Raw genomic sequence first — 121,896 nt, 5'->3', positions numbered from 1 at the left:
CGCGGTGTCAGGAAACTGAGTATTTGGTTCCGCAGTCTGAGCTCAGGCCTTCTAGGGCGCCCTCTAGGTGCTGGCTTTCCAGTAGTTCTCCCTCGGGACCCTTTGCGCTGCTTCGAGGAACCTCCCCCAAGCTGAGCCCTGTAAAATTGCAACTCCTGGGCTTACCCAACCGAAAAGAGGGGGGAAGATCTGCGCAGGCGCACTCGCCCAAGGGGGGGGCCAGGTCTCCACCTCAAGGGCGGTGTTCCCTCCTGGGGGTGGGGCCAAAAGCCTGGGGGGGGCGGGGCGTCCGCCGTCCAGGCGGGGTCTCGTGGGCCTTCCCGTGGGTGTGGCCCCTCGTGTCCGAGAGTGTATCTGGTGAGGAGGGCCGGTGTCGGGACTCAGAGGAACGTGAGGTGCCCGACGCGGTAGAGGGACGAGCGGTGTGGGCCCCGCTCCCAGACCCGGACGTTGGAGGGGAGCCACATCCGGCAGGAGTAGGAGGGCCTTGCGGACCCCGGAAGTGTGGGCGTGGGCTGTGGTTTAACCCGCGACAGCTGTGGCAGCGGCGGCGGCCCGGGCAGGTGAGCGAGACCCGGGGAGGGGCAAGGACGGGGACGGGGGTGGCGCTGCAATGGCCGCCGGCGCGCCCCCTCCTTCCCGCCTCATTCTGGTAGAGGCCGGTGATTGGGCACGAGGGGCGCGTGACTGCCACCGCGGTCTGGTTCCCCTGCCCCTCGCAGTGGGAGGGAGGCAGGCAGTGCGGGGAGGGCGCGAGGCGCAGCCGGGGCTAACCCCGCCGGTCGCGCCTCCAGCCCCGCCCCTCTCACCCCCGCGCTTCACCCTCCACTCCCTGTTTGAGCATTTTGCTGGTCACAGTTCTGGTGACGTTACAGCCAGTTTGCCCATTGTACAGATGGGGAAGCAGGCCCAAGAGTGGAGTCGAACCGGAAGAGGACTCGGGAGGCGGTGGCCCCGTGGGGTCGGAGGGTCGCTCTGGTCTTTGCCTCCCGGATTTGTGCCCATTCTCCAGGGCACTGACAGCATGGGCTTTAAGCCTGGACTCTGTTCTTACACTTTTTTTCTGGACCCAGCCTTGGACTGCCCAGCATCACCGACAAATTCTAATCCCTGGACTTGCTGGGGACCGAGGGCATTGGTGTGTGTATGTGTATGTCTTTGTCCAGCATGGGCCTGGTACTTCCTGGGTACAAAGGGCAGTGTGTGTGTGTGTGTGTGTATGTATGTATATATGTATAGGTATACTATAAATACATAAATAGACTCCTTGACTTACAACAGGGTTGAGTCCTGAAAAACCCATCGTAAATTGAAAGTAACTCAGAATGCATTTAATACACCTAACTTTCTGAACATTGTAGCTTATAGACTAGCCTACCTTAAATGAGCTCAGAACACTTAGATGTTAGCCTACAGTTGGGCACAGTCATTGAACACAAAGCCTATTTTATAGCAACCTGTGAATATCTCATCATTTATTATGCGTATCACTACTGCACCATCATAAAGTCGAAAAATGGGAAGTCGGGACCCTCTGTGTCTCCAGCAGGTCCCTGGTTCCCCCACGTTTCCTCCGCCACAGCCAATGAGGTGCTGATTTCCCACTTTATGAGCGAGGGAGGAAGTGACCTGGGGCTATGTTGTGTGTTCCTGGCGGAGTTCATGCTGCACGTCAGTGTCTCAGCCCCTAAGACAAGGCAGTGCTTTCTCAGCCATGCAGTGTCTACACTCACTCATCTAAGTAATGCCCACCTTTAGCTCTGGAAACTTCACCGAGTCACTTCCCTTTGCTTCAGCAGTATCCCAGAGATCCCGTTGCTGACTCAGGCCTTGGCCACCCTGTAGATCGGGCTCCCTGCCTTTTGTGCAAGAGTCTTATTTCCTACTGGTTGACCCACGATGCTGCCACCTGACTGTCAGGTCTGCGACTGTCAGCCCTTGAGCTAGAGGTGATGGTGACCGAGGGATTTGGGATGGAAAGCCTTTTTTTTTTTTGGCCATTGTCCAAAGCTGCAGCCGCTGGTTCTGGACGGGAGTGAGGACTTGGGGCAAAATACTGGACACTGAAGTGAGAGTCTTTGTTCTTGTCAGTGGTAGTGCCCAGGAAAGCTTTTTTCCCTATATTATCTCAGAAATGTGGTTTGGTGCCATTGTAAGTTCCATTAGGTAAAACATTTTTATTGCAGATTTATTTCTTCGTCTTGGCAACTACTGGTGGCGGTTTTTTAGGTAGCAGTAACTGATTTCTTGCGTGGCTGCACATGCTCTTGGCACTGTTCAGAGGGCTCTGTGAATGTGCTGAACTCTGAGAACACTGCAAGGTAGGTGCTGATCCCATTTAACAAGAGAAAAGTGAGTTCGAAATATGGTAGATATATTGGCTAGGGCCACCTAGCTGGTAAACAACTGAGTTGGAATTTTTAACCTGTTACTCTCATTTCAGAGCTAATGTGTACTTGCTGGACCTTAAGAATCATCTGTGATGCTTATTAAAAATCCAGAGCCACACATCTGGAGATTCCTGCTTAGACTGGTGGGGGTCGCAGGAATGTGTAATTTTAACATAGACAGTGGGCGATTCTTATATGATAAGGAAGGTTTGGGAAGCACATTACCTGAAGAAGTTTGTAGATATGTTGAGCTTGGAAGTGATATTTTTCCTAGGGAATCTTATTTTCTTTGTCCTATTGCCTCGGAATTGGCTAATCTGACCTAAATCCTAAAAGGGCATGGGTGTGCCACATGAATCATCTTTGGACACTGTTGGCCAGTCCTAGTAGGGTTTTTCCAGGCTGACCTAATCAGGTCTTTGAAGACTTTGTTTTGATCTGATCGAATCTCTGTTGTTTGGAAATGCTCTTAGTTTCTGCCTAGGGTCTGGAGTTTTCAGAAGATTCTGACTTATTCCCGGAAAGTTGTCTCTTATCACAGAGAACTCCGTAACAGCAGTAGTCTCTGAGGCTTTGGGAGTCGTGACGTCATAGTTGCTTCGCAGGTGCTTCCTCCATGGCACTGCTTTCACCACTCACAAGTGTTTCCCTTTCCCAAGTCTGTGAGAGACTTGGGCAGACACCACACAGGCTTGTCGTGATTTGTTTGGGGCTGATGGAGCGGGGCCCCTGGGGCTTAGGATGGGCTGGAGAGGAGAGAAAAGGAGAGACTCACCCAGGTATGATAAACAGAGAACCCAGTCAGGTTATTTAACCAGGTCAGGTATGCACAGCATGGAGGACGTATAAGCACCTGTAGTCCCACTGCTAATTTATCTGTTCCCTCTTGAGCAGGATTTCAAGTAGCAAAAGAGTCAAAGTCAACAGCATGGTGTTGATTCTCTTTCTGTCCAGCAAATGCTGATTTCCAATTTAACTTCCTTGTAAACAGAGGGCGTATTTTGTGTGATTTGAATTGTTTCGACTGAGACTTGTTTTATGGCCCAGGATGTGGTCGACTTTCGTAAATGTTCTGCGAGCACTTGGGAGGAATGCGTTTTCTGTTGCCAGTGAGCGGAGTGTTCTGTAAAAGTTACGTCCAGGTGGTTGGTAGTGCTGTGAGAAGTCTTTACTCCTTACTCCTTTTCTTTCTACTTGTTCTATCAGTTACTGAAAGAGGGGCATCGAAATGTAACTATAATTGAGGATTTGTCTATTTCTCCTTGTAGTTTTATCAGTTTTTGCTTCCCGTGCTTTGAATCTCTGTTATTAAGTACATAAACATTTTGGAATGTTAGGTTCCTTTGATGAATTGACCTCCTTTATCATGTAATAACCCTTTTAATCCCTCGTACTGTGTTTTTGCTCTGCAATCTACTTTGTCTCATTTTAATATAGTCAATTCACATTTTAAAAAATTAGTTGTTAGTGGATTAATATCCAGAATATATAAAGAACTCCTACAGCTCAACAACAGAAAAGCAACTTGATTGAAATGGGTAAGGGACTTGACTAGACATCTCTCCAAAGAAGATATACAGATGGCCAATAAGCACACGAAGACACGCAGCATCACTAGTCTCCGGGGAAATGAAACTCAAAATGACAGTGAGGTACCCCTTACCATTTAGGATGGCTGCTATCAGAAACATGAGAAGTGTTGGCAAAGCTGTGGGAAAATTGGAACACTTATTTATTCCTGGTGGGAATGTAACCTGTGCAGCTGCTGTGAAAAACAGTATGGAATTCCTCAAAAAATTAAGTATAGAATTGCTATATGATCCAGCAGTTCCATTTCTGGGTGTACGTCCTAAAGAGGTGTAAGCAGAGCCTCAAAGAGATTTGCACATGGATGTTCACGGCAGCAGCATTCACAACAGCCAAAGGGTGGAAGCTGCCCAGGTGTCTGTTGACAGATGAGTGTGTACGTACCTACCATAGACTGTTACTCAGCTCTAAAAAGGAAGGGAGTTTTGACATACACTACAACACGGATGGAACTTGAAGAAGTAAGTGAAACCAGCCAGTCACTAAAGGAGACTCAGTGCGTGGCTTCTCTTCTGTGGGGTTCCTGGAATAGTGAAATTGATAGAGACGGGAGGAAGAGCCTGGTTTCCAGGCCCTGCGGGCAGGAGGGAAGGGGCACTGATGGGACAGAATTTTGGCTGGAGATGATGAAAAAGTTCTGTGGGTGGATAGGGCTGATGGTTGTACGACAGTGTGAATGCACTTGATGCCCCTGAGCTGTACCATTAAAAATGCTTAAGGCAGTAAATGTTATGTATGTGTTACTGCAATTAAAATAATGGATGGGAATTTTAAAAATTAGTGTTAGCACGATGTGTCTCTTTACATACTTTTACTTTTAAACTAGTTGTTTGTGTCTTTGTATTTAACAAGGGTCTTTTGTAGGTAGCATATAGATGAGTTTTGCATTTTGTAAAACCCAATTTTGTAATCTCTGCCTTTTAATTGGGATGTTTAGTCCATTTAGATATAGTATAATTATTGTATAATTGGGTTTAACTCTTTAATCTTGCTATTTTTTTTCCAATCAGTTCCATGTTCTTTCCTCTCATTTTCCTTTTTTTCCTGACCGCTTTGGGATGGAGTCACTTTTATGATTACATTTTGTTTTCTTTATTGGTTTATTCGCTATAACGCTTTTTTTGTGGTTGCGTTAAGATTCATGGTGTGCACCTTGAACTTGTCGCAGTTCACCATTACGTGGTATTGTACCACTTCACATACAGTACAAGAATCTTGCAGGACTATGCTTTCATTTACCTTTCTTAGCCTTAATAATGTTATTGTCACAATTCACTTCTGTATTGTTATAAATCCCACAATATGTTGTTATTATTTTTGCTTTAAAGTCAGTTATTTTGTAAAGAGATGAAAGAGAAAAGATCTTTTATATTTACTTACATGTTTCTCATTTCCACTGCTCTTCATTCCTCTGCATAAATCCAGATGTCTAGTTTGTTTCATGGTCCTTCCAACTTGAGGGCTGTATGTAATATTGCTTGTAGTTCTGGTCTGTTGGTGATGTGTTCTTTCGTCTTTTGGATGCCTGAGAAAGTCTGTATTTTTTTGCATTTGTTTTTGGAAGATATTTTCTCTGGGTATAGAATTCCAGATTTGTTATTTTTCTTTCAATATTTAAAGATGCAGTTGCAGTGTCTTCTGGCTTACTTTGCTTCTTGTGAGTAATTTGCTGTCATATTTTTTTTGTTCTGCTCATAATGTATGTTTTTCTCTTCCGGCTGCTTTTCTTTTATCACTGGTTTTAAACACTTTAATTATGTTGTACCTTGGTGTGGGTACATGTTTTTCTTCATGTTTCCTGTGCTTAGGTTAATTGAGGTTTTTGGATCTGTGGGTTTTTAGCTTTTGTGAAATTTTGGAAAATTTTCAGATAGTAATTCTTCAGATGTTCTCTCTGTTCTCATTTCTTTTTCCTTGGCGACCCCAGTTACATGTGTATTTGATGCTTCAGGCTGTTCCACAGCTCTCTGATGCTCCTCGTGTGTTCCCTAAATATTCTTCTCTTTGTGGTTTGTTTCAGGTAGTTTTACTGCTGTTTCTTCAAGTTCCCTGATCTCTTTGGCTGCATCCAAACTGCTGTTAGTTCCATTTGATGTACTTTTTACCTGAGACATTGTAGTTTCCATATCTAGAAGTTTGATTCTGGTCATCCCTCAGTCTTCCCTTTAGCTTCTTGAAGATATGGAATATGGTTGTAATAACCATGTTAAAGCCCTTGCCTGCTAATCCTGTTACCTATATTTCTGAGTCTGTTTCTATTTTTCCCCCCTCATTATGGATCATTTTTATTACTTCTTTGCTAATTTTTGACTGCGGGCCAGATGTCGCAGATTTTAGCCCTGTTGGGCATTGATATTTTTGTATTTCTGGGATTATTCTTGGCATTGTTTGGGGACACTTTTAAGTACTTGGAAACAGTTCGATTCTTTAAGTTTTGTTAGCTGGGATCAAAGCAGCCTTTAGACCAGGGTTAATTTTTTGCACTGCCAAGGCGATACCCTCTGCAGTGCTTCATTATGTCCTGTGAATCATGAGGTTTCCCTACCCTGGCTGGTGGGGACACAAATCGTGTTTGGCTCACTTTGAGGTCTGAAGATTGTTGCCTCTAATTCTGATGATTAATTACTCTCTGTACTCAGCTGGAAACTGGAGGGGCCCCCTGCAGACTTCTAGAGCTCTCTCACTGTGCCGCTCTCACCTTCCTGATGTTCTGTCCTGCGAACTCTGGCTCCCGGAGCGTCTGGACTCCCAGCTTCCTCTCCCCAGCTCGGGGAGACTGTTGGGCTCTGCCTGGGTTCCTCCTGCCTGTGCCAGGGCTTGGAAACTCTCTCTGGGCAGCAAGTTAGGGCAGTTGGAGGGGCAGTTGTTTGTTTTCCTCTCTCAGGAGTCCCCCGTGCACTGCCTGACTCATTGTCTGAAAACCGCTGTTTCATTAATTTGTCTGGTTCTCAGTTGTCGGAGGCAGGGGAGTAAGTCTGGTCCCTGTTCCTCTGTTTGCCGAAAGCGAAAGCCCCTGTCTAGTTAGCAGTCACCGAGTGCCTTGTGTGTGCTAAGCGTGGACTTGGGTGCTGGCATGCAGACATGAGTGAGACATGGGCTGTGCCCTTGGGGAGCTCACGTTCTTGCTGGGTAAAGATGCTGATTTCTGCATAGTTAAGTGCTGCGTGATACCTACAGAGCACCACGGAGGGCAGGATGAATTAATTCTTTGGGAGGATCCAGGGACACTTCCCAGAGGAGCTAACGCTTGAAGGATGGGCAGGCATTTTTAAGCTGGAGGAGGCATAGGAAGGAAATTCCAGGAGGAGGGAATGGCAAGAGCAAAGGGAAGGAGGCAGAGCTCAGGAGCCCTTGAAGGGCAAGGCCCCTACTGTGTTGATCATTACGTAGATGTGGAACATCTGTCAAGTGATTTGCAAGCCTGCCGTTGGTTCTGGGACTAGCAGGGAGAACAGAAAGAGTGGGGATGGGGTGAGCATCCAATGGGGGCAGTGGAGGGCGATCCGGCTGAAAAGGGAGGCTTGGGGTCAGCTGACCCAGGGTCTTGTATGCCCAGCCAAGGAGCACACAATTAGAAATGTCCTTCCAAAGCACTGGGGACTATGGAGGGTTTTAAGCAGGGACATGGGAGCGCTGATTGACCATGCCCTAGTGATTACAGGGGTGTCGGAGGGGGTGGGGTCTGTTAGAATCAGGAGGGCAGCTCTGGAGAGGTTGGCTCAGCGAAGACATCCTGCGTGAGGATGAAAATGAGTCCAGAGCTCAGTGCTGCGTCTCGCGTTGCCGCCTCTTTCCTGGTAGATAACGGCCTTCGTGGAGTTTTGCCTGAGCCAGGAGCAGATAAAAGGAGCCCGTGGCCTGGTGTCTTGTTTTCTGTGGCTACACTATTGCCCTGAGCCCAGCGGCCAGCCTCTGATGGGCCTGGAAGTTTTTCGGCTCGGACACCACTGGCAGGGCTAGGGTTCTGTAGCCATCCCACCTTATACTGGCCTGGGGTGACCCCACATCAGTGAGAGCAGTGAGTGTGGCCACCCTGGGCTTTAAACAGAGGCACCTTGACTGGCTCCCTACAGACTCTTAGCTATTTGTCCTGAGTGTGCTTTTGCCTTGACCTTAATCTTGATCCTTCCTAAAGGGATGTGTGAACCTGCTAACTCAGCTGACTCCGGGCAGATTAGTGTGGGGTGGGGGTGGAGGACTGATAGCTGCAGATCGAGACCCTCCCGAGTCCTCTGAACAGCTGGGACAGAGGAGAAACAAACGGAAGTTTGGTGCAAAGCAGGCTGGGATAGTTTTCTCTCCAAGTCAGAGCCGTGGGCCAGAGAAGGGAGAGGCTTTGCCAAGTGGGTGGCTTGTGCTTCACTGTCAGGAAGTTTCAGGAACCGGCTACTCATTAAATGACCTGTCTCTTGGCCGTCATCCTGACCGAAGCTGAATGCTATCGATCTGAGTTCCGTCCAGCCACCGGAGTCCTGTCGCTCTGTTGGCCGATGCCTCCCCGGAGGGCTCTCAGGTTCTTTCTCTTCAGCGCCCACGTGGGAAGTGCTTGAGTTGCAGAGGTAGGAGTGGGCTGAGAGCATGAGCTCCGTCACGGCGGTGTGAATCGCGCCCGTTCACTTCATTCTCACGGACACCCTTCCCTGCAGAAGAAACCCAGGGATGGAGAGCTTCCGTGGCCTGCCCCAGCTCCCCAGCCAGTAGGGACTGAGAGCGCAGGGCTGTCTGAGTTCCAGACTCTGAGCCTGCAGTCGTTGGGCTGCCCCTGCAGGGTGGAGGTGGAAAGAGGGAGGGGCTGCTCCCGGTGCCACTGGGAGGTTTGGGGCTCTAGGGCCCCGTGCACCTGGCCCGGGAGTTTGGCCTTATCCTGAGGGATGGTGAAGGAGTGCAGGTACCACACTGGTACTTGTTGAGGACGGTTATTCTGGGTTCCGAACATCAGGAGTCCCTGTGCTTGAGGAGTGTCGTCGAAAGAGAGGAGCAGTAACCACCACTGATTAAGTTTGTACCCGGAGCTGGGCACTGTGTTTCGTGGACATGGACTTGACTGAGGCGAGCGGCAGTGCAGTGGTGAAGCGCGTGGGCTCCAAAGCCAGGCTGCCTTGGGTGAAATTCAGGCTCTGCAACGTCCCTTCGGCTCAGTTTTCTTGTCCGTCAAATGAGGAAAACCAAGGCATATACAGTGGCGAAGGCCCATTGCGAGGGTCACGGGAGCCGCTAGGTAGAGAGTGCCCAGAACAGCGCTCTGTGCGTGGTAAGTGCTGTGCACGTGAGCTCTGGTCACGGCCATCTTTGCTGTTTCACTGGTGGGGCCGAGAGGTTTGGGCAGGGGCCGAGAGGTTTGGGCAGGGGCTGAGAGGTTGGGCAGGGTGCAGCCGTAGGTGGTGAGGCCTGGTTCCACCCCTGCCCTCCAGGAGTCAGCCCCCAGCATGCACCCTGCCTCTGCTCTCTGCCTTCCCTCTGACTCCTCGTCCTCTCTCCTGCACCTTCTCCGTCCTGAAAGTGCCCCCCCCACCCTCCAGGTGTCAGCTCACTTGTGCTGCTTTCCTTGCTCCTCCTCCCTAGACTTCATCCTGCCCCACCCATGCTCTGTGAGTACCAGGTAGTATTTCCTCACTCCACCCTTTGGGTGGGTGAGACACGCAGCTGAAAGGGAGTAGAGCAGGGGTGGGGGTTGGGGGGAGGGGGACTGGGGCAGCAGGCGAGGATGGGAGGGCTGGGATCACCAGAGGTGAGGGGTTAGGACAGTGGTTTTCAAACCGTATCTGGGAAGGCAGGCACCTGGGGAGGAGCCCTCTTGAGGCCTAGGGGTCACAGGGCTCTCCCTCTACCCCTTTGCCCAGAGGATGGCCTCTGATTTGTTCTGCGCTCTGAGGGTTTCGGATTAATTAGTAATGTTTGAAAAAAGACAAAAATGTCCTCCTTTAGAAAAAAAGTTGAGCCCTGGCCGATGGCTCAGTTGGTTGGAGCATTGCCCCGTACACCAAAGAAGTTGTAGGATTGATTCCTGTTTAGGGCATATACCTAGGTTGTGGGTTCGATCCCCAGTCAGGGCACATGTCTAGGTTGCAAGTTTGATCCCCGGTCAGAGTGTGTATGGGAGGCAACCAATCTCTGTCACATTGATGTTTCTTTCTCTCTCTCTCTCAAAAAAAAGTTGAAAATTAGAAAAACAACAGGAGTGGTTACACCGAGTGGGAACAGAGCATGGAGGTGGCATGTCCTGGCACTGTGTCCTGACTGCCCCCGCTGAAGGGATAGGTGGGAGGTAAGGGGAGGAGGGAGGGAAGAGGGGACGAGCTTTAGGGAAGGCAGAGGGAGTGGGCAAGAGGGTTTAAAAAAAGTAATCCAGACGGTTGGAAGGAAGAGACCCTGGAGGTGGGAAGACGCATTTGGAGTTTGTGGAAGGACAGGGATGGAGGCACTGAAAACACTGGGACAGTGACTGGATAAAACCTGGTGAGTGGCCCTCAGAGGTCGGGGGCGGGGCCTGTGCCTCCAGAAATGGCCTGGGGGATTGGAAGTGAGAGTCCTGATGGAAAGGGAGGTGGAGGTCAGCTGGGAGGAGTATCCAGTTTGGAGAAAAATTAGGAGATGAGAGCGTCCCCTGTTCGGTATGGTAACGAGGCTCATCAGTCCTGAGTCTTCTCACTTGAGGGCCTGCCTCTGGGAAGGCGGGGTCAGCTGGAGTTCCTCAGTGGACATTGGGGGCATTCTGTTGGTTATGTGAATATTCACGTGCAGATGACACTTTCCTTCCGAAGCCTTGTCCTGAGAGATTGTGCAGCGCCCTGGAGATGTATGGGCACGCTTACACCGGGGACCTGTGTTCCCCTGGCTTCCCCCTGGGACCTGAAGAGCCCTCCCAGCAGGTTGTCGGGCATTGTTTTACACAGCGAGGTGTGAGAGGTGTGAGTGCGTGTGAACTAACACTACCTAGCACCTGCTTGGTGCTTTTCCTAGCACCTCCAGAGACTCTCATTTAATTCTCATTAAATCCTTACAGCAACCCGATGATTTTGGTGGGATTAGCCCCATTTTACTAATGAGAAACAGAATAAGAAAAGCTGGATAATTTTTTTTTAAATCCTCACTTGAGGATGTGGTTATTGATTTTAGAGAGAAAGCAAGGGGAGGGGAGAGAGAGAGAAAAATGAAAAACATCGATGTGAGAGAGAACATCTATCAGTTGCCTCCCGTCCGCTCCCTGACCGGGGATTGAACCCACAACCTAGGTATGTGCCCTGACTGGGAATCACCCTTCGGTGTGCAGGACGATGCTCCAACCGACTGAGATGCCAAGGCCAGGGCAGAAAGGCAGAATGATTTGCCCAAGGTTAAGTAGCTAGTAAAGGTCATGCTGGGATTAAACCCGGGGCCATTTGTCTCTAGAGCCCTGACCTCTTTCTACTACCTACCTACCTTTCCTGCTATCTTAACCACTTGGCATTGGGGGTGGGAGGGGTTTCCAGCCCCAACCCTAACCCCAGAAATTCCTCGGAAAGACTGAACACTGAGAAGGCCCCCCTTCTGGGGCGTACATGCCAACCTTTTGGAGCTGCAGGATGGGTGAATTCAGTGGTGTTTTGAGCCACGTGAGACTCAAAACATGTTTGATTTGTTATCGCCTCCTGTGTGAAGTCAGGTGACTCAACAGCCCGATACTTGGCTGCGTGGCTGGAATCATTTTGGAAGAAGAAAAATGGATGGGATGAACCAATGTGTCCTGATTAGGAAGCAGGATTAGGAAGTTTGCTCCGGCACCCACAGGTGTTCTTTGACATGAGGAGTGAGATGGGGCCAGGATTCTAACACCCTGGGGTTGAACTGTGCAGGTTGCTATGGTAACAGCTTTCCTATGCTACCATAGGTGGATGTGGGGAATTTGCAAGAAACCCCAAGGCCTTTATAACTCCCCTTTCAGGGTAACTTCAGGCTTGGAAGTAGCTGGCAAGGAAGTGGTGTCTGGTCACAGTGAGGAGGGGACTGGAGCCAGAGAAAGCGGTAGTGCTGGCCCAGCCACAGTTCCATGGTAGAATTCATTAATGGTAGTCGTTTTGCTCGACTCAGTATTGAGCCCCAGGGGTGTCGGGAATCGCCCCTAAGATTGCCCCCAAGAAGCAGAGTTAGTAATGCCTGTTCAGTGCCCGGGAGCCTGCACAGCCCTGCTCACCGGAGGCACGCAGGCCCCGCGTGGCATTATCCTCGGAGTGCCCCTTTGCTAGAGAAGGAAACAGCCCAAGGGACTTGGTCAAGGCCACCCAGCTGAATCGCCGTGCAGCCGAAGCGCAAAGCCAGAGCGTCTGTCCCCACATTCTGTGCTTGCTCCCTCTGCATTCTGCAGGGGAGGGGGGAGAGCGGGCTTTCACTGTTTTGAGGTGGGGGGCACCACAGGCCATCTCCGGGACTGGCACGCCTTACTCTGATCCGAGCACCTTGCACATAGAAAATGCTGTGTTTTGCTTTCGTTTTTTTATCCCCCCCCAGTCCCGAGTTTATTCTTTCAAGGACCTGATATCAGTCCAAGCTGTTTGTTTTTGAGTTTTTGAGCTGAACAATCCTGGCAAAGATCCTCACGGAACAAGACCGGTCCATCAGTACCGTGCTCTCCCCCCGGCCCCATCAAGGACGGTTCTGGAAGGCTGCCTGAGTCTGAGCCCTGGCCAGCCTCACATAGACCTTCTGTAGCCACTTCCCCCTTCCTCCCCAGGGCAAGAAAGGGCACCGCCTCTGGCCTAGGTCCACCCGGGCACAGTGTCCTCGCCTTGGAGCCTCACATCTTCCGCTAGATCACGCTCCCTGTGTTCGAGGCATGTGAGGCTGATTCAGTCAGGATGCAAAGTAATGGGGGGAAGAAGCTGGGATCCAGCGTTGCCAGCAGCAAGGGCCAGAGGCCAGAAGCTTTGTTTTTTCAGTGTGCCAATTGCAAACGCCCAGGGGCACGGCTGTGGAATTCAGGGCTCCTGCAGTGTGTCACCTGGCCGCGCTGTCCTCCCCCCTCTGGAATCTGGAATCCGCTCTCCTGGCAGCTGTCTCTCTTGCAGGACATGTTGATTTCGGGTTTAAACCACAGGCCACCCAGTTTTTGACAACTCTGAATTGCCCACTGGAATTTAGAAGTGGGGAGATGGCACATGGATCTAGATTTGGAGCTTCCTTTGGAGACCCGCCCTCCTACCCGCCGGAGGTACGTGCCGGAGGTACGTGAGCCGGGTAGGAGCCCGTGCTTTGCGGAGGGAGACACTCCCTGCCCAGAGGCTTGGCCTCTGAGGCACCTGCCTCATCCTCGTGGGGGCGGGGTTTGTGACTTCCGTGATCTCTGGTGGATGTGAAAGCTGCAGAGGAGACAAAACAAAACAAAACAAAAAGGAAAGAGAAAGAAAAGAAACCTTTTCTTCCCCTCTCAGGGCTTGGTATCAAGGGATACGTGACATCCCCTCGTGACGGAGGGGACACAGGTTGGCTAGCCCCTGCCTTCCCTGTTCACCTTGTTCCCCGGCCGGTCTCCTTTGAGTCCATGGTGTCGCCCCCAAAGGAGGTGTTTTCTTGGCTGTACCTGTGGACGCTGTGCTGCCTCCTGCCTCCCTCAGCAGCCTTTTCCTCCCAGCCACGGCTCCCACCAGGGCCCTGCTGTCGTCTGCCCTCCACCCTCGGGCTCCTGTCCCAGTGCGAGCAACCCCTTCGGTGAGGCCTCGGGGGCTGCGCGCACACCCAGCCCTCAGAGCTGTCCAACCCCCCACTTCTTACTCCGCTGGCCCCCACCCCTGTTAACGCTCCCTCTAACCACCATCCGCTGTGAACTGTTTCGCTTTGTAAAACGAAACTGAGTTCCTGGAGAATTAGCTTCAGGTTTTATATTTTAAGCCTGTGTCTGGCATATAGTAAGAACTCAGTAGATACTTAATTACACCTCTCGGCCCCCACGTACCCTTCCTCCCTTTCTCTGGGCTCTCATGTGGTACTTGGCATGTAGGGATGAATAAGCAGTGTGTCCGTCAGTGAAAGCATGAAGAGAGCAGTGAGGTGTGGGACGTGGGAGAAGCCCTGCTCTCACATCCCCCAGTCCCGGAGGACGTGTGTACCTGTGGCCGACGGGTTGTGGCCCTCCCTGCCCCTGTCCGCGCCTCTGCGGACTTCGTGAGGGGCTCTCTGTGTGCCCCTGGGAGCACAGTGGTGAACATACCATCTCCTTCCCTTTGTCTTCTCATCGCACCCTTCTTTCCTGTCCCCTCCTTCCAAATAGCAGACTCCATCCAGACACTGCCCCACCCCTGAGCACCCAGCGTCCTCCTGGGCACTGGATAAGTGGAGGGGGGTCCTAGGCAGGCCTGGGTGCCAGGGGTGGTGTGGTGTGAGGTAATTGGGCTTGTCAGGCCCTCCAGACACAAAAGCTCATGGCCTCTGGGCCCCCAGATGCTGCTCAGCGACCTCCAGTTCTCTGCATGGGGCGTCCCTGGGGGTTGTGGCCACTTAGAGTGCACGGGTTTGGATTTTTCTGCCACGTTGGGTGACTGGGGGGCAGAACACTGCCAGCAGCAGGGGCCCTGGGCAACATATTGTCCTGTTCCTTTCTCCTTTTCCAAATTAAGGACCCACAGAGGTGTTTGCTGCTTTCGGCCTCCCTGGCGGCTCTGACTTTTGGAAGAAAGGCAGTCGTCGCTTCCAGGGGCTGGTGTTGCCCACAGGACAGGCATTTGCCTGCCGGGGTTTGAGATGTTGTCAGTGGGCCAGTGTGGGGGAGCTGGCGGGGTCCAGCCGCCTGGGGCTTTCGGACCTGCAATCTTAAACTATCTTGTTATCTTCAGCTATCCTCCTGACTCCCCCGTGGCGGGTGAGGGACTGTGGAGCAGGTAGGCAAAGGCGCTTGTGAAATTTAAATACCAAAAGGCTTGTCAGGCCTTTTGCAATACTTGGCAGTACTGTCACCATTTCTCTCTGAGCGTCCTTTCCTCCCTGAAATAGGGGCAATGAAGCCTCGTGTTCACTCCACGTACTAGGGTGGTTGCGTAGGTCAGGGTTTTCAGCTGGTGGGCTGCAGGAGGCACTCTGCCGTGCCCCCCGTGCCTTTAAAACATTCAGTGCCTGGCCCTGGCCAGGGACCTCAGTCGGTTAGAGCATCGCCTCGACACACCAAGGTTGAAAGTTCATTCCCTGGTCAGGGCACATACAAGAAGCAACCAATGAGTGTATAAATAAGTGGACAACAAATCGATGTCCCTTTCTCTCTGTCCGGGAAAAAACACAAAACAAAACATGCAGTACCTGACTGTTTAGTCAGTGGCACTGACCTCTTTCCCCCTTAGACTGTCAAATAAAAAAATGACAACAGCCAACACAACAGTGGCCATCTGGTGTGAATGAATCAAAGTTACACCTATTTTTTGGTCAGAATGGCAGAAAGTATATTTTTGGGGGGTGCTGCAGAATTGTAGTAATTGGTTTCTGTGTGCCACAAGTTGACAGAGGTTGAAAATCACTGATGTAACTTAATGGGAGAGGTTACAAGGGGCTTTGATCTCAGAAGAAAGGGGGCCCCGTGACCATCAGGGATCGTTTAGGCATTTTATAGGGAGGGAGAAGGAGCCCCTAGAAAACGTTGGCATCTTCAGGTGCGGGGTCCTGCACACCTCTCCTGCCAGCAGTGCCTTGCGAGGTGCCGTGAGCGGAGCAACTGGCTGGTGGGGCCCAGCAGAAGGGGCAGCAGGCCAGGGGAAGGGCTCCTAGGTCTGGGGCCCCTCCTTTGTCACCACAGGCAAGTGGCGTGCCACTCTGCCTTAGTTTCCATACCTGTAAATGTGGGGGTGTTCGTCTTTGCCAGTCAGGGAGTGCCAGAGATAGCCCTCACAGATAGGAGCCAGAACCTCCTGTCCCTTTCATCTCCCGGGAGTTCCACACCCCTGGAGCCGGGATGTCGGGTTTCCCACGCAGAATGGAATCCTCGTCCCCAGCGAGGGGACACGTGCTGGGGGCCTGGTGCCAGGCAGAGGGTGGTCTGATCAGGACAGCAGTGTTTTTCACTCACGGCCCGCTCTGGGGAGAATTATCACTGCCTGAAAGCGTGACTCTGTGGATCAGCAGGTGAATGTTACAGGACTTTTGCCATAGGGAGTTCAAGGCAATCAAACAGAGCCGGGAAGGGTGTGTTAGATTCCAGAGAAAGGTGATCATTTGGTGGTCGGAGGGCCCCGGACCTAAGGGGGCTGTGTGTCATGGTGCAGTGGGCTGCACGCGTCAGTGCACCCTTGAGTGATCGAACCGGGGTACTCACTTGTTCCTGGATTTCTTGATCGGCCACCATTATTTACCTAACACAGGAAAGTCTTTCTTGCTTAATACAGAGAATGGGAGAAGTGGGTTTATAGTTGTATGTGAAACAGAGTTTATCCTGGTGTTATTATTATTCATTATTCATTAGGGTGTTACACCTCTAAACCTACTTTTGCCCACCCCTGTAATTACAGCCACTTATTACCAAACTTTGGTGACAAGTTACGTCCTCAGTGCTGCTGCTGCTCCTGTCCCTGTCCCTTTCCAAAGCAGCAGCAGGAGCCTCACACAAGTTTTAGCAACATCAGGCCCCGCTCTGGGCCACCTGGGACTTTCAAGTCCAGCAGAGGGGGCTTGGGAACTTTGCTTTCATAGACTCATCCACCAAACCCCACCTTCACTACGAGTTCAAGAAGGGTGGACGTACACACTAGATCCACAGAGGTGTCAGTGGTACCCTTTTGTCAGCCCCAGCGGGAAAACAATTCAGGATGCTGTGAAATGGTCAAATGTTTTACAGAGATTTTGTTTTGATGACTTTACTGTGATTAAAACATACCCCTTTTTGGGGGGAGGGGAATGGTGGCTGGTGGGAACCAGCCAGTTGGCTGTAGGCTGGGTCCTCGTCAGTCAGTGCCTCCTCTCAGGCAAGCTCTGGTGCCTGCCTGGTCCACCCACACAAGCCGGACCAGGGGCACTGAAAGGGTAGGGCAGTTGAGGTCCCAACAGAGACTGACTCTGAGCCCCTGCATTCCCGTCCCGCCTCTGAGGGACTGGTTGACAAAGCCCTTCCGCTCCCGGTCTTTGCTTCTCCTCTGCCAGATGAGGTCAGGCCCACCAGATGAGGCCAGGAGCACTCGTGTTCCCTCAGTTACAGGAGGAAAGTAAGATCATAGATGCAAAGTTAGTTTGACCTGGGTGGCTTCATTATTATAACATCATTGAAAATTAAATTAGGACCTCCAGTCAAGATGGAGCCATAGGTAGACATGCTTTGCCTCCTTGCGCAACCACAGAAAGAACTGCAGCCAGATCTCAAAACTAGTAACACACAGAACTGTTAGAAAATCGAGCTGTGTGGAAGTCCAACAACCAAGGGTTTAAAGAAACCACATTCATCCAGATGGATAGGAGGAGCAGAGTTGCAGAGACGGACGGAGAGGAGGTGGCGGAATGACGGTCCCACATTCACATGTGGTGGATAAAAATCAGGAGGGATAATTTGGGAGTGAGTGATCCAGCCCCAGGCCAGACTGCTCAGCCCAGGGTCCCAGCACCAGGAAGATAAATCCCCATTACTTCTGGCTGTAAAAACTAGGAGGAGTTGGGGTGGCGGAAGGAACTGCTGGATTTTTGCTGCTTGAAGGGCCTGCGGAGATTTAGAACAACATACAGAAACCCACCCACTCTGGGTCTCACCACCAGGGCAGCAGCTGGAAGGCGCCAGTTGCATATGGAAAGTGTTTGAAGTGACTGGAAATGGGGCAAGTGCTGGGCAAACCTCCAGAAGCCAGGCAGCAGCACTGCCCCCTCTCTGAGTCCTCCTTCCTCCCCCAACAGAGCCACAAAGTGGTGAGGTGAAGCGGGTTGCCCCGCCCTGGCAATTACCTGAGGCTCTGCCACACACAATTTACAGGTGCCTTTTCTATAATAGGCCAATCTACTGAGGCAGGGAGTCAGAGCAGTTCTATCTAATAATTGCAGGGAAACAAACACAGGGAGGCTGCCAAACTAATTAGACAAAGAAATATGGTCCAAACAAAAGAACAGAACAAAAACCCAGAAAAAGAACTAAACAAAACAGAGGTAGCCAGACTATCAGATGCAGAGTTCAAAACACTGGTGATCAGGATGCTCAGAGAACTCACTCAGTACAGCAGCAATATAAAGGAAGAAATGAAGGTCACACTAAGTGAAATAAAGAAAAACCCACAGGGAACCAATAGTGAAGGGAAGGAAGCCGGGATTCAAATTAACAATTTGGAACATAAGGAAGAAAAACATTCAACCAGAATAAAAAGAAACAAGAACTCAAAAAAAGAGAAAAACAAACAAACAAACAAAAAACCAAGGATAAGCTTAGGAATCTCTAGGACATCTCCAAATGTGCCAACAGCCAAATCATAGGGATGCTAGAAGAAGAGGAAGAGCAAGAAATTGAAAACTTACTTGAAAAAATAATGAAGGAAAACTTCTCTAATTTGGCAAAGGCAATAGACATACAAGTCCAGGAAGCACAGAGAGTCCCAAACAAGTTGGACCCAAAGAGCACCACACCAAGACACATCATAGTTAAAATGCCAAAGTTTAAAGATAAAGAGGGAATCTTAAAAACAGCAAGAGAAAAGCAGAGGGTTACCTACAAAGGAATGCCCATAGCCTATCAGCTGATTTCTGAAAATCTTATAGGCAAGAACGGACTGGCAAGAAGTATTCAAAGTAGTGGAAGCGAGGACTTAACATCCAAGATTACTCTATCCAGCAAAGCTATCGTTTAGAATGGAAGGGCAGATAAAGTGCTTTCCAGATAAGGTAAAGTTAAAGTTCACCATCACCAAGCCCTTACATGAAATGTTAAAGGGCCATATCTAAGAAATAGGAGATCAACCATGAACATTAAAAAGGCAACAAATTCACAACTATCAACAAAACCTAAAGAAACACAAAAACAAAAAACAAAAAAACCCCCAAGCAAACAACTAGAACAGGAACAGAATCATAGGTATGGAGGTCATGTGGAGGGTTATCAGCTGGGAGGGGGCAGGGAGAGAATGGGGGGAAAGTACAGGGATTAAAAAGCATAATTGGTAGGAACAAAATGGACAGGGCCGTGTGAAGAACAGCATAGGAAGTGGAGAAGCCAAAGACCTTACATGCATGACCCATGGACATGAACTAAGGGGGCAGATTGCTGGAGGTAAAGGGGTACTGGGTAAAGCAGGGCAGGGGGTAAAAATTGGGACAACTGTAATAGCATAATCAATAAAATATATTTAAAAATTAAACTAAGACCCTAGGAGCTCTGGCTCTTGTGGCTCAGTTAAAGCATCGTCTTGCATGCCAAAAGGTTGTGGATTGGTTCCCGGTCAGGGCACATACCTGGGCTGTGGGTTCAATTCCCGGTGAGGATACATAAGGGGGTGCACGTGGGAGGCAGACAATTGATGTTTCTCTTTCTCCTTTCCTCTCAAAAAAAAAAAAATCAGTAAACGTATGTAAAAATTCTTTTAAGAACCCTGGAGATTCTAAAGTTCTGGGTCTGGAGGAGGTGTTAGGGCTCTGGCTTTCCACGGGGACTCCAGGTGAATCTGATGTACGTGGTGACAACCACCCCACCCCCCTGTTGGTGAGGGCACAGCCACTTCCTGGCTGTGTGACTCTGGGCTAGTGCAAGACTCGGTGAGAGAATGCAGGCAGAGCGCAGCTTAGCAGGAGACCTGCCCCGGGACAAGTGCTGGCAGAGGACTCCAGCACCACAGAACTTACTTATCCCTGAGGTTTCCAGGTGCCCACCAGGAGAGCCCCGAGCAGAGTAAAGCCACAACTTCCCTAGGACGGGCACCAGCCGTCCCCTCAGCCACGCCCCACGGGAGGTGTCATGCCCGGCAGGGACAGCCCTACACAGCAGGCAGCGTAGCCTTGGGCGGCAGACAGCGCATCTCTGGGTCCTGGGACACCTTTCACTGCTAACATTACTGAATTTCCCAGAGTCTGCATCGCTGTGGGTTTTAGCTGTTAATATTCACTGTGTTAGAAACTAAAAGTGAGGAAATTTTAAAACACAACTTGCAGGCACACACATTGGCTGCCAGAATGATCGTGTGATCACGTGCCAGGGACCCTCTGAAAGCCCCACCGTATGTGAGAAGGAGTAAAAAGAAAAAGAATGTTTTGGATCATGAAAGTCATTCTGACCTCTTGGACAGCCTCAAAGGGGCTTGGAGACTGCCCCAGGGTGCTGGGAACACACTTTGAGAGCCACTGGCCTAGAGCTGAGCGGAGGAGAGTAAACCCTGGAGGCAGACTGCCTGGGTTTGGTCCCCTGGGCCACACCAGCCGTGCGGTTTGGCGTCTCTGTACCTTAGTTCCTCGTCTGTGAGAGCAGCTGCACCTGGAGCAGAGCCAGCGCTCCAGCAGCCTTGGCCATTACTGGGCCCCTCGCAGCCACTTCCCTTCAGCACCCTGTTTGGTGTCAGGACCCCTCCCTGGGGTCGAGTAGGGCTGGGCACTCTGCTGCGGAGCCCCAGCAAGCGGGGCCATCCTGGAGGCCTTAGGAGTAAGTAAGTTCTGAAGTGTTGCAGTCTCTTGCTGGCACTTGTTCTAGTTCAGGCCTCGTGCTGAACCGGTGCTCCACCTACTGAATCGCACTGCACCTTGCACTAACCGATTTCACAGATGAGGAGCCTGAGGCTCAGGCAGGTTGCACTTGGGTGGGGTCCGCTGGCTGGTAAGTGGCAGGGCCCGGGACTCGGACTCGGTCCGTCTGACTGACCCCAGGCTCCGGACATGTTTCCAGTCTTTGCGACATGCATCAGAATGCTGCCCTGCTTTTCCTGCTCCCGGCGGGACACTGGGCCTCCGGAGCTCAGCCCCTCCCTGGGCCCCGTGCAGTCTGCTGTCCCCCGCCCCAGCTTTTAGACCACGGGTTCGGGAGCAGCAGAGGGAAGTGTAGACAGGGTGCAGGTTTCAGTTTTGACTCTGCCACCTGCAAGTGGGACAACTGCCACCTCACAGGATTAGGAGGGACAGCACATGTATTGTAAAACTCATTCTTTGGCTCTCAATATCCAGTAGCCTCCACTGCCACACGACTAGCAAGGAGCTGTCTACTGTCTTCCTCAGACTCTGGCCCCGGATCAGTTGCATCAGCACTTCCTGGAGAGAGTCCGCATTCCTGGGCCCCTCCCGGGCTTGCCCGGCAGGTGGGGCTCAGGTGCTCACTGAAGCCTGGCCTTCCTTCCTTGCAAGGTTGGGGGCTCCGTGCCACCCTCAGTAGACACCACCGGACGTAGTGGTGGCCGTGTTTGTGTGGCACTTTATCAGTAGGGTGGCTGTATCCGGGCACACCCATTTCATTGTATCTCAGAGGTGTTGTGATCTTTACCAACTGAAGGCAAGGTCCTCCACCGGCAGAAAGACTAGGACCCACGTTGCTGTGGCACTCGTTCCCTTGCGGTGGTCCGGGGCCAAACCCGCACGGTCTCGAGGTCTGCCTGTGACTTGTCTGAACCAGGGTGTTTTTGAGCATGGGAAGGGGCACCATTGACAGCTATGCAGGGAGGTGAGGCGTAAAGCAAGACTTTCCTGGAAAATGGGGGGTGGGGTGGTCAATATTTATCAGTTTCTCTTCTCAGCTCTCAGGGCCCTGGGAGGTGCCTCTGTTTCTGTTACAGATGAGGAGACTGGGCCCCAGAGAAGGTTGCTTCTGGCTGTAACCTCGGTGCTCGATCCCAAAACGCCTCCTTGGCCGAGCGGCAGGTTTCGGCTCACTGGAGGGTGGCCCTGGTGTGGGGTTGTGGGGTACTTTAGATTTCCCTAGTGTCAGAATCTGCAGACAACTAGCAACCTTTGTAAGGGTAAAACCAACAGTAATGCTATAAACTGCCTCTCTGGGAAAGACAAAAACAGATAAACAGAGAGGATCCTGTCAGCAGAAAGGAAGCGAGTACTGGGTGTGTTTGTGTGCGTGCTTTCTCTTCTTGGTCCCTGGGGTCCGGCCATGACCCCTTGTCATACAAACAATCTGTCAGTGTCCCTCCGGGCAGAATGACAGAGGGAAGGGACTGCTGAAACTAGCTCTTTGTCAGAGCCGGCATTCCATTCAGGTCGGTCCGTTTCTTTTCCTCCTGATTGCCCTGGAAGCCAGTTTGACGCCTTTTTTCCCCTGTGGTGATGAGGACGGGGACGTGAATGTGACAGCCCGGTTTTGTGGCATGTGGGGAGGATGGCAGCTGCAGAGAGCACTGAGGGGACCCAAGGCTGTCAGTGGCCTAAATATAACCCGCAGCGGCCTTGAGCCTGCGATGTGGAAGCCCGAGGCCCGTGTGTGCGAGGGTTGGGTCTATTTCTGGCTCAGACAGAAATAGCCACCTCCCGGAGTGGCCGCTGTCATCAGGGCTCGCAGGCCACTGTGGGCCAGTCTCCTCCCTGTCCCCGGCTGCCTGGCTCTCTCCTCCTGCCCTTTCCATCTGCTCCTTGGGCAGCTTCCTCTGTGTTCTCCCCCTAGGCCTCCGAGTGCTTCCACATGCCCTGCTGTCCATGGTTGGACAGCTCCTTGGTCTCTGGGGAGAGGGGCAGGCAGGGTGGCAGGGACACGCTAAATGGGACCCTTACCCCTCCTTGAGCCGCCCCCCCCCCCCCCCAGGGTGGAAGCATCCTCACAAAACTCTGTCTTTCACAGATAATACAGATGGGCCCAGGGGTCTCTTCCCCACGAGCTTCTCTTCCTCACACCAGAATCATTCTGTGTTTACAGGGCAGGATGGAGACCCTGAAAGACAAGACCCTGGAGGAGCTGGAGGCAATGCAGAATGACCCGGAAGCCATTGACCGGCTGGCCCAGGAGTCCCCCGAGGTAGAGGCAGGCTGTCATGGGGCCCAAGAAGGGAAGGGCCTATGGGTGGGACTGAAGCACTTAAGAGTTTAGGTCAAGTTCATCTCCCTTTCCTGTGGCCTTCCCCGTGGCTGGGACCTACAGAGATGCCCCTGAGGTGTCAACCCAGTTCCCCGGCCCTGTGGGGGCTCTAGGGGGCAGTGCTAGGGAGTCTGGGCCCTCACTCGAACCCGAACACCCCAGCAGTTCTGCACTGTTGCAGCCTGAGTCTGGAGGCAGTTTCTAGAAGCCCTGGTACCGTTTCGTAGCTGCCTTTCCCTGGGGCCTGTGGCCCTGCACCTCTAGGAGGAGGCGTGCTCGGGCTGGGGTGTGGGCCCATCCGATTGATCCCGTTTGCAGTCATTCCGTGGGGTGCCTGGTCAGAGTGCTTGCTCAGGGTTTGAACCCAGGTCCATCTGACTCTAGCTGAGGGCTCAGTGTTGTGGTTGCCCATGGTGGGCGGTGAGTCCCAGAAGCCCCCGGACCAGCCTGCTGTGGGGTGAGTGGTAGTGGTGATTCTTACGGTCAAGCGTCCTGTTCTTTAGGTCCAGGACCTACAGCTGGAACGGGAGATGGCGCTGGCCACCAACCGGAGCCTGGCTGAGCAGAACCTGGAGTTCCAAGGTCCCTTGGAGATCAGCCGCTCGAACCTCTCGGACAAGTACCAGGAGCTCCGGAAGCTTGTGGAGCGGTGCCAGGAGCAGAAGGCAAAGCTGGGTAGGGGCAGCCGGACCCCGGGAGGGTGCTCTGGGGGGGGCTCTGTTAACTCGGGGGCCTGTTCAAGGTTGGGCTGGGAGAGCTACTGGAGTGGCATGGAAGGCCCTGACTGGTGTGGCTCAGTGGGTCGGGTGTCATCCCACAGACCCACAGGCCGCCGGTTCGATCCCAGTCAGGGCACATGCCTGGGTCGCAGGCCAGGTCCCCAGTTGGGGTGCATGGGAGAGGCAGCTGATGGATGTTTCTCTTGCACATCAGTGTTTCTCTCCCTCCTTTCCCTTTGCTCTAAAAATAAATAAAATCTTAAAAAAATAGCATAGAAGAATAGATGCCCTCTCCCTTGCCCAGGATGGGAGAGGGCCAGCAGTTACTGCGGCTCACCACGCCCCGGCCCTGTGCTAAGAAGCGCTTTGCGTGCATTTTTGTCCTTACAGCCATAGAAGGGTGGGTCCTGCTGTTGCTCTCATTTCACAGATGAGGAAAAGGAGGCTCAGGGATCCCAGAGCGTGGCCAGGGTCGCACAGCCAGCTAGCAGTGGAGCTGGGATTCGAGCCCACAGAGCCTGCACCCTGCGCTGCCACTGCCGACTCGGCCAGCTCAGCTTCTGCACTCTGCAGGGCTGGCCCCGGCCTTCTCTGTGCCGGACCTGCCGTCTGTGGAGGCGGCCGGGGCTGTCCGGGCGTGACAGCAAGGAAGCGTGGTGCCCTGTGGGGCAGAACGGGGCTGGGTGTGGGAGGCTGGTTAGCGAAGGCCTGGGCTGGGCTTGGTCGAGCTCCTCTCTGCTCAGGAGGGCGGCCCGAGGGAGCCACCACAGGGTAGTGGCTCGGCCTCAGCACACACAGGACGGGGGGCGGGGGGGCCTTGGCGGGGACCTTGGCCTCCAACTCTGAATCCTCCTGAACCTTCTGCTTTTCTGCCTTCTGTTCCAGAGAAATTCTCTTCGGCACTACAGCCAGGGACCTTGCTAGACCTTCTGCAGATCGAAAGCATGAAAATTGAAGAAGAGTCTGAGGTGAGAGGGTCATCAGCACCCCCTCTTCCTCGCGCAGCGTCAGCCCCCAGGGCAGGAGCCCTGTCATGAGCACCGGGTGTCTGCAGAGGGTGGGACGAGGGCGAGTTAGTAGGTTGCAAAGATGAGTGGCACCCTTTGTCCCAGTGGAGGCCCTTTAGGATGCAGAGAACAGGGACCCTGTCTCCCTGGCTGAAGCAGAAATGGGTGACTGGTGGCAAGGTCACAGGCAGCTGGCAGGCCTGGATGGAGTGCAGGGCAGCAGGGCCCCCGAGGACTGAGGCCAGGGCCCCAGCCCCTTCGCTCCCGGGGGCTGCCTGGCCTCTCTGCTTCCTCTGAGCGCCTGTCCCTTCGGCGGCTGCAGGCGGGCAGCTCTCTCCGGTCCTCTCTCTCCATGCTCTGGGCGCAGGAAGCCGCCAGGCCTTGGGAGCCCCTGGGTTGGCCACCCCAGCAACTCAGCAGCCAGTGTTGCTCGCTTATTCAGCACCCACAGGCAGTAGCCACGGGGCCAGGCACAGTGCAGGGGCAGGGACAGCAGTGACTGGGACAGATGGTCCCTGCCCTCCAGCAGCTGGTACTCTGGTGAGGAGGGCAGAGTGGACTGTGGAGTGTGTGTATATCGGCAGTGGGGAGCCAGAGAGGGCAGCGGAGGTGGGAGGGCCGTGGCTGATCTGTGACCTGGGGGACCATGGTGGCCTTATTCCCAGCAAGCCTCTATTGTCACCTGACCTATGTCTTCCAGGCCATGGCTGAGAAATTCCTGGAGGGTGAGGTGTCCTTGGAGACGTTCCTGGAGAACTTCTCCTCCATGAGGATGCTGTCCCATCTGCGCCGGGTCCGAGTAGAGAAGCTCCAGGACGTGGTGAGGAAGCCCAGAGCTTCCCAGGAGCCAGCCGGCGACGCCCTTCCTCTCCGCCCGCCTCTGCCTGCCCGCCCCGTGCCCCAGGCGACGCCGCCCGCGGCGGAAGAGCAGCCGCCCCCACCGCTGCCGCCGGCTGCGCCCTCAGGAGTGCCTCCCTACTCCTTGCCCTATAGCCCCTCTCCCAGTTTGCCGGTGGGTCCTACTGCCCAAGGCCCGCTCCAGCCGGCCCCCTTCCCGGGGGTGCCCCCGCCCTCCCTTTCCTACGGTGGTCCCTTGGGCCCCCCGTACCCGTCAGCCCAGCCGGGACCCAGGGCTGCTGCGGGCTTCTCCTGGTCCCCGCAGAGGAGCGCGCCACCCCGGCCTGGCTATTCTGTGCCTCCCTCTGGTGCCTCTGGGCCCGGGTACCCCTTTGCAGGGGGCCGGGCTCCCGGTCCTGGTTATCCTCAGCAGCACCCCTACCTCTCGACAGGAGGCAAACCTCCGTACCCAACGCAGCCCCCGCTCCCGGGCTTCCCGGGCCAGCCCCAGCCCTCAGGCCCCCCTCGGCCGCCCTACCCCCCTGGGCCGGCTCCCCCCTACGGGTTTCCGTCACCTCAGGGTCCTGCTTGGCCTGGGTATTAGACAGGGTCCTGGCCCTAGGCCCTTCCCCACTTCCACCTGTACCACACCTTTGGCCCACCTACTGCTGAGATTCGAGGTTAAATTGGAAGTGGAGTCGGCACTCCCCATGGACTTGGGGGACCTGGCTGGGAGTCTACGGGCCCCTGTTGTCCCGGTTGTCACGGCACTTACTGGCGTCCCCGGAGAAGGACACGCCTCCCTCCAGTGACCGCCTTAGCCTGTCCTGTGGCAGCCAGGCTGGGAGCGCAGCGCCTCTCCGTGGCTGTCTGCATGAGTGAGCTCTGCCTCCGTGACCGGCTGCTGTGTCTGCGCTCCGGGGCACCTGAGCCCAGTGCAGACCCGTCCCGGTGGCGTGGCAGCTGGCGGGTCCTCCGGCCCCTGCTCACCCCCTCCCCAGGGATGTGGCATGTTCGACGTGGTGCCTTGCACCAAGGGACGCAGCTTTTTGTGCCTCTGGTCCATTCAAGGATGGCCTGCCCCGACGCACCGTGGCCAGGGCTGGGTCACGGGGCGAGGACAGAGGGAAAACGCTTCATGACTTTTAGTCACGTAAAAGCCATAACTGAACTCTGATGAGCTGGTGTCAGAGAAACGTGCTGCATGCTGGTTTGAAGGGCAGCAGCAGGGCCAGCGCGGTGAGAAGACGGGATTGTGAGGGTGGACCCGGGACCTGGCTCGCTCTGGCCAGAAAATCTGGGGGCGGTCACCTCCAACCCTGTGGCTGGATGGACGGGAGAAGGTAGCTCCGGCCCAGGAGATCGTGGTCATTGGTGGGGGGGGGTCACTCAGGAGTGGAGTGCCAGGTCACCTCCCCAGCCACCCTCCCTTCCCTGGGGCCGTCCCCGCCCCTCCACCCCTCCAGTGCCTTGAATCTCCTTCACAGCAGCCCCCACCCCTCCCCTTCCTCTGGCTCCCTGGTGTAACTCGCCCCACCCCCAACATCCCCCTAGGACATCAAAACATGCCCTCACAGTCACCTCCCAAATGGTGCTTCCTAAAACACCATCAGTATGTCGCAGTCCGTTTCTCGGCACCTCTCTTGTCTTCAGAATGTAAAGGGCCAGGGCGGTGACTCCGAGCCACACGCAGCCCCCAGCACGCTGGGGGTTTTGAGCACAATTGGTGATAGACACGACAACAGGCCAAAGGGGGCGTGAGGATCAAAGCATTAACTTGGCTGTTGCAGATGTGAACCAGGTCTCAAGGGCAGACCCTGGAGCTGCTACCAGTTAGGGAGTCATATGTGCCTTGAAACGTCCACTACACGAGCACCCGGAGTCTGGCGGCCTGGGGTGCGGGGGGCCAACAAGGAAACTCGACCTTCTGGTGCCTGCCCCCCCCAGCCCGTGTGCCCCCAGTGGGTGCGCAGACGAGGCGCTCGAGCCGCGCTGTCGGTCCCTTGCCAACTGTGCTTGCTTCTCATAAGTTATTTATAAAGAGAAATCACTAATGGACTCTACTGGTTCGAGTGCTCCGGAACTGGGTGAATGACCGCTTGTATGTTGTATAAATAATTGCCACAGTAAGCCGAGGTGTCCTGTGCAGTGCTGTGGCTCCGGTGGGCTGGAGAAGTGGAGGGGCCGCTTGGGGTGGTGGGGGGTGGGCACTGGTTTCTTCCACCGCCTTCAGGGTCACGTCCTGCTGAAAAGCCCCCTTGATTCAAGTCCACAAAGCCCCTCTATCTGGATGTCATCTCCCGAGCTGCCACCCTCCCTGCCCCCTCAAACCTCCCCCTCCCGGGGGGGCCTGGCTCTTAAGTATTTCCCTTCCCTTGCTGCTGTGGTTTTCCATCTGGGGTGTTTTCATTCCCACGCCTGAGCCTACACGCTTGCCTCGCCCTCTGTGGAGCGCTAGGACCCTGTGGGGCACAGCCCTGCTAGGCAGCACATGTGTTCCTGCCACCTGCTGGGCTGACAGCACCTGTTCTCAGCCTGTCCAGGAGCCCACGCTGGGGTCCGAGTCTTCCCTTCCCGTTTCTATGCTGGGAGAGGGGCAGGGGGCTGAGGAGCCCGGTGGTCCCCTGCCATGGGCCAGCCTGCCTCCCTCCCAGCTCCCCCCTCCCCAGCCCAGCGGGTAGCCAGGAGGCCTGGGAGGGGCTTCTGCTTTCAGCAGGGGGGGTGGCTTCCTGGGAGTCCGGAGACCAGGTTTCTGACGGGCCTCCTTTTCCTTCCTTGCGCGGTGACACGAGGTGACAAGGGCAGGCTGCCTATGGACGATGCCGAGTCACCAGCATTGACAGCAGGGCCGTGCACATTGTGTGAAACTTCCAGGGTGCCTTATCAGGGGTCCTCTCAACAGCACTTTGATCCCCCACCTGGCCCCCATCTTAAACAAGGGTGGGCGGTTCAGTGATGGGCACACAGCCCAGCGGTCGGGGGTGGGGCTCACCCCCAGCTCTGTCTGACCTGGCCTCAGGGGCTCCTCTGCCCCGCCTCTGTGGTACCAGAAGTCGTCAGACTTCGAAAGGCCACAACGCTGGCGGGATCGGAGCCCACGGTTGAGTCCCCGGGCTCCAGGCAAATGTCCCCTGCCTTTGTCCCCTCCTGAACTCTGGCCTTGCCTTGCAAGTGTCCAGCACTGAGGACACCAGGGCGAACAGGACAGTCTGGCTTTGTAGGAAGAGGCTGAAAATCTCACTTGAGGGGCACAATCAAGTCACTTGCCCTGCGTTGGTGGCAGGGTGTGTGTAGCAGCTGAAGAGAGGAGGTGCCACCTTCTAAGAAGGGACTTGGCTCAGAGCGGCCGCAGCCGGTCACCCAGTGTGCGGCACCCCTGCTGGCCCTCGTTCTTCCTTCTTGAAGGCCGTCCGCATCGTGTGTCTGGCGCACACCAGCCCTCGCCCGCTCCCCCCAACCCCCCCCCCCCGCCCCCGCCTCCCTCCCCGCCCACCCATCACCCACCACGGCAGACCACAGCGGGCCTCTTGCTGCAGGGCAGCTGCACGGGACACAGGCCCCAAGTGTCCACCTTAGACCCTCAGAGAGACTCCCAGCTCAGCGAGGAAGGCGCTTCGTTGGTGGGTCCTTTTGACACCCGGTTGGTCCCGTGCAGCACTCCCAGGCCCCAGGCCCCTGGCCACGCCAAAGCCAGCTTGTCGCTGGGGGGTCCAGGTGCACTCTCCCTGTCACTTAACATGAAGAGAATGTGCTAGAATCAGGTGGCGCATGGACTGCCTTTAGGGCCGGGCGAGTAACACAGTTCAGGGGAGTGGGCTGGGGTGGGGGGCACACAGGTGAGCGCCGCCCTGTCTGGCTGAGGGGCGGGCCCTGCTTTACTCTGGCATGTGGCTGTGAGGGGGGAATACGGACCAAGAGGTCACCTGGGGCACAGGGCTGAGGGCGAGGCCTGGCTGGCCCGTGGGCCCGTGGGCAGGGTCCACCTGCCGAGGCTGGAACTCGGCAGAAGTGCCCCCAAGGCTGAGACTGTTCCTATTCAGTCGCTCAAGCAGGTCTTTTTGGATGCATCACCTGCCACCACCGGGGAAACAGAGACGTCTGCCTCAGTACCCCTCTTTGAGGGGGTGGGGTGGGGAGTGTGTTTTTTAAGGCAGACCGAGGTTGCACTGAGGCCCCGTGTGGTGGTCAGGCTAGAGATGGGCGAGCTTTTATGGAGAAAGGCGCTGGCAGGGGGCATCTGCCTCGCACCCTCTGCCAGACCCTAAGATCCGCCTCTCAGCCTCCTTTGGAGGACCCTCCCCCCTGCCACGCATGGGAAGGGGCGGGTTGCCTCTGTTTCTGGGCTCCCAGCTTGACAGGATAGACCTGTCGTGGGACATGAGTCCAGAGCAGGGACAGGGCAGAGGCCTGGCGGGAGGGTGCCGGGGGCGGCAGAGTGCTCCCCAGGATGCGTGTGGTCGCCCCTGGTGCTCTCCCACAGTGGCTGCTGAAGCTGCGACCACGGACGTCTGCTGCTCCCGGCGGGAACCGTGGCCAGTCGGGCGGGAAAAAGCCCCGGGTCCCAGACTTGCTCTCGTGTTCTCGGGGAGCCCTGGGAAGCCCAAGGGCTTCAGGAGGCTTGGCTCCGCCTCTCCCTTCATGAGAGCCGCAGGCCCTGCTCAGCTGTCCTCCTCTCGATTGTACAGAAGGGAACCCAGGCACCTCAGGGTTCGGGGTGTGTGTCTCCGCTCACTGACCAGGAGGGGGGCTGTTTCCGTTGAGGGAGCTATTGAACCCACAAGGCTGCTCAGCCTCGGCCTCTGACTCTCCAGGGAGGCAGTTAACTGTGACCGGCTGACACCCCTTGAGCCGTGCACTTTTAACTGCTGTGCAAGGCAAACCCCCACTCAGCCAGGGTTTACTGGGTCCCCCCTTTGTGCCAGGCTGTCAGGCGGCACTAGGGGCCTTTGCACTTGACAGCCAGCCCCAGTCCCTGCTCTCTCTTAGGGAGGCACCTTGAAGAGGCAGGAGTCTGGGGGAGGCCGCAGAGGGAGGGGTGGAGCAGGGCGCGGGGTCGGGGCCACACATCGCCCTGAGGGGCTGCTGTGCTGAGCAGCGTTGTGCCAGGTGAGCAGCCCTCCCATCGGAGGATGGCAAACCCCCCCAACAGGTGCCCCCGCCCTCAGGCATCTCCAGAGGGATGGGGGTGGCCCTGGACCGAGGAGGCCGGACACTAATTCTCAGGAAGTAGAAAAGGCATTATTTACAAAGAACATATTGGAAATACAGTAGAGTACTCAGCTTCCACCTGTCCCCCCACACCGTGAGCTTCCCGTCAGTCCTCACTGGGGCCCAGGCCTGAGGAGAGAGCCCATCTCCTGCTTGGGCACTGCTCCCCACAGATGGGGGTGGGGGCTTCCAGGGCCTGGACCCCCCAGATGTCTCTGTCTGGGGGTGGCTGCTTGTCTGTGGGCTCGGCCCTTTCCCAGCTGCCACACTTGCAGGGTCGGCCGAGCTGTCGGGCGGGTCTCCCCTGGGCCAGGCTCGTGCCCTCCGTCCGGGTTCTGGCGGGCACAGAAACCGGGGGACGTATTTCCAAGCGGCAAATGCAGAATGTTCTCAGGACAAATGGTCTGGCTCTGGATGTCGGTTCCCGATTCCCGGGTCTGTGGGTGAGAAGGGAGTGTGTCAGGGGAGGAAACCTCACACCCCTCACACAGGGAGCTCGTTTCGGGAGGTTGGGAGCAGGCCCTGAGGCCCCTGCTCAGCATCTGGGTCAGTGGCTGCCCCTCTGGGTCAGGGGCTTCTCCCTCCTGCCGGCAGCCCTGGTGTAAGCCCACCACCTAGGGGCCCGTTTGGGTGGGCTCCCGAGATGGAGTGGAAGAGGTGGTGGTAAGGCCGGGGAGAGTCCTCTGCGCTAATCGCCAGGTCAGCCCCCATCCCCCGAATTCTCGAGGCTTACTTATTCTCTCCCTGCACGTGAGCCCAGACCTTGGAACGCCCCATTCACGGATGGGCGGGCGGGCAGGCGGGAGGTAGGCATCCAGTGGCTGGCGCTCATCCCCAGGGGGGCGGCGGTGTGGGGACCCTGTGCTCACCTCTCACAGCCTCTGAGCCCCGTGCAGGTCGTAGTCACTGTCGGAGGAGTTGTCGGGCTGGGTGGAGGCGCGATGCAGGGCCCCCTCCAGAGCTGCGGAGGGAAAGGAGGCCGCTGCAGCCGGGCTCAGCCCGCCAGGCTGCACAGACAGCGCCCTCAGAGCCCAGAGCCCCACGGGGGGTCAGGGATCAGGGGGGCCCCCAGAGCTGGTGGCTGGACAGCCATGGATCTGTTTCGATCAAACCAGCCAAATGTTCACTAATGACACTGAACTCCAGGCTCCCTGGGGCTTCGTTGTCAGTGCCCGTCTGGGAGCATTCGATACCGGCTCCCCCGGGGCTCTGGGTGGCTCCCTTCTGCCTCACTGGCCACCTCGCCCTCAACGCCCTGCAGAGACGCCGGGCTGTGGGGTCACAGCGGTGCTGGGGTTAATGGCGTCCCAGAGCCCCCTCTCCAGCTGAACAGCCTGTGAAGGCCGCATTCCTTCCTCACCCTGCTGTGAGCGCCCTCAGCAGGCAGGTCACCCCACCCCTCCCCCGCACCCTCCTCTTTGGGTGATCACGTGGCCCCTGCTCCAGCCCCCCCACCCCAGGCCGCCTCGGAGGGCCGGAAGTGCTCACCTGGATAAGCGGAGACCTGGGAGTTCCTGGGAGGCTGACTGTACTCGTTCTCCACGTGTGAGGCGGCGGGGTTGTCAGCCTGGGATCGGCGGACTGTGGTCGCGTGATCGCGGTGGAAAGACACTGAGCAGACAGACAGACGCAGGAGACACCGTCAGGACACGTGCTGACTCCTCATCCTCCTTCCCCACAGGGGCCCGAGCTTTAATGTCCGTTCCCACTGTGTGATGGGGGAGCGGTGCTGCAAGGGCACCCACAGCTTCCCCAACGTGTCCCTCTTTGCCTTTCTCTCTGGACAGGTTCATACTAGCAGGGGTCAGACTTAGAGCAGCTTTGGACTGGCCAGCGAGCGGGTTGGCAGGTTGGGCCTTTGGTGGGTCTGTTAGTCAGTCATCAAACATGTTTTAAGCAGGGAATTGGAACACAGGAGATAGGGTAGGTACACCCCCTTGCCCTCCCAGAGCTGAGGGCCTTTATTTATAACAACAGACGTGACAACACAGAGCCTTCCTGAAGGGTTGGGCTCTCGGTAAACGGGGGGAGAATACGAAGTGGGAGGGAGGAGGAGGAGAGCCGTGGTTCCACCCAGGAGGGTGGCCCGGGCAGGGCTGCAAGGAGGGAAGTCGAAGGCTGGGTGGGGGTTGGGCTGGCTGCGTCAGAATGTTTTATGACTGGCCTTCGAAGGTTGTCCCACGACCGAGACACTGATGGAACCGGCGTGAACAACCCTTCTTCACGTGCCCCCGCTTTGGGGATGAACCAGGCAGAAATGCCCCTGAAGGCTCTGATAAGTCCCGCAATGAGGAACCGAGTCCAGCTTTGTTTCCCGCGTGGCCGTGGGAATCTGAGTGGTCCCAGAGTCTTTCTCTCTGAGGACCACCCGCGAGCACCGGCTGGCACAGCCATCTCTCAGCCGCATGGTGGGGATCAGAGCCCTCGGGCAGCCCCTGGCTCTGGAGGGGGTCAGCAGTGAGCCTCGACCCTGCCTCCAAGGCTTCCTTCCTGAGCTGGGGCTGGGGTGGGGGGGACCCTGGCCGGGCTGAGGACGGACCCTGCCTCTGGGGACACTCACTGTTCTGGCTCATTCCCGTCGGGCCGATCCACTGGCGCTGCTTCTTCTGGCGGACTGGGCAACAGACGGGAAAGGCACATGAGGGTGGAGGCAGGAGCAGGGAGTGGAGGGGTGGGGAGGGGGGGCAGGTGCCGCTGCAGGGGCGACTGCTGGGCTCTGCCCCCTGGAACCTTTGGGGGCCTCGGTTTTCTGACTTGCTGGGGAGGAACCTGCACCCACCTCTTGCTAGAGGTGACTGGTTCTGCAGCGGAAACGACTTCAGAACCAGAATTAAGATCTGGGAGGGTGGCAGGGACCCAGCCAAGACTGCCTGCCTCTGGGCCTTCACTTCTCAGCCCCTCTCATCCCCCTTCCTTGTCCTTGAATCATGTTCTCCTGAGTTCTGCAAGACGAAGACTGCAACCCGCTATATTCACTGGGTGAGTAATCGCCTATTTTGTGGATGAGGAAACTGAGGCTCCGAGAGGAAGTGGCTTAGTCACCATCAGGTTCAGCTGGGAGGTGGTGGCACCGGGCCTGCGACACGTGTCTCCTGAGGTCAGAGGCCATGCTCATGACCCTCTGGGCCCATCACCAGCTAACGAAGGCCACACCCTCCCTTTGGCCAGGAGTGGGTCTCAGCTGGGCCCCCGCTGTGGGCGCACCAGCCACCACACTGTCCCTGACTTTCTGTTTCTGGTACTTGGAGTAGAGGAAGCCAAGTCAGTGGGAGAGGGGTGGGGCTGGGTGTGGAAGCAGAGGCGGGGCCCCTGCCCGTCTCCCCGCACAGGGGCTTGAGAGGGGGGTGGCTGAGGCGCCGGCACCTACATTTCTTCACCAGCTTCTTGTAGGCGAGGGGGCCGCACACGACCAGCAGCACCGCCAGGAGCATGAGGGCCAGGATGATGCTCGCCACGGTGCCCGCGCCCAGGCCCGCCGGGTTCGGGTCCTTGCCTGTGGGGGAGGGGGGGAGGCAGGGGCTCAGCTCAGTCCCACCCCGTGGGCGCCGAATCTACCCCTTCACAGGGAAGCCGCTGCCCGGCTCCTCCCCGTGACTCAGCAGCACAGTGTGGAAGGCACCGCCCACACGGCTGTCCCTCCACGGCCTCTGGAATTCTGTGCTACACACCCCTCCATTCCCCTTTGCATCTCCCTGCCACTCGGCCGTCCAGCTCTCACCTGCCACTTTGGTAACCACTTACTGAACTTCCTACCGTGCGATCACCTGGCCACCATACATGGCACCAGGGCCTGGTCATGTACCAATGGCCGGCCGTGCCTCCATCTCTCTCTTCAATGTCACTCGGTTACCGTTAAAGGGGCCATATGTTCCACCTGGCCCTGGCTTCACTCCCGCCCCTCCTGGACCCGTAGAAGGCAGAGTGGCGTTCTGTCCTTCACCGGCTGCCTGACAGCGAGGGCCAGCCCTCTCTCTGTGGCTCGTGCTCATGGCTGTCTGCGTGCTCTTGCCGCCCTCCCCCCCAGGTGCCATCTCTCCACCCTTTTCTGGGGGCCTGGGGCTCCCGGTCCTGCTCGCTGACCGGGCCTTAGAGGGAAAACCCAGAACTGTCCCCCGCCCGCAGTAGACTCACACGTGACTAACACCCTCCGGCAGTAGGTTATCTCCTGAAGCTCGTAGCACTGGGACAGCTTCTCCTGGTGACAGACGAGCCCCCGGGAGGTCTGGCCACCGGCCTCCAGCACCTCGAAGGAGCTGAGGTTGCCGCACCGCTGCTCCCGGCACACCTCCTCCCACCGAGGGGGGACCTTGAAAGGGGAGTGGTGGCACAGGTCCTGCCACTGCCGGCCCCAGCGCACCTCCACGTAGCCTGCACACGTGCCGCTGCCCCTCGCCAGGCGGCTCTGCACCTTGGGCTGGAAATCTGTGGAGGAGACACAGTGGGAGATGAGGCTTGGAGGGAGCCTCCTCCACCCTCGGCCTGCACGCCTGGCCCCTGGGACGCCCTGCCACTGGCAGAGTGGCGGCCACCTCGCAGGGGCTTCGGCGCCACCTGTCACGACTTTCCTTTCTGTCCTTTCCTCTTTCTGCCGTCATCTCCGCCACTTCCCCCCTTTTCTGGGCAGCTGCCAGCAAAGCAACAGCCTGGGCCCTTGGATCGGTGAAGAAGCTGGCAGGTGGCGATGCCTGTGGCGGCCGCCAGCAACAGGCAGTGGGAAGAGCTGTGGGAAGCGGGCTCCCCTTTCCTCTTAGAAACATCCTCTCCTTCTCCTGCTGCTTCCTGGGAGGCGGGAGAGCTTTTCAGGCAGGGAAACTGAGGCCCAGGGATGGGAACTCCCTCCTGCTCCAAGTCCTGGCAGTTCACAGCGGGGGACAGAAGCCAGAAATACTGCCGCCCAGGACCTGCTGGTCAGTGTAGAGGGAGCTGGGATCTCACCAGCTTTGGTCAGTTTCCATAGCAACATCCGCCTTCAAAGGCTTAGTAAATTCTATGTAGAATAAATGTCAAAGGTCAGCTCCCTGGGTGTGGTTTGCAGGTTGCAGCCTGCGGGAGGGCTGGGTGGGGCTGAGAGCCAGCCTTGCACGGGCCAAGAGACCGTGGGGTCCAGCTTCTGCCTGGAGGGGGCAGTGTTGACTCATTCACACCAGACACCCAGTACGTGGGGGCCTCCCTGCCAGCAGGAGAGCCCACAGTCCATCGCAGTGCTTCTGGCTTTGTACGCTGGCATCTCTGGACCGGGCTGAAATGCGGGTCCTGATTCAGTAGGTTGGGGGTGGGGCCTGAGCGTCTGCATTTCTATCCAGCCCCTACTGATGCCCATGCAGCCGTCCTGGACCACCCCGGGGGTAGCCGAGGCTCCGGTGACAGGCTCTGGCCTGACCGTGCCCAAGCGGAAACCAGCCGGTGCTCTGTGACAGCGATTTTCAGCCGGGTGCCGCAGGGCCCCTGGCAGTTCGGTCACGGCACTGACCTCTTTTCCCTTAGACTGTCAAGTGCAAAAGGGGCGGCAGCCACCACAGCAATACCCATCCGGTGTCAATGAATCAAAATTATACCCTTTTTTTTTTGTCAGATGGGCAAAAAAACAATTTTTTTTGGTGTGCCACAGAGTTTTAGTAATTTGTTTCCGGGTGCCGGGAGATGAAAAAGGCTGAAAATCGCCGATCTGTGATATTAGGCAAGAAATGTCGCCTCCTTGAGCCTCAGCCTGCTCGTGCGTAAAGCGGGGGTGGCCGTGGCTCCCACCCCCGAAGCCGCCATGAGCGAGAAGGGATGCCCTGGGCCACCGTGCCGGGAGACTTCCTACAGTCTGGGTCGGCCAGAACCCTCCCTCGGAGAGACGCCCCTCCCCCCTCAGGCAGGCAATGCCTTTCCCCCTGGTTTTCTCTTTCCCCTGGGGTGCCCCATGATCCTGGTTTCGGGGTCCCGTGGACCAGACTCCTCGGCCACCTCCCCTCAACCACACCGGCATCACCAGGTTCTCCCACTCGCTGCTCTGTGGCTGGGCAGCCTGTGCAGGAGGCCCCTGCAGACCTGCCCTGGCCTCCTCTGGGCCTGCTGTGCCCGGGACCTCCCACTTCTCACCGTCTGCAACCAGGGGACAGTGGTCCCCGGGGCTGACAAACCCCCTTCCTGCAAGGCTGGTCCTGCCCCCCCGCCCCACCCTGCGGTGGTCCTTGGCACAGGCCACTCTTCCTGCCTGCAAGCCCCCTCCCCTCTACCCCACTGCGCTCCCCTCCTCCTTCCGAACCCGCAGAGCAGGCCTTGCCTCCTCCTGGAAGTCCTGCTGACCCCGCCTCCCCGAGTGGCGTGGCGTTCGGGGCGTGTGGACTTGTTCGAGTTCCCTTGCAGAGACTCCCAAGGCACCTGGTGTGACTGCAGCCTCCCCATCCCACCCTGCCTCCCGCTTAGAGGCCGACCAGCAGCCCCCTGGCTCCCTCGTGCTCCCCACAGCGCCCTGGACCCTGTGGCCACGGGCAGGGGTTTGGGAGAACACGCAGTGACTGACCTTCCAGGGACGCCCTTGGGCCTGGCCCAGGCTCACTCACCAGAACAGATGAGGCCGAGGACTTGGCCGTCCTTCCGGGGCTGGACCTTTCTGAAACACTGCTCCAGGGAGGTGCAGTTGGTGTCCCGGATCTCCCACCGGATTGGCAAGGGCCCGGTCTCCCCTGGGGGCTGCGTCCTGGCTGCCCTGGCCTCCGGCAGGCGCTTCAGGAAGGAGCCACACTGAAGGGCCCCGCAGATGAGGTCCCCCAGGTTCTTGGGTCCGTCCTGATCCTTGTGCCCGTCCTGGTCCTCATAGCTGATGGTGCCACCTAGACTGCCCCTGTAGAATTCCACCACGCCCATGCACCGCAGGCCCTCGGGCCCTGGCACCAGATGCAGCCTGGGAGGCACTGGGGAGAGAGGGGGAGGGGTGTGCGTCTGAGCACTGACGGCTGGCGGCGGGGGGCAGGGAGGCCCTCCATGCTCCTGGATCTCGGCTCCAACACACGGGCGTGTGAATGACCGGCCGACGGACCTGGGAAGCGGCGAGGTCCCGACTGCTGCATGGGGCGTAATTCCACCAACACTTTTCGTGTTTGCCCGAAATTCAAATGTAACTGGGCATCCTGTGTTTCTAATCACTGCATCGGACACCCTCCCCCGGGGGCCTCGGAATCCTTTTACCTGTGGGCTCTGGCGTGGTGGGCGGCGGCCTTGTGGTAGGAGGGCTCGTCTTCGGCAGCTCTGCAAGGAGACATTCTGGTGAGGGGGCAGAAAGAGCGGGGAGGAGGGGGGGTGGGGCGTGTGCAGGGCTGAGGGCAGCTCTGGGGCTGAGGGCCGTTCCAGCAGGACCCGGAACTCGGGATGTGAGTGCCACTTGCTCCACGAGTTGTCTCTAAGCCTCCTGTGAGGTGGGCGGCACCAGCCCATTTTACAGTTGGGAAAACGGAGGCTAAGAGGAGACAGTGACGTTAGCAGGTCCTTGACCTTTTCCATCTCACCAGACAGGTGCCAGCACCCCTCAGCCTTCCCGCTCCAGTTCCCCACCAGCGAATGTGTGTGTGTGTGGGGGGCACTGTAAACCCGGGACACTCTTCCACCTGCCTGCGCAGGCCCCGCATCCCAGGCCCGGTGTCCGGGCCGAGGGGACCCACCTAAGCAGATCAGGCCCAGAGGGGCCCTCTGGTTTGCCACGCTGGAGTTGCAGCTGGAGAAGGACCCTGGCTGCCCCTGGCAGATGACGTGGTTCTGGGGGCTGTTGAAGTGCGAGATGTGGGCCAGGACCAAGGCGTCCCCGCAGTTCAGCTTCTGGCAGAGACTGGAGGCCTGCCTGGGGTCCTCCCAGCGGTTCCGGCTGCGGCCCCAGCTCTGGCTGTCCACCGTGTGCCACTTGCCGTCGAAGAGGACCTCCAGCTGGCCCTGGCACGGAGAGCTGGAGCCTTGCAGTCTCAGCGGGAGCTCTAGGGGTCAGAGAGCAGGGCAGGGTCAGGCTGGGAAGGCTCCTCACTGCCTGCCTGCCTGCCTGCCTGCCTGCCCCCAGCTCTCCCTCTGGGCCCCCGCCCGCAGCCCGGCTCCCTGCTGTCGCGCTCCTGTGACTCATCCTTCGGGGCACTGCAGGGACTTCCCAGAGTCTCCACCTGGGGCCTCTCCTGACCCAGGCGGCCCCCTGAAGCCACCTGGAGCCAGGCCGGAAGGACGGGGCGCAGACCTCGGAGCCGGGGGAAACTTGGAACAGTGGGCGAGGGGCCCTCAACCACCGCCCCCCCTCCTGGTGCAGCAGAGCCGCCCTCCTCCTGGGAAGTCTGTCTCCGTAGACCTGAGATAGGCCTGGTGCCTGTTTCTTTTCCTCTGACTTCTAAAACCGACTTTATTGAGGTGCAACCTGCACCCAGTGAAACGCGCTCGTTTGAGGGGTGCTTGTTCAGAGGAACTGGACAGACGGCGGGCGTCCGTCCGTAGCACCACCACCGTGCTCCCCCACACAGAGCCTTCCCACCACCCGGGAGACTCCCTGCAGCCTGCCGCAGGCCACCACCCGTCTGCTTTCTGTCACTCAAGATGACTTTCACCCGTCCTAAAATGTCATGTGAGTGAGATCATTCGGCACTTCTATTGTTCGCCGGTTTTTCCAGCCTGGCTCCTTTCGCTCGGGGCTGCAGATTTCCCCCGGCGCTGCCTGGCCGTGAGTCCGTCCTTTCCGGTGGCTGCCCACGCTTCCCGTGTGGACAGGCCTTGGCCATCTGGGGCTGCGTCCACGTCTGGGCTGCTGTGGACCCTCGGGTGCCTGTCTTTGTCTTTTTGTGGGCACTCGTTGCCCCCTCTCCTGGGAGGACCCCCAGAAGTGGGATTGCCGGGTCGTGGGCAGGAACATGGCTTTTGTGATGTGCTCAGGCTTCGTGACGGAAAGAATAAGAATGTGTGTTTGCACTGGCATAGAGAGGTTCTGGAAAGATATGCCAGAGATGGATGGATGTTTCGGGTGGGGGAGCACTGGACAGATGGGGTGTCTCGTGGCCATGGAGGGCGTCCACGTGCAGGTGGGCATGGTCGTGTGTGTGGTGGGGGGACTCTGACACTCTCTCTCTCTCTTTCTCTCTCTCTATCCCTGGTGGAGGCGCTGATTTCTGAATTGGCAGGACCCCCTACAGCCTGACAGAACGACAGCCCGGCTCCCCCTGCCCGCCTCTGCCGCCAGGCCTCCCATAGCTCTTCCTCACCTGAGTCGCCGGGCCCTCCGAGGCAGGAAGTCACTGCGGAAAGGAGAGAGCAAGGTCAGGAAGTGAGTCTCCCGCCCGCTCCCGCTCCCTGCGCCCACGGGCAGAGCCACGGCCTTCTCTGCCCGCCCCCAGGATCCTGGCGTCCAGGTGCAGGGCTTCGCACGCTACCCCTGTCCCCCTGGGTGGGCCGTGAAGTCAGTTCAGTGGGTCGCAAGCATGACCTTTCGTCCCTGTTTTAAAACTTGACTTTGCAAAAAGAACAGGCGGTCCCCTGGCTTTTCCTTCTGTGCACAGTGCCGTGGATGCTAGCGCAGACGTGGGCCGGGGTAACCGTCATCACAACCAGGGCACACAACAGCCCCACCCCGCCCCACATTCCCGCCTGCCGTCCCTTTGCACTAATGAGCGGTGTCACAAAGGTCGATGTTTTACACAATGAAATGGACTAGAAGAGAGGATGTCAGAGGCACTGCACACTGTGAGGACAAGGATCACTTTCCGTGCCTCCGGCTGCACAGTCAAAATGTGCTGGTAGGTTGCTTTCAATCAGAAAAAGCTTGCACTCCTGCCCTGGCTGGTGTGGCTCAGAGCACCGGCCTGCAAACCAAAAGGTCGCTGGTTCGATTCCCAGTCAGGGCACATGCCTGAGTTGCGGGCCAGGTTCGCACATGGGGGCGTGCAAGAGGCACCCGATCGATGTTTTTTTCACACATCTATGTGTCTCTCTCCATCTTCCTCCCTTCCCCTTTAAGAATGAAAATAAATAAAATATTTTTTTAAAGTTTGCACTCCATAGTTCCAGGGGACCAGGAAACGAGCCAGGGAGGGAACCCAAGACCAGGTTGCTGCTCTGGAGTATTCCCAAGCAGGTGGGACAAGAACAGCCTCGATTCGTCTCTCCCAGCTCCGGCCTCCAGGGGAGGGCGTCAAAGCTCAGACTTGGACTGGAAGGGACTCGGCCGTGGGGGCCCAGCCAGTTGGTCGGGGCGCCAAGACCACGGCCCCAGCGAGCCTGGCGCAGCTCCTGCCTGGGCTCAGCCAGTAGGGGTGCGAGCCATTTGGGAAGTGCCACCTCCTGCCAGCCCCATTGTGGGAAGAAGGGGGTCTCCCAGCAGGGCAGCCTGAGACTAGCTGACCTGCGGCTGGGCTGTCGGTGGATCCGGGTGGGGACGGGGTGGGGTGACATGCCTGTGTGTCCTCAGAGCCCACCCTCTGAGTCCGCCACCCAGCGTTATCACTCTCAGAGCAGGGGTATTGATGGCTGCCTGTCTGACCCCTGGACTGACCTCTCCGTTGGGCTCTGAGGTCAGCACTGGGTCGTGGAGACTATGTTATATAGTCAGCGGCTGGGTTTAAGTTGTGTTTGAGAAATTGTTGCTGGGTGTTAAAATAAATCGTTTTTTTTTTTTTTTCTTAAAGCCTGTTCTTGCCTGAGTGTTCTGAACCCGTGGTAGGATTTGAAGGGGAGGCTTGCAGCTCACCCTCTCCCCCCACCCGAGATCCCTCGTCATGGAGCCGTGCTGGCCCAGCGATGCTCGTCTGTCTCGGGAGAGCCTCGCGTGGTCGCCTGGGAGTCCTGGGCCTCAGGGGGGGAAGGCGTTTTTCACGCAGGGGGAGTGTCGGCCCCAGAGCAGTGTTGACCAGCTGTCAATCATCTGGTCTGCTGCAGTGGGCAGGAGGACGCGGTGGAGATGTCCACTCTCAGGAGGTGAAAGAGGAGGCGGGAGGCCCTTGGTCTTGCCATCATTCCCACCCCTGACCTCTCATTCCCACCCCTGACCTCTCACTCCCACCTCCCTCCAGCTCCCCCAGCTCCAGCTCCCCATTGGGAGTAGGGCTGTTCACCTTTAGGGAGTCATTTCTTTGGCTAAACCATGACAGCTGAGGCAGCTTGGGGGGCACTTTGGTGGAAACCCACCCCCCTCTGGGGCTGTGCGGGTTCTCAGGCACTGATCCCTTTCTCTGGGCGAGGGCACGGCCCTGCCACTGCCTGCCTGCGGGCCCTGGGCAGGCCAGCGCCTCAGCCCCTCCGAGTCTCCAAGTCTCCGTTTCCTGGTCCACAGCTTGGGGACAGGGAGAGGAGCAGCTGCACGGTGATGAGAGGATGGGATCGGCGTGAAGGACTCAGCCCGGTGAGCACCTGGCCCTGCCTGGTGCTCAGAGCCGTGGCTCCTGGTCATGGTCCCGGCAGGGCCTGGGGTGCGTGCGGGGCCCGAGGGAGCTTTCCCCGTGGGCGACTCCCTGTCCAGGACCCCGGGAGAGCCAGGCCCCCGGGCTCACACTTGCCTTGCTCACCTGGGCCCTTGCATTCCCAAAGTCACCTCGGCCAACATTCATTATGAACAGCAGCTACCGTTATTGAGCACCTACTGTACACTTGGCCCTCGGGGTCATTCCTTACAGATGTCCTCGTTAATGTCCCACACGGCCTCGCAGTGTGAGTTGAGTACGTTCGCGGGACGCCTACTGGGAGAGCGTAAGTGCCCCCTCCAGGGCGACGCTGCCAGCAATTGGCAGGGCCTGGGTTTGAACCATGAGCTTGCCTCCTACACCCATGCCCTCTACTCTCTGCCCCCCCATTGTGCCTCCCAAGGGCCAAGTTGGGGGTGCAGAGTTGAGCCCCCAGGCCCGGAAGCCCCCAGGCCCGGAAGCCCCCGGGCCTGGCCGTGGTGGCAGGTCTCACACAGGGCAGCCCAGGCCCTGCCAGGAAAGACCTGACGAGCCAGACAACCAAGGAAAATTCTACAATGGAAAATGCCTTGCGGAGAAGAGGCGTTTAGGCATCCTAGGGCTTTGGCTCCCTCTGGGTGTCCATCTGTCCTCAACCGAGCAGCCTTTCCTGTCTGTCCCTCCAGCAGCGTCCCCATCGCCTATAGCTGGCACCCCTTCCCAGGCACTTTTTACGTGCACGCTCTCAAACCTCATCACAGCCCTGCGAAGCAGGTGCTGCTGCTGCTCGAATTCCCATTGTACAGATGAGGAGATTAAGAGCGATGAACCGGCCCGAACAGCTTGTGAGTGCTGGGGTCGGAACTCTCAGCCGGGCCTCCGGGAGCCGGGTTTGTGCTGTTTGACCTCTGGGCCAGGCGGCCGCCCTTCCATTGGAGCGAAGGCTGCGGCAGCTGGCCCCGTGTCTCACTGGCTCCTGCGTGTTCCTGGCGTGCGAGCCCGATGGGAAGGTGTGAACCTGCAATTTGCTCGTCCGTGAGACACGCCACCGGGAGGGCTTTCCCAGGCACTTGCCGTGCGCTCTTGGTGAGTCACTCGGCCTCTTTGGGCTCCGTGTCCTCATCTATAAAATGCGGGCCTTAGATTCCACCACCCCTCACCCTCCTGGAGGTTGAGAGGTCGACAGGGGGAGGTGTGCCTGACTTGGAGCATCCTGGGTGCTTTGTTCTTTCGTTCTGTCCAGGAAATATTCAGGGTCTGATCGTCCGCAGCTGATGTTAGCGGCTTTGCACAGGGATCAGACCAACATCCTCCTTCCCCTGAACCTGGGAGATGCGCTCAGGGCTCTCTGACGCCCTTCCTGCCACAATGTACCCCACCGGCCCCCGCCTGCAGCCTGAGGTCCAGGCTCTGCTGTGGCAGAATCTGCACACAGAAGCCCGGAGACCCTTGAGACCACGGGGGACATGGGGCACGGAAGCATCGTGCCATTTCCTAACCTGCTCTCCACAGCGACACCTCAGCCGCTGGAGCTGAGAACGAGCATTCTCCAAAGGCCCCTTCCTTTTCCAGCCGACCTTCCCTGGAAGCCCAGAAATTTAGGACTTGGACTGACCACATCCAGGCAAAGCTCAGGACAAGAAAGCCAGGGTTAGAGTGCCTCTTAAAGCCCTGGCTGGTGTAGTAGCTCAGCGGAATGAGCGTGGACTTTGAACCAAAGGGTCGCTCGTTCAATTCCCAGTCAGGACACGTGCCTGGGTTGCAGGCCACGGCCCCCCAGTATGGAGTGCACGAGAGGCAACTGCACATGGATATTTCTCTCCCTGTCTTTCTCCTTCTCTTCTCCTCTCTCTGAAAATGATTAAATAAAATCTTTAAAAATAAAAAAAGGAAGGCCTCCTTACTCCCTCTGAACCCCCTTTTTCATTTCTGCATTTGCAGGGATTTAATCATTTGGAGCTGCTCCGACAGGTCTCGGCGAGGAGCAGATGAATTCCTGAAAGCAGCTCTGAGACCACATATATCATATGCATCCATCCTCATCTCCCAGCTCCCCTCTCCCCTTGGCTCCCAGCTTTCCACGTGATTCCCACTTCAGCAGCCCTGCCGGCCGCATCAGGCCCTGGATGAGCTTCATTGGCTTTGCACAATGTTAAAAATTGGGTGGCCCATTTCTGGAAAAGTTTCTCTTTGTCTTGTTTTACCAAAAACTGCCCCCCCAAAAAACCCAAGATCCAGATGTCTTTGAAAAAGAGGTCTTTCTGGCCGTGGGGGCCATGTCGCTGCCAGCCCCCGGCAGCAGCCTGCCCTTCTGGTTGCCACGGTCCCCGAGGCCGCCTCCTGTCGCCCTGCGTCTGGACAGCCCCGGCCTCAGACACGGGATGGTCCCTGCAGTGAACGCGTGAATTTTCACACTGAGGAGGACGCGCCAAGATTATAAATAGCCTCCTATTCGTTCAGGTCGGGATTTGCACCGAATGCGTCTGCCAGAAACCTGCAGATAAATGCCAGTTGGGTTGGGAATTGAAGATGAGGGTTGGTTGGCAGGCCTGGGTGGTGGGGCCCACTTGGCACACTCAGTAGAGCCCAGGCCGGCCTGTCTGCCACTCACTGGTAGGTCCTGCCTGGACCCTGGCCACCTGCACCCTAGGACATGGAGGGCACCCGGGATGCGGGGAGGGGCTGGGACGTTGCTGATGGTGACAAGGGCGATAGTGAACGCTGGTTGAACCCCTTCCGGGTGCAGACCCCAGAGCGGGTGAGAGTTTATCATGAGAGACCCTGACGGACTCATCTGAGGGGGCTGCCGTCGCTGTCCCTCAGATGAGGAAACCAGTGGCTTAATTTAGTGTGGTTTGAAGTCAGACAGTCCATTTTTCCATGAACGGTGATTCCTCCTACTAGTCCGTGAACTTCTCTTCAATGCACAGCAAGCTGCACATGTCTGAGGGCCTTGGGGGGCATGCTGCCTTCTCCTTCCTGTCACCCCCCCCCCCCGAGGAGAGGCCGCCTAGGAGGGTCAGAGACCCCTCTTTCCTGGACCACACTGGTCAGCGAGCTGTGTCTAAACTGCGTCAGCATCCGGGCTTCACGGGAACAAAGATCACACGACCCACAATGCTGTTCCTCTGGCCGAGCCCCAGAGGAAGTGGCTGGTGTAGGATCGGGAGCTTTTTGTGTGTGCAAAACACGCAGAGAAGCTCGTGCCAGGAGAGCCAGGGGGCTGGAGCCCTCGGACGGGACAGCAGACCTGGCCGCTCCTCTCGCTCACCCAGGGCCTGTGCCAGCGCGCAGGCAGTGAGCCCATCTGGGCACAGCGGCCTTCACGGTTCAGCTCACGGCTCTCTCTCCCCGCTGTGGCCGTGCGTGACCCATGGAATGTGCACGAGCTTCACGCCGCCTGTGTCTCCACTGGGACAAGCCCTCCGTTTTGTTCAGAGCTTCCCGTATCTCAGGACTCTGCCGCCGGCGGGGGCTCATTCTTTCCACCCACAGCCCTGTGTTGAAGGCACCAGGCTCACCCCCATTTCGAGATCAGGACACTGAGATCCAGAGAGGCTGAGTGACTTGCCCAAGGTCACACAGCTCGCTGGTGGTATAGAGTCAGGGCAGAAAAACAATGGCCATCACTGGGCAGGGCCCCACGAGAGCCTACTGCGGGGAGGCGCCAGAGCCTGCTCACCCCGTGGTACAGATGGGAGAAACTGAGGCCGAGCAGAGGGAAGGCTCGCTCTGGAAACCTCTGTGGGAACCTGTGGGCCCTTGTCGTCTCTGTCAACTGCCACCACTTTCCTGTCCTGTCCCCGCCACCTCTCTCCCAGCTGTGCCCCCAGGGATAAGGGAGTAGTGGGGTGCCTGTGAGAGCCCCGGAAGTCCGGCCTGGGAGGGGAATAACGATGATGGTGATAGTGATGATGATGATGAAGAGGAGGAGGAGGAGGATGATAGCAGTAGTTATAGAGGAGGTGGCCACAATCTCTCATCTGCAACTCAAGATCCAAACCAAAAGTCTTTCTAATGCCTTTGGCCCTTTGGCAGGAAGGTGCTGGCGGCCTTCAGGGGTCCCTCTGAGTGTGTGAATTCACGCCTCACTGCAGAAGCCATCTCCTGAAGCGTTGCCTGAGGCCTGGTTGGCGGGCATGTCCGGGACACGCAGCCCATGCACAAGGTACCTCCTGCCATCTAAAACATTCTGAATTCCCCAAGCAACTGGCCCGGCCCGGGGTTCAAGGTACGGGCTGTGGACCAGGACAGGTGAGTTCCTGTCTCTCTCCAGGGCGCTCAGCACACTTTCCCCTCTGCTCAGGTCACTGGGGGAGAAGCCCCGGACCCCAGGGGGGGCGCCCCACAGCCTTCCGGCCGCCGCCCCTCTGCCAGGGTCCTCCCCAGGCTGGCACAGTGGGCTCCCTCCCTCCCTACCAGACTTTTCCCAAACATTATCTTTTCGTGAGGCCCACTGCACCCTCCCAGGTACAGCATGGCCGCCCCACGCTCCCAACCCCCCGACCACACCACTCAGGACCCCGAGCGCCGTGCAGTCACCGGCCCACTCCATGTCTCGTCTGTTTCCCCACCACACCCCGACTACAGCGTCAGACCCACCCCCCGGGGTTTTCCTTGTTCGCCGCGGTGCCCCCTGAGCTCAGGATGCTGCCTGGCACATAGTGGGTGCTCAGTGCACAGGTGCTATCTGAACGCATGAACGAAAGAGTTAGATCTGGTGATGAATTACCCTTTGAGGCGAGCACAGCGGTGACCCCCATTTTCTGGGTGAGAAGGCTGAGACTCAGAGAGGTGTTCTTGTCATTTGTGAGTGGCCAGCTAGAAATTGGACCCCGACCCCGTGCTGCTCTGAGCCCCACGGGCCTTCAGGAACGCGCACACAGCTCTCCTGGACACACTGCACCCGACACAGATGCACACGGCATACACACATGTGCGCACGTGTACCCACACACAGGTGTGCACGTACACACAGTAGGGGTTCAGTCCAGCTTGTCAGGCGGAGTTGGAGGCCCTCCCTGGTCCAGATGGAGGAAGCCCCTCTGAATGGCTGGAGCTGGGCAGAGCGTCCAGAGGGCCAGTGCCGGCCCCTGGTCCCCCCGTTCCTCCTGGGGGTGTTGGGGCCTCATCCTTTGTGTCCAGAGCCAGCGGGCCTCAGCGCTGCCACCTGGGACACGGGCTGCGTGGCTCACACAAAGCTGGGGCCCCACCCCCTCCTCTGTCGTGGATGTCTAGCCTGTGGACTGGGCCTGCCTGCCCCTCAGTGAAGTCGGCCACTTATGTCCACCACGCTGTTTCCTTGGTTGTGCTGATCAACATATTTGCACGTATTTCAAGGGCTCGTTTACTTGTGCTTTGTAACGGGTCTCCTTGGTCTCAGCCTGGCACACAGGACCAGGAGGTCCATGGCGGGGGGTCCTGATCCATGCACTGCTGTATCCCCAGTGCTTTGAACAGAGCTGGACACAGAGTAGGAGCTCAGTAAACCTTTGTGGGTAAGTGAATGAATGCAGAGCCTGTGCCAGAGTGCTGGGGAGCAAAAAGGCTGAGGGGTAGGCCAGCCTCTGGCAAGACCCCTTCGCACCAATCCTACCTCATCTCGTTTCTTACTGACCTTGAGAGTAGTAATAATAATTTAACAGTAATTATTATTATTACTATTGATGCTTCTTGAGTGCTTACTCTACTACATGCCGACATTCTGATGGACACTTTACATGCATTGATGCATTTCATCCTTAAAACCCTGCATGAGGCAGGCACTACTGTATTCTCACGGACGGAGGAGAAAACCGACTGACGCTTACAGACAGGTCGGAGGTCACCCGGCCAGCGAGTGGCAGACAGGATTCAATCTGCAGAGTCTCTGGGGCTGAGAGCCACCGTGGGAGGCCATGGTCAAGGCCGCCGTCCCCATGCCACAGGCACCTTCATGCCCCAAGTTCCCTGAGTCACGGGCACGGCCCAGCAGGCCAGCCAGGAGGCTGCAGCGTCCCCAGGGCTGTGGCGGCATCTCAAAGGTACCTGTGCTGTTTGCCCCCGGCTCCGGCCCTGGGCCTCGGGGCCCCTAGACCTTGGGGGCTGCAAGTGCGCTGGGGGCAGTTGTGTCCTGCGACCATTTTCCTCCGCAAGGGAGTGGCTTTGGTGGCCTCTGCTCTTAGCTAAGGGTCCTGAGCGGTCTCCATGAGAGCAGGAGTGCTGGGCTGGGGTCAGCTGCGCTGCCCACCAGCTGCTTCACCCTGGGCTTGCCCCTCGGACCTCAGTTTTCTCCACTGTGAAATGGGGCCGCTGGGCCCGCCTACTTCCTAGGCTGCCATGGAGCTTACGGAAGAAAATGGCTCTGAAGGTATTTTCTAAGCGGTGACCCACTGAGCGAAGGGAATGTTTCTGATCTACCGGTGTGTGTGTGTGCACACACGTGCACACACATGCACACACACGGAGAACCACATGCTCCTGGGGTTCCAGGGGGCTCCTGCCAAATAGGGGCTGAAGGTGCGGCTGCTGAGCCTCCCTGACGCCGGGCTCCTTTGGGCCACGGGCCTGCATGGTCCTGCCAGGAGCCTCGGCCCACAATGGGATTCAGGCGGGAGGCCGCGGGGCAGGACCCCACCCCATACCCAGCCACCAGTGAGGGGCAGGCGGGGATTGAAGGGCCTGGTCCCAGGGCTGCCCAGGGCTGAGGGGCCACAGCAGCTCCACTGGAGGGTCCCGGGGGCAAGCCAGGGCCCCGTCTCCAGGCCTCTGCCCTGGAGGCGGAAGGCATTTTGTATCTCTTGCAGTTCCGTATAAGAATAGCTGTGTGAACATGTGTGCACATGTGCCACCATCACATGCTCGGGGGATGGCAAGATGACATTTGGAGGCATGCCTGGCCCTTGAAAACACACACAAGCACACTGCTCACACATGCCTATTTACACACACACACACACACACACACACACACACGCCGAGTCCCCTCCGCACACCAGCTTCTCTAGAGGGGCCTGAGGGTCCCCTGAGACCTTCCCTTCCGAACCGGGGAGCTGCAAGCTCCTTCCTGTTGCCGCCCATTCCCGTCTTGGGACCACGCACCTCTTTACCCCGCTCCACCTTCCAGACCTCGAGAAGAGGTCAGATCTCTTCTAGTTCACCCCCTGCCTTTTAGAAACGGCAGATGGAGGCCCGGAGAGGCCCGGGGACCCGTCCTAGGCACACATGGCCAGGCTTAGAACCCGGGGCTCGGGCCGCAGCATGAGCGGCCGCCCCTCCCCACCGTTGCCCAGGATTCCGGGGCTGGACCTTTCTGAAACACTGCTCCAGGGAGGTGCAGTTGGTGTCCCGGATCTCCCACCGGATTGGCAAGGGCCCGGTCTCCCCTGGGGGCTGCGTCCTGGCTGCCCTGGCCTCCGGCAGGCGCTTCAGGAAGGAGCCACACTGAAGGGCCCCGCAGATGAGGTCCCCCAGGTTCTTGGGTCCGTCCTGATCCTTGTGCCCGTCCTGGTCCTCATAGCTGATGGTGCCACCTAGACTGCCCCTGTAGAATTCCACCACGCCCATGCACCGCAGGCCCTCGGGCCCTGGCACCAGATGCAGCCTGGGAGGCACTGGGGAGAGAGGGGGAGGGGTGTGCGTCTGAGCACTGACGGCTGGCGGCGGGGGGCAGGGAGGCCCTCCATGCTCCTGGATCTCGGCTCCAACACACGGGCGTGTGAATGACCGGCCGACGGACCTGGGAAGCGGCGAGGTCCCGACTGCTGCATGGGGCGTAATTCCACCAACACTTTTCGTGTTTGCCCGAAATTCAAATGTAACTGGGCATCCTGTGTTTCTAATCACTGCATCGGACACCCTCCCCCGGGGGCCTCGGAATCCTTTTACCTGTGGGCTCTGGCGTGGTGGGCGGCGGCCTTGTGGTAGGAGGGCTCGTCTTCGGCAGCTCTGCAAGGAGACATTCTGGTGAGGGGGCAGAAAGAGCGGGGAGGAGGGGGGGTGGGGCGTGTGCAGGGCTGAGGGCAGCTCTGGGGCTGAGGGCCGTTCCAGCAGGACCCGGAACTCGGGATGTGAGTGCCACTTGCTCCACGAGTTGTCTCTAAGCCTCCTGTGAGGTGGGCGGCACCAGCCCATTTTACAGTTGGGAAAACGGAGGCTAAGAGGAGACAGTGACGTTAGCAGGTCCTTGACCTTTTCCATCTCACCAGACAGGTGCCAGCACCCCTCAGCCTTCCCGCTCCAGTTCCCCACCAGCGAATGTGTGTGTGTGTGGGGGGCACTGTAAACCCGGGACACTCTTCCACCTGCCTGCGCAGGCCCCGCATCCCAGGCCCGGTGTCCGGGCCGAGGGGACCCACCTAAGCAGATCAGGCCCAGAGGGGCCCTCTGGTTTGCCACGCTGGAGTTGCAGCTGGAGAAGGACCCTGGCTGCCCCTGGCAGATGACGTGGTTCTGGGGGCTGTTGAAGTGCGAGATGTGGGCCAGGACCAAGGCGTCCCCGCAGTTCAGCTTCTGGCAGAGACTGGAGGCCTGCCTGGGGTCCTCCCAGCGGTTCCGGCTGCGGCCCCAGCTCTGGCTGTCCACCGTGTGCCACTTGCCGTCGAAGAGGACCTCCAGCTGGCCCTGGCACGGAGAGCTGGAGCCTTGCAGTCTCAGCGGGAGCTCTAGGGGTCAGAGAGCAGGGCAGGGTCAGGCTGGGAAGGCTCCTCACTGCCTGCCTGCCTGCCTGCCTGCCTGCCCCCAGCTCTCCCTCTGGGCCCCCGCCCGCAGCCCGGCTCCCTGCTGTCGCGCTCCTGTGACTCATCCTTCGGGGCACTGCAGGGACTTCCCAGAGTCTCCACCTGGGGCCTCTCCTGACCCAGGCGGCCCCCTGAAGCCACCTGGAGCCAGGCCGGAAGGACGGGGCGCAGACCTCGGAGCCGGGGGAAACTTGGAACAGTGGGCGAGGGGCCCTCAACCACCGCCCCCCCTCCTGGTGCAGCAGAGCCGCCCTCCTCCTGGGAAGTCTGTCTCCGTAGACCTGAGATAGGCCTGGTGCCTGTTTCTTTTCCTCTGACTTCTAAAACCGACTTTATTGAGGTGCAACCTGCACCCAGTGAAACGCGCTCGTTTGAGGGGTGCTTGTTCAGAGGAACTGGACAGACGGCGGGCGTCCGTCCGTAGCACCACCACCGTGCTCCCCCACACAGAGCCTTCCCACCACCCGGGAGACTCCCTGCAGCCTGCCGCAGGCCACCACCCGTCTGCTTTCTGTCACTCAAGATGACTTTCACCCGTCCTAAAATGTCATGTGAGTGAGATCATTCGGCACTTCTATTGTTCGCCGGTTTTTCCAGCCTGGCTCCTTTCGCTCGGGGCTGCAGATTTCCCCCGGCGCTGCCTGGCCGTGAGTCCGTCCTTTCCGGTGGCTGCCCACGCTTCCCGTGTGGACAGGCCTTGGCCATCTGGGCTGCGTCCACGTCTGGGCTGCTGTGGACCCTCGGGTGCCTGTCTTTGTCTTTTTGTGGGCACTCGTTGCCCCCTCTCCTGGGAGGACCCCCAGAAGTGGGATTGCCGGGTCGTGGGCAGGAACATGGCTTTTGTGATGTGCTCAGGCTTCGTGACGGAAAGAATAAGAATGTGTGTTTGCACTGGCATAGAGAGGTTCTGGAAAGATATGCCAGAGATGGATGGATGTTTCGGGTGGGGGAGCACTGGACAGATGGGGTGTCTCGTGGCCATGGAGGGCGTCCACGTGCAGGTGGGCATGGTCGTGTGTGTGGTGGGGGGACTCTGACACTCTCTCTCTCTCTTTCTCTCTCTCTATCCCTGGTGGAGGCGCTGATTTCTGAATTGGCAGGACCCCCTACAGCCTGACAGAACGACAGCCCGGCTCCCCCTGCCCGCCTCTGCCGCCAGGCCTCCCATAGCTCTTCCTCACCTGAGTCGCCGGGCCCTCCGAGGCAGGAAGTCACTGCGGAAAGGAGAGAGCAAGGTCAGGAAGTGAGTCTCCCGCCCGCTCCCGCTCCCTGCGCCCACGGGCAGAGCCACGGCCTTCTCTGCCCGCCCCCAGGATCCTGGCGTCCAGGTGCAGGGCTTCGCACGCTACCCCTGTCCCCCTGGGTGGGCCGTGAAGTCAGTTCAGTGGGTCGCAAGCATGACCTTTCGTCCCTGTTTTAAAACTTGACTTTGCAAAAAGAACAGGCGGTCCCCTGGCTTTTCCTTCTGTGCACAGTGCCGTGGATGCTAGCGCAGACGTGGGCCGGGGTAACCGTCATCACAACCAGGGCACACAACAGCCCCACCCCGCCCCACATTCCCGCCTGCCGTCCCTTTGCACTAATGAGCGGTGTCACAAAGGTCGATGTTTTACACAATGAAATGGACTAGAAGAGAGGATGTCAGAGGCACTGCACACTGTGAGGACAAGGATCACTTTCCGTGCCTCCGGCTGCACAGTCAAAATGTGCTGGTAGGTTGCTTTCAATCAGAAAAAGCTTGCACTCCTGCCCTGGCTGGTGTGGCTCAGAGCACCGGCCTGCAAACCAAAAGGTCGCTGGTTCGATTCCCAGTCAGGGCACATGCCTGAGTTGCGGGCCAGGTTCGCACATGGGGGCGTGCAAGAGGCACCCGATCGATGTTTTTTTCACACATCTATGTGTCTCTCTCCATCTTCCTCCCTTCCCCTTTAAGAATGAAAATAAATAAAATATTTTTTTAAAGTTTGCACTCCATAGTTCCAGGGGACCAGGAAACGAGCCAGGGAGGGAACCCAAGACCAGGTTGCTGCTCTGGAGTATTCCCAAGCAGGTGGGACAAGAACAGCCTCGATTCGTCTCTCCCAGCTCCGGCCTCCAGGGGAGGGCGTCAAAGCTCAGACTTGGACTGGAAGGGACTCGGCCGTGGGGGCCCAGCCAGTTGGTCGGGGCGCCAAGACCACGGCCCCAGCGAGCCTGGCGCAGCTCCTGCCTGGGCTCAGCCAGTAGGGGTGCGAGCCATTTGGGAAGTGCCACCTCCTGCCAGCCCCATTGTGGGAAGAAGGGGGTCTCCCAGCAGGGCAGCCTGAGACTAGCTGACCTGCGGCTGGGCTGTCGGTGGATCCGGGTGGGGACGGGGTGGGGTGACATGCCTGTGTGTCCTCAGAGCCCACCCTCTGAGTCCGCCACCCAGCGTTATCACTCTCAGAGCAGGGGTATTGATGGCTGCCTGTCTGACCCCTGGACTGACCTCTCCGTTGGGCTCTGAGGTCAGCACTGGGTCGTGGAGACTATGTTATATAGTCAGCGGCTGGGTTTAAGTTGTGTTTGAGAAATTGTTGCTGGGTGTTAAAATAAATCGTTTTTTTTTTTTTTTCTTAAAGCCTGTTCTTGCCTGAGTGTTCTGAACCCGTGGTAGGATTTGAAGGGGAGGCTTGCAGCTCACCCTCTCCCCCCACCCGAGATCCCTCGTCATGGAGCCGTGCTGGCCCAGCGATGCTCGTCTGTCTCGGGAGAGCCTCGCGTGGTCGCCTGGGAGTCCTGGGCCTCAGGGGGGGAAGGCGTTTTTCACGCAGGGGGAGTGTCGGCCCCAGAGCAGTGTTGACCAGCTGTCAATCATCTGGTCTGCTGCAGTGGGCAGGAGGACGCGGTGGAGATGTCCACTCTCAGGAGGTGAAAGAGGAGGCGGGAGGCCCTTGGTCTTGCCATCATTCCCACCCCTGACCTCTCATTCCCACCCCTGACCTCTCACTCCCACCTCCCTCCAGCTCCCCCAGCTCCAGCTCCCCATTGGGAGTAGGGCTGTTCACCTTTAGGGAGTCATTTCTTTGGCTAAACCATGACAGCTGAGGCAGCTTGGGGGGCACTTTGGTGGAAACCCACCCCCCTCTGGGGCTGTGCGGGTTCTCAGGCACTGATCCCTTTCTCTGGGCGAGGGCACGGCCCTGCCACTGCCTGCCTGCGGGCCCTGGGCAGGCCAGCGCCTCAGCCCCTCCGAGTCTCCAAGTCTCCGTTTCCTGGTCCACAGCTTGGGGACAGGGAGAGGAGCAGCTGCACGGTGATGAGAGGATGGGATCGGCGTGAAGGACTCAGCCCGGTGAGCACCTGGCCCTGCCTGGTGCTCAGAGCCGTGGCTCCTGGTCATGGTCCCGGCAGGGCCTGGGGTGCGTGCGGGGCCCGAGGGAGCTTTCCCCGTGGGCGACTCCCTGTCCAGGACCCCGGGAGAGCCAGGCCCCCGGGCTCACACTTGCCTTGCTCACCTGGGCCCTTGCATTCCCAAAGTCACCTCGGCCAACATTCATTATGAACAGCAGCTACCGTTATTGAGCACCTACTGTACACTTGGCCCTCGGGGTCATTCCTTACAGATGTCCTCGTTAATGTCCCACACGGCCTCGCAGTGTGAGTTGAGTACGTTCGCGGGACGCCTACTGGGAGAGCGTAAGTGCCCCCTCCAGGGCGACGCTGCCAGCAATTGGCAGGGCCTGGGTTTGAACCATGAGCTTGCCTCCTACACCCATGCCCTCTACTCTCTGCCCCCCCATTGTGCCTCCCAAGGGCCAAGTTGGGGGTGCAGAGTTGAGCCCCCAGGCCCGGAAGCCCCCAGGCCCGGAAGCCCCGGGCCTGGCCGTGGTGGCAGGTCTCACACAGGGCAGCCCAGGCCCTGCCAGGAAAGACCTGACGAGCCAGACAACCAAGGAAAATTCTACAATGGAAAATGCCTTGCGGAGAAGAGGCGTTTAGGCATCCTAGGGCTTTGGCTCCCTCTGGGTGTCCATCTGTCCTCAACCGAGCAGCCTTTCCTGTCTGTCCCTCCAGCAGCGTCCCCATCGCCTATAGCTGGCACCCCTTCCCAGGCACTTTTTACGTGCACGCTCTCAAACCTCATCACAGCCCTGCGAAGCAGGTGCTGCTGCTGCTCGAATTCCCATTGTACAGATGAGGAGATTAAGAGCGATGAACCGGCCCGAACAGCTTGTGAGTGCTGGGGTCGGAACTCTCAGCCGGGCCTCCGGGAGCCGGGTTTGTGCTGTTTGACCTCTGGGCCAGGCGGCCGCCCTTCCATTGGAGCGAAGGCTGCGGCAGCTGGCCCCGTGTCTCACTGGCTCCTGCGTGTTCCTGGCGTGCGAGCCCGATGGGAAGGTGTGAACCTGCAATTTGCTCGTCCGTGAGACACGCCACCGGGAGGGCTTTCCCAGGCACTTGCCGTGCGCTCTTGGTGAGTCACTCGGCCTCTTTGGGCTCCGTGTCCTCATCTATAAAATGCGGGCCTTAGATTCCACCACCCCTCACCCTCCTGGAGGTTGAGAGGTCGACAGGGGGAGGTGTGCCTGACTTGGAGCATCCTGGGTGCTTTGTTCTTTCGTTCTGTCCAGGAAATATTCAGGGTCTGATCGTCCGCAGCTGATGTTAGCGGCTTTGCACAGGGATCAGACCAACATCCTCCTTCCCCTGAACCTGGGAGATGCGCTCAGGGCTCTCTGACGCCCTTCCTGCCACAATGTACCCCACCGGCCCCCGCCTGCAGCCTGAGGTCCAGGCTCTGCTGTGGCAGAATCTGCACACAGAAGCCCGGAGACCCTTGAGACCACGGGGGACATGGGGCACGGAAGCATCGTGCCATTTCCTAACCTGCTCTCCACAGCGACACCTCAGCCGCTGGAGCTGAGAACGAGCATTCTCCAAAGGCCCCTTCCTTTTCCAGCCGACCTTCCCTGGAAGCCCAGAAATTTAGGACTTGGACTGACCACATCCAGGCAAAGCTCAGGACAAGAAAGCCAGGGTTAGAGTGCCTCTTAAAGCCCTGGCTGGTGTAGTAGCTCAGCGGAATGAGCGTGGACTTTGAACCAAAGGGTCGCTCGTTCAATTCCCAGTCAGGACACGTGCCTGGGTTGCAGGCCACGGCCCCCCAGTATGGAGTGCACGAGAGGCAACTGCACATGGATATTTCTCTCCCTGTCTTTCTCCTTCTCTTCTCCTCTCTCTGAAAATGATTAAATAAAATCTTTAAAAATAAAAAAAGGAAGGCCTCCTTACTCCCTCTGAACCCCCTTTTTCATTTCTGCATTTGCAGGGATTTAATCATTTGGAGCTGCTCCGACAGGTCTCGGCGAGGAGCAGATGAATTCCTGAAAGCAGCTCTGAGACCACATATATCATATGCATCCATCCTCATCTCCCAGCTCCCCTCTCCCCTTGGCTCCCAGCTTTCCACGTGATTCCCACTTCAGCAGCCCTGCCGGCCGCATCAGGCCCTGGATGAGCTTCATTGGCTTTGCACAATGTTAAAAATTGGGTGGCCCATTTCTGGAAAAGTTTCTCTTTGTCTTGTTTTACCAAAAACTGCCCCCCCAAAAAACCCAAGATCCAGATGTCTTTGAAAAAGAGGTCTTTCTGGCCGTGGGGGCCATGTCGCTGCCAGCCCCCGGCAGCAGCCTGCCCTTCTGGTTGCCACGGTCCCCGAGGCCGCCTCCTGTCGCCCTGCGTCTGGACAGCCCCGGCCTCAGACACGGGATGGTCCCTGCAGTGAACGCGTGAATTTTCACACTGAGGAGGACGCGCCAAGATTATAAATAGCCTCCTATTCGTTCAGGTCGGGATTTGCACCGAATGCGTCTGCCAGAAACCTGCAGATAAATGCCAGTTGGGTTGGGAATTGAAGATGAGGGTTGGTTGGCAGGCCTGGGTGGTGGGGCCCACTTGGCACACTCAGTAGAGCCCAGGCCGGCCTGTCTGCCACTCACTGGTAGGTCCTGCCTGGACCCTGGCCACCTGCACCCTAGGACATGGAGGGCACCCGGGATGCGGGGAGGGGCTGGGACGTTGCTGATGGTGACAAGGGCGATAGTGAACGCTGGTTGAACCCCTTCCGGGTGCAGACCCCAGAGCGGGTGAGAGTTTATCATGAGAGACCCTGACGGACTCATCTGAGGGGGCTGCCGTCGCTGTCCCTCAGATGAGGAAACCAGTGGCTAATTTAGTGTGGTTTGAAGTCAGACAGTCCATTTTTCCATGAACGGTGATTCCTCCTACTAGTCCGTGAACTTCTCTTCAATGCACAGCAAGCTGCACATGTCTGAGGGCCTTGGGGGGCATGCTGCCTTCTCCTTCCTGTCACCCCCCCCCCCCCGAGGAGAGGCCGCCTAGGAGGGTCAGAGACCCCTCTTTCCTGGACCACACTGGTCAGCGAGCTGTGTCTAAACTGCGTCAGCATCCGGGCTTCACGGGAACAAAGATCACACGACCCACAATGCTGTTCCTCTGGCCGAGCCCCAGAGGAAGTGGCTGGTGTAGGATCGGGAGCTTTTTGTGTGTGCAAAACACGCAGAGAAGCTCGTGCCAGGAGAGCCAGGGGGCTGGAGCCCTCGGACGGGACAGCAGACCTGGCCGCTCCTCTCGCTCACCCAGGGCCTGTGCCAGCGCGCAGGCAGTGAGCCCATCTGGGCACAGCGGCCTTCACGGTTCAGCTCACGGCTCTCTCTCCCCGCTGTGGCGTGCGTGACCCATGGAATGTGCACGAGCTTCACGCGCCTGTGTCTCCACTGGGACAAGCCCTCCGTTTTGTTCAGAGCTTCCCGTATCTCAGGACTCTGCCGCCGGCGGGGGCTCATTCTTTCCACCCACAGCCCTGTGTTGAGGCACCAGGCTCACCCCCATTTCGAGATCAGGACACTGAGATCCAGAGAGGCTGAGTGACTTGCCCAAGGTCACACAGCTCGCTGGTGGTATAGAGTCAGGGCAGAAAAACAATGGCCATCACTGGGCAGGGGCCCCACGAGAGCCTACTGCGGGGGAGGCGCCAGAGCCTGCTCACCCCGTGGTACAGATGGGAGAAACTGAGGCCGAGCAGAGGGAAGGCTCGCTCTGGAACCTCTGTGGGAACCTGTGGGCCCTTGTCGTCTCTGTCAACTGCCACCACTTTCCTGTCCTGTCCCCGCCACCTCTCTCCCAGCTGTGCCCCCAGGGATAAGGGAGTAGTGGGGTGCCTGTGAGAGCCCCGGAAGTCCGGCCTGGGAGGGGAATAACGATGATGGTGATAGTGATGATGATGATGAAGAGGAGGAGGAGGAGGATGATAGCAGTAAGTTATAGAGGAGGTGGCCACAATCTCTCATCTGCAACTCAAGATCCAACCAAAGTCTTTCTAATGCCTTTGGCCCTTTGGCAGGAAGAGTGCTGGCGGCCTTCAGGGGTCCCTCTGAGTGTGTGAATTCACGCCTCACTGCAGAAGCCATCTCCTGAAGCGTTGCCTGAGGCCTGGTTGGCGGGCATGTCCGGGACACGCAAGCCCATGCACAAGGTACCTCCTGCCATCTAAACATTCTGAATTCCCCAAGCAACTGGCCCGGCCCGGGGTTCAAGGTACGGGCTGTGGACCAGGACAGGTGAGTTCCTGTCTCTCTCCAGGGCGCTCAGCACACTTTCCCCTCTGCTCAGGTCACTGGGGGAGAAGCCCCGGACCCCAGGGGGGGCGCCCCACAGCCTTCCGGGCCGCCCCTCTGCCAGGGTCCTCCCCAGGCTGGCACAGTGGGCTCCCTCCCTCCCTACCAGACTTTTCCCAAACATTATCTTTTCGTGAGGCCCACTGCACCCTCCCAGGTACAGCATGGCCGCCCCACGCTCCCAACCCCCCGACCACACCACTCAGGACCCCGAGCGCCGTGCAGTCACCGGCCCACTCCATGTCTCGTCTGTTTCCCCACCACACCCCGACTACAGCGTCAGACCCACCCCCCGGGGTTTTCCTTGTTCGCCGCGGTGCCCCCTGAGCTCAGGATGCTGCCTGGCACATAGTGGGTGCTCAGTGCACAGGTGCTATCTGAACGCATGAACGAAAGAGTTAGATCTGGTGATGAATTACCCTTTGAGGCGAGCACAGCGGTGACCCCCATTTTCTGGGTGAGAAGGCTGAGACTCAGAGAGGTGTTCTTGTCATTTGTGAGTGGCCAGCTAGAAATTGGACCCCGACCCCGTGCTGCTCTGAGCCCCACGGGCCTTCAGGAACGCACACAGCTCTCCTGGACACACTGCACCCGACACAGATGCACACGGCATACACACATGTGCGCACGTGTACCCACACACAGGTGTGCACGTACACACAGTAGGGGTTCAGTCCAGCTTGTCAGGCGGAGTTGGAGGCCCTCCCTGGTCCAGATGGAGGAAGCCCCTCTGAATGGCTGGAGCTGGGCAGAGCGTCCAGAGGGCCAGTGCCGGCCCCTGGTCCCCCCGTTCCTCCTGGGGGTGTTGGGGCCTCATCCTTTGTGTCCAGAGCCAGCGGGCCTCAGCGCTGCCACCTGGGACACGGGCTGCGTGGCTCACACAAAGCTGGGGCCCCACCCCCTCCTCTGTCGTGGATGTCTAGCCTGTGGACTGGGCCTGCCTGCCCCTCAGTGAAGTCGGCCACTTATGTCCACCACGCTGTTTCCTTGGTTGTGCTGATCAACATATTTGCACGTATTTCAAGGGCTCGTTTACTTGTGCTTTGTAACGGGTCTCCTTGGTCTCAGCCTGGCACACAGGACCAGGAGGTCCATGGCGGGGGGTCCTGATCCATGCACTGCTGTATCCCCAGTGCTTTGAACAGAGCTGGACACAGAGTAGGAGCTCAGTAAACCTTTGTGGGTAAGTGAATGAATGCAGAGCCTGTGCCAGAGTGCTGGGGAGCAAAAAGGCTGAGGGGTAGGCCAGCCTCTGGCAAGACCCCTTCGCACCAATCCTACCTCATCTCGTTTCTTACTGACCTTGAGAGTAGTAATAATAATTTAACAGTAATTATTATTATTACTATTGATGCTTCTTGAGTGCTTACTCTACTACATGCCGACATTCTGATGGACACTTTACATGCATTGATGCATTTCATCCTTAAAACCCTGCATGAGGCAGGCACTACTGTATTCTCACGGACGGAGGAGAAAACCGACTGACGCTTACAGACAGGTCGGAGGTCACCCGGCCAGCGAGTGGCAGACAGGATTCAATCTGCAGAGTCTCTGGGGCTGAGAGCCACCGTGGGAGGCCATGGTCAAGGCCGCCGTCCCCATGCACAGGCACCTTCATGCCCCAAGTTCCCTGAGTCACGGGCACGGCCCAGCAGGCCAGCCAGGAGGCTGCAGCGTCCCCAGGGCTGTGGCGGCATCTCAAAGGTACCTTTGCTGTTTGCCCCGGCTCCGGCCCTGGGCCTCGGGGCCCCTAGACCTTGGGGGCTGCAAGTGCGCTGGGGGCAGTTGTGTCCTGCGACCATTTTCCTCCGCAAGGGAGTGGCTTTGGTGGCCTCTGCTCTTAGCTAAGGGTCCTGAGCGGTCTCCATGAGAGCAGGAGTGCTGGGCTGGGGTCAGCTGCGCTGCCCCACCAGCTGCTTCACCCTGGGCTTGCCCCTCGGACCTCAGTTTCTCCACTGTGAAATGGGGCCGCTGGGCCCGCCTACTTCCTAGGCTGCCATGGAGCTTACGGAAGAAAATGGCTCTGAAGGTATTTTCTAAGCGGTTTGACCCACTGAGCGAAGGGAATGTTTCTGATCTACCGGTGTGTGTGGTGCACACACGTGCACACACATGCACACACACACGGAGAACCACATGCTCCTGGGGTTCCAGGGGGCTCCTGCCAAATAGGGGCTGAAGGTGCGGCTGCTGAGCCTCCCTGACGCCGGGCTCCTTTGGGCCACGGCCTGCATGGTCCTGCCAGGAGCCTCGGCCCACAATGGGATTCAGGCGGGAGGCCGCGGGGCAGGACCCCACCCCATACCCAGCCACCAGTGAGGGCAGGCGGGGATTGAAGGGCCTGGTCCCAGGGCTGCCCAGGGCTGAGGGGCCACAGCAGCTCCACTGGAGGGTCCCGGGGGCAAGCCAGGGCCCCGTCTCCAGGCCTCTGCCCTGGAGGCGGAAGGCATTTTGTATCTCTTGCAGTTCCGTATAAGAATAGCTGTGTGAACATGTGTGCACATGTGCCACCATCACATGCTCGGGGGATGGCAAGATGACATTTGGAGGCATGCCTGGCCCTTGAAAACACACACAAGCACACTGCTCACACATGCCTATTTACACACACACACACACACACACACACACGCCGAGTCCCCTCCGCACACCAGCTTCTCTAGAGGGGCCTGAGGGTCCCCTGAGACCTTCCCTTCACGAACCGGGGAGCTGCAAGCTCCTTCCTGTTGCCGCCCATTCCCGTCTTGGGACCACGCACCTCTTTACCCCGCTCCACCTTCCAGACCTCGAGAAGAGGTCAGATCTCTTCTAGTTCACCCCCTGCCTTTTAGAAACGGCAGATGGAGGCCCGGAGAGGCCCGGGGACCCGTCCTAGGCACACATGGCCAGGCTTAGAACCCGGGGCTCGGGCCGCAGCATGAGCGGCCGCCCCTCCCCCACCGTTGCCCAGGATTCCGGGGCTGGACCTTTCTGAAACACTGCTCCAGGGAGGTGCAGTTTGGTGTCCCGGATCTCCCACCGGATTGGCAAGGGGCCCGGTCTCCCCTGGGGGCTGCGTCCTGGCTGCCCTGGCCTCCGGCAGGCGCTTCAGGAAGGAGCCACACTGAAGGGCCCCGCAGATGAGGTCCCCCAGGTTCTTGGGTCCGTCCTGATCCTTGTGCCCGTCCTGTCCTCATAGCTGATGGTGCCACCTAGACTGCCCCTGTAATTCCACCACGCCCCATGCACCGCAGGCCCTCGGGCCCTGGCACCAGATGCAGCCTGGGAGGCACTGGGGAGAGAGGGGGAGGGGTGTGCGTCTGAGCACTGACGGCTGGCGGCGGGGGGCAGGGAGGCCCTCCATGCTCCTGGATCTCGGCTCCAACACACGGGCGTGTGAATGACCGGCCGACGGACCTGGGAAGCGGCGATGTCCCGACTGCTGCATGGGGCGTAATTCCACCAACACTTTTCGTGTTTGCCCGAAATTCAAATGTAACTGGGCATCCTGTGTTTCTAATCACTGCATCGGACACCCTCCCCCGGGGGCCTCGGAATCCTTTTACCTGTGGGCTCTGGCGTGGTGGGCGGCGGCCTTGTGGTAGGAGGGCTCGTCTTCGGCAGCTCTGCAAGGAGACATTCTGGTGAGGGGGCAGAAAGAGCGGGGAGGAGGGGGGGTGGGGCGTGTGCAGGGCTGAGGGCAAGCTCTGGGGCTGAGGGCCGTTCCAGCAGGACCCGGAACTCGGGATGTGAGTGCCACTTGCTCCACGAGTTGTCTCTAAGCCTCCTGTGAGGTGGGCGGCACCAGCCCATTTTACAGTTGGGAAAACGGAGGCTAAGAGGAGACAGTGACGTTAGCAGGGTCCTTGACCTTTTCCATCTCACCAGACAGGTGCCAGCACCCCTCAGCCTTCCCGCTCCAGTTCCCCACCAGCGAATGTGTGTGTGTGTGGGGGGCACTGTAAACCCGGGACACTCTTCCACCTGCCTGCGCAGGCCCCGCATCCCAGGCCCGGTGTCCGGGCCGAGGGGACCCACCTAAGCAGATCAGGCCCAGAGGGGCCCTCTGGTTTGCCACGCTGGAGTTGCAGCTGGAGAAGGACCCTGGCTGCCCCTGGCAGATGACGTGGTTCTGGGGCTGTTGAAGTGCGAGATGTGGGCCAGGACCAAGGCGTCCCCGCAGTTCAGCTTCTGGCAGAGACTGGAGGCCTGCCTGGGGTCCTCCCAGCGGTTCCGGCTGCGGCCCCAGCTCTGGCTGTCCACCGTGTGCCACTTGCCGTCGAAGAGGACCTCCAGCTGGCCCTGGCACGGAGAGCTGGAGCCTTGCAGTCTCAGCGGGAGCTCTAGGGGTCAGAGAGCAGGGCAGGGTCAGGCTGGGAAGGCTCCTCACTGCCTGCCTGCCTGCCTGCCTGCCTGCCCCCAGCTCTCCCTCTGGGCCCCCGCCCGCAGCCCGGCTCCCTGCTGTCGCGCTCCTGTGACTCATCCTTCGGGGCACTGCAGGGACTTTCCCAGAGTCTCCACCTGGGGCCTCTCCTGACCCAGGCGGCCCCCTGAAGCCACCTGGAGCCAGGCCGGAAGGACGGGGCGCAGACCTCGGAGCCGGGGGAAAACTTGGAACAGTGGGCGAGGGGCCCTCAACCACCGCCCCCCTCCTGGTGCAGCAGAGCCGCCCTCCTCCTGGGAAGTCTGTCTCCGTAGACCTGAGATAGGCCTGGTGCCTGTTTCTTTTCCTCTGACTTCTAAAACCGACTTTATTGAGGGTGCAACCTGCACCCAGTGAAACGCGCTCGTTTGAGGGGTGCTTGTTCAGAGGAACTGGACAGACGGCGGGCGTCCGTCCGTAGCACCACCACCGTGCTCCCCCACACAGAGCCTTCCCACCACCCGGGAGACTCCCTGCAGCCTGCCGCAGGCCACCACCCGTCTGCTTTCTGTCACTCAAGAATGACTTTCACCCCGTCCTAAAATGTCATGTGAGTGAGATCATTCGGCACTTCTATTGTTCGCCGGTTTTTCCAGCCTGGCTCCTTTCGCTCGGGGCTGCAGATTTCCCCCGGCGCTGCCTGGCCGTGAGTCCGTCCTTTCCGGTGGCTGCCCACGCTTCCCGTGTGGACAGGCCTTGGCCATCTGGGCTGCGTCCACGTCTGGGCTGCTGTGGACCCTCGGGTGCCTGTCTTTGTCTTTTTGTGGGCACTCGTTGCCCCTCTCCTGGGAGGACCCCCAGAAGTGGGATTGCCGGGTCGTGGGCAGGAAATGGCTTTTGTGATGTGCTCAGGCTTCGTGACGGAAAGAATAAGAATGTGTGTTTGCACTGGCATAGAGAGGTTCTGGAAAGATATGCCAGAGATGGATGGATGTTTCGGGTGGGGGAGCACTGGACAGATGGGGTGTCTCGTGGCCATGGAGGGCGTCCACGTGCAGGTGGGCATGGTCGTGTGTGTGGTGGGGGGACTCTGACACTCTCTCTCTCTCTTCTCTCTCTCTATCCCTGGTGGAGGCGCTGATTTCTGAATTGGCAGGACCCCCTACAGCCTGACAGAACGACAGCCAGGCTCCCCCTGCCCGCCTCTGCCGCCAGGCCTCCCATAGCTCTTCCTCACCTGAGTCGCCGGGCCCTCCGAGGCAGGAAGTCACTGCGGAAAGGAGGAGAGCAAGGTCAGGAAGTGAGTCTCCCGCCCGCTCCCGCTCCCTGCGCCCACGGGCAGAGCCACGGCCTTCTCTGCCCGCCCCCCGGATCCTGGCGTCCAGGTGCAGGGCTTCGCACGCTACCCCTGTCCCCCTGGGTGGGCCGTGAAGTCAGTTCAGTGGGTCGCAAGCATGACCTTTCGTCCCCTGTTTTAAAACTTGACTTTGCAAAAAGAACAGGCGGTCCCCTGGCTTTTCCTTCTGTGCACAGTGCCGTGGATGCTAGCGCAGACGTGGGCCGGGGTAACCGTCATCACAACCAGGGCACACAACAGCCCCACCCCGCCCCACATTCCCGCCTGCCGTCCCTTTGCACTAATGAGCGGTGTCACAAAGGTCGATGTTTTACACAATGAAATGGACTAGAAGAGAGGATGTCAGAGGCACTGCACACTGTGAGGACAAGGATCACTTTCCGTGCCTCCGGCTGCACAGTCAAATGTGCTGGTAGGTTGCTTTCAATCAGAAAAAGCTTGCACTCCTGCCCTGGCTGGTGTGGCTCAGAGCCCGGCCTGCAAACCAAAAGGTCGCTGGTTCGATTCCCAGTCAGGGCACATGCCTGAGTTGCGGGCCAGGTTCGCACATGGGGGCGTGCAAGAGGCACCCGATCGATGTTTTTTTCACACATCTATGTGTCTCTCTCCATCTTCCTCCCTTCCCCTTTAAGAATGAAAATAAATAAAATATTTTTTTAAAGTTTGCACTCCATAGTTCCAGGGGACCAGGAAACGAGCCAGGGAGGGAACCCAAGACCAGGTTGCTGCTCTGGAGTATTCCCAAGCAGGTGGGACAAGAACAGCCTCGATTCGTCTCTCCCAGCTCCGGCCTCCAGGGGAGGGCGTCAAAGCTCAGACTTGGACTGGAAGGGACTCGGCCGTGGGGGCCCAGCCAGTTGGTCGGGGCGCCAAGACCACGGCCCCAGCGAGCCTGGCGCAGCTCCTGCCTGGGCTCAGCCAGTAGGGGTGCGAGCCATTTGGGAAGTGCCACCTCCTGCCAGCCCCATGTGGGAAGAAGGGGGTCTCCAGCAGGGCAGCCTGAGACTAGCTGACCTGCGGCTGGGCTGTCGGTGGATCCGGGTGGGGACGGGGTGGGGTGACATGCCTGTGTGTCCTAAGAGCCCACCCTCTGAGGTCCGCCACCCAGCGTATCACTCTCAGAGCAGGGGTATTGATGGCTGCCTGTCTGACCCCTGGACTGACCTCTCCGTTGGGCTCTGAGGTCAGCACTGGGTCGTGGAGACTATGTATATAGTCAGCGGGCTGGGTTTAAGTTGTGTTTGAGAAATTGTTTGCTGGGTGTTAAAATAATCGTTTTTTTTTTTTTTTTTTTCTTAAAGCCTGTTCTTGCCTGAGTGTTCTGAACCCGTGGTAGGATTTGAAGGGGAGGCTTGCAGCTCACCCTCTCCCCCCACCCGAGATCCCTCGTCATGGAGCCGTGCTGGCCCAGCGATGCTCGTCTGTCTCGGGAGAGCCTCGCTGTGGTCGCCTGGGAGTCCTGGGCCTCAGGGGGGGAAGGCGTTTTCACGCAGGGGGGAGTGTCGGCCCCAGAGCAGTGTTGACCCAGCTGTCAATCATCTGGTCTGCTGCAGTGGGCAGGAGGACGCGGTGGAGATGTCCACTCTCAGGAGGTGAAAGAGGAGGCGGGAGGCCCTTGGTCTTGCCATCATTCCCACCCCTGACCTCTCATTCCCACCCCTGACCTCTCACTCCCACCTCCTCCAGCTCCCCCAGCTCCAGCTCCCCCATTGGGAGTAGGGCTGTTCACCTTTAGGGAGTCATTTCTTGGCTAAACCATGACAGCTGAGGCAGCTTGGGGGGCACTTTGGTGGAAACCCACCCCCCTCTGGGGCTGTGCGGGTTCTCAGGCACTGACCCTTTCTCTGGGCGAGGGCACGGCCCTGCCACTGCCTGCCTGCGGGCCCTGGGCAGGCCAGCGCCTCAGCCCCTCCGAGTCTCCAAGTCTCCGTTCCTGGTCCACAGCTTGGGGACAGGAGAGGAGCAGCTGCACGGTGATGAGAGGATGGATCGGCGTGAAGGACTCAGCCCGGTGAGCACCTGGCCCTGCCTGGTGCTCAGAGCCGTGGCTCCTGGTCATGGTCCCGGCAGGGCCTGGGGTGCGTGCGGGGCCCGAGGGAGCTTTCCCCCGTGGGCGACTCCCTGTCCAGGACCCCGGGAGAGCCAGGCCCCCGGGCTCACACTTGCCTTGCTCACCTGGGCCCTTGCATTCCCAAAGCACCTCGGCCAACATTCATTATGAAACAGCAGCTACCGTTATTGAGCACCTACTGTACACTTGGCCCTCGGGGTCATTCCTTACAGATGTCCTCGTTATGTCCCACACGGCCTCGCAGTGTGAGTTGAGTACGTTCGCGGGACGCCTACTGGGAGAGCGTAAGTCCCCCTCCAGGCGACGCTGCCAGCAATTGGCAGGGCCTGGGTTTGAACCATGAGCTTGCCTCCTACACCCATGCCCTCTACTCTCTGCCCCCCCATTGTGCCTCCCAAGGGCCAAGTTGGGGGTGCAGAGTTGAGCCCCCAGGCCGGAAGCCCCCAGGCCCGGAAGCCCCCGGGCCTGGCCGTGGTGGCAGGTCTCACACAGGGCAGCCCAGGCCCTGCCAGGAAGACCTGACGAGCCAGACAACCAAGGAAAATTCTACAATGGAAAATGCCTTGCGGAGAAGAGGCGTTTAGGCATCCTAGGGCTTGGCTCCCTCTGGGTGTCCATCTGTCCTCAACCGAGCAGCCTTTCCTGTCTGTCCCTCCAGCAGCGTCCCCATCGCCTATAGCTGGCACCCCTTCCCAGGCACTTTACGTGCACGCTCCAAACCTCACTCACAGCCCCTGCGAAGCAGGTGCTGCTGCTGCTCGAATTCCCATTGTACAGATGAGGAGATTAAGAGCGATGAACCGGCCCGAACAGCTTGTGAGTGCTGGGGTCGGAAACTCTCAGCCGGGCCTCCGGGAGCAGCGGGTTTGTGCTGTTGACCTCTGGGCCAGGCGGCCGCCCTTCCATTGGAGCGAAGGCTGCGGCAGCTGGCCCCGTGTCTCACTGGCTCCTGCGTGTCCTGGCGTGCGAGCCCGATGGGAAGGTGTGAACCTGCAATTTGCTCGTCCCGTGAGACACGCACCAGGGAGGGCTTTCCCAGGCACTTGCCGTGCGCTCTTGGTGAGTCACTCGGCCTCTTTGGGCTCCGTGTCCTCATCTATAAAATGCGGGCCTTAGATTCCACCACCCCTCACCCTCCTGGAGGTTGAGAGGTCGACAGGGGAGGTGTGCCTGACTTGGAGCCATCCTGGGTGCTTTGTTCTTTCGTTCTGTCCAGGAAATATTCAGGGTCTGATCGTCCGCAGCTGATGTTAGCGGCTTTGCACAGGGATCAGACCAACATCCTCCTTCCCCTGAACCTGGAGATGCGCTCAGGGCTCTCTTGACGCCCTTCCTGCCACATGTACCCCACCGGCCCCCGCCTGCAGCCTGAGGTCCAGGCTCTGCTGTGGCAGAATCTGCACACAGAAGCCCGGAGACCCTTGAGACCACGGGGGACATGGGGCACGGAGCATCGTGCCATTTCCTAACCTGCTCTCCACCAGCGACACCTCAGCCGCTGGAGCTGAGAACGAGCATTCTCCAAAGGCCCCTTCCTTTTCCAGCCGACCTTCCCTGGAAGCCCAGAATTTAGGACTTGGACTGACACATCCAGGCAAAGCTCAGGACAAGAAAGCCAGGGTTAGAGTGCCTCTTAAAGCCCTGGCTGGTGTAGTAGCTCAGCGGAATGAGCGTGGACTTTGAACCAAAGGGTCGCTCGTTCAATTCCCAGTCAGGACACGTGCCTGGGTTGCAGGCCACGGCCCCCCAGTATGGATGTGCACGAGAGGCAACTGCACATGGATATTCTCTCCCTGTCTTTCTCCTTCTCTTCTCTCTCTCTGAAAATGATTAATAAAATCTTTAAAATAAAAAAAGGAAGGCCTCCTTACTCCCTCTGAACCCCCTTTTTCATTTCTGCATTTTGCAGGGATTTAATCATTTGGAGCTGCTCCGACAGGTCTCGGCGAGGAGCAGATGAATTCCTGAAAGCAAGCTCTGAGACCACATATATCATATGCATCCATCCTCATCTCCCAGCTCCCCTCTCCCCTTGGCTCCCAGCTTTCCACGTGATTCCCACTTCAGCAGCCCTGCCGGCCGCATCAGGCCCTGGATGAGCTTCATTGGCTTTGCACAATGTTAAAAATTGGGTGGCCCCATTCTGGAAAAGTTTCTCTTTGTCTTGTTTTTACCACAAAACTGCCCCCCCAAAAACCCAAGATCCAGATGTCTTTGAAAAAGAGGTCTTTCTGGCCGTGGGGGCCATGTCCGGCCAGCCCCCGGCAGCAGCCTGCCTTCTGGTTGCCACGGTCCCCGAGGCCGCCTCCTGTCGCCCGCGTCTGGACAGCCCCGGCCTCAGACACGGGATGGTCCCTGCAGTGAACGCGTGAATTTTCACACTGAGGAGGACGCGCCAAGATTATAAATAGCCTCCTATTCGTTCAGGTCGGGATTGCACCGAATGAGTCTGCCAGAAGAAACCTGCAGATAAATGCCAGGTGGGTTGGGAATTGAAGATGAGGGTTGGTTGGCAGGCCTGGGTGTGGGGCCCACTTGGCACACTCAGTAGAGCCAGGCCGGCCTGTCTGCCACTCACTGGTAGGTCCTGCCTGGACCCTGGCCACCTGCACCCTAGGACATGGAGGGCACCCGGGATGCGGGGAGGGCTGGGACGTTGCTGATGGTGACAAGGGCGATAGTGAACGCTGGTTGAACCCCTTCCGGGTGCAGGACCCACGAGCGGGTGAGAGTTTATCATGAGAGACCCTGACGGACTCATTGAGGGGCTGCCGTCGCTGTCCCTCAGATGAGGAAACCAGTGGCTTAATTTAGTGTGGTTTGAAGTGCAGACAGTCCATTTTTCCATGAACGGTGATTCCTCCTACTAGTCCGTGAACTTCTCTTCAATGCACAGCAAGCTGCACATGTCTGAGGGCCTTGGGGGGCATGCTGCCTTCTCCTTCCTGTCACCCCCCCCCCCCGAGGAGAGGGCCGCCTAGGAGGGTCAGAGACCCCCTCTTTCCTGGACACACTGGTCAGCGAGCTGTGTCTAAACTGCGTCAGCATCCGGGCTTCACGGGAACAAAGATCACACGACCCACAATGCTGTTCCTCTGGCCGAGCCCCATGAGGAAGTGGCTGGTGTAGGATCGGGAGCTTTTGTGTGTGCAAAACACGCAGAGAAGCTCGTGCCAGGAGAGCCAGGGGGCTGGAGCCCTCGGACGGGACAAGCAGACATGGCCACGCTCCTCTCGCTCACCCAGGGCCTGTGCCAGCGCGCAGGCAGTGAGCCCATCTGGGCACAGCGGCCTTCACGGTTCAGCTCACGGCTCTCTCTCCCCGCTGTGGCCGTGCGTGACCCATGGAATGTGCACGAGCTTCACGCGCCTTGTGTCTCCACTGGGACAAGCCCTCCGTTTTGTTCCAGAGCTTCCCGTATCTCAGGACTCTGGCCGCGCGGCTGGGGCTCATTCTTTCCACCCACAGCCCTGTGTTGAAGGCACCAGGCTCACCCCCATTTCGAGATCAGGACACCTGAGATCCAGAGAGGCTGAGTGACTTGCCCAAGGTCACACAGCTCGCTGGTGGTATAGAGTCAGGGCAGAAAAAACAATGGCCATCACTGGGCAGGGCCCCACGAGAGCCTACTGCGGGGAGGCGCCAGAGCCTGCTCACCCCGTGGTACAGATGGGAAGAAACTGAGGCCGAGCAGAGGGAAGGCTCGCTCTGGAAACCTCTGTGGGAACCTGTGGGCCATTGTCGTCTCTGTCAACTGCCACCACTTTCCTGTCCTGTCCCCGCCACCTCTCTCCCAGCGTGCCCCCAGGGATAGGGAGTAGTGGGGTGCCTGTGAGAGCCCCGGAAGTCCGGCCTGGGAGGGGAATAACGATGATGGTGATAGTGATGATGATGATGAAGAGGAGGAGGAGGAGGATGATAGCAGTAGTTATAGAGGAGGTGGCCACAATCTCTCATCTGCAAACTCAAGATCCAAACCAAAGTCTTTTCTAATGCCTTTGGCCCTTTGGCAGGAAGGTGCTGGCGGCCTTCAGGGGTCCCTCTGAGTGTGTGAATTCACGCCTCACTGCAGAAGCCATCTCCTGAAGCGTTGCCTGAGGCCTGGTTGGCCGGGCATGTCCGGGACACGCAGCCATGCACAAGGTACCTCCTGCCATCTAAAACATTCTGATTCCCCAAGCAACGGCCCGGCCCGGGGTTCAAGGTACGGGCTGTGGACCAGACAGGTGAGTTCCTGTCTCTCTCCAGGGCGCTCAGGCACACTTTCCCTCTGCTCAGGTCACTGGGGAGGAAGCCCCGGACCCCAGGGGGGCGCCCCACAGCCTTCCGGCCGCGCCCCTCTGCAGGGTCCTCCCCAGGCTGGCACAGTGGGCTCCCTCCCTCCCTACCAGACTTTTCCCAAACATTATCTTTCGTGAGGCCCACTGCACCCTCCCAGGTACAGCATGGCCGCCCCCGCTCCCAACCCCCCGACCACACCACTCAGGACCCCGAGCGCCGTGCAGTCACCGGCCCACTCCATGTCTCGTCTGTTTCCCCCACCCACACCCCGACTACAGCGTCAGACCCCACCCCCCGGGGTTTTCCTTGTTCGCCGCGGTGCCCCCTGAGCTCAGGATGCTGCCTGGCACATAGTGGGTGCTCAGTGCACAGGTGCTATCTGAAACGCTATGAACGAAAGAGTTAGATCTGGTGATGAATTACCCTTGAGGCGAGCACAGCGGTGACCCCCATTTTCTGGGTGAGAAGGCTGAGACTCAGAGAGGTGTTCTTGTCATTTGTGAGTGGCCAGCTAGAAATTGGACCCCGACCCGTGCTGCTCTGAGCCCCACGGGCCTTCAGGAACGCGCACACAGCTCTCCTGGACACACTGCACCCGACACAGATGCACACGGCATACACCCATGTGCGCACGTGTACCCACCAACAGGTGTGCACGTAACACAGTAGGGGTTCAGTCCAGCTTGTCAGGCGGAAGTTGGAGGCCCTCCCTGGTCCAGATGGAGGAAAGCCCCTTGAATGGCTGGAGCTGGGCAGAGCGTCCAGAGGGCCAGTGCCGGCCCCTGGTCCCACCCGTTCCTCCTGGGGGTGTTGGGGCCTCATCCTTTGTGTCCAGAGCCAGCGGGCCTCAGCGCTGCCCACCTGGGACACGGGCTGCGTGGCTCACACAAAGCTGGGGCCCCACCCCCTCCTCGTCGTGGATGTCTAGCCTGTGGACTGGGCCTGCCTGCCCTCAGTGAAGTCGGCCACTTATGTCCACCACGCTGTTTCCTTGGTTGTGCGATCAACATATTTGCACGTATTTCAAGGGCTCGTTTACTTGTGCTTTGTAAGGGTCTCCTGGGTCTCAGCCTGGCACACAGGACAGGAGGTCCATGGCGGGGGGTCCTGATCCTGCACTGCTGTATCCCCAGTGCTTTGAACAGAGCTGGACACAGAGTAGGAGCTCAGTAAACCTTTGTGGGTAGTGAATGAATGCAGAGCCTGTGCCAGAGTGCTGGGGAGCAAAAAGGCTGAGGGGTAGGCCAGCCTCTGGCAAGACCCCTTCGCACCAATCCTACCTCATCTCGTTTCTTACTGACCTTGAGAGTAGTACTAATAATTTAACAGTAATTATTATTATTACTATTGATGCTTTCTTGAGTGCTTACTCTACTACATGCCGACATTCTGATGGACACTTTACATGCATTGATGCATTTCATCCTTAAAACCCTGCATGAGGCAGGCACTACTGTATTCTCACGGACGGAGGAGAAAACCGACTGACGCTTACAGACAGGTCGGAGGTCACCCGGCCAGCGAGTGGCAGACAGGATTCAATCTGCAGAGTCCTCTGGGGCTGAGAGCCACCGTGGGAGGCCATGGTCAAGGCCGCCGTCCCCATGCCACAGGCACCTTCATGCCCCAAGTTCCCTGAGTCACGGGCACGGCCCCAGGCAGGCCAGCAGGAGGCTGCAGCGTCCCCAGGGCTGTGCGGCATCTCAAAGGTACCTGTGCTGTTTGCCCCCGGCTCCGGCCCTGGGCCTCGGGGCCCCTAGACCTTGGGGGGCTGCAAGTGCGCTGGGGGCAGTTGTGTCCTGCGACCATTTCCTCCGCAAGGGAGTGGCTTTGGTGGCCTCTGCTCTTAGCTAAGGGTCCTGAGCGGTCTCATGAGAGCAGGAGTGCTGGGCTGGGGTCAGCTGCGCTGCCCACCAGCTGCTTCACCTGGCTTGCCCCTCGGACCTCAGTTTTCTCCACTGTGAAATGGGGGCCGCTGGGCCCGCCTACTTCCTAGGCTGCCATGGAGCTTACGGAAGAAAATGGCTCTGAAGGTATTTTCTAAGCGGTGACCCACTGAGCGAAGGGAATGTTTCTGATCTACCGGTGTGTGTGTGTGCACACACGTGCACACACATGCACACACACGGAGAACCACATGCTCCTGGGGTTCCAGGGGGCTCCTGCCAAATAGGGGCTGAAGGTGCGGCTTGCTGAGCCTCCCTGACGCCGGGCTCCTTTGGGCCACGGGCCTGCATGGTCCTGCAGGAGCCTCGGCCCACATGGGATTCAGGCGGGAGGCCGCGGGGCAGGACCCCACCCCATACCCAGCCACCCAGTGAGGGGCAGGCGGGGATTGAAGGGCCTGGTCCCAGGGCTGCCCAGGGCTGAGGGGCCACAGCAGCTCCACTGGAGGGTCCGGGGGCAGCCAGGGCCCCGTCTCCAGGCCTCTGCCCTGGAGGCGGGAAGGCATTTTGTATCTCTTGCAGTTCCGTATAAGAATAGCTGTGTGAACATGTGTGCAAATGTGCCACCATCACATGCTCGGGGGATGGCAAGATAGCATTTGGAGGCATGCCTGGCCCTTGAAAACACACACAAGCACACTGCTCACACATGCCTATTTACACACACACACACACACACACACACACCACACGCCGAGTCCCCTCCGCACACCAGCTTCTCTAGAGGGGCCTGAGGGTCCCCTGAGACCTTCCCTTCCGAACCGGGGAGCTGCAAGCTCCTTCCTGTTGCCGCCCATTCCCGTCTTGGGACCACGCACCTCTTTACCCCGCTCCACCTTCCAGACCTCGAGAAGAGGTCAGATCTCTTCTAGTTCACCCCCTGCCTTTTAGAAACGGCAGATGGGGAGGCCCGGAGAGGCCCGGGGACCCGTCCTAGGCACACATGGCCAGGCTTAGAACCCGGGGCTCGGGCCGCAGCATGAGCGGCCGCCCCTCCCACCGTTGCCCAGGATTCCGGGGCTGGACCTTCTGAAACACTGCTCCAGGGAGGTGCAGTTGGTGTCCCGGATCTCCCACCGGATTGGCAAGGGCCCGGTCTCCCCTGGGGCTGCGTCCTGGCTGCCCTGGCCTCCGGCAGGCGCTTTCAGGAAGGAGCCACACTGAAGGGCCCCGCAGGATGAGGTCCCCCAGGTTCTTGGGTCCGTTCTGATCCTTGTGCCCGTCCTGGTCCTCATAGCTGATGGTGCCACCTACTGAGACGGCCCCTGTAGCATTCACAAGCCCATGCACCGCAGGCCCTCGGGCCCTGGCACCAGATTGCATCCCGGGTAGTGCCTGGGGATGAGAGGGGGAGGGGTGTTGCTTCTGAGCACTGACGGCTGGCGGCGGGGGGGCAGGGAGGCCCTCCATGCTCCTGGATCTCGGCTCCAACACACGGCGTGTGAATAGACCGGCCCGACTGGACCTTGTAGGAGCGGCGATGTCCCGGGACTGCTGCATGGGGCGTATCCACCAACACTTTTCCGTGTTTGCCCGAAATTCAAATGTAACTGGGCATCCTGTGTTTCTAATCACTGCATCGGACACCCTCCCCCGGGGGCCTCGGAATCCTTTTACCTGTGGGCTCTGCGTGGTGGGCGGCGGCCTTGTGGTAGGAGGGCTCGTCTTCGGCAGCTCTGCAAGGAGACATTCTGGTGAGGGGGCAGAAAAGAGCGGGAGGAGGGGGGGTGGGGCGTGTGCAGGGCTGAGGGCAGCTCTGGGGCTGAGGGCCGTTCCAGCAGGACCCGGAACTCGGGATGTGAGTGCCACTTGCTCCACGAGTTGTCTCTAAGCCTCCTGTGAGGTGGGCGGGCACCAGCCCATTTTACAGTTGGGAAAACGGAGGCTAAGAGGAGACAGTGACGTTAGCAGGTCCTTGACCTTTTCCATCTCACCAGACAGGTGCCAGCACCCCTCAGCCTTCCCGCTCCAGTTCCCCCACCAGCGAATGTGTTGTGTGTGTGGGGGGCACTGTAAACCCGGGAACACTCTTCCACCTGCCTGCGCAGGCCCCCGCATCCAGCCCGGTGTCCGGGCCGAGGGGACCCACCTAAGCAGATCAGGCCCAGAGGGGCCCTCTGGTTTGCCACGCTGGAGTTGCAGCTGGAGAAGGACCCTGGCTGCCCATGGCAGATGACGTGGTTCTGGGGGCTGTTGAAGTGCGAGATGTGGGCCAGGACCAAGGCGTCCCCGCAGTTCAGCTTCTGGCAGAGACTGGAGGCCTGCCTGGGGTCCTCCCAGCGGTTCCGGCTGCGGCCCCAGCTCTGGCTGTCCACCGTGTGCCACTTGCCGTCGAAGAGGGACCTCCAGCTGGCCCTGGCACGGAGAGCTGGAGCTTGCAGTCTCAGCGGGAGCTCTAGGGGTCAGAGAGCAGGGCAGGGTCAGGCTGGGAAGGCTCCTCACTGCCTGCCTGCCTGCCTGCCTGCCTGCCCCAGCTCTCCCTCTGGGCCCCCGCCCGCAGCCCGGCTCCCTGCTGTCGCGCTCCTGTGACTCATCCTTCGGGGCACTGCAGGGACTTCCCAGAGTCTCCACCTGGGCCTCTCCTGACCCAGGCGGCCCCCTGAAGCCACCTGGAGCCAGGCCGGAAGGACGGGGCGCAGACCTCGGAGCCGGGGGAAACTTGGAACAGTGGGCGAGGGGCCCTCAACCACCGCCCCCCCTCCTGGTGCAGCAGAGCCGCCCTCCTCCTGGGAAGTCTGTCTCCGTAGACCTGAGATAGGCCTGGTGCCTGTTTCTTTTCCTCTGACTTCTAAAACCGACTTTATTGAGGTGCAACCTGCACCCAGTGAAACGCGCTCGTTTGAGGGGTGCTTGTTCAGAGGAACTGGACAGACGGCGGGCGTCCGTCCGTAGCACCACCACCGTGCTCCCCCACACAGAGCCTTCCCACCACCCGGGAGACTCCCTGCAGCCTGCCGCAGGCCACCACCCGTCTGCTTTCTGTCACTCAAGATGACTTTCACCCGTCCTAAAATGTCATGTGAGTGAGATCATTCGCACTTCTATTGTTCGCCGGTTTTTCCAGCCTGGCTCCTTTCGCTCGGGGCTGCAGATTTCCCCCGGCGCTGCCTGGCCGTGAGTCCGTCCTTTCCGTGGCTGCCCACGCTTCCCGTGTGGACAGGCCTTGGCCATCTGGGCTGCGTCCACGTCTGGGCTGCTGTGGACCCTCGGGTGCCTGTCTTTGTCTTTTTGTGGGCACTCGTTGCCCCCTCTCCTGGGAGGACCCCCAGAAGTGGGATTGCCGGGTCGTGGGCAGGAACATGGCTTTTGTGATGTGCTCAGGCTTCGTGACGGAAAGAATAAGAATGTGTGTTTGCACTGGCATAGAGAGGTTCTGGAAAGATATGCCAGAGATGGATGGATGTTTCGGGTGGGGGAGCACTGGACAGATGGGGTGTCTCGTGGCCATGGAGGGCGTCCACGTGCAGGTGGGCATGGTCGTGTGTGTGGTGGGGGGACTCTGACACTCTCTCTCTCTCTTTCTCTCTCTCTATCCCTGGTGGAGGCGCTGATTTTCTGAATTGGCAGGACCCCCTACAAGCCTGACAGAACGACAGCCCGGCTCCCCCTGCCCGCCTCTGCCGCCAGGCCTCCCATAGCTCTTCCTCACCTGAGTCGCCGGGCCCTCCGAGGCAGGAAGTCACTGCGGAAAGGAGAGAGCAAGGTCAGGAAGTGAGTCTCCCGCCCGCGTCCCGCTCCCTGCGCCCACGGGCAGAGCCACGGCCTTCTCTGCCCGCCCCCAGGATCCTGGCGTCCAGGTGCAGGGCTTCGCACGCTACCCCTGTCCCCCTGGGTGGGCCGTGAAGTCAGTTCAGTGGGTCGCAAGCATGACCTTTCGTCCCTGTTTTAAACTTGACTTTGCAAAAAGAACAGGCGGTCCCCTGGCTTTTCCTTCTGTGCACAGTGCCGTGGATGCTAGCGCAGACGTGGGCCGGGGTAAACCGTCATCACAACCAGGGCACACAACAGCCCCACCCCGCCCCACATTCCCGCCTGCCGTCCCTTTGCACTAATGAGCGGTGTCACAAAGGTCGATGTTTTACACAATGAAATGGACTAGAAGAGAGGATGTCAGAGGCACTGCACACTGTGAGGACAAGGATCACTTTCCGTGCCTCCGGCTGCACAGTCAAAATGTGCTGGTAGGTTGCTTTCAATCAGAAAAAGCTTGCACTCCTGCCCTGGCTGGTGTGGCTCAGAGCACCGGCCTGCAAACCAAAAGGTCGCTGGTTCGATTCCCAGTCAGGGCACATGCCTGAGTTGCGGGCCAGGTTCGCACATGGGGGCGTGCAAGAGGCACCCGATCGATGTTTTTTTCACACATCTATGTGTCTCTCTCCATCTTCCTCCCTTCCCCTTTAAGAATGAAAATAAATAAATATTTTTTAAAGTTTGCACTCCATAGTTCCAGGGACCAGGAAACGAGCCAGGGAGGGAACCCAAGACCAGGTTGCTGCTCTGGAGTATTCCCAAGCAGGTGGGACAAGAACAGCCTCGATTCGTCTCTCCCAGCTCCGGCCTCCAGGGGAGGGCGTCAAAGCTCAGACTTGGACTGGAAGGGACTCGGCCGTGGGGGCCCAGCCAGTTGGTCGGGGCGCCAAGACCACGGCCCCAGCGAGCCTGGCGCAGCTCCTGCCTGGGCTCAGCCAGTAGGGGTGCGAGCCATTTGGGAAGTGCCACCTCCTGCCAGCCCCATTGTGGGAAGAAGGGGGTCTCCCAGCAGGGCAGCCTGAGACTAGCTGACCTGCGGCTGGGCTGTCGGTGGATCCGGGTGGGGACGGGGTGGGGTGACATGCCTGTGTGTCCTCAGAGCCCACCCTCTGAGTCCGCCACCCAGCGTTATCACTCTCAGAGCAGGGGTATTGATGGCTGCCTGTCTGACCCCTGGACTGACCTCTCCGTTGGGCTCTGAGGTCAGCACTGGTCGTGGAGACTATGTTATATAGTCAGCGGCTGGGTTTAAGTTGTGTTTGAGAAATTGTTGCTGGGTGTTAAAATAAATCGTTTTTTTTTTTTTTTCTTAAAGCCTGTTCTTGCCTGAGTGTTCTGAACCCGTGGTAGGATTTGAAGGGGAGGCTTGCAGCTCACCCTCTCCCCCCACCCGAGATCCCTCGTCATGGAGCCGTGCTGGCCCAGCGATGCTCGTCTGTCTCGGGAGAGCCTCGCGTGGTCGCCTGGGAGTCCTGGGCCTCAGGGGGGAAGGCGTTTTTTCACGCAGGGGGAGTGTCGGCCCCAGAGCAGTGTTGACCAGCTGTCAATCATCTGGTCTGCTGCAGTGGGCAGGAGGACGCGGTGGAGATGTCCACTCTCAGGAGGTGAAAGAGGAGGCGGGAGGGCCCTTGGTCTTGCCATCATTCCCACCCCTGACCTCTCATTCCCACCCCTGACCTCTCACTCCCACCTCCCTCCAGCTCCCCCAGCTCCAGCTCCCCATTGGGAGTAGGGCTGTTCACCTTTAGGGAGTCATTTCTTTGGCTAAACCATGACAGCTGAGGCAGCTTGGGGGGCACTTTGGTGGAAACCCACCCCCCTCTGGGGCTGTGCGGGTTCTCAGGCACTGATCCCTTTCTCTGGGCGAGGGCACGGCCCTGCCACTGCCTGCCTGCGGGCCCTGGGCAGGCCAGCGCCTCAGCCCCTCCGAGTCTCCAAGTCTCCGTTTCCTGGTCCACAGCTTGGGGACAGGGAGAGGAGCAGCTGCACGGTGATGAGAGGATGGGATCGGCGTGAAGGACTCAGCCCGGTGAGCACCTGGCCCTGCCTGGTGCTCAGAGCCGTGGCTCCTGGTCATGGTCCCGGCAGGGCCTGGGGTGCGTGCGGGGCCCGAGGGAGCTTTCCCCGTGGGCGACTCCCTGTCCAGGACCCCGGGAGAGCCAGGCCCCCGGGCTCACACTTGCCTTGCTCACCTGGGCCCTTGCATTCCCAAAGTCACCTCGGCCAACATTCATTATGAACAGCAGCTACCGTTATTGAGCACCTACTGTACACTTGGCCCTCGGGTCATTCCTTACAGATGTCCTCGTTAATGTCCCACACGGCCTCGCAGTGTGAGTTGAGTACGTTCGCGGGACGCCTACTGGGAGAGCGTAAGTGCCCCCTCCAGGGCGACGCTGCCAGCAATTGGCAGGGCCTGGGTTTGAACCATGAGCTTGCCTCCTACACCCATGCCCTCTACTCTCTGCCCCCCCATTGTGCCTCCCAAGGGCCAAGTTGGGGGTGCAGAGTTGAGCCCCCAGGCCCGGAAGCCCCCAGGCCCGGAAGCCCCCGGGCCTGGCCGTGGTGGCAGGTCTCACACAGGGCAGCCCAGGCCCTGCCAGGAAAGACCTGACGAGCCAGACAACCAAGGAAAATTCTACAATGGAAAATGCCTTGCGGAGAAGAGGCGTTTAGGCATCCTAGGGCTTTGGCTCCCTCTGGGTGTCCATCTGTCCTCAACCGAGCAGCCTTTCCTGTCTGTCCCTCCAGCAGCGTCCCCATCGCCTATAGCTGGCACCCCTTCCCAGGCACTTTTTACGTGCACGCTCTCAAACCTCATCACAGCCCTGCGAAGCAGGTGCTGCTGCTGCTCGAATTCCCATTGTACAGATGAGGAGATTAAGAGCGATGAACCGGCCCGAACAGCTTGTGAGTGCTGGGGTCGGAACTCTCAGCCGGGCCTCCGGGAGCCGGGTTTGTGCTGTTTGACCTCTGGGCCAGGCGGCCGCCCTTCCATTGGAGCGAAGGCTGCGGCAGCTGGCCCCGTGTCTCACTGGCTCCTGCGTGTTCCTGGCGTGCGAGCCCGATGGGAAGGTGTGAACCTGCAATTTTGCTCGTCCGTGAGACACGCCACCGGGAGGGCTTTCCCAGGCACTTGCCGTGCGCTCTTGGTGAGTCACTCGGCCTCTTTGGGCTCCGTGTCCTCATCTATAAAATGCGGGCCTTAGATTCCACCACCCCTCACCCTCCTGGAGGTTGAGAGGTCGACAGGGGGAGGTGTGCCTGACTTGGAGCATCCTGGGTGCTTTGTTCTTTCGTTCTGTCAGGAAATATTCAGGGTCTGATCGTCCGCAGCTGATGTTAGCGGCTTTGCACAGGGATCAGACCAACATCCTCCTTCCCCTGAACCTGGGAGATGCGCTCAGGGCTCTCTGACGCCCTTCCTGCCACAATGTACCCCACCGGCCCCCGCCTGCAGCCTGAGGTCCAGGCTCTGCTGTGGCAGAATCTGCACACAGAAGCCCGGAGACCCTTGAGACCACGGGGGACATGGGGCACGGAAGCATCGTGCCATTTCCTAACCTGCTCTCCACAGCGACACCTCAGCCGCTGGAGCTGAGAACGAGCATTCTCCAAAGGCCCCTTCCTTTTCCAGCCGACCTTCCCTGGAAGCCCAGAAATTTAGGACTTGGACTGACCACATCCAGGCAAAGCTCAGGACAAGAAAGCCAGGGTTAGAGTGCCTCTTAAAGCCCTGGCTGGTGTAGTAGCTCAGCGGAATGAGCGTGGACTTTGAACCAAAGGGTCGCTCGTTCAATTCCCAGTCAGGACACGTGCCTGGGTTGCAGGCCACGGCCCCCCAGTATGGAGTGCACGAGAGGCAACTGCACATGGATATTTCTCTCCCTGTCTTTCTCCTTCTCTTCTCCTCTCTCTGAAAATGATTAAATAAAATCTTTAAAAATAAAAAAAAGAAGGCCTCCTTACTCCTCTGAACCCCCTTTTCATTTCTGCATTTGCAGGGATTTAATCATTTGGAGCTGCTCCGACAGGTCTCGGCGAGGAGCAGATGAATTCCTGAAAGCAGCTCTGAGACCACATATATCATATGCATCCATCCTCATCTCCCAGCTTCCCCTCTCCCCTTGGCTCCCAGCTTTCCACGTGATTCCCACTTCAGCAGCCCTGCCGGCCGCATCAGGCCCTGGATGAGCTTCATTGGCTTTGCACAATGTTAAAAATTGGGTGGCCCATTTCTGGAAAAGTTTCTCTTTGTCTTGTTTTACCAAAAACCGCCCCCCCAAAAAACCCAAGATCCAGATGTCTTTGAAAAGAGGTCTTTCTGGCTGTGGGGGCCATGTCGCTGCCAGCCCCCGGCAGCAGCCTGCCCTTCTGGTTGCCACGGTCCCCGAGGTCGCCTCCTGTCACCCTGCGTCTGGACAGCCCCGGCCTCAGACACGGGATGGTCCCTGCAGTGAACGCGTGAATTTTCACACTGAGGAGGACGCGCCAAGATTATAAATAGCCTCCTATTCGTTCAGGTCGGGATTCGCACCGAATGCGTCTGCCAGAAACCTGCAGATAAATGCCGGTTGGGTTGGGAATTGCAGATAAGGGTTGGTTGGCAGGCCTGGGCGGTGGGGCCCACTTGGCACACTCAGTAGAGCCCAGGCCGGCCTGTCTGCCACTCACTGGTAGGTCCTGCCTGGACCCTGGCCACCTGCACCCTAGGACATGGAGGGCACCCGGGATGCGGGGAGGGGCTGGGACGTTGCTGATGGTGACAAGGGCGATAGTGAACGCTGGTTGAACCCCTTCCGGGTGCAGACCCCAGGGCGGGCGAGAGTTTATCATGAGAGACCCTGACGGACTCATCTGAGGGGGCTGCCGTCGCTGTCCCTCAGATGAGGAAACTGGTGGCTTAATTTAGTGTGGTTTGAAGTCAGACAGTCCATTTTTCCATGAACGGTGATTCCTCCTACTAGTCTGTGAACTTCTCTTCAATGCACAGCAAGCTGCACACGTCTGAGGACCTTGGGGGGCATGCTGTCTTCTCCTTCCTGTCACCCCCCCCGAGGAGAGGCCGCCTAGGAGGGTCAGAGACCCCTCTTTCCTGGACCACACTGGTCAGCGAGCTGTGTCTAAACTGCATCAGCATCCGGGCTTCACGGGACCAAAGATCACACGACCCACAATGCTGTTCCTCTGGCCGAGCCCCAGAGGAAGTGGCTGGTGTAGGATCGGGAGCTTTTTGTGTGTGCAAAACACGCAGAGAAGCTCGTGCCAGGAGAGCCAGGGGGCTGGAGCCCTCGGACGGGACAGCAGACCTGGCCGCTCCTCTCGCTCACCCAGGGCCCGTGCCAGCGCGCAGGCAGTGAGCCCATCTGGGCACAGCGGCCTTCACGGTTCAGCTCACGGCTCTCTCTCCCCGCTGTGGCCGTGCGTGACCCATGGAATGTGCACGAGCTTCACGCCGCCTGTGTCTCCACTGGGACAAGCCCTCCGTTTTGTTCAGAGCTTCCCGTATCTCAGGACTCTGCCGCCGGCGGGGGCTCATTCTTTCCACCCACAGCCCTGTGTTGAAGGCACCAGGCTCACCCCCATTTCGAGATCAGGACACTGAGATCCAGAGAGGCTGAGTGACTTGCCCAAGGTCACACAGCTCGCTGGTGGTATAGAGTCAGGGCAGAAAAACAATGGCCATCACTGGGCAGGGCCCCACGAGAGCCTACTGCGGGGAGGCGCCAGAGCCTGCTCACCCCGTGGTACAGATGGGAGAAACTGAGGCCGAGCAGAGGGAAGGCTCGCTCTGGAAACCTCTGTGGGAACCTGTGGGCCCTTGTCGTCTCTGTCAACTGCCACCACTTTCCTGTCCTGTCCCCGCCACCTCTCTCCCAGCTGTGCCCCCAGGGATAAGGGAGTAGTGGGGTGCCTGTGAGAGCCCCGGAAGTCCGGCCTGGGAGGGGAATAACGATGATGGTGATAGTGATGATGATGATGAAGAGGAGGAGGAGGAGGATGATAGCAGTAGTTATAGAGGAGGTGGCCACAATCTCTCATCTGCAACTCAAGATCCAAACCAAAAGTCTTTCTAATGCCTTTGGCCCTTTGGCAGGAAGGTGCTGGCGGCCTTCAGGGGTCCCTCTGAGTGTGTGAATTCACGCCTCACTGCAGAAGCCATCTCCTGAAGCGTTGCCTGAGGCCTGGTTGGCGGGCATGTCCGGGACACGCAGCCCATGCACAAGGTACCTCCTGCCATCTAAAACATTCTGAATTCCCCAAGCAACTGGCCCGGCCCGGGGTTCAAGGTACGGGCTGTGGACCAGGACAGGTGAGTTCCTGTCTCTCTCCAGGGCGCTCAGCACACTTTCCCCTCTGCTCAGGTCACTGGGGGAGAAGCCCCGGACCCCAGGGGGGGCGCCCCACAGCCTTCCGGCCGCCGCCCCTCTGCCAGGGTCCTCCCCAGGCTGGCACAGTGGGCTCCCTCCCTCCCTACCAGACTTTTCCCAAACATTATCTTTTCGTGAGGCCCACTGCACCCTCCCAGGTACAGCATGGCCGCCCCACGCTCCCAACCCCCCGACCACACCACTCAGGACCCCGAGCGCCGTGCAGTCACCGGCCCACTCCATGTCTCGTCTGTTTCCCCACCACACCCCGACTACAGCGTCAGACCCACCCCCCGGGGTTTTCCTTGTTCGCCGCGGTGCCCCCTGAGCTCAGGATGCTGCCTGGTACATAGTGGGTGCTCAGTGCACAGGTGCTATCTGAACGCATGAACGAAAGAGTTAGATCTGGTGATGAATTACCCTTTGAGGCCAGCACAGCGGTGACCCCCATTTTCTGGGTGAGAAGGCTGAGACTCAGAGAGGTGTTCTTGTCATTTGTGAGTGGCCAGCTAGAAATTGGACCCCGACCCCGTGCTGCTCTGAGCCCCACGGGCCTTCAGGAACGTGCACACAGCTCTCCTGGACACACTGCACCCGACACAGATGCACACGGCATACACACATGTGCGCACGTGTACCCACACACAGGTGTGCACGTACACACAGTAGGGGTTCAGTCCAGCTTGTCAGGCGGAGTTGGAGGCCCTCCCTGGCCCAGATGGAGGAAGCCCCTCTGAATGGCTGGAGCTGGGCAGAGCGTCCAGAGGGCCAGTGCCGGCCCCTGGTCCCCCCGTTCCTCCTGGGGGTGTTGGGGCCTCATCCTTTGTGTCCAGAGCCAGCGGGCCTCAGCGCTGCCACCTGGGACACGGGCTGCGTGGCTCACACAAAGCTGGGGCCCCACCCCCTCCTCTGTCGTGGATGTCCAGCCTGTGGACTGGGCCTGCCTGCCCCTCAGTGAAGTCGGCCACTTATGTCCACCACACTGTTTCCTTGGTTGTGCTGATCAACATATTTGCACGTATTTCAAGGGCTCGTTTACTTGTGCTTTGTAACGGGTCTCCTTGGTCTCAGCCTGGCACACAGGACCAGGAGGTCCATGGCGGGGGGTCCTGCTCCATGCACTGCTGTATCCCCAGTGCTTTGAACAGAGCTGGACACAGAGTAGGAGCTCAGTAAACCTTTGCGGGTAAGTGAATGAATGCAGAGCCTGTGCCAGAGTGCTGGGGAGCAGAAAGGCTGAGGGGTAGGCCAGCCTCTGGCAAGACCCCTTCGCACCAATCCTACCTCATCTCGTTTCTTACTGACCCTGAGAGTAGTAATAATAATTTAACAGTAATTATTATTATTACTATTGATGCTTCTTGAGTGCTTACTCTACTACATGCCGACATTCTGACGGACACTTTACATGCATTGATGCATTTCATCCTTAAAACCCTGCGTGAGGCAGGCACTACTGTATTCTCACGGACGGAGGAGAAAACCGACCGACGCTTACAGACAGGTCGGAGGTCACCCGGCCAGCGAGCGGCAGACAGGATTCAATCTGCAGAGTCTCTGGGGCTGAGAGCCACCGTGGGAGGCCATGGTCAAGGCCGCCGTCCCCATGCCACAGGCACCTTCATGCCCCAAGTTCCCTGAGTCACGGGCACGGCCCAGCAGGCCAGCCAGGAGGCTGCAGCGTCCCCAGGGCTGTGGCGGCATCTCAAAGGTACCTGTGCTGTTTGCCCCCGGCTCCGGCCCTGGGCCTCGGGGCCCCTAGACCTTGGGGGCTGCAAGTGCGCTGGGGGCAGTTGTGTCCTGCGACCATTTTCCTCCGCAAGGGAGTGGCTTTGGTGGCCTCTGCTCTTAGCTAAGGGTCCTGAGTGGTCTCCATGAGAGCAGGAGTGCTGGGCTGGGGTCAGCTGCGCTGCCCACCAGCTGCTTCACCCTGGGCTTGCCCCTCGGACCTCAGTTTTCTCCACTGTGAAATGGGGCCGCTGGGCCCGCCTACTTCCTAGGCTGCCATGGGGCTTACGGAAGAAAATGGCTCTGAAGGTATTTTCTAAGCGGTGACCCACTGAGCGACGGGAATGTTTCTGATCTACCGGTGCGTGTGTGTGCACACACGTGCACACACATGCACACACACGGAGAACCACATGCTCCTGGGGTTCCAGGGGGCTCCTGCCAAATAGGGGCTGAAGGTGCGGCTGCTGAGCCTCCCTGACGCCGGGCTCCTTTGGGCCACGGGCCTGCGTGGTCCTGCCAGGAGCCTCGGCCCACAATGGGATTCAGGCGGGAGGCCGCGGGGCAGGACCCCACCCCATACCCAGCCACCAGTGAGGGGCAGGCGGGGATTGAAGGGCCTGGTCCCAGGGCTGCCCAGGGCTGAGGGGCCACAGCAGCTCCCCTGGAGGGTCCTGGGGGCAAGCCAGGGCCCCGTCTCCAGGCCTCTGCCCTGGAGGCGGAAGGCATTTTGTATCTCTTGCAGTTCCGTATAAGAATAGCTGTGTGAACATGTGTGCACATGTGCCACCATCACATGCTCGGGGGATGGCAAGATGACATTTGGAGGCATGCCTGGCCCTTGAAAACACACACAAGCACACTGCTCACACATGCACACACAAACACACGTGCCTATTTACACACACACACACACATACACACGCCGAGTCCCCTCCGCACACCAGCTTCTCTAGAGGGGCCTGAGGGTCCCCTGAGACCTTCCCTTCCGAACCGGGGAGCTGCAAGCTCCTTCCTGTTGCCGCCCATTCCCGTCTTGGGACCATGCACCTCTTTACCCCGCTCCACCTTCCAGACCTCGAGAAGAGGTCAGATCTCTTCTAGTTCACCCCCTGCCTTTTAGAAACGGCAGATGGAGGCCCGGAGAGGCCCGGGGACCCGTCCTAGGCACACATGGCCAGGCTTAGAACCCGGGGCTCGGGCCGCAGCACGAGCAGCCGCCCCTCCCCACCGTTGCCCAGGATTCTGCCCACCGGCTGGAGTCAGTGACGGCCCCAGCAGCAGGGTCCTGGTCCTGAGCTAGTGTCCCAAGTCCCCAGCGATGGAGGACCCCCCAGCTTCCCCCATCGCCCCCCAGGCAAACAGAAGGTCCCAGGTTGTCCCATTAGTGGCCCACGGGGGCCAGGGGTGAGCTCTGAAGCCCTTCCCTCTGGCCCGGAGGCGACCCATGGTGAGTTCACAGCCTGGTGGGTGGGCCCGGCTGGGGCCCCACTGGGGACGGAACCAGAGGGACCGGGAACTAAGGCGTGCACCTTTGACATCTGCTTAGCTGCGTTCTCAAAGGCGGGCCCTACCCCGCCTCAGCCAGCCTGCCCAGAGCATCGTCAGAACCACCCAGGAGACCGAGACTTTCCTGTCCCCCGAGACATCTAAGTGGAGGCTGGACACTCACGGGGCAGTGGGGAGCCACAGAGGGAAGCCCAAGTTAGACGGGGGCCGGTGACTTGATTGCTAGTCTGAGAGCCTGATTGAGCACGGATCCCGCCTGGAAGGCCCCAGCAGGGCAGGAGAGAAGCAGGGTTGAGGCTCTGGGGGTGGGACAAGCAAGGCCGAGAGTGAAGCAGGAGCTGGGGACTCAGACAGGGGTCCTGGTGGCCCCAGTCTTGCATGCGGGCCTCAGAGTCAGACCAAGGGAAGAACTGGCATCTCCCCCCCTTGCACACCAAGCCCAGGTAGCCAGGCAGACGCCCCGGGAGGGTACTCACCCAGCACTCCCAGCAGGCACAGGGCAGCCAGCAGCGGCTGCTGAGACTCCATGGTCACAGCCTCCTCCTGCTTCAGTCTCGGCAAGTTCAGCACCCGTGGGTGAGGCCGTCTGCCCCCCGTGTCTCCTCGGGGAGGAGGGGGCGGGGCGGGCAGGCGTGGGCAGGGGTGGGACTGGGGAGCAGGCTGCGTAGGGCCTGCGTCACCCACATTTGAAGTTGAACTGTCAACTTCCTCCGGTAAAACCACCTGTCCCAGTTCGAATGGCTTCTGCTAGCTTCCTGCCCGAGGTGCCCAGGGCCGGGGCAGTGCCCCGATCACGCCACACCGGGGCAGGGCTCCTGCGAGGGAGGCGCCGGGCCCCACTGGGAGCAGGCCGAGGGGACCGAGAGGCAGGGGTCCCACTGGGGTGGTGCTCAGCTGGGCTGGGGTGCTGAGAGTGGGGAGGCGGAGGGCACAGGGCCAGTTCTCGCTGCAAGCTCAGTGATAAGAACCCCAGCGACACCATCCATCCCCCTCACGGGGTGAGGCGGGAGTTTGAGGCAAACCTCCACAGGCGCCATTTAACCAGCAAGCCTGGGGGACGGCTCCTCCACAAACTCGGGGCTTGCGGCCGTGTGGGAGACTGTGCCCGTGTGTGTGTGTGGGGGGGGGGCACCTCCACGTCAGTGTGTGTGTGATCACTACGCTGGTGCGAGATCGCTGTGTCCCTAAGGCTCCCAGAGGGGCTGGAATCACGCCCCAGGGCCTGTGAGAAAGGGGCAGGGTGGCTGGGTTTCTGTGAGGTGGATGTGGGGGGTGGGGCCCTGGGACAGGGGAAGGGCTCCAGCCTCCAGGAGCCTGCGCACAAGGACGGGCAGACTGAGGCCCAGACTCAGGCCCCCGGGGACTCCTCACAATCTGGGCCATTCCAGGCAGGCGCAGAGTCAGGAGAGCTGAGTGTGAAGTGTCAGAGGGTAGGGGTCCCAGCCACCCCTTCCCTCTCCCCCACTCCCCACAGCAGCTCCAGATCCTCCGGGTCGGGGCTGGGTGCTCTCCTCCCCTGGGCCTGTCAGACTCTCTCAGCAGCTGCCCAAGAATAGCTGCTACTCAGCTCCCCGGCACCAAACACTCCCCGGCCCTTGCTCCGAGAGGCCGGGATGGTTTCAGGCACTTGAATCAGCCCATCAGAGGGAAGCATTGAGGCGTGACACCAAGGAATGAGGACCCCGTAAGAGGTGTGATTGGGGGCCACACCCACCACCTCCTACAGGGTTCAGAGGTGCCTCAGGTGATGCTGCGGAAGCCTGGAGCCAGCCCTTCCCGACCCTGCTGCCTGCCTGCCCTCCGTCCTGTCCCGGGACTCTGAAATCCCAGAACTGTCATTTGTTTGTTCGTTCTTTCATTCGACAAAGCCATGCCCCTGCCAAGCACCAGGGACACAGAGAGGAATGGGCCCTGCCCAGCTTTATACCCCAAGGACCCCCTGTACAATTTTTCTCCTAAAGACTTGGTGTTTAGAAGGCTTTCGTTGGTCACACTCGCTGTGTGTAGGAAGTGGTCCTTCACAGCCGGTTTCTACTGTATCAGTTTACATGCTTGCAGTCTGAAAGGGAGAAGGGCCCATGTGAGCCAGGGGCGTGGCCTCTTTTCATCTTCCCAACCGTCGGGGGGGGGGGGGGAGTGGGCGGGGTTTTCCATTTCATAGACGAGGAAACTGAGGCTCAGGAAGGACCGCACTTGGCCTCTGGAGGTCAGACCTAGGATTTGAACCCACGTTTCTCCCACTTCACAATACTTGTCGCTACCCTCCACCCTCCGCTTACCAAAAGCAAAGAGCACAAACGAAAACTTTGCCTTTTATGTGATCTCAGAGTCTTCATCACAGGCCAGGTTTTGGTTTCTAATCTTTTTTATTTGTTCTTGGAAAACGGAAAGCAGCTCAAGGTTCCGTCTCGGTTGCTGCCTTCCAGACCTCTGGGACTGGTACCGCCAGATCCTAGGGGCAGGGGTCCGGCCCCTCCCAAAGCCTCCCCCCTTCGCAGCTCCTGCTGCCACCTAACTCCCTCCTCTGCCTCCTCAAGCTCCTCCCTCCCTGCAGCCCACCCCCATCAGTTACTGCACCCTCCCCCCCACCAGGCCTCCAGGCCCGCTGTCCCCGCTCAGACCCCAGATCCCTGGCGGGAGTTTCCTGTCCCCATCACCCCCACTTTCCATGACACAAGAGGAAGTCAGCTGAGCCTGGCTGGGTTTTCCATGCTGCCTGGCCTGGGTGGAGGCCAAAGGTGGGGGTGGGGGCGGGGGTTAGCAGCCCCCAGGGCCGGGCGTCAGTGTCTCCTGGGCCTCCGCTGGAGAGGCACCTGCCTGCTGCCCTGGCCACACCAGGTAACCACGGAGCTTGTGTTCGTCTGTCAGTGGGACAGCCCAGGGCTGCTTCAGCCCCTCGGGGCTCCTGGGCTCCCCAGTGCCCCCAGGATTTGCCCTCCTTGCCAGGGCAAAGGGGCCACAGGGTTGAGGAGGGAAAGAGGAGGAGCTGAGGGCTGGGAGGGAGGGTTGGGTGGTGAAAGGAGAGGGAGGAGACCCTGGAATGTGATGGGCATGTAGTAGGACCTTCGTGTTTGTTGGATGAATGAATGAATGAATGAACAAATATATGGGGTGGTTCCCAGGGGATGGCCTGGTGGCCAGAGGAGGTGCCTCTGCCCTGAGATGGGCGGGAAGAACCCGGCAAGTGTTTGCTTGTTGAATGACTCAGTGACCTGAACCCTTGAAAACCTGTACTTGACAGCCTGGACAGGGGCTCCCTGAGGGGAGCAGGTTTTGCAGCAGCCCCTACCCCCCCCCCCCCCAGCTCAGGAAGTGCATCTCCTCCCCCAGCTTTGCTCCTGCTCAGTTACATCACTGGCGGGGGCTGGGGAGGGGAAGGAGGGACGTAAGAACTGGGTTCTGGATCTAGATGGGCAGTGGAGGGGTGAGCAGGTGTGGTGGAAGGGCGCCGGCCCAGGTGGGCACCTGTGTTTGGGTCCCACCTCTGCCCAGAACTACCATGTGGCCTCTCACGGCCTCAGCTGACTTATCTGTAAACTATGGGGCTGGGTGGTCCTGAGGCCATTTCTCTCGGTGTAGGGCTGCACCCCTCACACTGCGGGTGGCACGGGAGGTGGGTGGGGGGATTTCTCTGTCCTGGACCCTGGAGGGTTCGACTCTTTCTCTTGAAAGAGGACCAGGTGTCAAGTGCCAGGGACAGAGCCCTGGGGGAGGCGCGGGGCGGGGCGTGCTGGCTGTGTGTGGTGGCCCCCTGTGCGCACCTTTCCCGAGGCCCAGGTGGCAGCGGGGCCTCCCTCAGGGCCGGCCTGCCCACACTCTCCCGGCCTCTCCCAGGGGCCTGGGAGGCGCTATCAGAGGACACTGGCCTCACTTCCCTGTGGTCAGACCTTGAGTAGGTGACTCATGCAAGGTGCCTAAACTCCTCACCTGCAAACTGGTGGTTGGAAGGTGAAGCAGATGGAGTAACTGGGGCAAAGGGCCCAGCACAATCCTCCTGAGAGCAAGGGCTCCCCGGGTTATGTTTATAACTGTAGGAAGAACCACAACCGGGTGACCTTGGGCAAGTCATGTCCCCTTTCTGAGCCTGATCCTCCTCTGTAAGATGAGGGTATGGAGAGATCCCTGCACCGCAGGGCTTCTGGGAGATTTCCTTACGATGTCACGAAAGGCTTGTAAACTGTAGTAAACTCCCTTGAGTGTGAGGGCTGGTCAGCTCTGGCGTGGTCCACCCCAGCCTCCTCCCCCGGGGCTTGTGCACGGAGACCCAGCAGCTGCCTTTGAATGAATCGGCCTGCGCTTTTCACTCCTCCCCCGACCCCAGGGCCTGCTGCAGGCCTCCCCGCCGGGTTTTCGGGAAGCACGCATCCCCCAGGCCCTGGCCCCCCGCTGTGTGTGTGTGAATCACATTTCTGGAGGACTCAGCGTTCATGGTTTCTCTTCTGTTGCTTCTGTAAGTAAGGTTGGGCTTGTTCGACCATGGAGCCTAAGTTTTGATTAAGAAAATAAGGCCGCCTACAAGATAGAGTAGGACAAGTGTTAACCAAACCCATTTCGCAGATGAAGTAACCGAGGATCAGATCAGTTAGGTGAATTCCCCAAGGCACACAGCTAATCGACAGGGAGGGTCGGGCCGGGCCTCCAGGTCTCCTGTTCGGCGGACCACCCTTTCCCAGCACGGCCCCTCTGTCTCTTCTCAGGCTGGTGCTTCCCCTGCCTTTTGGGGGCCAAGGAGGCCCACAGACCCAGCTCTGTGTACCTGGCTCATGGCCAATGCTCTTGGGGCCTCAGATCCCTTCTGTAAAATGGGCTCAGCACAGCCTCAGATCCCTTCTGTAAAATGGGTGCAGCAGAGCCGTCTGGGGTGTGTGGTGTTTCTGAAGCCCCTGGGGCCGTGGGAATCTCTCCTTTCTTGTTTCTTTCTTTCCTTAGCCAGCCCAGGCCTTCTCTTCCAGCACCCAGCACCTGCCACAAAGCTGTACTCAAGGTCTTCTTTTTAAAAAACCATTTTCCAGAAGCAGAAAAATTGGCACAGCCTTTTTTTGGAGGACAAAAAGGCAAAAGCCACATTAAAAAAAAAAACTCATACAGTGTTACTTTTAGAGAGTCCTTGCTCCTCAGGGTGCCAGGTGATATACAGAAATGTGTTCAGGCCACCGAGGGCCAGTGGGAAGATGGGGAGACGGGGAAAAGGCAAATAAGTTCCAGTCCGAGTCTGCTCTGGAGAACAGTGCAGGCTTCAGGAAGGAGGACGGGGTCGGAATGGACTGGTTGGAGAGGTGGCCATCCTGCTCAGGGGAAGAACAGAGTTGGAGGACAGTTTGTATCCAGCAATCTTACTTCCATTGCATAAGCACATGAGTGAACTGAAGCGTCAGATAAAACGTGTCTGCGTTCACAGGAAAAGGTTTTGCAGAACGTTCTTCAAAATAATGACAGCAGATTAGTTGGAGGGGGTGGAAGTCAATAGTGATGGCAGAGCGAAAGTGGGTTGGGTTTTTCCAAAAAATTTTATTTTGTGCACTTTGGTATGTAGTTTTGATCAAAGGATGTGGATTATGACTTTATGATAAAACCTAATGTAAAAGGGATCTGCAGAAAATCTTTTTTAAAAAAAATGTCCCATGTGTTTATTTGTATAATTATATACGACACATAACATTTTTATAATATGGTTTTCTTAACAATAAAAAGAACGCATGTTTGTTGAGAAAAATCAACATGTGTAGTAGAGCAGAACAAATATAAAACCACCTCCCATCTTATTGTTCAACATGACCACTGTGAACGTGTTAGGGAATGGATTTTCACTCTTTTTTCTATTTATAATTATAATTATACTTTGTCTCCAGGTTAGTATTATACATGATATATATCTTTATATGTAAAAGATCTATATATTTTTTAAGTAGATAAAGATACACAGGATGGGGCCAACGTAGGTTCAGCGTTGTTTATGTGGAAAATGATATAGTAACTAATAAATGATAATACAGTCCTAAACTGTGTTTTGTGCAGTTACAGCTGTGAACCTGCGTTGGCCCCAACCTCTGTGTGTGTGTATCCTGCATTTTCCCCTTAAAATACGCCTCGAGCGTCTTCCCACGCCACAGACCAATGTGATGTGTTTTTTTAAAATGGCTGCACAGGAGCTAAGATATAAAAATCCTGACCTTTGTGTAACTGATCCTTACCAATGGGTATTTGCATTATTTATTCCCTCTTTCTCTCTTTTTTCTGTTAAGCATAACTCTGTGATAAGTGTTTTTGCACAAACACTTTTTTCATCCTTTTATTGTCTTTAAGTAGAATTACTTGAATCGCTCCAACTTCGTTCTGGTAAAGCCAACCGCTGATGGGCTGAATTTACTTAAAAAGGGGCAGATAGGAATAGGTTTGAGGTCACGTTCAGGGTCAAAGTTGTTTTTATTCTGGGAGTGGCCACTGCAGGCGTCCGGGGCAGTCAGGGAGGGAAGGGCCCAGGCATACCCAGGAGGGCAAATGTGAGAAATGACTGCACATTTTTGATAATGTACCGAGTGTCCAGGGCTCTCCTGTATGATGTCTGTTTGTCTGGTGATCTGGGCCCTTTGGTGTCTGTTTGGTGAGCCGGGCCCCTTGGCGGGAGGTCTTAAAGAGCCGGGCCGCTGGCTCTGTTTTAGAGATGAGGAGACCAAGACTGCGAGAGGCGGAGGTGGGACTGTGTGGTCAGCCTCGGCCTGGGGTAAGGAGCATGCCCACAGGCTTCTGGAGGAAAATCAGCTCTCCCTGGTGTGAAGTGTGGGCGCGCACAGCCCAGAGCCTTGCTGCCACTCCGACCTTCCCGCAATGCAGCCCTCACCTGGATGTGTGCACCCCAGGAGGCCCCAAAGCTTCAGAATGGCCTCCATGGTCTCCATCCTGGAAGCCCGGCTGAGCGCAGGGCCGGGCTGGGCTGGTGGACCTGGGATGAGATGGTCTGGAAGCAAGTATGTGTTAGCTCTGTACGTGGAGGTGATGGCAGTTGTGAAGGTGGTGAAAGTGATGGTGGTGATGACACCAGGGATGGTGCTGACGATGGCGGGACAATGACAGTGATGTTGGAGATGATGTTGATGATGAGGATGAGGACGATGGTGCTGACGGTGTCTGTAATGATGATAATGACGTTGTCCGTCATGATGGTGACAGTGAGATTCGTGACGATGATGGTGATAATGGTCACCACTCATGAAGGGCCCTCACAGTGCTCGGGCCTCTGAGTCATGCATGTTCTCATTTGTTTGTTTTTTTCCCAACACGAGTATGCCATTATCACTGAGTGATCTGAGGTGGTTCGCAGATGAACCTCTTTGTCTTAATAGCTATGTGTTTTAATTTATGTTACTTTAATATACTAGTGCTGGAAAGGAAGAAACTTTTCTCTACCTATCTAGGTTCTTTTGGCTGGCCTAATAATTATATAGGCATGAGACAGAGTAACAAGAGAAAAGGACCAACTTGCACTACATATATATGTATGGACGTGCCACATGTACGAGAGAGTCAGAGGCCCCACGTACGAGAGAGGTGCAGGGTCAGAGAGCCAACATGAGGTGATGATGGCATTCGGAGCTAAGGATGAGGCAAGGCACCTTGAACTTCAGAGGGGGAGAAAGCCGTTCACAGGATGATAAGAGCAGATGTTCCGTCATTAGAAGTTTGCTCTGCCCTACAGAGTGGTCATACAAAGTTATTTGTGGTGATAACTCTTATTATGGGCAAAACCCCCAATTTAAATTATTTCTTTCTTTATTTTTTTAAGAGAGGGAAGGGAGGGAGATAGAGAGAGAGAGAGAGAGAGAGAGAGAGAGAGAGAGGGACATCATCAATGTGCGGTTGCTGGGGGCCGTGGCCTACAACCCAGGCATGTGCCCTGACTGGGAATCGAACCTGTGACACTTTGGTTTGCAGCCCACGCTCAATCCACTGAAACATGCCAGCCAGGGCTTCCAATTTAAATTCTTTAAGGAAGAGGTCAAAGTGTCTCGTGAGATCACAACAGCTTGATTGCCTTCATCTGAAAACAATTCACGAGCCAAACTGGCACACCATGGGGAGGCCAGCTCTGATTTCTCTCTAGAACACAGGTGATGAGCACACCCAACACGTGACTGATGGGAGTGGAATAGAGTTTTATTTTTAGATTGTTTGGGTAAAACTGCCGATTCGATTTAAAGGAAAAATATTAATACTCGGTACTTGGTAGTACTTGGTACTTGGTACTCGGTGCACCCCACGAAGGGGGAATTTAAATAGTGGACATGTGGGACCACGAGGGGCAGATGCCTTCACTTCCCTGTGTTGCAGAGGAGAGGGTGGAGGCTGAGTCGGTAGCCTGAGGCCACACGATATGCAAGTGGTGGAGCTGGGATCGGGACCCAGAGGCCTGATCACAGACACGTTGTGTTTAAATGCAGGGCACACACGGGAAGGTGGACACCTCATCCGTGCATAGCTGAGGTGTTCGCCTGACTTCTATCACCGTAGATCGCTTTTGCCTATTCTTACGCTTTATCTAAATGGCATCACACAAGTGGTACTTTTATGTGTCTGTTTCTTTTCTTCACTCAACATTACGCTCGGGAGATGCATCCTCATTGCTGTGCCTAGTATAGCAAGAGCTCGTCCTTCTTCGTCGCTGTGTAGTATTCCACGGGGGGTGGTGACCCCCCCCCTCACAGTGTATTTCCCCATGCTACCATGATGGGCTTCGGGGTCATCCGAAGTCCTCGTTTTTTAAACCTTGAAGCTCTGCTGCCACCCACAGATACCTGCACCTCACAGAGTCAACCAGACTCTCTCTAAAGAGCTAGAAGCCCAGGAGGGATGTGAATCACACAAACCCACAGCTGCAGAGGCAGGTGCTTTCCTAGCTGCAGAGCAGCCTGAGGTGGCCTGAGCGGTGAGTGGCTGAGGCAGTCTTAATGCTGCTCCTGTGGCCTTGCGCTTTACGGAGCACTGCCCCGCCCTCCGCCTCTCCCCACCCGAGTTGTGTGTGTGTGTGTGTGTGGGGGGGTGCCTGTCCCCATGTTAAAAATGAGGAAACTGAGGCGGAAGGAAGTGACTCCCGCCCCACCTGGCTAAAACGAAACAGAACCAGGATCTGAAGAATTTCCTGATACTAAGTCCTTGGCTATTAGCACCTCCTTCTAGCTGCCGGGAAATCGGGGACGGGGGTTCTTGCCAGGTCTCGGAGACCCTGTAGCCTGGGGATTGGAGTGCCTTTTGAGAAGCTTTTAAAGCCAATACTAGTCCTCGGATTTTTGAAGTGGGAAGCCACCTTCCTTTGAGCCTCACTTTGTTTCATTTGCCAAACAGGGGGAGGGTCCGTGCCCCCTGCAGGGGGAGGGCTGTGGTCGCCCTGATCTTGTTGTCCTCACTGTTCTCCTCGCTGTTGAACTTTCACATTCAACCACCCAGGGAGGAAGGCAGCGCGGATTACACTTACCCTTTTGCAGAGAGGTGAAGCGACCCGACCCGTGAGGGACCAGCAGGGACCCAGGGCTCCTGACTCCTTGCCCAAGAGGATGCCTCCTCCCTGCCACACTGGGCCTTGTCCACTGGGCAAGGCCTGCTTTTAGGACCTGGCTCACAGTGGGGACTTGGGGCCTGACACACAGGACGTAGGGGCACAGCGCTGTGAGGGGCTTCCCCAGGACACACAGCAAGGAGGGAGGGTCAGGCCATGTGGGAGCCTGGGGCTCCTGCATCCCACTGTTTGCAGGATGGGGCCGGGGTGGGAAGGCTGGGGGATGAGTCACAGAGAATCGTAAGGCAGACCGGTTCCAGGGCAGCCTGCTTGGTGGGGACAGGGGTTAAAACGGGGTTCTAGAGCCCCTTTCTGTTGTTATCTGGAGAGCTCTGCCACCCTGCAGCTGAGTGGCCAGCCTCTGCGGGCCAGGAGTAATGACACCCGCCCCATCGGATCGCTGTGAGGACTGAATGAGGCAAAGAGGACCCGGCTCTGAGAAGCACGCCTGGCACAGACCCCTCCCCCCTCCCGGTCCCTGGCTCTGCTAAGGAGTGCGGCACAGATGGGCAGGCACGTGGCGCTGGGGACAGGTGGACCGACACCCACCCCTCCCCCCACACTGCAGAAGGGAAGGTGTGGCCGTAAGAAAGGTGGTCCAGCTGTCAGAGCAGGTGGAACCGGCGCAGAGCCTGGGACCACCCAGTGCTGTTCCCTTGATTCCGTGGCAAGGCCGCCCTGCCAGGTTCTCAGCAGGCGGCCGAGGGACACTCGCCCATACCATAGAAGCCACACCCGCCTGTGGGCCCGCAGTGAGTGGGCGGGGGCGGGGGTGGGGGGAGCCGCAGAGAAGCCCCTGGTCTAGGCAGGGTGTGTCTGTGGGGACTGGCTGCCCTCGGTGCCCGTGAGGCTGTCGTGACTGAGGTGCGAGTGTGTGCGCGGGCGTGCAGGGCTGGCCCAGGCCCGGGATGAGACAGGCAAGGGGAGGAAGGCCCGGGGTGGATGCGGGGGCAGCGCACCCGGGGGTGAGGTCTGGGTGGGGCGTGGGAAGGCGTGTTGGGGCGGAAGGAAGCTGGAGCTGGTCCTGCCCCCTCTCTCACCCTCAGCCCCTCAGCCGGGCCCTGGCCCAAATCTTCCTCCCCCAGGAAGCCCTCCTGGGTGTGGCCTGCTCGGTGTCCCTCCATCTTCTCTTCTCCTCTGAGCTCCCTTCCGACTTCCCCTTTCGACAGAAGGGTTGGTTAGTAAAGCTAAAAGTCTACAATTCTGTAACCCTGAGAGCTCATTCTTCTCTAGGTTTTGCTAAAGGTTCAGCCGACGTGGCCACAGGCTGTACCGAGAAGTCCCGGGTCGAGTCCAGATAGCGGGGCTGGTGAAGGGGATGGGATAGGTAAATGTTTAATGTCCCAGGGGCGGCCAGCAGGACAGCAACCAGTAGGAAGGGTGGCGTGGAGAGCTGCTGGGCCTGCAGCCTAGCTTCTGCTTCCTCGGGGCTGCCCCTGGCTGGGAGAGCTGTCTCATGCATCGAGCCCGGGTGGGGCAGGGCTGCTGACCTCCGGGCCCAGGTCTGCGTCTTGGTGCTGCCCTGGCTGTGGGGCGTCCTGTGTGTGCATGTGTGCATTTTTCTGGGGAGAAGAGCCCACACCTTCAGTCCGAGCATCTGGGCCTCCTTCGCACCTCGGAAGGTTCTAGAACCTGTGGTGCAGGACGAGGCTGTGCAGTGTGGTTTCATGCCTAGTTGATTTGCTGGGCTTTGCTGCAGAGACGACGCTTTCTCCCCACGTAGAAAACCGAGGCTGGGGGACCCGGGCCTGGCGCGTTTTGTCTGTGTTGCTGGGCTCTGTGTGCAGTCGATTGTCCTGCCAGAGATGGCAGCTCGCCTGCCTTTCTGTGGGCTCCCGGCTCCCACGACGAGGGGCCTCTGGCCCGATGCTGGCTGCGGGGGGGGGCGGGGGGGGGGGGGGGGCGCGGGGGGGGGGGCCCTGAGGTGAAATGCAAGTCAAGTGGCCCGTGCAGGCCTGTGGTCTGGAATGGCATCTGGGACTTCTGATTCTGGGTCCTGGGTCTTTTCATCTCATTATTCCCCCAACCTCACAGCCTTCCCTGTTGCCATGGCAACAAGAACAGGGGGGGCTGGCGAAAGTTACTATTGTGCAGAACTATTGACTGGCCTTTTTCTGCGTGGCTGGTTTATCCATTGCTCGCGATAACCCTGCAAGCCCGGGATCTTGTCCCCGAATGTGGCTGCCAGCCAGCGCAGGTGGATAACCAGGCTGTGGTCCAGTGGTCTCACCCCTTGTGTCCCCCAAAACTGTGCTGTCTCCTTGCATTTTCACGACCTCTTTCTGCGTCACCAAGGGCTTCTCATGCTCTAGTCCACAGCCCACTCACTTCAAGCGAAATTCTAAGTTCAATGCCTCAGAAGTATGCGGGCTGAGCAGCTCTGACATCGAGCCCCAGCGGTCCCCTACTTTTGGTTGACAAAGGGCCTTCTTATGCTTTGTCTGAGGCCCTGGGGAACTTGGGGGGCTTGGGCATCAGGAGAGGGCACCAGACTCAGCGTCGCTTGGCCTGGCAGGGAGGAAGGGAGTGGCCGAGCCTCACTCCGGGAGAAGGTTTCTTTTTTGTTGCTCATGTCTGTGGGGCCTGGGGGCTGTGGGTTTGGGGGTCTTAGAATGGCTAGGCCCAGTGTTGGGGTGTACTCATGGGGGCAGGGAGGGCAGCCACTTGCAGCTTCTTGGGAGAAAAACATCTCTTAGTGACAGAAATGTGACAGATCTGTTATCAGCGACATGAACTGTGAAATGCAAGTTCCTTTCCTATATGCTCCGATGCTGAAAAAAAATGCAGACTTTTCTGAGAAACTTTGAAAACAAAAAGGTACCAGCTTCCAATCCAGGTAGCCTGCCCCCATCACCGGGCTCTTGGCTGGGGCGTGGGGCTGAGTCTGAAGGCGGACAAGGGGGACCGAGGCTTTCTCCGTGCAGCCCGCCCGCGGGCCTCGCAGGGTGGGCCCCTTTTAGGCCGTCCAAGGTCGTCTGTGTCTCGTTCCTCCTAACACTCCCTCTTACCCCTCAAAACCAGACTCAGTTTCCCTCCCCGTCCCTAGATCAGGGAGCCTGGTTTGCTTTTCTTGTAACTATGATTTTCTTAGGAAAAAAACACAAAAACAAAAGCAAACACCCCTCACTACCCCTTGTACAAAGATGGGAAGATATGTAAAACATTCAGAAAAATTTAAAACACCCTGAGAATTCTGTTCCCCACAGTGCCCTTCACCTTGGCCACGGTGCTAAAGCCTTCACTGGTGTGCCTCTGACCTGACGGGTAAACTTGACCTCTTCAGCACACAGCCACTTAAGTTGATTTACTCAGCTCATCTTTGCTTTCTGCTTTTAAAGCATTTTTGTTATTGTAAGGGTTGCATGCTCACTGGAGAAAATTTGGAAAGCAGAGAAAGGCATTTTCTTGCTTCTTTAAGCAAAGGAAAAACAAAAAAAAACCTTTGTAACCCACCTCCCCAAAGCAACCATGGTGAGCAGTTTGGTGTAGCTCCTTCTGGTTTCTTTGGACATTTTTAAAAAAGATTTTATTTATTATTTTTTTTTGAGAGGGAAGGGAGGGAGAAAGAGAGAGAGAGAGAGAGACATCAATGTGTGGTTGCTGGGGGCTGTGGCCTGCAACCCAGGCATGTGCCCTAACTGGGAATCGAACCTGCGGTACTCTGGTTCACAGCCCTCTTTGGACATTTTTAAAAGCGGATGTTTGTACCATGGGGAGCATTTTGTAAAGGGCTCTGGTCCTGGTCCTGTCCCGCAACCACGTGACTAAGCACTGACCTGTTAATGAAAACAGCAGCTCTCGAGGATGGAGTGCTGGGTGCTCAGATTCTGCAGGCACCATCTCGCTGAAGTTTCTCACGGGCTTAGGATGCAGGGGCTGATGTCCATTTCACAGATGTGGAAACTGAGGTGACCTGGTTTGAGGTCGGAGAGCCATCCTGCACAGCTCCACATCTGTGCTCTTCATCACTAGGTTGTCTCTCCTCTGAAAGTTTAATAACCCTTCTAGTCCGACAGCAGAGCAGCAAATGACCATTGCGGACAATTCAGAGATGACTGGACCGCGTGAAGGGTACTCAGAACCCCATCCCCCCCGGGGTTTATTTCTGACACTTGACAGCTCTTTGTGCATTTATAGTCCTCATCTTTTTATAGTCAATGTTATCCTAATTGTTCCGTTTTGAATGACTTTTTAAAAATGTAACCTCATATTATAGTTATTTCCCAAGCCGATTGACCCTCATGGAAAAGCATAGTTTTAAAAAAGATTTTATTTTTATTTATTTTTAGAGAAGAAAGGGAGGGAGAAAGAGAGAGACAGAAACATCAATGTGCGGTTGCTGGGGGCCGTGGCCTGCAACCCAGGCATGTGCCCTGAATGGGAATCGAACCTGCAATGCTTTGGTTTGCATCCTGCACTCAATTCACTGAGCTATGCCAGCCAGGGTGAGAAGCATAGTTTTTATTGATGGTTTACCGGCCCATCGAGCGTCGGGTCTGCAGTGAGCTCAGACACTGCCCAGAGGGTGGGATCTCAGGCTGGGCTCTCTTTCTGAATTTGTAATTAACTCAGGGACGAATCACTTTTCGTGTTCAATCTGTTTCTGTATTTCTACATCTTCAGGAGGTATTGCCAGAAGCGGAATGACTGGGCCAAGGATTTTTATAGCTCTTAATTGCTATTGCCGAATTATTTTACAGATGGTCGGGAGGGAGCTCTTCACTCTTCAGCCAGCAGCACCCACTTTATTCCTAATTCGATGGATTGAAAACATTACCTGGGTTTCATTTTCATTCCTTTCATTCCTAACGAGGTTGGAAATTATAATGTGTTTGTTGGTAACGTGTGCATCTTCTTTTGTGAACCATCAGAACACGTTCCCACCACACTTCCTGAAATGACAGAAGGAGGGTATACCCACACCGTCTAACAGGGCAGGCACCAGTCCGAGGTGGCCGCTGAGCACTCGAAATGTGGCTAGCTTCCCTGACAAACTGATTTCCTCATTTTATTTAGATTCCGATTGAATTTAATTCAAGGTTTTCATTTAAATCTAAGTTAATTTAAATATGCGGAAATAGCCAGTGGCTAGTGGTGGCCTGTCGCACAGTACAGAGCTGAGTCTTTCCCCCGAGTATGTGTTGCAGGCTCAGCAGGTGTTTTTGCATTGATCTGAGTGAGCTCTTTACATATTGCGGCTATTAATCTTTTGTCATATTTGTTGCAGAGATCTTACCCAGCTTGCAACTTGACCTTTACTTTGTTTACTGAGCATCAAGAGGTTGGGTAGCCGAATCTCGTGATCTTTTCTTTTGTGGTTTCTCCCATAGCTGCAGGCTTAGAAAGTCCTCCCCCTCACAGAGGCTTGATAAATTCTCTCATCAACTTTATTCGAGTCTTTCTGTGATTTTCTCCCCCCCTTTCGCCCTTTAATCCACCCAGAATTAATTTTGCCGTGTGGTGTGAGGCTCGGCACGTCTTAGTCATTTCTGTGCCCTGCGTGGAATACGCACTGAGTACGGTTCGTCTCCGACGGGGCACTTTGGGGCTGCAGGTCACCCTGGGTGGCATTAAAAAGTAGATAAACTGCCACTACTTAAAAAACTGATATTTGTGTTTTTTTCCAAATGATGCTCATATCTCTATTATCTTTTTCTCAAATGGTTTTTTTAAAGATTTTATTTATTTATTTTTAGAGAGGGAAGGGAGGGAGAAAGAGAGAGAGAGAGAGAAACATCAGTGTGTGGTTGCTGGGGGTCATGGCCGGCAACCCAGGCATGTACCCTGACTGGGAATCGAACCTGCGACATTTTGGTTCACAGCCCACGCTCAATCCACTAATATTTGTTAAAGGCTGATATTTGTTAAATTTGGTGTTTATGAAGATGTTAAGAACATAAGAGAATGACTAGTATACAATGTTGTTTTCAAGGAAAGACACAAAATCCTACCTACAATATCAACTATTTTTTTTTAAAAATACAGGGAAAATACTGGAAAAAGTATTTCAAAATAGTAATAGTGTGGGGAGGGGAGAATGTTCCTCCTTTACCTTTCTTTAGGTCATACAGCCGGACTAGCGATAAAATAACAACGCTGACACAAGACGAGACTAACAGGAGAAGCAGCAGTTTCACGGGGGCCCTGGGAGCAGGATCCCAGTGCGATGCTCAGATCACAAAACGAGGCTCAAAGAAATGATCGAGCCACACGCCTTCTCATCTTTTTTACGCAAACAAACAATGCATTCGTGAGGAACTGCCAGGACAAAGCAAGGTATTGACCATTAGACAGGAATTGAAGCAAGGCTTGGGTATTCTTTAATGAGGAATTGAAACGAAGTAGTAAAATTTAGAGCACAGGCAACAAGATTCAATTAGACTCTGGGGCTCCGAGTTCACTTGGACAATCGGGAGCAGCTGCCAGGTGCCCAGAGGACGCCTTTCGCGCAGGAGGTGGGTGTCCCGCATTCCAAGGGGCGGGGGAGGTCCAGGGTGCCCTCTTGACACCAGGTGCTGGTCAAGTAACTTTAATTCAAAGTAAGCAATATGCCATTGTGGGAGATTGGGGGCCAGCCTGCGTTGGGCCCTGGCCGTAGAGATTGCCCCTGTGTGGCTGGCGTTTTCCCCTGCCTCTGAACACACTTGTCTACTTCCCCAGCCGAGGACAGCACTTTGAGGGTCAGCAAAGGTTAAATACCGTCCCTGGAGAGGCGCTGCGTGCACCCGCCACCTCCAGCTCCCGCAGCCGTAGTCCACCAAGCCAGCCCTCCCCACGGCCAAGCTCTGAGTTTAGGGAAGGGCGGGGGCGCTGTAAAGGGGAAGCTGGGTTTTCGGGTCGGGAAAGCTGGGACCAAGTTCCTTCTCAGCACTCAGAGCAGGCAAGGGTCTCAGGCGGGTGATGTAATCCGGGAGTCTTTTCTCATCTCTAAAATAGAAATAATGACGCCTTTGTGGGGAGTCTATGAGGATGTACTCTTTTGTCGTTAATTACACACACACACAGCATGCCATGGGCAAAATTACACATATAATAATAATAGAAACATATTCAAAGAACAGCCACATACATTTTTAGGAAGCAACATTTCCTCATTTCTGTCATTCACCACCAGGCCCTCTCCCCAGATGTAAGTAACCATGACTAACAGTTTGGTCTGAATATTCATTTATTTTATTTGTTTGAGGGGTTGGGGAGGGGGTAACGGGGGAAAGAAGGGGAACCTATACAAAGGACCCACGGACAAGGACAGTGGGGTGGGGATTGTCTTTGGGATCAGGGGTTGGCCAGGCAGGGGAGAGCAATGGGACATGGGGGTGGGCGGGGAATGGGGACAACTGTAACTGAACTACAGTAAAAAAATTTAAACATGTTTTATTTTTTTTAACATGAGTACTTTTTAAAAAAAATTTTAAGATTTTATTCACTCATTTTTAGAGAGGGAAGGGAGGGAGAAAGAAAGAGAGAGAGAGGAACATCAATGTGCAGTTGCTGGGGGTCATGGCCTGCAACCCAGGCACGTGCCCTGACTGGGAATCGAATCTGCGATGCTTTGGTTCACATCCCGCACTCAATCCACTGAGCTACGCCAGCCAGGGCTAAACATGTTTTAAAAAATGGCATCATATTATACTTACTACTATATAATTGCTTTTTTTCTTTTCCACTTCCCAACAAATCATGGGTGATTCTCCTGACCGTACACGGTATTTATTTCAGCCTCTGTAACACCTGCATGGTCATGCAAGTGTAAATGTGCCGGGCCGTATTTTATTTACGCTTTTCTTCCCCTACGCTCAGTCTGCTCCCCGGCTTACGGGGGTGGAGGGTGGGGGGCACAGCCCACGTGTCTCCAAGCACGAGGGTTTAGCGTCTTTCAGGATGGATTCCCAGAGAGACGTGATGCAGCTGTGTGTGTGCGCGAACGTTTAGAGTTTGGAGAGAGGATGCCTGAGGTCGGTGTGAGAAGGTTGAGCCGGTGGACGTGGTTGCCGTCAGGGCAGAAATGCTCTCTGATCGTCCCCCGCTTTCCCAGTTCTCAGTGTTGCTGAGAGTTTTTATTTTTATCTATTGAATAGGTAAAAAAATATCTAATTGCCTTTTAAATTTTTATTTCTTTAATTATCAGGAAAATTGAACACTTATTTCATGTGTTTTTCATGGGTTTTGTATTTCCTCATCGGTTAGTTATCTGTTCACATTCGTTATCTATTTTTCTTTCCAATTGTCTGTGCCTTCCTGGTTGACTTATAGAAGCTCTCTCTATATATTAGATATTAGTTCTTCATCTATTACACGTGTTGCAAATATTTTTTACCAGCCCGCCATTCTGTTTTTTAGCAATTTATTTTTATGGTGTTTTTTTCACTATGTATAAGCTTAAAATTTTTATGTGAGCAAACTTTGTTTCTTTCTTTGTATGGCTCACAGTTTTTATACCATGCTTAGAGACAGGCCTTTACCACATTGAAATCATAAAATTTTTCTCTTATATTTTTTCCTAATATTTGTGTTCTTTTATTTTATTACACAAACATCTTTATTCCACCTGCATTTTTTTTTAGTATGGTGCGAGATGTGACTTGTTTTAATTACTTAAAACCATCTGTGTAGTTTGTATTTAAAAGTTATTTTCTCCCAAAGGAGGCCCATTGCTTCAGCACCACTATTCGAAAACTCCACATTTCCCCTCACAGGTTAAAACACAATCACATTATTGTATTTCCTTATAAATCTTGGTGTTTTTCTACATTTTTGCTTCTTTTCCACTAATCGATTTATTCCCAAAATGGCACACCCGGTTTTAATTTCTGTAAACCTGTAGATTTAACGACACTTTGGGTATAGGGAAGGACATTCTTCTTCTTTTTTTTTTTTAATTTTTTTAAGATTTCTATTTATTTATTTATTTTCAGAGAGGGAAGGGAGGGAGATAGAGAGAGAGAGAGAGAAACATCAACGTGCGGTTGCTGGGGGCTGTGACCTGCAACCCAGGCATGTGCCCTGACTGGGAATCGAACCTGGGACACTTTGGTTCGCAGCCCGAGCTCAACCCACTGAGCTATGCCAGCCAGGGGCTGACATTATTCTTCTTAAACAATTCTTAGTTATTCTCACTCATTTACAAATAAATTTGTCAAGTCTCCCACCCCCGAACGAATCCTATTAGACTGATAATCAACGAATGTGTGGAGTGACCTGAAGTAGCATCGACATGATCATAAGCTCAGACTGTCCCATGGAGGGTCTGGCATTAGAGGAAATGAATGTGTGCCCCATGGTTTTCCCCAGCTGTAAAGGGAAGAGATAGGGCTACAGACGAAGTTCCCTTCAGGTTCTACAATCAAAAACAACAGTAAGAGTCGTTGTAGGCCCAAAGCACCATGCTGGGCGCTGGGACACAAAGGTACAGAGGACAAACCTCAATCTTCCAGGAACTTGGCTTCTATCAGCAAACCTCAATCTTCCAGGAACTTGGCTTCTATCAGCAGACACACAGGGGCAAGACATTATGGCCGGAATCTCCAGATAATGTGTTCTAGATTCACGGACAAGCGTAGGTAAAAGAAAGAAAAAAAATAAGCCAGTAACAGTGGACGGAGGGAGCTGCCCCTGTCAGCTGGGCTGACGGCGTTCTTGGGGATGCGGTGGGGGTAGCCCTCGAGTTCACTGGCTCTTGTGAAATCTCAGGACAACTCGACGGACAGGGGTGCCTCCGGGGCGGTTGTGGTTCTGCTACCCCCACCCCGGGCCGGGCCGTCCGAGGGTCTGCGGATTGAATGGATACGTGAGCTGGGTGGGGTGGAGAGCGGGGCTGCCCCCCACGGGGCGAGTGGAGACCACATCCTGCTGATTCAGGCCCCTTGGGAAGCCCTGACTTTCACCGAGAAAACTCCCCACGGCGCACTGCACTCGGGGTTGGAGGCCCTGGCTTCTGCTCCCCGGCCGGGTTCAGGCTGGAGCGAGCCTCCCTCCTCTCTGGGCTGGCAGCAGAGGGGACCGAGCAGGTGGTTTCTAATCCCCACCGGCATCTGAGCCACCAGAGCTGGCTTTTCGGTGTTCTTTGGCATCTTGGCCGAGTGTGACCACAGTCAGGGTGTGCGTGCTGGCGGGTGACAGTGGGCAGTGGCTGAAGTTGGCCCGGGTGTAGTGGCGGAAGCCCAGGGAGGAGTGGGTGTAACTGGCCCACGCTCACGCTGTCTGAAGCCCTCCTGATTCACCGTGCGGCCCTTCTCCCTGCCAGCACCGCGCTCTCCGGACTCGGCCTCTCTGATTCCTCCATGCAAGGCGGAACACTTGGGGTCCGTCGGCGACCCTCTGCCCCAGGCAAAGGCCTGCAGAGAGCTTGAAAATCCCCCTGTCACTCAGTCTAAGCAGAGGAGCCCCCCCCTTCCTTTCTACCAGTGTCTTCGTCGGGTGGGTGACAGCTGCTGAGGCTGACACGGGGGCCTAATTGTCCCGAACCTGAGTGAACTGAACTGGCTCTCACCTTCCAAAGGCAGGAAACTGAGGCCCTGCAGCAGCATGATTACCTCCGGCTCTGGGGCGGCCCCAGGTGAGGCCCACTTCTTCCCAGAAGCCGACTCCCCCTCCCCCTGCACGGTGGGGTGGGTGGGGTCCTGTAACTGGGCCTCAGCCTTAGCTCTTGAACTAAGATGTTTATTTTCAAAGCAATGATGTGGGTCGTCTTTGTGGATGGCTTATTCGTTCCTTCGTTCCTTCATTCACTCATTCATTCATTCATTCATTGAATAAGGATGCACTAAGCACCAGGCCTGTTCTGGGCACCCTGCATACAAAGATGGATGGGACACAGTCAGACTCACAGGTTCTGATCCTACTGGGTCAGTGCCTTTCCCTTGGCTGTGGCAGGTGATGATTTGGTACATTTCCCCCAGGCTGTTGGGGAGGAATGTTTCTTGGCGAGGGGTGGGGTCCCATCTGGTGGCTCTGACGTGGCCGTGGCTCTGGAGACCCGTGGAGGATTCCACGGCCGGTGGCCTTGGGCTATCTCTTGCTTCAGACCACGTCCCCCAAAGCAGGGCCCAGCTTGGCGACTCTGCGGGGCCTGGCGTGTCGTGGGGACACGTCTCATCTGCGACTCGGCTGGCCTGTGGTTCGACGCGACTGCACCGAGGGCCACACTGCCCCGTGAATCAGGGTGGCCGCCAGAGTTGTACTTGCTGAGGGAGCCTCCATTGCTCACCTGGGGTGGGCAATTCCCCTCCCCCAGAGCTGCCAGCACCACCCGCTCTGCAGGAAGTGGTTCTTCTCTGTCTGTTCCCCCCTCTTCAGTGACACAGGGAGGCCGGAGGCCCCGGAGAGGAGAGGCAGGGCTGGAGCGCCAGGGCCCCAGCTTAGACCGCTCTGCACGGGCGGCGCCAGCCTCTGGCTGCACAGACAGCCCTGGGGGAGGCCGCGAGTGTTTAGTGTGCTCTTCTGTTTGATTTACTAAGAATATGGGTTTGTGGTAACTGTAAAATTATTCGTAAGATGCAGAAAAGAATTAAAAAGAGGGTAGGTTACTTAGCCCTGGCGGGGTAGCTCAGTTGGTTAGGGCATCGTCCCCAACACACCAAGGTTTCGGGTGGTTCATTCTGGGTCAGGGCACATACAAGAATCAACCAATGAATGCATAAATAAGTGGATTAGCAAGTTGATGTTTCTCTCCTTCTCTCTCTCTCCCCAATAAATAAAACTGAAAAGAAAAGAGAGAGTAGTTTACTTATAGGCTCACTAGCTAGAGACCAGCACTGCTGTTTCTGGTGCCACCTCCCCAGACACTTTGCCGAGCAAACGTACGTGCCTTTATTAAGGAAGAAAATGGGGTCGTGCGACACAGTGTCATGCTTGATCTCACAGCCATCGTCCCGAGTTAGGGAATGTAGCTCCCCCTCGTCTTTTTCACGGGGGTCATGGTTTATTCACGGCCTTCCCACACTGGGGACACTCAGCCAGTCCCTCCCTGTGGTTCTCTTACCAGAGAATCCCTTGGGTCCCCCCGCCTTCAGTCACGAGGCCGCTCCTTCAGGGACTGTCTCGCAGTAGATCTCTAGGTGTGGGGTTCCGGGCCCCCGGGACGGGTGCTTCAAGGCTGGGGTATTGCTTTCTGTGTCTTGATCAGGATGTGCTTTAGATTGGGGTGGTGGGGGAATGACCCTGACCCCTTGATGCCCTCTCAGGCCGACTTTAGCCCCCTCTCCTGACTCACTGTCTCCTGGGGTGAAACCAGCATGGGTGCCTGTCCTCTCTCCGTAGGTCACTGTCACCATCGTTTCTGCTTGTGCTGCTCTGGAGGAAGCACGTGGGAGACACAGGGTGGAGTGAACGGACTGGGGCCCAGCTCGGTGTCAGGTTGGGGGGCAGCCCCCCTCTCCTCTCTGCCCTGTGTCCTCGGGCCTCAGCCTGGTTCTCCCGACCTGTGCAGCGGGGATGCTGAAACGGTGCTCGGGGCTGACGGAGGGTTAACCCGAGAGAGTGGTGCCGAAGCTCTCTGCAAACTGTGAAAGGCAGACGGATGCGAGGGGGACGAGACAGTGAGAGGCGTCTTAGACGTTGGATGAGAGGAGTGGGGAGAGTCATGGGGACTGAGGGGTCCCTTGTCCCCACCTCTGAGGGGGCCTGGGGACCTGCCGGAGACACCCTGCACACCCCCGATCCTGCTCTGGGTGTGGCACCGAGGGGCCAGGAGCAAAGGGAAGAGCTTTGCTGCCGAAGCTGTGGCTCGCTGAGCCTGGACTCATTCATTTATTCAACTTAAGTACCTACTATGCGCTGTTCTTGGTGTTGGGGATAAAGCTGGGGACCCAACAGACCTGAAAGACCTTTGCCTTCATGCCTCATGCTTTTACTTTCTAATTTAGAAAGATGGCCAATAAACAAAATAAGTAAGAATGCACTGTGTGTCAGATGGGGATACGTGCTGTGAAGGGGAATTGGGAGAGAGGAATGGCAATTTTAAATAGCGTTGTCAGGGAAGACCCCACCGAAGTCGAGGGAGGGAGCCGCGTGGATGTCTGGGAGAAGAGCCTTCCAGGTGGAGGGAGGGGCCGGGCAGTGCAAAGGCCCTGAGGCAGGGAGGCAGGGAGGCAGAAGCAGTGCGAGCAGAGAGCAGAGTAGAGCAGTAGGATGGGAGATGGGAGAGGTGACCGGCCTCACTACAGGATCGCTGTGCGTGCAGCACCGATGGGAGCAAGGCCGGAAAGCAGGGATGCCAGCAAGCAGGGGAGCGATGATGGAGGCTCGGACCAGGGGGGCCGCCAGGGAGGTGGGGGAAGCTCTCCGATTCTGGCCACATGCTGAAGGTGGGACCGGTGGGATTTCTGGCTAGAAGGCACCTGGGAGAGAAAGAGGAGTCTAGGAGACACTGGTGCTGGACAGAGCGCCTGGAAGAACAAGGGAGCCCTGTCTCGAGGTGGGGACTCTAGTGCCCACGTGACACTAGAGATGCCAGAGAACACCCCAGCCGCGGTGCTGAGTGGGCAGCCGGCAGTGAGTCTGGGGCCCTAGCGGTCCAGACTGGTGGGGACACGATGGCACCATCACTGTGAGAGTGAGCGGGGTGGTGGGCAGTGGCAGCGGGGTCGTGTGAAGTCACTACCCGGCCGATCTCTGCCCTGGGTTGTGCCTCAGAGAAGCCAGCCAGACTCTTCCACCAGGAGTCCATCCCACCGCACTGGCAGCCGTGCCCGCCCCACCCCCTCTCCCGCCTTTGTCAGTCACCTGGTGTCTCTGTGTGGGCTGAGGGAGGGGGTTGCTATTTTGAGCTGCCTCCACCCCACACTGAGCACAGGAAAGAGCATCCGAGCCCATCAGCGCCAGCCCCAGGTCGCTCCAAAGAAACTAGGTCACTCTGAGCTGGGGGCCTCCATGATCGGGCCCCGTTGGTCACTGATCCAAGACTTCAACGTCCCTTTTCCCAAAAGGTGCCATCTGGGTCCCTTATGGCTCAGGTCACCCCACTGCTCCTCTGTTGGAGCTCAGGATGTGAACTGGCCAGCTCTTTGTGGGGTCCAAGCGCGGGCCAGGGGAGGCGCCTGGTGTCCATTGCCTTGCCCCCAGCAGACTTGCTCCCCAGGCTGACCGGGCGCCGGCCACCACGATGACTAGGAAGTTCAAATGGGTTTGCCGAGTCCCCGGTCCTGCATCTCACCGGAAGGATCAGACGCAGGCAAAACTGTCTTTGACTAAGACTTTCATCTTTTGATTGAGCAGTTCGTTCTGAAGCAGGTGTGTCAACAGACACTGTCAATGATTTTTCAAAAATAATTTTTTGAGTTGTAACACACATACACAGAACCACTGCCCACCTTGTGTTCTAGAACATTCCTGCCCCACCCCAGAAGGCTCCCTTTTGCCTCTTCCGGGCTGCAGCCCCCCTCCCACCCTGCACTAAACCCCACTCTGACGCCATCACCATCGGTTAGTTTTGCCTCTTCTGAGGGCTCACATACATGGAATCAGCATGTTGGTCTCTTGCGTCTCGTTTCTTTCGTTCATGTTGTGCCAGTGAAATTCATTCACGTTTTGGGTGTAACCGTGGTTTGTGCTTTTTTTATTGCTGTGGTGTATCCTATTGTGTGGATATCGCACTCGTTCAGTGTGAATGATTTTGCTCTAAGCAACATGGAGGGCTAGATGCTGTGTCTTTCTCAACATTGAGTTGAGTCCACGTGAACCTGACCCAGAGCTTGTATAGTAAATGAAGGCACTGTTGCTCCTCCCGGTCAGTAACCAGGACTGGGTCTGAGCCACACAACACGTGGTTACCGTGTTTGGGGACCGCCTCCAGGTCGTGCTGGGATTATCTGTGCGGACCACACAGTTGCTTGTGAACACCTCTGGGGAGGGCCTGGAGCCCAGTCCTGGTCTCTGCCTCCCGCTCCATGGAGCGCGTCCCCTCCTCCCTCAGGCACATGGCAGACCATCAACACCTTGTTATGATCCTGGTTTAGGGTTGCTTGAGCCCTGGATGTGATCCCTTGGTTTTCACTTTGGGAAAGGGGTGGAGACATCCTTATATTAAGTAGCCTGAAGCAGTACAAGCTGCAGAGGTAACGTGCCTAAGCCAGAGTGAGAAGACCGGATACTAAAGCCGTGCCGTGTGACCGCGGCCACACCACTACCCTCTCTGGGCCTCGCTTTACCCATCTGGTACAAGCAGTCTGGCTTCGTCCCATTTCAGGTTCCTTCAGGGGTTCTGTCCACTGTTGCCACACTGGACTGTGGGAGCCTGCAAGGTGGCACAAGTGGGGGACATTGCAGAACGTCCCCCCTCTGGGAGGGGCTGACAGGGTCCATGGTGCCATCCCAGAACAGCTTCTCCAGGTAGAAGGTGGCTGCTCAGCCAGACATGTTGCTGATAAGACAGCTCCCCCAGCCCTGCCCTCGTCTTTGATGGTGAAATGTGAAATCAGGAAGCGGCTAGCTCTTGAGTGAAGTTGTATCGAAATGAATCCTTCAAGGCAAACGGGATCTTGATTTTTTTTTCTGTTGCATGGTTGCCGTTTCCTGAGTGGAAACATAAAAGATGACAGGGTGCTTTCAGTTGAAAACCAAGAGACGTGGATGAGGGAGTAAACATTGAGTGGGAATGCTGAAAGCGGGGTGTTTGTGGGGAGACAGGCTCCTCCAAAAGGCCCTGAGTCTTCTGCCTTCCTACACTGAAGCCAGTCCACACGGTCTAAATATTTGGGTGAATCCAGATGAAAAGAGAATAGCTATTTTGTCTAGGTTGGTAGCAAATGTACGACATACATATGACCGCTCCATTCCTATGCCCATAACAGACATCACCAATCAATCACAGTGTTCTTTTCTAAGTTCAGATGCAGCTCAGATTCATCCCCAGCACAAACGGCATTTCATGTATCTGGTCTGGGATGCAAATTGAAATCGGTTAACTCTGGTCTGTGCTGTCAACCTGTCTTTGCTGCCTTATCTGCGGACTGTGTCCCAGAACTGAGCGTGTTAATGCCATATGTAAAATGGAGATGCAATCTTTCTTTCTCCCTGGTAGTTCTACGGGGCTCGGCCCCATCTCCTCTCCTTGTGGGAGGTGGCCTGCTCCCTGCATTCACCCCAGCTGTTCTCACAGCGCTCCTGGATTATCTGCAGCCTCAGGTTGAAAACAGAGCAGGCAGGGCACTTGACCGTGAGGCCGTTGAGTGCTCTATGAGCCTGGCCTCTGTGATGAGCTTTCTTTCTCCCTGAAGTGGCAATAACATCTTCCTTATTTTTCCACTGGGCTCTCTGTAAATCATTTCAGAGGTTTTCTGTGGAGCTCAGGCTTCCTCAGGAAAATAGGCTGCTTTCTAAGTGAGATGTATCCTGACCTCCCAGGGAGAGAACAGAGAAAAGATTTTCTGCAAAATCGTCCCCAGTTCCATCCCGCATGGACTGTGCTGGGTCTCCTCACTGGTTCCCACTCAAGCTTGTGTTCTGTCCAGCTCTTCCTCCAGATAGCTGCCAGTGATCTCTGTCCAACGGAAATCTGGTCACATCACCATTGCCCTCCCCCCACGTAAAACCCTCTATTCCAAGCTCTTCGGTCCCTCCCCCATCATATATACCAGACAGGTAATATCAGTGAAATAACTGGGCCAGAGAGGAGAGATAGCAGGGAGTCGTAGGGTCTGCAGTGAACTTGGGGCAGGGGGCTGGCTGTACCCCATCTACAGAGAGCCATCCCAACCCTAACTGTTGCCCTAGACGGATAAGGGTTCCATGTTCCCAGATCTTGATTTTCAACATAACCTGGGAAATTTGAGTTTTCGTATGAAATCTCCCAATTGTTAGCTGTTGGTTTATCTTTTTTAAAAAGTACCATGTGGGCCTCTTACCCACGTGTTGTGACCTTTGCTTGTGCTACATGCTCGCAAGATGCTGGTAGTCCTCCGTAAATGCCACGTTCTCTCATTTCCGTGACTTCCCACACCTGGATCCCTACGCTGTTCTGGAAGATCACCTTGTCCTCACTCACGCTGTGCTCACATCAGCTATGCGACTTTGGGCCAGATGAGGAAACACCTTGGTGACTGGGGTCTCTTCCTCATAAGATGAAGATAATAACGGCCCCTACCTCCAAGAGAGATGGGGAAGATGACCTGAGTTAATGAATTGTAAATATTAGAATTTGTTTGGCATATTGTAGGGGCTAGGCTGGAGGTAACTAACCTTCTACTCTTGGTTGTCACCTCCTCTGAGAAGCCTTCCTAGACCATTTGAGGACAGACTGACCCCCTCCCTTCATCCTGAAGCTCCCGTGCACCCACATCCCGGCATCCATCTCGCTGTATTAATGGTTGGCTTCTCAGTCTCTCCCGGACAGTGAGCACCGGGGCAGGAGGAACTGTGTCTGTCTTTCCATACACAACTCCCAACCACACTCGGCCAGGAGAGGCCTCTGTAGAGGCTTATTACGTGGATGGACCTTGAATGAATGAACGGTGGGCCGGCCGCCTGATGAGGTGTCTATTTCAGGCCAGGCCAGAGATGTGCTCCTTCTGGAGGCATACCATGGGGGGGCTTGTCTGGCCCCATCACGGTAGGACATCCGCTCTCCCGGCAGCAGCCTTGGTGATGGAAGCGAGGAAACAGGAAGCGAAATTGACAGACACGGACCAAACCCCTTTCACTTCAGGTGTGAATGAAAGGGACTGAGCCCCTTGAAGGCGGGGAAAGGGGGGTTGGCGTGAGTCATGGTGTGTCATCGAGATTTTTCTGGATGTTATCTTTCAGTTTCAAAAGCATGAAGCGCTATTACTCTGGGTTGAGAAGCTGGAGTGCCAAATGACTGTGTCCCCCACGGGACGCTGCTGAGCTTGTCTGGTAAAGTACCTGGGAGTTTTCTCTTGCTCCGAGCCAGACTGGTGGTTGAACTGTTGTCCTCACGGCAGTGTTATGGTTCCATACAGTAGCGGTCCTGAACCTCTGAGCCCTGACTAACTCTTCTGCCCTTGAGCTGATGTTTAAAAAAAAAAAAAAAAAAAAAAAAAGAACACAAAAACCCTCTGTGGTCACAGTCAAGATGTAATGATAGACTCTGAGCCCCGAGAGTCTCACCCAGCCCACTCCGGCACGTTTCGGGGATGCTGTGAAACTTGGTCGAGCTGCCTGTCGTCATAAGAGAACCAGGCGAGTGGGGGGAAGACACTCAGATCGGCAAGAGTTCTGTTTCTCGCTGGCTGTACAAACAGGCGCTTGCCGGAAGCTGCCTCAGTGGGAACGCGGAGGAGCTTCGTGAGGGCCCCGTCAAGTCTTTGCTGGGAATGATGGAGGTTTTTTCCACTTTCTCATTTTCCATGACTCGAATACAGTTATGACCCGGGACTTTTTGTGTGTGGGGTCCTGACGGCATGTTTGTGATTTTCAGGAGTCCTGGTGGGAGTTGGGTGGGATGGGGTTGGGGTGAACCTGAAACTTGCCCCAAATTTGTGTTCCATTCATCACGATCGATTACCCTCATGGTGTTGTGGGTCACATGTGCGAGAGGAGCGTGGTGCGGCGGAAAGATCATGGGATTTGGAGGCAACTGGGCTTGGTCCAGCGTGGACACCTAAGGGTTCTCTGAGCCCCGAGTCCTCCTCTTTAATAACGCATTGTGATACAGAATTAAAGAAACGGCGTGCAGACAGGCCCCGGGACAGAGTGGGAGAGGCGCGGTTGCTGCCACTGGTGCCCCTGCTCCCATCCCCGCCTCCAAGCAGACTGACCTTGAAGCTGGAGAAGGTCGACCTCAGGGCCGTGCACTTGCATGGATCCTTTCATGACCCTTTATCTAATTTTATTTGTTTCTCTTGGCTCCTTTTTAAAAGAGGGCCTCCCAAATTACGTAATTACATTACGTTAGTTCAGTACAATCTGGATCCACCCCTGACTGTGCACCACGAATAACGAAGAACTGGCCCTGTTGACTGTTAGAATCTTGGCCTCATCTGTGGGTGGGGTCCAGCTATCGGCGTATGTGTTCGTCTTGTTTGCAGTTGTTATGAAAAGCATTTACTTAACACCCCCAGTGAGAATCACATTCCCTGGAACCAGCCGAACTTGTAGACCATAACTGGGTAGCCTTTGCTACAAAATGAAAGGTCCCATGTGCTACTCACTTGAAATTAGCTTCAGTGGCGAAGATAGTAGTAAGGGTGAAGTCCCCTACTTGGGGACTTTTACAGCCAACAGTGACAATACATATATCGTGCTTCCAGATCTCACAGGTAGGGTTTCAACGGGCCAACAACGCTCTGTAAGGTGAGCAGAACAGGGGGCACTATTATCCCTTTCGTTATAAACCGGCCGCTCATCTAGTCTTCGGTTGGCTATTCAGGTCGATTGTCCCATAATTTAGCTGTAATTTCAGCGTGGTCCTGGGAGAAGGTGAGTGTGTAACTTCCACCTGCTCTGCCACCACCTGGGATCCCCTGTCACCCTCGTTTAGCTGGGGCACAAATAGACAGAGAGGCTAAGAAGTTCGTTCCAATTCACACCCTCACTAAGAGGCATGGACGGGATTCAAATACAAGTCATCGAAACTCCAAATTTTGCACTCTTTCAACTGCCACCACGTTGCTTCTCGGAGAGACTGCCCCCCAAAAGACCGGGGTGGATTTGCTGACAGGGATTTGCTCTTTATGGAGTAACCTCACTTTAACTCGACCCACCGTGGGTCTGTGAGAGCTCAGATGACTGGGCGGGGTCTGCGTGCTGGGCTCTGTACCCAGCAGAGTCACCAAGGCCTCTCCGTCCAGCCAGGTGTGCGTGACTCTCCCCCACCCTCTCTCTATTGATTGTCAGGTCCAAGGTTAACCTGAGGAGGATGGCAATGGTTCAACTGGTGGGAAACCAAAATGCACCTTGGCAGAGGTGGGGCAGTGAGGCTGGTGGGGAGAGCACAGACTCTCTCCTTTATGGGGGTGTCTTTATGACTGGGGTTCAGTTCAGATCCTGCTCCTTACCCCATAAGTAACATAAATAAATCTCTGTGAGCCTTGGCTTTCATATCTGTGTCATGGGGGTAATAATACCAGCCGCTTCATAGCCTGGCCTGGGGATTAGCTCAGAAAATGCATGGAAATCACGTAGCGCACAGCCTCTATCAACATCGCTAATACCATGGGGCTGGTGGTGAGCGCTTGCTATTGGTTAACCTCGGGCCCAGGAGGAGAGCGTCACACTGTACGACCACCATCACTGACTGATGGTGATGGGTAATGGCCGGACCTGCTGTGGGGGCGTGTGCTGGCCCACTGGCTCAGGAGTGTTGGTGTGGCTTGCCTGGGCCATGTGGGAGCTCGATGGGGTAGGGTGGGGATGGGTGGGGGCCCCCCGAGGGCCCACTGCGATCTTTGTGACTCTGCGCTTATCTCACCAGGAGGCAGGTTCAGAGTTGAGTGGCTAGAGTGGGAGGGTGACAGGTTCGCTGGGTTGCACCTGAAGATCCAGCTAAGACGTGTTTTCCCGAGAACTGCTCTGGCTGCCAGGGTGCAGATGGGACTGAGGGCGAGAAAGACCCAAGGCAGACGAGCTTGCCGGGGCCATGGGGCCGTGGGACGTGCAGGCCTGAGGGTGCTCTGCAGGCAATCCAGGAAAAAGCACCCAGCCCGCGGCCACACTCCGAGGAACCTGAAATCCAGCCTGGCTCCCTTTGGGGGTCCAGCGGCTCTCAGCCTTGGCTGAGAATTCACTGGGGAGCTTTAAAAAATCCCTCCATCCAGGCTGCACCCCAGACCAATTAGGTCAGGATTTCCGGGGTGGCTGCAGACGTCAGGATTCTGTGTGCCCTGAGCTCAGCCTTCAATCTGCAAATTATGAACAGATGCATTTGTTACTGTGAGTACTAACCGTGCTAATTCTTGTTGTCAGCAAGTGGGGATGATGCTGGAAAGCACGTGGTATGCCATCGGGGCTGTGCAGGCGCAGCCATCAGCTCGCCCTCGGGGACCGGAGGGCAGCCCTCTGCAGACAAATGGCTCCCATCAGGGGTCTGCACGGCTATTACTCTCAGGGCAGTTTGTGTCCCATCCCTGGTTCCATGTGGGTAATGAGATGAGGAGATGGGTCTTTGGGGTCTTCATGATGCTGGTCTGGGGTATGCACCGACCAGGACTTGCAGGCAGTGGGTTTGGTGACTGACTTTGTGGGGTCCATGGCTCAAGACTGGCAGGCCAGCTCTGTTAGCCGCTGGCCACGTGACGTCCCCTCCCCAGGCCTCAGTTTCCTCCTTTGCACTGGGGAGTACGTGTGTCTGCCAGCGTGGGGTCACTGTGAGAAGCCAGTGTGAGGCTTCTGCTCCACCACGCACTTTGCAGTGTCTGAGCTGCACACACCTCTGAAACCCCAGCACCAGCCTTGGGGCTCCTCTCTCTCTCTCTCTCTTTTTTTAATTACCTCTGACTCAGCGAATTAATGCTCTTCTCAGACACCTGGATCTTTCTCTATTTGCATTGCTCTTTTCCTGCATTACTTGGGGCTGGTAATTCTCAAACTTCTTAAGAATTACCCCAGGTCACTTTTTTTAAAAATGCAGCTTCTTTGTTTCGGTTGGTTCAGGGAGTGGGCTCCGGGATCTGCCTTTTTTCATCAGGGTCCTCACTTGCTATTTGAGTAATTTTCACAGCCCATTGTGTGTGGGGTGCAGGGGGGCACCCAGTCCCATCCCCTCCCTCTTTTATCCCCCCTCCCTCCATCACTTATTATCTCCTTTGGGCACCTGTGCTTGGGCTTGGGCATAAATAGACCAGGTTTGACTCCTGCTCAGAGGCTCACAGTTGTGAGACAGAGCCAGGTGTCTCATCTCTTTGAGCCTCAGAATCCTTTGCAGTTTGACTGTAAAGCAGGGTGTCAACGGGGTGCTACACAGGCATCAGCAGGGCTGTGAACCTGCCCGGGCTCCCGGGGAACCGAGGCAGCCCTGCCGTGGGCAGAGCTCTGGGCTGGGTGGCCGGCGTGAGGAAGCTCGGGAGTAATGGCCGAGTCTAATCCAAAGCCCAAGGGACTGTGATGAATGGCCGGGAGCCGCAGAAGGGGCACGGTGATGAATGGGACGTGTCTCCAGCCCTGTGCGTTCTCAGGAGGCCTCCTCCCGGCTGCCGGGATAATAATAGCAAGGAGGAGGGTGATAAGAGCTGCCGGTTTCTGAGCACATGGCCGTTTGCAAGGCGCTTACCAAGCAGCTTGCCTCTTTCACTTATTTAATCTTTGCATCAGCCGACATGAGACTGCTACTATGTCCATTCTAGAGATGAGGAAGAGCAGGCCAGGCTAGTAAGGCGTAGAGTTGATGCCAGGTCGGTTGGTGTGGTTGTGCCAGAGCCTTGGTAATAATTACGATGGACATCTCCAAAGCACATTACAATTTTCAAGGTCCTTGAATCTGCCCTGATCCCTAGAACTACTGTATTTGCCGTGTATAATGGGCACCCATGTTTTTGGCCCAAAGTTTCAGGAAAAAAAATCTTTCATTTTTCTTTTTTAATTCAAGTTTTAATTTATTTATAGTTAGATACTTGTTTTTTGTATTACAAAGGAATTTTTAGCATTTGGTTTTGAACATATTATGGTACAAGAAATTTTATGTAACAAATAATTACAAAATACAAAAACAGATACAAGGCATTTCAGGTACTACCCACGTATAACGAGCATCCTTATTTTTCCCTCAAGAATTGGGGCAAAAAAGTACGCATTTTGCATGGACAGATATGGCATATTCACCGGGTACTTTTCAAAAACAGTTTAGGACAAGCATTATTTACATACCATACCATTTACCTACCATTTACTTGTTTCATCTGCACAATTTAATCATCTTTAGCAAATTGCAGAGCTGGGCAACCAGCCCCTGAGTCCAATTTCATGGCAGTGCTGACACCCAGAAAGACCCCGCAGGCCCACTGGAAGGCACCCTCCTTCCTGCCCCAGCTCCACGCGGCCGCCGACCTGCTTTCTGTCCCTATAGTTTTGCCTTTTCTGGATATTTCATAGAAATGGAATCATACACTCTGTGGCCTTTTGTGTCTGGCTCTTGTCCCTTAGAATGACGTGGACTTTCACCGGGGTCGTAGCTGGTGCCGGGACTTCTCCTGTGGGGGGTATTCCACTGGCGGGCAGACGGTTTTGTCCATCCCATCGCCAGTGGATGGACGTGTGGGTTCTTTTCTGTCTTGCCACCAGGTTCTCGTACTGTTACTATGACATTTTACAGCCGAGAAAACCTGAGGGCTGAGTGTTAGCACATAAGGGCTCTCGGCCCGATGGGCGTAGAAGTTAATACCATGGCACTGGCTTTTTGGGAGGCTTTACTCGCCAGTCGACTGGCAAGGGGACAGGAAGCAAGGCTCCAATGCGTCTCCCCAGTCCAGGGATCCAGGTGGGATGTTAAGGGGTTTTAATACCGGATCTTCCTGGACGATGGCCCCTTTACTTCTGAAAGGGTCCTAGCATTCAAATTCTGATTGTGTCTGGTCCTTTGGTTCGGTGGGGGCAGGAATTAAGGGTTTACAAGCACTACTTGTAAGTGATGTATCCAAGGTTTAAACGCTCGTTCCGGGTCTTGTTAGAAACAGGATAGGACCCATCTGAGCTGGTTCTGCGGTTACAAGAGCTGTCCCTGTCCCCCATCTGACAGCTGCAGGGTCTTGGCTAGTTCACGTGTTAAAAAGGCTCAGAGCCAGACTCGAACCCAGCCGCCCAATTCGAAACCCATTCCATGGTCCCCTAAAGCCTCCGCCTCGGCTACGAGCCTGAGCAGCCAGTTTCCTTTTGCCTTTGAAAGTCCCTCCTCCTCCTCCTCTGGCTTTCCCTCTCCCTGGGATCGGCGGTCACTGCCAGCCACCAGCCACCAGCCACCAGCAGCAGCTCTTCCTGAGGTTGCTGAGGCCTGGATATCAATTCACCTGAGTAGTGAGTGGCTCCCTCCCTGCCAAGAGACGGGCGCTAATTTCCTGCACTTGTGTAAGGAGGGCAATGCTGTGTTGTTCGGGCTTGACCTGGCTCCCCGACCCCCGACAGGGAGGAAAGCTGGGTGTACACTGAACAACGCTTTGGTGTTAGTTGAAGAAGCTCCTGGTGCTGAGAAACTGGGTTCAGACACCAGCTGCTCAGGGCATAGGGATGGCGTCTTCTGGCCTCTGTCTCCCCTCCCCCTATGATGTGGGGGAGACAGTGCTGGCACTTCTGAAGGCTGACTGTTCACAGCACTGCCCCTGGGACATCCCCCTCCCAGGTCTCTGGTCCCCAGGGCAGAGCCCTTCCAGGGTCCAGGATTCAGGCCATGGCTGGGGAGATGCGACAAGGCAGGGGCTCCCTGTGGTGGTGGTGGTGGGCTCACTTGTCTGAAAGGTTTGCTCCAAGGAGGCAGAGCTTGGTGGGAACGAGGGCCTTCCTGGGACCACCCCCAGCACTCGGTGTGGTCCAACGAGCAGTGCAAGTTGGCTTGAGTGAGTGCTGCTATCTGTAAGCCTCCGGAGTAGCAACTGCCCCGGAATGGAAGTGTGGGTGTGATGAACTCCATGTGTTGGCTCCACCGAGATCCCTTCTCACAGCTGTTCTCTTGGGAGGGCACTGAGGTCCTTTGGCGGAGGGCAGGGCGGCACCGGGAAGGAGCTCAGCCAGACCTGGTGGGATCCTGGACATGTCACTGTCCCTGTGGCCCTGGCCCGGGCACCTCACCTTTCTGAACCTCAGTGTCTGCAGCTGTAGAAGGGAGGCCAGACACCTGCCCTGCCTCCTGCCGGGCTTGTTCCCAGCATTCCTAGGGAAGAGAAAGCAGCCTGGACCGGGGCTGGAGAGGACCACGCTTGCCGTGTGGCTTGCTCTGGCCTCTCATTTTTCCGGACTCCTTCCCAGGCCCAGGACAGGGCAGCCGTGGGCACCTGCAGGGGCTGGAAGAGGAGAGTAGTTCTGCCCAAGCCCTCGGAGCTGAAATGCTCGGAATTTAATTTCCCCCATGACTGGTTCATTTGAGCTGGTTATTATGAATCGAAGGCCCACATATGCAGAAAGCCACCAGTGTGGCTTGAGACTTTAATGAAGCCGGAGGGAGCCTGGGAGGGAAATGGCCTTTCTGGGGCAGGAACAGAGAGTCACAGTGACTCTCCCACCCTCACGGTGCCCCGTGGCATTGAGATGAGCAGTTAGTTCTGCTCAGAATTATGAGCGGCTCATGGCATCTGCCATGCCATGCATGATGCCGCCATTGAAACCCAAGCAGCAGTGTGCAAGGACGGGAATCGCTAATGCAGTGTGAGGTGACACTCCCCAGTTGCATGCCGGGCCTCACAGTGTGATCACAACCACGGCGTGTAGTTTAAGTTGTAGTTCATTCCTTCGTGGTTTTTTATCTATAAAATACTAAATGTGTAATGCAGAAATATAATTGCAATGTTAAAACATTGTTACTAATTATTGACTAAAATGAAAGTCTGTACCTACAGAGTTCCCGCTTAGTGGGCGCTCATGCTCCTTCGTTCTGCTGTAAAACTTGGTTGACCCACGGCAACAAAATCAGTCACTTCATTTTAGAAAGGAAAACAGAGGAAATCACACTAACCCCATGATTTTCCATCACAAAGCATCATTTCATTACACGATTTTTTAAAAAGTCGAAAAAAAAAGGGTTCTCTTCCTTTTTCTGAAATTGCGGTGGTTGGTTTACAAAGAAAACAGAATTCAAGGAATTCAGCTGAACCTGCTGAGACCGTGTGTGAAAAATAGATGTCAAAGGCTTTGAAAGCTCAGGAGGAGTAATAAACAGAGAGCGTCAACAGCTAGGGTTTATCGGGCGCCTACTGTATGCCAAGCACGGAGCCGGAAGTGCCTACAGAGCTCACCATGTTGTCACAAGAATGCGATGGTGATGCTGGTGACAATCGTGTCACTATTAGCAGGTGGCATTTGTTGTGTGTAAGCTCTGCTCACAACGCCTTTCTTGCCCCCTAAGAGCTCACTTTGAGTCACACGGCCCTGGGGAAATGAGAAGCCTGAGACCCAGAGAAGGAAGTCAACAGCCGCCTCGTAGTGTGAGGTGGGCACCGTGATTAGCTCCCCTTCACCGGAGAGGAGATTGGAGGCGGAGGCAGGCCGAGTGACTAACTCAGGGTCACGGGCACACGCAAAGCCAACGCTGGTGGGGTGACTACATCACTGTGTTGCTGGGTACACGTGGTTTTGGAAGCGTTTCTTTGGAAGCACCGTCTCATGGTGCTGTGCTGGGCATCGGGCTTTATTATGATCTGAACCACTAACAGACACTGCGGCGTGGAGAACTGGCCAGCACCCCCTGCCAAGGCCAGATCTTAATGACAGCTTGGGCTGAAGTGGAGTTTAAAAGAAAGGGTTGCGTGCAGCCAAGCAGGTAGCTTCCTGCGATGTTTAGTTGAAACCAGGCTAGTGTGTCAAGAACAGGCAGCCAATGGGCCCCAATGAAGGGCCCACCTGGCTTGCAGGTGGGGATGGGGGACTGGAAGCAATCCTTGCAAGGGGTGGAAATGGAGTGGAGGAGAATAGAGAGAGGAGATGGTAGGGGAAGACTTTGTGGGTGAGCAGGGGCTCACTGGGCCTTCCCTGGTGGATGGACCCAGGGGAGGACACACTAGGTGC

At 56.9% G+C, this 121,896-nt stretch overlaps 2 protein-coding genes and 1 long non-coding RNA gene across 9 annotated transcripts; 1 reads left to right on the top strand and 2 right to left on the bottom strand.

Moving 5' to 3' along the window:
- Positions 1 to 268: 268 nt before the first annotated feature.
- On the top strand, positions 269 to 27,568 carry VPS37C (VPS37C subunit of ESCRT-I). Of its 7 annotated transcripts, none has more exons than XM_036029524.1 (5): positions 269 to 563; positions 22,717 to 22,815; positions 23,379 to 23,550; positions 24,480 to 24,562; positions 25,302 to 27,568. In XM_036029524.1, the coding sequence occupies exons 2-5, from the start codon at positions 22,723 to 22,725 to the stop codon at positions 26,040 to 26,042; spliced, it is 1,089 nt and encodes a 362-aa protein (XP_035885417.1). In that variant the 5' UTR covers positions 269 to 563; positions 22,717 to 22,722; the 3' UTR covers positions 26,043 to 27,568. The 7 variants fall into 7 exon arrangements, with proteins under 7 accessions (XP_035885417.1, XP_035885419.1, XP_035885420.1 ...); XM_036029526.1 differs by lacking the exon at positions 269 to 563 and adding an exon at positions 1,241 to 2,321; XM_036029527.1 differs by lacking the exon at positions 269 to 563 and adding an exon at positions 7,681 to 8,324.
- Positions 27,569 to 30,334: 2,766 nt separating this feature from the next.
- On the bottom strand, positions 30,335 to 58,226 carry CD5 (CD5 molecule). Its single transcript, XM_036030014.1, has 15 exons — positions 58,178 to 58,226; positions 50,358 to 50,663; positions 49,888 to 49,947; positions 49,283 to 49,613; positions 39,853 to 39,885; positions 39,367 to 39,458; positions 38,290 to 38,595; positions 37,820 to 37,879; positions 37,195 to 37,545; positions 34,778 to 35,068; positions 34,014 to 34,139; positions 33,207 to 33,260; positions 32,135 to 32,257; positions 31,516 to 31,607; positions 30,335 to 31,083 (listed from the first exon to the last, which is right to left on the bottom strand). Exons 1-14 carry the CDS (start codon positions 58,224 to 58,226, stop codon positions 31,519 to 31,521), a joined length of 2,271 nt encoding a protein of 756 aa, XP_035885907.1. The 3' UTR covers positions 30,335 to 31,083; positions 31,516 to 31,518.
- A 3,379-nt stretch (positions 58,227 to 61,605) lies between these two features.
- On the bottom strand, positions 61,606 to 62,513 carry LOC118501366. The gene is made up of 3 exons (XR_004904009.1): positions 62,417 to 62,513; positions 61,945 to 62,004; positions 61,606 to 61,670 (listed from the first exon to the last, which is right to left on the bottom strand). It is a non-coding gene; the product is annotated as an uncharacterized LOC118501366 (long non-coding RNA).
- Between the last annotated feature and the right edge of the window lie 59,383 nt (positions 62,514 to 121,896).

This window comes from Phyllostomus discolor, chromosome 6 (assembly GCF_004126475.2).
Source record: "Phyllostomus discolor isolate MPI-MPIP mPhyDis1 chromosome 6, mPhyDis1.pri.v3, whole genome shotgun sequence".
Taxonomy (NCBI): domain Eukaryota; kingdom Metazoa; phylum Chordata; class Mammalia; order Chiroptera; family Phyllostomidae; genus Phyllostomus; species Phyllostomus discolor.
The sequence above is the reverse complement of the archived record's forward strand: the minus strand, read 5'-3'. Positions and strand labels throughout refer to the sequence as shown.

Excerpts from the sequence above, each read along its gene's own strand:
- VPS37C (XM_036029524.1), top strand. The coding sequence starts at position 22,723 with ATGGAGACCCTGAAAGACAAGACCCTGGAGGAGCTGGAGGCAATGCAG. Across the intron at positions 23,551-24,479 it reads GGAGCAGAAGGCAAAGCTGG|AGAAATTCTCTTCGGCACTA; the intron begins GTAGGGGCAGCC and ends CTTCTGTTCCAG. Across the intron at positions 24,563-25,301 it reads AAATTGAAGAAGAGTCTGAG|GCCATGGCTGAGAAATTCCT; the intron begins GTGAGAGGGTCA and ends TATGTCTTCCAG.
- CD5 (XM_036030014.1), bottom strand. The coding sequence starts at position 58,226 with ATGCCCGCCAACCAGGCCTCAGGCAACGCTTCAGGAGATGGCTTCTGC. Across the intron at positions 50,664-58,177 it reads TTCAGGAGATGGCTTCTGCA|AGCTCCCGCTGAGACTGCAA; the intron begins GTGAGGCGTGAA and ends TCTGACCCCTAG. Across the intron at positions 49,948-50,357 it reads TCTGGGCCTGATCTGCTTAG|AGCTGCCGAAGACGAGCCCT; the intron begins GTGGGTCCCCTC and ends GTCTCCTTGCAG.